We start from the raw sequence: 144,179 nt of genomic DNA, 5'->3' as shown, positions 1-144,179 counted from the left end.
CCCCTGTGTATTTTCTGATGCATCACATCATGAGATATTTCATACCTGGTTGTCTGATCCCCCTCACCCCCCACAGTACTAGGGATTGAACCCAGGAGGTTCTAACCTCTGAACCTCTGAGCCACATACCCAGCCCTTTTCATTTTATTTGGAGCCAGGTTAGCCTCAAAACTTGTCAGCCTCCTGACTGGCTGGGACTACAGGTGTAGACCACCATGCCTAAATGGTTGTCTCACTTTTAATGGTACTAATACTGATCAGATATTCAAAAGGATCAGTCTGATCCCCTTATTATAAAGTTCACCATCTTTCTTTTTAAAGGTAGATATCATATATATGTATCAACAGTGGACACAGTCTAATGTTGACATCTTGCCCAGGGATAGAAATCTTCACAATAATGTTCCATTATCCTAACATAGAACTATGGTTGAAGATCCATGTCAGTCCTGTTACTGCAAAGCATCATGGGGAAGAAAGATTTTTAAGAAGAGACTAATTTTTAAAAGTGCATTACACAGGTAAAGCAAAGGCATTTCAGAAATTATGACTGGGAACCAAGAACATAATTTGGGAGGTCTTGATTATGAAGCTTTGAAGAAATATCTTAAGTGGCAAGAGACTCCCTGAGAGCTGGAGCCTAGTTCAGTGTCAGAGTGCTGGCCTAGCAATGGCAAGGCTCTGGGTTTTATCCGCAGCACAGCAAAAATAAATAAGTAAATAAATAAGACAAATCGGGGGCAAAAAAAGAAAAGAAGGTGAAAGGGGTGGGGTGAGGCACACTTTTTTAAGTACAACTTTTTCTTTTCTTTGGTACTGGGGATTTAACGCAGAGGTGCTTTATCACTGAGCTCCATCCCCAGGCCTTTTTATTTTTTATTCTGAGAAAGTCTCAGTAAGTTGCCCCAGTTGGTCTCGAACTTGCAATCCTCCTGCCTCAGCCTCCTCAGTCATTGAGATCACAGGCATGTGCCAATGTTCCTGGTCATAAAGTACATTTTTATTTTCTACGGGAATTGAATGATCGCTAAATCACTCACGGAAGGACCCACTTCTGGGTAATTCTCACCGCCACCTCTTGTTCTCCCCTTCCTCCTCCCCCTCCTCCGCGTCCTCACGGGTCTCAGGGAGGGTCACTCGTTCTGGTCATGAATAGCCATCTGCTCCTCGGAGGCTCTTACGTGCTTCCTGCTGTCAGTCCCTTTCCCAGTCCCCGCCTCGTTCCTGCCCGGCGACCGCTCCTGTGTCCGCACTTATGGGAACAAGTGGCTCTGCCTGGAAGGCGTGTCTGCGACGGTGATGGCGACCGTCCCGGGTGCTTGCCGGGACCTTCCTTAGTGGTGGCGACCGTCCCGGGTGCCGGCCGGGACCTTGACGCTCCCTTTCGCTTTCTGAGCTTTCGCGCTGCCTTTGCTCCACCGCGGGCCGGGCAGGGCGGAATGCGTGGCCCTTGCAAACTGCATTTCCAGGTTCCCAGCTTCTGACTCAGCATAGCCAGGAGGAGGCTCAAGGGAGGACGGAGGCAGAGGAAGCGGAAAGGGAAGCCCGCGCCGGCTCTTTTCTCTGCCTGTCCTCGCAAGGCTGCCCCCACAGCGCCGTCTCCGGAGCCCTGGTTCCCTCCGGACCACCTGCCACAGGCAGCCTCTGCAGGCGACCTCAGACCCGCGTCGGGGTCTCATTCTTTCCTCCTCCCCTCTCCCTTCGACCTCTGGGTGGTGTGATGACTTCTGCCCTTGCCATCAGGCTGTGGGATCTGTCCCCTGTCTGGTTGATCACGTGCCTTATGACTTCTGCAATCAATCCCCTGTACTAAATTCTCTCCGTTTTCAAATAGCCGATGTGGTTCTGTGTTCCTGGTGAGTCCCCAGCTGCTACAGTTTTCCCCTTCCTAAGGCAACACTTATTCTTTAAGGTCTCTGTCCCTCTCTGTGTATTGAATTCTGACTGCTGTAGCAAGGTCCACGCATGCTTATCCACATCCCCGGTGATCCTCCAACTTCTGCTACCACAGACAACATTCTGGTGAGTGTCTGTCCCCTGTCCCTCACCCGCCGGTGCTGGGGATCAAACACAGGAGCTCATGCATACTACAAGCACTGTGTCACTGAGCTACATCCCTCGGCTGGCATTGTATATACGTCTTCGTTGGATATTCTGTAACAATCTTTTCTGCAGTGTACACTCTGGGATGGGATGGGATGGACAGGCTGTGAAGTAGATACATCTTAGCTTGACTCTGTCCAGCCAGGTCACTGTGCAGCTCGATGGACAGTTTCCTTGCTCCTGACATGTCCCGATGTCTTTTGGCATCATTCTGTTTTACGATCCACTTACATGAAATGTCCAGAGAAGAACAATCCAAAGAGAGACAGGAGATTCGTAGTTGCCCAGGGCAGGAGGAGATGGAAGTGTGGAGGCTGAAGGCCGATGGTTGCAGTGTATTATGGGGGCGGGGATTAGATGTTCCTAAGTTAATAGTGGTAATGAATTAACAATTCTGTGAATACTCTAGAAGGCATTTAATTGTACACCGTAAGTGGGTGAATTGTATGGTACGCAGATCTATCTCAATAAAGCTGTTTTTTTAAAAAGTATGAGATTTTGACTTCAGAAAAATGGGAGTTGATAAATGGCTATAATGAGCTATCCTTTAAAAAAAAAAACAGTAGCAACTTTTTTGGAGGGGGGCTGGTGGGGATCCAACCCCGCACTTGGACCTGTACGGAAGTGCTCTGCACCTGGGCTGCACTCAGTCCTGTTTTAAAAAATTTGAGACAAGGTCTCACACAGGCTGGTCTTACCTCACATCTTCCTGCCTCAGCCTCCTGAGTAGCTCGTATTACAATCAGGTGCTACTGAGCCCAGCTTTAAAAAAAGAATTTAAAAAATATTTTTATCCACAACTATACACTATTCAGTTTGTATATAAAAACATTTTTACTTCTTAGAGACTGCTTTTTTACCCACTCGTGTGTCTCTTTTAGGTTTTATGATGTAAGACTTTCAATTCCCTTTTTATTTATATTTATAGACATATGAACAAGATCATTATAATAGAAATGTATTATATAGATGGGGATGGAATTGACAGAATTATCTTACTTTTAGGAGGTAAAATTTTTTTCAAAGGAAGATTTAATAAGACTATTCCGGACTGAATTGGGATAATCATTTTAGTGTAGCAGTTCTCAAACCCCTGGGGTTAAAAACCCTGTACATTCTTCAAAGTTAGTAAGGGGCTGGAATGTAGCTCAGTGGTAGAGCACTTGCCTCACTCACATAAGGCCCTCGATTTGATCCCCAGCACTGAAAAAAATTATTCAAGACACAGAGAGCTTTAATGTAGATTATATTTATTGATATTTACTATACTATAAATTGAGAAATATCTGCTTATTCAATTCAACATGTCAACATAAAAAAATATTTTATTGAAAATAGTTCAGCATGTACAAAGTCCTGGATTCAGTCCCCACCACAAAAACAAAACAACCACAACGACAACATTAACAACAACAAAAATACCCCAAAGACAGATAAGCAAAACAAACAAACAAACAAATAAACAAAAAAAACCCAAACCACTATTCTCTAAGTAGGAAGAATTGGGGGAAGGCATGGTGGCACACATCTATAATCCCAGTGGCTGAGAAGGCTAAGGCAGAAGGATTGCGAGTTCAAAGCCAGCCTCAGCAATTTAGTGAGACCCTAAACAACTTAGTGAGACCCTATCTCAAAATATAATTTAAAAAAGGGCTGGGGATGTGACTCAGTGGTTAAGCGCCCTGGGTTTAATGCCTGGTACAAAAAAAAAAAAAAAAAAAAAAAAAGAGAGAGTTGGGTTGTTTGTAATTACATTGTTCCTAATAATGGTTCCTTGCACTGGGTTTCATCTTAATAGACTCATTTTAATAGCTGCATTTCACATATGTGCATAGATGTCTAGGTGGCATACAGAGATTAGTGAAGCCTGTCTCAGCACTAAACAATTACTTCTGCTCTGTGAAAATATGGGAAACATTTTAATAATAGGAGGAATGGCTAGCAGGAGAAGAACATCCCTTGAAATGAACTGATGGTCTCACAACTGGTGAATCCAAAGGCAGAACACATCCTACTCAAATTTAGTTACACCTGTAGGTACAACCGCAGTTACTGCAAAGGCCGGAGGAGGACAATGTGTGACCTGTAGTTTCAAAACCTTCTGCATGAAAAGCTGAAAGTGCACCCGTCAGTCTAGGTCAGTCCCATTTAGAAATAATGGGAGGAAGACCTGAACCACACAGATTGTAGCGATCCTTGGGATAGTCCAAGAGGGTCTTTTTTTTTTTTTTTTTTTTAATGTGAGAATGGTTTGCTACTGTTTCTATCATCAAAATTCATGATCTTGGTCTTCTTGCCTTTTTATTATGTCAAAAGAAAGCCACTGGTTACTTCAACAACTTAAAAGTGGCCTCCAGGATAGTCACCACTGACATGATTTTTTAAAACAAATCTAGCAACTTCATCATTTTTCTCAATAAAGTTAAAGCAACCATCACTTGGTTTAAAACTGTGATGCTCTTGTCGTTCTTGATCAGCTGGACACTGACACACTTCCTGATGGCAGAATGTGGCTCTTTGGCTCTGACCCTTGCCTTTTCCAGTGCTCTGCCCTTTGCCTGGGAAGCACCTCCACAAAGGGTTGGCCTTTGAGGTTGAGCCCCACTGGGCATGCTTGAACTGTTTATCATGCTACTTCTGGGCCCCTTGGTGACTATGGAGCTTCCTGGTGGTACTGAGACGGGAATAACTGCCTGTCCTGCTGGTGCCACTGGCTTGGGTAAAAGAGAGCTCCAGCAGTCTTAAAGGACCCCTAGTGCTGTACCAGGTGATGTGGCCATGTACAGAGCCCGGATGCCAGACAGAAGGAACTTTCTGGATGTTGCAGTAGAAGCCTCTGAGAATCAGGATATACAATTCCTGGTAATAATAAGGAAATAGGGATGTGCCTTGTTCCAAAGTACTATATGTACTTTACAGGTACTTTCTGTAAAAAACATGTGCATATACACACTAGCAGAGAGATGATAGAAAGCTTTTAGGAAAGCAGAAATGGGGATGGGCGGGGAGGGTAAGAGGGGTGGGGGGCTATGGTTAGGGCTGGGAGACCACAGACTGCCAGATCATGTGGTGAAAATGAGTCACATTTCCCAAAATGAGATGCAAAACCAGCACAGGAAACACAAAGAAGATTGAACTCATTCTGTGGGAAACAAAGCATCCATCGCTGCTTTTACTTGCTTCGTTGGAAACTAAGCTGTTCAAAAGAATTTTAAGCCAGGCCAGTGGCACATGCCTGTAACCCTAGCAGCTAGGGAGGCCGAAGCAGGAGGCTTGCAAGTTCTAAGGCAGCCTCAGCAAAAGTGAGGTGCTAAGCAACCCTGTCTCTAAATAAGAAATGAAATAAGGACTGGGGATGTGACTCAGTGGTTGGGTGCCCCTGAGTTCAATCCCTGGTACCAAAAAAATCAAAAACAAAAACAAAGACATAAAAACCCAAAAGAATGTTAAATGAAAGGGACTGCTACATAAAACAATTCTGGTGGTATGGAAAAGGGACAGTGAAAAATGACTATGTTATCTTAGAGGAAACATGGGGTTCATTCAGATATGTCCTAGACCTAAGAATAGTAGAATTTCAGAGAAAAAAGAAAGTCAAAACCATGTGCGTAGATAATGCAAAAGAAAATAGGACGACAGGAAGAGAAGTCTCCAGAAATAAGTAAGCCCCTTACATAATGGAATGGTCATTGACATGATGTATTTTAATTAAACTAAATACTTAATAGTGTGAATAAAATGGAGAGGTAAGAACTGACTGACAAATTCATTATTCTGGAAGGTTTGAAAGAGTACAGTTAATATCCGTAGGCCCCTCAATTCTTCTCTAAGAATCTCTCCTTCAGAAATACTAGCATGCACACATAAAGAACTGTGTGCAAGGGTGTACACTAGATCTTTGTAATAGAAAACAGTAAAAAATATATGCATATAAAAATGTCTGTGTATAGGTGGTTGACTTAATAAATTGTGGTGCCTACATGTAACTGGTATGTGGCACACACAGGGGTTGGCAGATCTGCATGAGGACATGAAAGATATGTACTCAATACTGTTCAGCACAAAAGCAAGAGGCAGAGCGTGGTGCGCTCAGAGGGCGTGAGATCTGAATGGCAGCAGCTCTGATCTCGCCCTGTGTGCATGGAGGGTGAAAGACCTGGCAGCACCCAGTGGAGCCCGAGGCAGAAGCCAGCCCCGGTCACAGCCCCTCATCTCCTAGGATAAGCTCACCTGAATCTGGACCTCAGCTCCTGTTTACTTTAGCCAAGTCAATGTGGGTTTTCTTTACTTTTACTTGTAAGCCAAAATTAAGTTTTTTAAAAAATGTTTTGTTGGTTTTATTTCATTGGTGCTGGGGATCCAGTTCAGGGCCTTGCACTTACTAGGCAAGTGCTCTACCACTGAGCTACATCTCCAGCCCGGAGTTTGATTTTAATTGCCACATAATAGTTGCACATATTTATGAGATGCAGTGTGATGTTTCAATAAATTTATACAATGTGACAAAAATCTTAGCAGAATCATACACACAAACACACATGTATGCTCTGTGCCCTTGTCCTTTCCATTTGATTGAAATGACTTAGCATGACCTGGTCTGAAGGTAGAGAAAGGATATGAATCCTCAGGTGGCTTCAAGTCTCCCGTTTTCATGTTCAGCTACTTAATGATAGCCTTTCACAGTGGCAGCTTCTCTGGAATCTGTTGTGCTATCATGACCTGTGTATATATTTTGGTTTTCATTTGTGGTCTTGTTGAAGTATTTGGATTTTTGTCTTTGAACCTGAAGCAGCTCCAGAACAACTTCAAAGAGATAAAGGAGAAAGCCAGTCTTTCGTGATTTACTAAATATAGCAAAAGTATACAAAATGAACCTAGGGCCATCTTGCAGTAACAAAAGGTAATGAAAGTGCTGAAAAGAAAAAAGTCCTCACATTAATGAAAGTATATCAAAGGTGCACAAGAGGCCACTGGAAGAGCTCCCAATGGCCAAAGCTGAACAATCTGATCAATAACATTACTCTGGACTACAACCCAAAGTACAAAATAAATAGCCTTGATTTCACAGTGATTTAATTAGCAATTGAATAAATTAATAACTGGAGAAGATGAGACAAGTTTCTCATGCAGAAGATTTTCAAATCACTTATGTAGACAACCTGCTCTCAAGATGGAGTATAACCCCCACTCCTGTGAATGCACATGGTCACTTCCTTCCAAAGAGTGCAGCATGGAGAAAGGGGGCAGAAAAAGCAACCTGGTGGGCCGGGTGTGGCTCAGTGGTAGAGCACTTGCCTAGTATGCGAAAGGCACTGGGTGTGATTCCCCAGCACCAAAAATATTATATGTAAATGAAGTAACTTCACGGTGGAGAAACCGATAAATAGCTCCTCAGCCAGGTGGTCGGGGGCTAGGACACGCTGACGTCCTTTCCCTGTGACGGGATATGTGAGAAGGGTGGCACTTTGCCTCTCTGGTCTTCCTGACCCATAACTCACACATGTGGGTTAGACACATAGCCCCAGTCTAATCATGAGAAAACACATTAGGTAGATTCTGGGAGACAGGAATCCTACAAAATACCTCATCAGTGTGCTCCAGAACTCGAAAGTTCATCAGAAACAAGGGGCCTCTGTATAATTCTCACAGCCGAGAGAAGCCTGAGCAGACTCAGCACCTAAAGGTGACGTGGTTCCCTGGGTGGGATCTTGGAACAGAAAGAAGACACTGGGGAGCTGGGTGTGGGGGCATACACCCTTAATCCCAGCAATTCAGGAAGCTGAGGCAGGAGGATCCCAAGTTTGAGGCCAATCTGGGCAACTTAGTGAGACCCTATCTGAAAATAAAAAATAAAAAAAAAACTGGGTGTGTAGCTCAGTGGTAAAGAACCACTGGGTTCAATCCTCAGCACCAGCATTTAAAAAAAAAAAGACATTGGGGGAAATTTAAGGAAATCAGAATAAAGTACATACTTTAGTTACCAATGATGTATTAATATTTGTGTATTAAATGGCATAAATACACCATACCAAGGTAAGATGTCAATAAGTGAAACTTAGTGCCTGATATCTGGGAACTCTTTGTACTATCTTCTCAGTTTTTCTGCAAATATAAAAGTGTTTTAAAAAAATAAGGTCTATTAAAAATGTATGTATATAAAGATAGGAAGTTTAGGGGCAAAACCATGCCATGTAGAGTTGTAATTTAGTGTATCTTATCACCTTTTGTATTAAAACAGAAGTGAGGGGTAAAGTATGAATAGCACATTCACCAGTTATGTCAGAAGATCCCAGTGACTCTCATGCTAGAAGACTAAAATATTCCATATAAATTATAAATCCCTCATAAATTATACATTTGCATTTAACTACTGGTGGCAAAGGAATATTCTTTACCTTGTTTAGATAATGTATAACTGAATTGGGAAGCTCATTTTCACCCATTTTACTCACTTTAGACTTGAAAGGTTTTATTCCTGCTAGTCTCCTAAGACCTCCTGTCAAGCTGAAATATACAACTTTTTTCATTTTTGATCTTAGCATTTGTAAGGGATAAATAATTGATTAGCATAGGAATTCTGGGAATATATTTAGCTTTTGCTCAGCACTAAACTATTTTTAAATGTCCTCAGGCATCAACCCAGAATGTACATCTGAGAGATGTCAATTGGAATGGGGAAGAGAAGCGACAGCATGGGTTAGGAGCCTGGCTGCAGAGGGAGGAGGAGCCGTGGACTTGGCAGGGCAGTCCGCCTGCAGTGCTGCTGGGGTCCCAGGCTCGGCTCCCTCTTAGGACTACACCCTCTTTGAGGGCAGAATCCTTTCTGCTACAGAAAGTGGTGGAGAGCAAGAACTTCAAAATAAGTTGAAGGAAAAGAATAATTTAAAATAATTTTATTTTATTGTGATGAGATCATTTAACATGAGATCTACCCTCTTCCAAAAATGTAAGTGTTCCATTCAGTATTGTTAGCAATTGGACAATGTTGTACAGCAAGTCTCTAGAACTTATTCATCTTATATGATCCAGACTTTGTGTCTATAAATTGGCAACTCCCTGTCTCATCCATGCCTTAACAACCCCATTCCACTCTCTGAATCCTCAAATTTGTCTATTTTATTATCTCATGTAAGTGGAATCATGCAGTATTTGTCCTTCTGTGATTGGCTTTTTCATTTACCCTAAGAATCAATAAACGGGATAGATTCAAACTAAAACACTTCTTCTCAGCAAAGGAAACAGTAACGTGAAGAGAGAGCCTACAAATTGGGAGAAAATTTTTACCACGTGCACCTCGGATAGAGCATTAATCTCCAGGATATATAAAGAATGCAAAAAACTTAACACTAAAAAACCAAATAACCCAGTCAATAAATTGAGGAACTGAACAGACATGTCACAGAAGAAGAAATAAAATTGATCAACAAATATATGAAAAAAATGATCAACATCTGTAGCATTTAGGGAAATGCAAATCAAAACTACTCTAAGAGTGCACCTCACTCCAGTCAGAATGGAAATTATCAAGAATACAAGTAACAATAAATGTTGGCGAGGATGTGGGGAAAAAGGTTCACTCATACATTGCTGGTAGGACTGCAAATTGGTGCAACCACTATGAAAAACAGTATGGAGATTCCTCAGAACACTTGGAATGGACCCACCATTTGACCCAGCTATCCCACCCCTCATTTTATACCCAAAGGACTTAAAACCAGCATACTACAGTGAAGCAGTCATATCAATGTTTATAGCAGCTCAACTCACAATAGCTAAACTATGGAACCAACCTAGGATGTCCTTCAACAGATGAATGGATAAAGAAAATGTGGTGCATATATGCACAATGGAATATTACTCAGCCTTAAAGAAGAATGAAATTATGGCATTTGCTGGTAAATGGATGGAGCTGGAGGAGAATAACATGCTAGGATAAATAATCCAATCCCAAAGAACCAAAGGCTCAATATTTTCTCTGACATGTGGATGCTAATTCATAATAAAGGTGGGAGGAGTTAGGGAAGAATAGAGTTACTTTGGATTAGGCAGAAGGGAGTGAAGGGAGGGGAAGGGTGGGGGAGGCAGAAAAGATAGTAGGAAGAATTGGACATTATTACCCTATGTGCATATATGACTACATGACCAGTGTGATTCTACAGCATGTACAACCAGAAGAATGAAAAGTTATGCTCTGTTTATATATGATGTGTCAAAGTGTATTCTACTGTCATTTATAACTAATTATAACAATAACAACGACAAAAAGAAAAAGTGTGATTTACCAATATACTAGGTGTCAAGCATTGTGGATGCACTGTGCTTTGAGAAGGCTGTAAGGAAGCCCTGCTGGATCCACTCCAGCATCCTGGGTACATGTCCATCACAGCACTTTCCTCACTCATGTGAATGCCCATGTCAGGGCCATATCTCCCCATAATTCATAGGGGTGATGTAGCAATCATGTTTATGCTACCTAAGCTCACCACTTGCCCCAAATTAGACTAGAAATCATGGATTCACTCAAGCAGGAATTTCTGAATTGGCACTGTGAGTCTGTCACTTAGTCCCTGTGTATGGCTGGACCATAAGCCATAAATTCAGGGACTGTGGAGGGGGTACAAATGGCCTTGGGACTGGAAAAGAGAAAACCCATCTTTGGAAAGGTAGAACAATGCATTGGGGCTGGAGAGAGAAAGGGGTAAGGCTACACCTTGTGGATTCCTAATAACTTTCTTGATTGTGTTTTTAACCTTGTCTGCAGGTTAGAATGAATGCATTATTGTCCTCGAGTTCCTTGATCTATGCCAGTGTCTTATAAAAGTCTCACTTTGTGGGAACTTAACATAAAAAGCTGATCTCTGGCACTTGTACTCAAAAAGCTGGCATTTATTATTGAGCAGTTACTTAATATGACAAGCACTGTGCTGTACTAATGTCTCCCTTGTATTCACTTACTCTTCACTCTGAGGCATAGAGGTTACACAATATGAATTTAGAAATCATGTTCTTTACTATTCTGCCTCCCAAAGATATTAAATAATAAACACTTCCTTGTAATTAGTGATTTCCCTTGGCTGTCTCTCCCAAGGACTGTTAGCATCTGCTATGATTTGAATATGGTTTGTCCCCTTCAAAGCTCTTGTTGCAACTTGCCACTGTGGCTGGAGGTGGGGCCTTTAAGAGGTGATTAGGTTGTTGAGAGGGATCAATGCCTTTCTCATGGGACTTGACCAGTTTCTGAGAAACAGGTTGTTATAAGGTGAGCCAAGTCCTCAAGTTTTGGCTCTTTTCTGTGCACCCGCTTACATGCCTACTTTTCTGCTACGTTAAAATGTAGCCTGACCAGATGAGGCTGCCTGATCTTGGAATTCCAATCTCCAGAGCTTTGAACTAAATAAAACTCTTTCCTTTATAAATCATCCAGTCTGTTACTCTGCTATAGTAACAAAAAATGCACTAAGACAGCATTTTAAGGTTAGGTACCATGACTCATTCATCTTTTTACTCACAGAATCATATTAAATGAATGGGAAAACATTGAGTATTGCTTCACCACATTGTAGGGTAGTTGTTTCCAGCTTCTTTCTCCTAATACATCAGTAATTCCTAAGTCCTTCAGGGGAGAGTGGGGAGAACATCATATCATTTGGGAGATGTTTATCAAGTGCACATGCTTTCAAGTGCTATCTAATGTGTGCCCTCTCCTCCCACCTTCTCTGAGGACCTTCCGAAGGCAGCCATTGCTAATGATGTGTCATAGAATGCAACACAGGCTGAGTATCACTCCTGTGCCTTCTCTTTCCTGTTTACCCGCTACCTAAAATGCCTGCAAATAATGGATGCACAGTAAATACTGATTGAATGAATGACCAAAGGTTGCTCTTTATCAAGTGTTTTCTAATTCATTCTTTTTAACACATGAAAGATACCTCATATTGTCTGGATTCCATTACTTCTATTGACTGACTGCTATCAATCTCATTGTTGCTTTTTTGAAAGTGTTCTTTCCTCTGACTTCACTAAATATATTTCCCTTTATTTTGGTTTTCAGAAGTACTACTCTGAAACAACTAAGTAAGTGTTTTCTTTGTATTTAGCCTGCTTTGGGTTTCTCCAGTGGTTTTTGCCCATAGCCTGAAATCTCTCACCACTTTTCGAAAATTCTCACCCATTACTTCTTCAAATACTGCCTCATCCCCATACTCTTAGTCTCCTTTTGTTACTTGAGTTATATATCCATTAGTCCTTTTCTCTCTCTCTTAACTTCTATCGCTTTCAGCATTTTGTCTCAGTGCTTCATACTAGATAATTTTTCCCTAACCTAGATTCTAATTTATTAATTCTCTCTTCAGTAATGTCTAATATGAGGTTAAACTCCTATTTTGGGCTCTTAATCCAGGTTATCTTATTTTTCCCATATTGTTCACTTAATTTTTACTTATTCTTCACTTTATTTTATAGTGTCCATTTCTCTGCTGAGTTCTCTAATTTGTCTTTAAGCTCTTGGAACACATTCAGCATAATTATTTTAACACCTTCCAGTTAGAACTCAGTATTTTGCTCCCTTTGGGGTCGACATATAGCGTTTGCTGTTTCTCTAGGTTTCAAATGACTTGACTCCTCATGTGTCTATTTATTATTAATTGTATGAAAGATATTGTATATTAATTGCTACAGAAATAATTTGAATCTACTGAAATGTTACCTTCTGCTAGGGTAGATTTACATTTACTTTTGGCAGGTACCTAGGGATGCTAGTAATTTCATATAATGTTAATTCAACATAGACCTTGAGGTGATTGGAAGGGGGAGTTTAACTTACTCTTATTTCTAGGGTCTAGTCCTAAGTTTCCCAACCCAAGCATGGATTTTTTCCAGGTTCCCCTCATTTTTCCCTTTCACATGACTGTCAAAATATCTGCTTAGCATCTCAGTCTTTTGATTATCTCATTAGGAATTAGCAGATGCCCTGGGAGAGCGGTAGCCCTAAAGCTGGACACGCTTTCTTGGGTTTGTTTCTTCTTTGTATCTCAGCCCTGTAATTCTTCCCTGTGTTATTGTTTTCCCAATGCCCCCTGCAAAAAATTATTCTTACATTTTGTGCAGCTTTGCTACTTGTTTTTAGTAGAAGGGTTGTTTCCCACTATCTAGTCTGCCATGTTCTGAAGATTTCTAATTCATGCCATATTAAAGTCTTATTCTTACAAAATATGCTAACAATAAATAAAAAGGGTATTTTAAATTTAATGTCACTATCTGTTTCTTTTTACATATTGACAAAGATGCTATTAAAGTTCTTTCTAAATAACTGATAAGAAAGGCCAATGACCACATAAGAATAAGGAAAAGGCCTGGTTAATTCACGTCTGTAGAGGTAAACTGGACCATGGAGAGAAGAGGAACATTCCCAGATGAGGCTGAGCAGACATCTTCTTTCTAGAAGGCTGCCCTGTTGTCAGCATCTACGTGCTATTTGTTCCCTGAAGCAGATTTCTTTATGCGGAGAATAAAGTAATCAGTTATTTCATCAAGTGGGACAGAGCTTGTTCTTTACTTCCTCTGTGTCCGGGGTTGTATCGACCATATGTCACGCTAGGGGTGGAAGCAGCTGCAGGCTGAGGTGCAAGCAAGGCAGGTGGCCTTATAAGGAGGATCATAGCAGAACTGGGTATCAAAACTCGATATGTGGACTGTGGTTGGGGCTCAGTGGTAGGCCAGCCTAGCACGTGTGAGGCCCAGGGTTCGCTCCTCAGCACCACATAAAAAAATAAATAAATAAAATAAAACTATGAAAAATCAATATGTCTCTACTCCTGGGCCAGGGTAAGCTAGCCAGGGTGGACACAAGCTAAGGAGGCTGATGACATTGACAATCAAGCAGACCCAGCACCAGCAAGGAGGGGCAATGTCTGTAGACTTGGACGGGGCAGCAGCACTGTAAGGATGGGGCATACCTTTGAACTGGGACGGTCTACTTGAACTTCCTTCTTGTCCAGGGCCAGCCTCATTTGGATGGGACCAGTCCAGAGGAATGCAGGGGAAGGGAACTGCTCACTGGTTTCTGTGCGAGGAGAGGGAAGCAGCATCGTATACCTCTCCTGACAAGGAATTGTGGCCTCAGAAACAAAGCCAGGTGGTACTTCCCCAGAGCTGACCCGATTCCTCTCCCTGGGTTGACAACTACTTCAGGACAGCCATAGATAGCATTTGCTGAAAATATCTCCCACTGTGCTTACTTGAAACTAAAAGGGGATTAAGTGTACAAGTAGAAAAGCATAAGCAATAAACCAAGATGGGTTGCTGGCTTCTCCTGCCTCTGGTGACCACTGTGCATGCTGCACTCCTGGAAGAGTACAGGACAGAGCAAGACCACCTCACTTTCCCCACCACTCCTGCCCCTCTGCCCCTGCTGGAACAGCCTATTAAGAGCATCTGTACCATCAATATGTACAACTGCAATGCTCCAGTTTAAAAATGTGGGGGCAAACACATCTGCAAATTGAAAAGGACCCTGTCTGTATCCAAAGCAAATTGTTCTTATTCACTGGTTGACGAGACTGTGCTTAAGTACCATCAATGTCAGAAAATTTTTTAGGCATTCCTTTCATTTTTATTTTATTGGATATTAAAATACATGCAGAGATGGACTTGAGGACGCATACTTGGAATCTCAGCAATTTGGGGGACCGAGGCAGGAGGAGTGCAAGTTCAAGGTCAGGTTTGGAAACTTCATGAGATCTGTCTCAAAAATAAAAAATAAAAAGGGTTGGGATGTAGCTCAGTGGTAGAGCACCCTTGGGTGCAGTCCCAGTAACACACACGGTGAAGAAAGAGGAGGAGAAAGAGGAGGGGGAATAATAAACGTAGAAGGAAAGAGTGAGTGTAGGAGGGTGCTGAGGCGGGTCAGTCCCCATCCTTCTTCAGTCCCCGTCTCTGTGGCAACCGATGTTTTCATGCATTTTGTAGAAGAGTTTTGTACATGCAACATGCAGAGAGCATCCTTCCGTCAACCATGGCTTAGTATATTTTGCGTTGTAGAACAACATACCTGAGACTGGGTACTTATAGAGAAGAGGCTCACTGAACTCCCAGCTCTGGAGGTGGTATCGACCTGCGGGAGCATGAGGTCACACGGTGGGCGGGGTCAGGTGGTGCGAGGAAGCCAGGAGCAAGCTGAAGGGCCGGCGGAACAGGACTAGTTCCAACCTGCTCCTGCGGAACCAAGAGTCCCGCAAGTCCTGACTGGCGCTCTGGGAGGCCTTCATCCCACGCCCTCTGGCATCCCACTGGGCCCGAGCTCTTAACGGTGCCACCGCCTCTGCCAGCCATCACCTGGCACCAAGCTCCAGTAGGTGAGCCTTTGCGGGACAAGCCACGTGGAAACATAGCACACGAGCCCCGCACACGTGCTTTTAAAGAAAGCACACTAGAGTATATATAAACTTCCACTTTCGAGCACTCAAATAGCTAGGAAACTATACCTAAAATTGAACTGGAATTTCTGTGGGTTTCAAACGGCTAGTCCTTATTTTGGTTTCTAGAACTTTATAGAATGAGTTGAACTTGGCTATGCACAATGGCTCTGTGGGAGCTTCAAGAAGGCTACTACTGATCTGCTTAAACCCTTTACTCTCATCCACGCACCCCGTGAGCACACTGTGCATTTCTGGCCAGAATATTTTGAGTTTCTTTATTTCTCTTGTGACATACTGGAATTAAAATGTTATGTGTTTTCTCATCAAAGAAAAGCATTTAGGGAGAAAGAAAAGTTGCTTAGGGAGGCCCTAAGCAACTCAGCAAGCTCTGTCTCTAAATAAGATATAAAAATGGGATGGCTCCACATCATGTACAACCACAAGAATGGGAAGTTATACTCCATGTATGTATAATATGTCAAAATACATTCTACTGTCAAGCCTAACTAAAAAGAAGAAATAATAATTAAAATATTAAAAATAATAATAAAAGGGGATGGGGATGTGTCTTGTTGGTAAAGCACCCCTGGGTTCAATCACTGGTAATAATAATAATAACAATAATAATATAACTTAAAAATGTGTAGACAACATCTCCTTAAGTCTATGTGAATTTTATTGTACCGTATGTTATAGATGTATCAGATTTACTAAATGAAAAGAAAATAAATGGCTTACATTGAAAGAAAATTTAGATCTCCAGCTATACAAACTTCTATTAACTGGAAATCAGTTAACTAGAATAAGTGGAGCTACTTCAGGATCTATATTGATCAAAGAATTTGTACTTTGATGTAAAGATCAAAACAGAATTGTAACTGGGGCTGGTGGTACAAACCTGTAACTCCAGAGACTCAGGAGCCTGAGGAAGGAGGATTGCAAGTTGGAGATCAGCCTGGGCAATTTAGGGGGGACCGAGTCTCACAATAAAAAACAAAAAGCATTGGGATGTAGCTTAGTGGTAGAGCACCCCTGGGTTCAACCCCCAGGACCACAAAAATGAAAAAAAAAAAAAAAAAAAAAAAGGAGCTATTTCAGGATGGGAGAGCCAAAATTATTAAAATGTGCATGGAAGGGTGAAAAACACTATTTGAACAGCAGTCATTGTGCTGTGTCCCAGATTTGCCACTTTTAGTTTGATCTGTTCAAACCGCAAATTCTTCACAAAGTCATCATCGTCAGCAAGAATAATCACTGTCCCCACCACCTAGGATTCTGTGAGATTCTCTCTGTGCCAGCGGCTGCACTAGGTGCATATGATCTACACATCATATGATCATATGATCTACACATCATCCCGGCTTTACAGATGAGGAACAGGCCGCAGCGCTTAACTCGCTTGCCCAAGGACACACAGCCCAACTGAGGGGTTGGAATTCAAGCACAAGAAGCCTGAGCTTCCCCTAAATGAGCTACAATTTTTGGATAATTTTTTAAAAAATACTTTCTCTTTTATGTTTCCTACCATCTATTCTATCCAACATGAGCAGATCTTCCTGCAGTACTCTTCCCAAATTGTTCTTTTCTAAAAATCCTAGCTGGATCTTGACTGTAGTATGTTAAACTCTCCTTCTTCTGACCCAGCATTCAGAGTCCTTTAAAATGTGCTACAACTTGTTTCTCTAGAGGGATCCCTTGGAGATGTACCCACCGACCTTAAACTGCCCAGAAGTCCTTTCTCAGGTGCTGCCCTTGTGAAGCTGGACGAGTCCTGTCTGAAGGGGGTCTCTGCCTAGCCCGCTGGAAACACGATGACCCTGACTGTGAAATTCACATTATTTACTTAAATTCAATTTCATGTGAAGTTACTCGTGCACATAAACAGTCTCCTTTGACATCCTATAGATACAGAAGCCAACCTGCAGCTCACCTTAGGAAATCGGTGAGTGTTTCCAGAAGGTGTGGATTCCTGGCTTTTTCCAAAAGTGGAACCACGAGGGAGTTGTGGCCCCAGTGGGGGCGGAACTGCTCACAAGACCTGCTCTAAGTTCTGGTGAATAGCCCTGCTAGACCTTACCAGCTTTTCCCTTTTCACTTTTGCTTCATTTTGCCAACAAAAGAAAGCTGTTAAGCCTCAGGCCACCGGGAATCTAATGGAAACTTCCTTCCTTTCAGTGAAGTCAGCGCCTTGGACTTCAGAGCACCACAATTTTACCTGGAAAAAAACAAAAAGAAAACCTGAGCTTTTACTCAGTTCTGGAGAGTCCTCACTGGAACCTCTTTCAGTGTCTCATAAACAGAATCCCACCCTGGCTTAGGCAGAATGGCTCATGTAATCAAGTTAATAATGGCAAGGGGAAATGCTTTTGCATTTTTGTTCTACCATAGAGTGAACACACTTAAATTATGTGTTATGAATTATGAATACTCCTTCACCTTTTTACAAAGGTCCAGAGTTCTTCAGCAAAGGGAACTTAGATGGGAAAAACTGCTTGGTTCTGGTCCTTCAAACAGACGACTAGCCAACACTGCCCCCTCGTGGCTCAGGCAGACACTGTCCCAAATTTGGACGGCCAGGGAGGGAGGTTCCGGCTCTGTGTCAGTGTGTGTGTATTGGCCAGCATACTCTTGTGGATTTAGAAGCGTAATCATAAAATGGATCCTGTTGAACAGTGTGGACAGTCCTCAGTGGAGGACCCTGTGTGTTTACCACACAGGCCTCTGAAGCCAACTCTGGGATTCCAGGAACTCCAAACTAGTAACTGACTTCCTGTGACCAGAATCCAAATCAGGTCTACAACCTCTTTACCTTCATGAGCCTGGCAGGTGGGAGGGAGGTAACAGGAGCAAGGGCAGGGGCATGCCTTTTAGGAAAACACCACTTTTCTCATATTCTAAAATGTCACCTGACCCCAAAAACACATCTAAGGACCACACCACACTCTAAGGCACCTGCTTACACTTGAAGGATTTAAAATGAAAAGAGATTTTTTGCCTGTGGAGCTTCATTTTCATTTTAAGAGTTCACTGAAGCTAGTGAACTGGTCTACAGAGTTTTCCAATCTGTGTCATTTCTTTGCTCCGTCTCATGCCCTAGCATGACAGGGAACCATCTGGCTTCACAAGCACATGACTGGTACAAACAGGGCCCTGCTTAGGATGCTCCCACACTTGGTTCAAGACTGCAGTGACTTTTTGAAGTTTTTTTTTTTTTTCTTGCTGTTTGTTATTCTTTATTTAAACTCCGGGTTCTCATTTCCCATAAGAAAAGAGTGGGGAGAAAAGAAAAAGGGGGGTAGGGAGGGAGGGAGGGAGAGGTTGAGAGAGAGAGAGAGAGGTTTGTCTCATGGGAAGAGTCTCTGGGACTCCCTCCTATTCCATGTTTTCCTCGAAGATCCTTCAGGAATCCTCCTCTGCGAGACAAACAGATGTGTCCTACTGCAGGCTTGACATTTGGCAGCGGTCCAGGAGAAAAACGTTCCACTTCTCTAACACCATCACCTATTCACGTCACACCTTGGAGAAGGAAGGAGAAGAGCCGAATGTCCTGGATTCCAGGCCGGCTGAGAGAGCAGGATGTCAAGTTCGATGTCAGCATGAGGAATTGTCTTGAACCTGACTCCAACTTCTCCAAGGACATTTGGGATGGGCATTCTAGCATTTTCAAAGTGGAGTTCCCAGGTGTTGAATGTTCAATGTATCTTCAGGCTTCCATGAAGTAACACCTTCAAAGTTCTGTTCTACCTTCTATGCTGTAATTTTTTTCCTTTGATCAAGTTGTCAGTCAGCAACCTCATTCTTTTTCAAGAGAGTAAATATACTTTACAGTCCTCTGTTGCCAATACAGACCTTGGACTGGAGACACACCCCACTGAAGCTCAGTCCTTCATGTATGCTTGGGGACAGTCCACTTACTCCACGTTTGCATGGTGCTTCTCGATCTTGTCCAGGAAGAGCTCTTTGGTGCAAGTTCAGCTGCCCTACAGCAGGCCTCTCCCCCTGAAACCCAACAAAATCGCTCTGTCCACGTGAACACTGAAAGCCTGCAGCCGCTCAAGCAGCGCAGAGGTCACACAAGGCGCCATCACCACCCACCCGGTGCCACGCTGACCGGTGCCCGCAGCTCCCCTCGGTAACGCCACCGGCGCTTCCTAGCTTATAGGTATCAGAGTTCAGGAACTCCGCGCTAGTGAGACAGATTACCAGGATAATGCCCCTGGATGAAGAGCGTTTTTAATTTTTTGTACTGGGGATTGAACTGAGGGGTACTCTACCACTGAGCTGTATCCCTGGTGTTTTTTTTTTAATTTTTTTTTTTTTGAGACAGTTTCTCACTAAGTTGCCCAGGTTGACCTTAAACTTGCATTCCTGCCTCAGCCTCCTGAGTTGCCGGGATCACAGGTGTGTGGAACTGCACCAAAATCCTAAATGCTTTTTGAAACCAGGCCTCCATATTTTCAGGTGGCACTAGGACCTGAAACTGATGAGTTGGTCTTGCGTGCAACAGAATTTTCTGCCTTTGCCTTTCTTCTGCCTGCTTACTGCCATGCTGTGCCCTGGGACTTGAGGGAAGAAGTCTTGGCCACGGCAGGGTGAACCCATTTTCTGCCTTCCAGCCCCAGCCTCCTCTGAGCTGCACCCTCCGTGGTTGCCACTCAGGACAGCGAGGTCCAACGTTGGCATGCTTTGTTTTGTCACTACTTAACAGGTCCTGCCTATTACCAGGTTTATTCTTGCTCCCCAGTCAGTTACCTTGCTGGCAAACACAGGTGTCAGAGACCAAGGTACCCAAGGCCAACTCCTCTTTTTCTTAGGGAGCTGTTTCCTTTAGACTACACATACCCTAGAATTTCTCATCCTATCTTTTCTCCTTGCGCACAGCTGGCAAGTTTCTGCTTTCCTATTTGATCATCTACCTGCCTACCTGCCTACCTACCATCCTACCTGCCCATGAGACCACACGTTGAGTATCAATGTCTTCCAGACACCAATAAGGAGGTTCTATACACCAATAATAGGTTCTATACATATACACACATTTATTTCTGCATTCTCCACTTGAGAAATCTGAAGCTCACAGAGAACTTAGGTGGAAATTCATCTCAGATTCTTCTGAATCCAAGGTTCGTACTTCTTCCCTCTACACCATCAGCTCCTGGAAACTAGTTAGAAATGCAGATTCTAGTGGGCATGGTGGTGCCCTGCTGTAATACCAGCTACTCGGGAAGCTGAGGCAGGAGGATCACAAGTTCAAGGCCAGCCAGGGCAACTTAGTGAGACCCTGTCTCAAAATAAAAAATAAAAAGGGTGGGGATGTAGCTGAGGGGTAGAGCCCCTTTGGGTTCAATCCCCAGTACTACAAAAACCACCAAACACACTTTTAGACTTTACCCCCAGACCTACTGAGTCTGAGGCTCTTCGTCTTGCAAGGTCTCCAGGTGGTTGACACACTGCAGTCTGAGAACCGCTGCTCTGCACCAGACTGAGCTCCATTCCTGTCTGTCTTCCCCAGCTCAGGCCACCTGGAGCTGGAAGCCTGCATGGTGGATGTAGAAGGCCCCTCAGTTGACTCATGCCCCTGGCTCCCATTCCACGGCCGTGTCACTGCAGCAGGCACATGGACTGGGGGCCCGCCCCTGCCCCTGGTCTTCTCTGCCTGGTTACCCCCTGTGCCTCTTCAACTAGCATCCCCAGACCCACCTCCAGCACACCCCTCCCTCCAGCTCCTTGGCTTGGGTTGTTTCGCTTCCTCCCACACACTCAAGCTGAAAGCCCAAGTTCTCTTTGACTCTTGTTTTTTTCTACTTTGTGTATATTGTTTATCATTTATAGGTGGCTCTGTAATCCCAGTCCCTGGAGAGGCTGACGCAGGAGGATGGCCACTTCAAAGTCAGCCTCAGCAAAAGCAAGGCGCTAAGCAACTCAGTGAGACCCTGACTCTAAGTAAAATACAAAATAGGGCTGGGATGTGGCTCAGTGGCCAAGTGCCCCTGAGTTCAATCCCTGGTACACGACCCCCCCCCAAAAAAAGTAGCTCTCTCAGTGTCACCTGCTCTCACTACCAGTTTTCATAGATCCTCGTTGCTTGGTACTTCTACTCTGTCCCTCTTTCAGTTGATCTTACAAATGAAAGAGTCATCTCTCTGAAGAAGAGCTCCTGAACTCTGTCAGATACAAAAAGTTCCAGTCCTTGGGTCTCCTCTCTTCCACAGCCTGAGTACCTCCCTTGTGGCACCGTCCTTGAATGCCGATCGTCTGCTTGTCTGATGGGGTGGCACAGGAAGAAAATGAGACTGGGTTTCCAGAAGTCCTTCAATATGATCAGTCCAAGATTTTTTTTTTTTTTAACACATATATTAAATAGCTGATTAGACACCTCCATTGGGAGAGAGCTGAGGGGCATTACCAACATCTTTGCATAATGAACATTCCCGGTGACCCAGAAACAGGCTCTCAGAAACCCAGAAAAACTCTTCTGTGACTGCAACAAGAAAAGCCCTGCAGTTGAGAGCAGAAAGCTTTCTTTAACAACCACAGAATCACTTTTGGAAAAGTTGCCTTAGGGCCAATTTAAGAAGTGGACAGATTCTCAGTATTAGGGCCTTAATGACTCAATTACCTCCACCCTCCTTATTTAGTCTGATTCATTACACCCTTGGTTTCCATGAACTAAAGCCAGTCCTTTTGTTGCTGGTGAGGTGATAAATACTGAGTGGCACCTTTCTCCACCGCCCATTGATCAGCTTAAAATGACCTCATGCTACTTTACTTTCTAGCAGGACTCAGGCTGATGTCACCCGTCCTGTTCACTGACTTGGTTCCCCAGCCGCAATTGGCATCGTCCCAAAAGCTTCAGCAGAGAAGACTCTTAAAAGCCTTTTGTTCTAACCTTTCTTCATGAATGTTGTACAATAGGCTTTGGATTTGAGTTAATTGTCTCTGTTGACATATTAAATCTTTAATTTTTACTTTTTTTGGGGGGGGGCGGTGCTGGGGATCGAACCCAGGGCCTTATGCTTACAAGGCAAGCACTCTACCGACTGAGCTATCTCCCAGCCCCCTTTAATTTTTACTGTCTTCATGCAAACAACTTGCTGAAAATAAGCCAGCCCTTCATTTCCAGTGTTTACTAAAACCTATCTCTTAACAGGACAAAGTAGAAAAAAAAATTGAAATCCAAGATCCAACTTATGCTGGTTAGAGGACATGGGTCGGGTGTCAGTCCATGAGCTATTAATCAGGACACAGGACCTTTGCATGGCTCTCTCTTCTGCAGAGCTCTCTCACAGGTGTTAGTCATCGACCCTCCCTGTGCCTTCAGAGGGACAGGAATCACTGTTAGCAGCTCTTGTTGACAGAGAGGGCGAGGGAATTGATTGGGGTCATGAGCTGATGAGGGGGAGAAGAAAATTCCAGAACAGTTTCCTTAGACAAGAAGTTGATTTTAAGAAAACTTTCTAAATGTCTGTCAGCAATACTTCAAAAGTTTTAAAAAATGTACTGGTGATCCTAGGAAACAGAGGAAACAGAAACTAAGAAGAATGAGGGGAAACAGGAAGGAGAGAAGAAAGGAAAAAACTGTAGGACAACTCTGGCTACGCCCACCAAAAGAAATCGGCCTCAGTTGCTTTCAGTTACTTGTATTTTTTTTTTATTTATTTTAATTGTAAACAAATGGGATACATGTTTCTGTTTGTACATGGAGTAACAGCATACCAATTGCAGAATCATACATTTACATAGGGTAATGATGTTTGATTCATTCTGTTAATTTTTCCTTTCCTCCACCCCCACCCCTCTTTTCCCTTTATACAGTCCCTCCTTCCTCCATTCTTGCCCCACTCCCACCCCCCATTATGTGTTATCATCCATTTATCAGCGAGATCATTCATCCTTTGGTTTTTTGAGATTGGCTTATCTCACTTAGCATGATATTCTCCAATTTCATCCATTTGCCTGCAAATGCCATAATTTTATCATTCTTTATGGCTGAATAATATTCCATTGTATATATATACCACAGTTTCTTTATCCATTCATCAATTGGAGGACATCTAGGTTGGTTCCACAGTCTGGCTATTGTGAATTGAGCAGCTATGAACATTGATGTGGCTGTATCTCTGTAGTATGCTGATTTTAAGTCCTTTGGGTATAGGCCGAGGAGTGGGATAGCTGGGTCAAATGGTGGGTCCATTCCAAATTTTCTAAGGAATCTCCACACTGCTTTCCAAAGAGACTGCACTAATTTGCAGCCCCACCAGCAATGTACGAGTGTACCTTTTTCCCCACATCCTCTCCAACACCTATTGTTGCTTGCATTCTTGATAATCGCCATTGTAATTGGGGTGAGATGGAATCTTAGGGTAGTTTTGATTTGCATTTCTCTTATTACTAAAGATGGTGAACATTTTTTCATATGTCTGTTGATTGCTTGTAGATCTTCTGTGAAGCGTCTGTTCATATCCTTAGCCCATTTGTTGATTGGGTTATTTGTATTCTTGGTGTAGAGTTTTTTGAGTTCTTTATGTATTCTGGAAATTAGTGCTCTATCTGAAGTATGAGTGGCAAAGATATTCTCCCACTCTATAGGCTCTCTCTTCACGTTGCTGATAGTTTCCTTTGCTGAGAGAAAGCTATTTAGTTTGAATCTATCCCAGTTATTGATTCTTGCTTTTATTTCTTATGCTATGGGAGTCCTGTTAAGGAAGTCTGATCCTAAGCCAACAAGATGAAGATTTGGACCTACTTTTTCTTCTATAAGATGCAGGGTCTCTGGTCTGATTGCAAGGTCCTTGATCCATTGTGAGTTGATTTTTGTGCAGGGTGAGAGATAGGGGTTTAGTTTCATTATGTTGCATGTGGATTTCCAGTTTTCCCAGCACCATTTGTTGAAGAGGCTATCTTTTCTCCATTGCATATTTTTGGCACCTTTGTCTACTATGAGAAAATTGTATTTATTTGGGTTTGTGTCCGTGTCCTCTATTCTGTACCATTGATCTACCTGTCTATTTTAGTGCCAATACCATGCCATTTTTGTTACTATTGCTTTGTAGTATAGTTGAAGTTCTGGTATTGCGACACCCCCTGTTTCATTCTTTCTGCTAAGGATTGCTTGAGCTATTCTGGGTTTCTTATTCTTCCAGATGAATTTCATGATTACTTGCTCTATTTCTGTAAGGTACATCACTGGGATTTTAATTGGAATTGCATTGAATCTGTATAGCACTTTTGGTAGTATGGCCATTTTGACAATATTAATTCTGCCTATCCAAGAACAGGGAGATCTTTCCATCTTCTAAGGTGTTCCTCAATTTCTTTCTTCAATGTTTTGAAGTTTTCATTGTAGAGATCTTTTACCTCTTTGGTTAGATTGAATCCCAAGTGTTTTATTTTTTTTGAGGCTATTGCAAATGGAGTTGCTTTCCTCATTTCCCTTTCAGTTGTTTCGTCGCTTGCATGTAAAAATGCTTTAGATTTATGCGCATTGATTTTATAGCCTGCTATTTTGCTGAATTTATTGATGAGGTCTAGAAGTTTTCTGGAGGAGTTTTTTGGATCCTCTAAATATAGAATCATGTCATCAGCAAATAGTGACAGCTTAAGTTCCTCTTTTCCTATTTGTATCCCTTTAATTTCTTTAGTCTGCCTAATTGCTCTGGCTAGAGTTTCGAGGACAATGTTGAATGGGTGAAATGTCCTTCTTTGTCCCTTCTGACTAACTTTGGCTTGAAGTCCACTTTATCTGATACAAGGATGGAAACCCACACTTTTTTACTGAGTCCATGTGCGTGGTAGGTTTTTTCCCATCCTTTCACCTTTAGTCTGTGGATGTCTTTTTCTATGAGCTGAGTCTCTTGCAGGCAGCATATTGTTGGGTCTTTCTTTTTAATCCATTCTGCTAGTCTATGTCTTTTGATTGATGAGTTTAGGCCATTAAGGTTCAGGGTTATTATTGAGATATGATTTGTATTCACAGTCATTTGGGCTTATTTTTGGTTTTTAAGTTGGCTTGGTTTCTCCTTTTAGTGGTTTTTCTCTAAGGTAGTTCCTCCCTTTGCTGACCTCCATTGTTGTTTTTCATTTCCTCCTCATGGTATTTTGTTGAGAACATTCTGTAGTGCAGGCTTTCTATTTGTAAATTCTTTTAACTTTTGTTTATCATGGAAGGGCTTTATTTCATCTTCAAATCTGAAGGTTAGTTTTGCTGGGTATAGGATTCTTGACTGGCAACCATGTTCCTTCAGAGCTTGAAATATGTTGTTCCAGGCCCTTCTAGCTTTTAGAGTCTGGGTTGAGAAGTCGGCTGCTATCCGTATTGGTCTCCCCCTATATGTAATCTGATGCTTTTCTCTCGCGGCCTTCAAAATCCTATGTATATTTTGAATGTTAGGCATTTTCATTATAATGTGCCTTGGTGTGGACCTGTTGTGATTTTGTGCATTTGGTGTTCTGTAAGCCTCTTGTATTTGATTTTCCATTTCATTCTTCGGGTTTGGGAAATTTTCTGATATTATTTCATTGAATAGGTTGTTCATTCCTTTGGTTTATGTCTCTGTGCCTTCCTCAATCCCAATAATTCTTAAATTTGGTCTTTTCATGATGTCCCATAGTTCTTGGAGATTCTGTTCATGATTTCTTGCCATCTTCTCTGTTTGGGCAACTTTATTTTCAAGATTAAATATTTTGTCTTCATTGTCTGAGGTCTGTCTTCCAAGTGGTCTAGTCTTTTGGTGATGCTTTCCATTGAGTTTTTTATTTGGTTTATTGTTTCCTTCATTTCAAGGATTTCCATTTGTTTTTTTTGTTTTGTTTTGTTTTTGTTTTGAGAATCTTTATTTCTTTGTTGAAATGATCTTTTGCTTCCTGCAGTTGCTCTTTCAGCTTATTGGTATTATCATTCATTGCCTGCATTTGCTCTCTTATCTCATCCTTTGCTTCGCGAATCATCTTAATCATGTATAATCTGAAATCCTTCTCTGACATTTCATCTAACATACTGTCATTGGATTCTATTAATATAGAATCTAGATTTGTTTGGATCACATTTTCCCCTTGTTTTTTCATGTTGTTCATGTAGCTTCCCCTCTAGCAGTGCAGATCTGGGGTATTGCAGATTTCCCCCTATAGGCTTACAGTGGCCCTATAGGTTTCCAAAACCCTTTCTTTAAGGGGAGATCCATATTAGCAGTGTCCAATTCAGACACTATGCAATCCTAGACCAAATAGCCCCTATGAGGACAATAACAAATTGTCATAATAAATAGAATGAGTTCAAATATTATCTTCAGTAAAACAAACAGATTTGCAATAAGGTCTGCAGTGTCAAATGAAGGACAAAGAGGATGCAGAGGGATGTAGAATGTAGCTGTTAATGGGATAAGAAAAGAATATATAGAAGTTCTAGATAATAGAAAGGGTGAGAGTGTAATCAAAAGAAATTGGATGTTAGCATGCAAAAAAAAGGGAGAAAGAGACTCTGAGGAAAAGGAAAAGAGAGCAAGAAAAGTAAAGAAATAAAAACAAAATTTTTCAATATGGAGAAAAAAGAAAATCTACAGTATAACAGTCATATAGTAATGAAACCTCCCAGAGTTCAGTAGCCTGATGCATGAGAGGTACCTGACAATGAGCTTCATGTCTCCAGCAGGCATCTCAGGATGGGATTTCCCCTACCTAAATAATCCTTGCTTCCAGGATTATGCAAGATGGCTGCTCTGGCTTCGAAATGTGTTGGCAAATGGGGAGCTGCAGCTCAGGGTGTGGACGTGGTCAGCTGGAGGTCCTGGAGGCGGGGTGCAGTTGGTCAGGCAGGGGTCCTGGAGGTCGGGTGTGTTTGGTGTGGTTGCGGGATCCTGGAGGCCAGGTGCAATCAGTCGGTCTGAGGTCCTGGTCCTGGTGATAGGGTGCAGTCAGTTGGTCTGGGGTCCTGGCCGCAGGGAGCAGTCAGTCGATGTGAGGGCCCCAGAGGCAGGTCGAGCTGAGGGATCCTGGAGATGGGGCTCAGTCAATCCGGCCATGGGTCCTCCGGGGCCTGGCTATTGTCTCAAAATGGCGGCAGTCACGTGTAATCAAACTTGCAGGTACTGTAACAGTGAACTTCCAGGCAGCAGCAGGCAGCTGGTGCTCCACTGGCGGTTGGCGATCAGTTTGCTGACTGTTGTTGGACGATCGGGAGGTGAACCTCCTGCATTGGGTGATGGATAGGTGAAAAGCAGGCAATGGACAGTTGAGAGGCAGGCAAATGGCAGATGATAGGTGCCTGACAGTGAGCAATCTGCACTCATAAAAGGCGTCGATATGCTGGCAGACTGCAGGTGACCACAGCAGATAAACGGGGTAAACAGCAGGGGATCGATAAGCAGCAAAAACTGCCTCACCGAGAAACACATATCCTCTGCTGAAACTGGAGTTATGGAGCGACAAGGAACGCAGTCTCCCTCTAGTCTGCCATCTTGGATCTCCCAGTTACTTGTATTTTTGAAATTTGTTTTTAGTTGTAAATGAACACAGTCCCTTTAATTAATTAATTTATTAATTTATTTGTGGTGCCGAGAATTGAACCCAGTGCCTCACTCGTGCTAGGCGAGTGCTCTACACTGAACCCCAGCCCCAGCCCTAGTTACTTGCTTTTAATTGACTTTAAAAATCACCCATTTTAGAGGCCAAGGAGATAAGCACGCTATCACTAGGCTGCATTAGCTTTGCCACAGACAACACCTCAGGCCTGCAGGTCATGACGGTGACGGTCACCTAAGTGTCTTGTTTTGTTGTTTTCCTTCAGGAACTTGGAGGCACTCTCTGTCTGGCTCAGACCATCCGAAGCCACTGACCCCTGCATTTGGGCCTCCCAAGAGTGCAGTGGGTGGTGATCCTTGATACCAGAGGGCCAAAATTCCACCCTGAGATCATGCTTGCTACCCTCTTCTGAACACATGGCCTAAGAAGAGCTGCGTTTGGTCACCCGCCTGTGGACCACACCCGCAGTTGCCTCCCCAGTATCTCAACGCCCTGCTCTTGATGCCACAGATATCTGCAAACCCTGTCTTCAGGGAGTCAGATTTGAGACTTGCCCTCCCAGCTGCATGCAGCTGCTTGGGGAACAGCCCTGGCTCTTTTGCAGAGTTCATTGCCTCAGTGATTGACATCCTGCGTGGGGCAAAACTGGTCTACAGCCATAGCAATCTCATCTCTCTAAACCCAAGGAGACATGAAGTAGCCAGTTGTTTTGTGGTTGTTGTTGTTGTTGTTATTGTTTTGGTACCAGGGATTGAACTCAGGGGCACTTAACCACTGAGCCACATCCCTAGCCCTTTTGTACTTTTAATTTTGAGATTAGGTCTTGCTAAGTTGCTTAGGGCCTCACTAACTTGCTGAGGCTGGCTTTGAACTGGAGATCCTCTTGCCCAGTCTCCCAAACCACTGGGATTATAGGTGTGTGCTGCCATGTCTGGCAGTAGCTAGTTTTTAAAAGTTAGTGGACATCAGTAGTTTCCTCTTTTTACAGAAAACTTGTGGACTTTTCTTATGTTACCATACAGAGCAGCTAGAATTTGGTGGGACAATTTAAAAATCTCATAACTGTAAAATCAGAGCTAAAGCATGCAGCACTCGGAGGAAGAACATCTCTGTTTGGTAACTAGGGGAGAAGGACCTGAAAGGACAGAGTTGCCAGCCCTGGACTTCACAAGACCCCTCACTGTGCTCATCTCTTTCTCTCTTGGTGTTAACTTGCTGCCCTGTCCACCCACACCTGAGCTGCTGGCTTATTTCTCTGTGGCTAAACCATGCCCAGCTAGGCCTATGACTCGGTTGAATAACTCTATCATGGATTTGATTCTCATGTAAAAATTCACTCTGAGGTTGATCTGGAAATTTGAGTGAGATTTTGGCATTGGCATTGACAATGAGATGTTTAAAGATAATCTATATGAGCTTGGGGAAGGTAGCTGAGTGGCAGAGCGCTTGCCCAGTGTGTATCAGGTTCTGGGTTCAATTCCCAGCACTGAATAAATAAAAGTAAAAAATAATATACACTGAATCTGTGCCCCTAGAGGGTTTCCTGAAGCATCTGGGCTGGCTGGAGAGTATAGCTAATCAATATGTAGCTGCTCACTGAGCATTTGCTTTGTGTTCTACACTATAAGAAATGCCAGCAATAGAGGCCTACACTGTAGACCAGGCACGGTGGTGCATGCCTACAATCCCAGCAGCTCAGGAGGCTGAGGCAGGAAGATCTCGAGTTTAAAGCCAGCCTCAGCAACGGTGAGGTTCTAAGCAACTCAGTGAGACCCTGTCTCTAAATAAAATACAAAATAGAGCTGGGGATGTGGCTCTGCGGTTGAGTGCCCCTGAGATCAATCCCCGTAACTCCCCCCCTCCCAAAAGAAAGAAAGTCAGGATCGATTCCTTTTATTTACTAAAATTTCAAACAATGAACTGATTTCCTGTCATTCTCCAACTTTTTCAAAAATATTATGAACTTGTGAGGTTAAGCATATTTGATGAGTTTCAGTTTATTGCCGTTATCTTTCTTGCAACTGAAATGGTCCCATCTCTGGCCAGTGGGGGCTTCTTTAGGTTGGCTCCTCAGTCCTTGGGACACAACCCTCACAACCTCTGACAGCTCCCTTACCTTCCTGTGGGTCAAGATGTCCTGTGCTCACCTTGTGCGTTTCCACCCCAGACCTGGAACCAGTCCTTTCTCCAGGACGCCCACGTTTATTTTTATGTGAAAAGGTTTTCAAGACTGTTATCAGAGAACTAAGCATGCTTTTTTGCTTCTGGGCTGTTCATTGTTCCTTGATTTTTACATTGGTCAGAGTCAGGGTTTATACACTTAAATATAAAGATGCCTCCCAAGTTCACAGTGCTGGTTCAATGCCAATCAGGCCTGCAAGGACTTTGCTTACGCTCTTCTGCAGAGAGGCTCCTTAGCACCTTGAGATTCGACCAACTGCAGACTGAAAATATTTGGTAAAACAACTATACCAGTGCTGACCATGTGTGGACTCTGTTCCTTGTCATTATTCCCTAAACAATGCTATTTACACAGCATCTACATCGTATTACAATAATCCAGAGACGACTTCAAGTACAGAGAAGGATTGTGAAAGTGATGTGCAGATCACTGCATGATTTCAATAAGGGAGCTGAGCAGGCAGATTACGGCATCTGTGAAGCCTCCTAGAACCAAGTCCCCACAGACACCGTGGGATGACAGTACTGCATTTGTATCTTATTTCTTCCACAGCAAGAATTTTTGTTCTTAAGAGAATGATAGAAATAGAGTATCCCATACCTGTTCATGGAATTTTAAAAATGTCCTTACAACACTATCAACACAATGATAATAATCCTACCACCACCAACTATGATAAATAAAATAGCCAAGCATTTTTTATACACATCCCAATCTCCCTCATATTTATACGTCTTACTCGCATTTAGCTTTAGAGGTTCTGCAGCTAAAGTGGATTTAATGCTCCCTTTCACTCCCACGTCAGTACCTCTCTAGACATTTTGGTGCTTGATGTTCGGTTAGAAGGGCTAAGGAGAAAAAAATTCCTGGACTAGTTTGTGCTGTTTGCGTTTGGGGGTCAGTCTGGCCGAGCAGAAAATCCTTGGCTCCGAGAAGCTCTATTTTCTTCTAGTGTGAAATGCTACTGCCAGAAGTTTGATCATGATCTAGTTTTTTCTTTCTCTTTTACATTATGTGCTTTTTTTTTTTTTTTTTTTTTTTTTTTAACCTAGATGGTGAACAAATAGTTGTTTTTTTCTTTAAAGTCCATCAGTGTTACCAACCTATTTTAGTATTTCTTGTTTTGGTCAGTATTCTTAGGAACTTGGGGTTTTCTCTCAGTTTAAAATCTCTTTTTTATTTCAGGAAAACTTTTGTGATTTATATTTTAATATTTACTCTGCTTCTTCTCTTTTTCATGGGCTCCTGTTATCCATGACTGAGCCATCTTTACCTCTCACCATATTACCACTTTTACCTAAGTCATCATTTTTAACTATTTCTTTTTTTTTATTAAAATGTTTCCCATCCTCTTTGTGTTATTTTCAAGGGATTAATTGTTGCTTTATTTGCCTTTGTAATTATCTTGGTCTGTTTGTGTTACTATAACAAAATGCCTGACATTGGGTAACTTATAAAGAACAGACCTTTATTTTCTAGTGTCCTGGAGTTGGGAAGGCCAGATCCAGGCACCAGGTCACAGTGGAGATAAGGGCCCTTGACTGCGACCTCACAACACAAGGCAGATGCGCAAGTGAGGCCCAATGCTGGGTGAAGCTTCTTTTATAATACAGGCCTTAGTCCCACTCCAAGGGAGAAACCTTCATATCTAATTACCACTTCTTTTTTTAAAAATCATTTTTATTGTTTTTTTTAAATTTTCATTTATATTTTGCAGAACTGCCACTTTAGTTTTATTTCATTTAGTCCCTTTTTTTCTGCAACTCTCCAAGGACCTCAAAATTTTATTTTGGGACTGGGAATACAGCTCATTTGGTAGAGTGCCTGCCTTGCATGCATAAGGCCCTGGGTACAATCCCCAGCACCGCAAAAAAAAAAAAATTATTTTGTGATTTATCCTTTTTTCGACCTTGCAGTGGGAGTAATTGTTAGCCTGCTCTAACAATGACGTTCTATGCAGAAGCGTAAGTCTTGTCTTTTTATGTTTTCTAGCCATGCGTGGCAAAATTTTGATTTTCGCTTTTTGAAGTAGTTCTTGGGGATACCGTCGGAGCACATCATAACAAGATGTAGGGTGTAGATTAACTTAAGGCAAGAGAAAAAAGACTCTGGATTCAGAAATAAAATCTTCTTAAGAGTTAAAGGACATGAAAATATGCAATCATTACAAGAATTTGCCAAATGGTTCCATGGGACTCTAACCAAACTCTTTTCCCTAGAATTCCTGTGGTTTGGTTCAGAGGGTTTAGGAGACACCGCTTCTGGGCGGCCTCTCTGAAGCTTGGTGCTGGTGGCTGCCGAGGCTCTGGCCTTCCTCCTCTGCATTCATTCATTCCTGGAGTTGTGCTGAACGCCGGGGCACTAGGCAACACAGTGGACCCCTAAAGTGGATCCACATCTGAATTCCCATTACCTTATGTGACTGAAAGAACAACACAACCATCACAACAAAACCAGCCTCTGCAGATGCGTCTGAGTCGTGGGTCTTGAGAAGGGGAGATACCATCACACGTGTCCGCAGACTGGGAGACAGAGATTTTATAAAGAGCCACACGGAAGGAAAAGAAACATAGAGATGGAGCAGAGAGATTTCAAGACCCTGGTTTTGAAGACTGGAGTGCTGCAGTCCAAGCTGCCAGCAGTCATCAAACTGCGGCAAAATGCTTCTCTCCTGGGGCCTCTGGAGGGGACTCACACTGCCGAAGCCTCCATGCGGCCCCATAATGTTGATTTCAGAGGCTGGGCCTCTAGACCTGCGGGAGAATAAGTGATGCTGTTCTAAGTTACTGGGCTTACGCTCATTTGCTGTAGCAGCCGCAGGAAATCTGATGGATAAGTGTGGTTCAACGAACGGAGGCTGGGAGTGGGCCTCGGCGGTAGAGGGCTTGCTTCACATGTGTGAGGCCCTGGAGTGGAACCCCAGCCCTGCCAAAAATAACAGTAAAACTGAAATATGAAAAAGTGGCTAACTGTGATTCAGTGAATGGAGCCTAGGTGACTTAAGGAATCCACTGAATTCGAGTTGTTACAATAAAGCAGAGGGCCTGGAATGTAGCTCAATGGGGCAACACTCACCTGGCATTGGCAAGGCTGGGGTTCAATCCCTAGTAGCACAAAAAAGAAAAGCAATGAACCAGATGGCCACAAAGGTCCTACCATCTCCCAACAGGAGGACTGACCCAGATTCCATTTCCCCAGAGCCACAACTCCCCTGATCCGACAGGAAGACAAGTCTCAGGTCCCAAAGTCTCCGGGCGGCATTCCTACACAACTCACCCAAATAGCTGGCACCCTGTCCGACTCAGGTTGCCTATGTCAGAATCTGGGTCCTTTCCCTGCTGACAAGGCTATTCTTCTCTGGCAACTGGCTGTCTGTCTCTTTCCCTAAGGGTTCTTTCTAAACCCCAGAAAAGTTGCTCTGTCCAAAGACTTGGGAGTCCAGATGCTTGAGAAATTACCTCTGCCCAGCTGTATTAACCATGGATTTTTATATTGCATGATATTTTGACATCTTAAGGGACCTAGCTGACTGGGGAGAAACTATTCTCGCACCTGCCAGCCCAGCGAGTAAGCAACTCACCTGCAACCTTTCAGATGTAGAGAAACAAATTCTGAGGCCACAGCCCAGCCCTCTCTGTCATCATCCGATTCTTGTGCTCTGAGGCAGGATCCCTCTGCCCTGAAGCAATACCAGGCCAGGTGCCACACGAGCAGGGACGGTCCACGCCCCAGAGCCTGCAAGTGCTCAGAGCAGCCCGCCATGGGCTGTGTGCCCCTCCTGCCTGTCCAGCCTTGCCTCCAACACCTCGCCCTCCCTGCCTGCTGCCTGCCCTCCCTGGTGCCCCACAGGGTGACTGGGCACGGCACACCCTGCCTGCCATCTCTAGGACACTCAGCTTTTCTCTAAATGGCATTGACATCTTCACATCATCACTGAGTCACCTTCATAAAGTAGGACCCAGTAGTGTCCAGCCAACGACTGGCATGACTTAGTGTTACCAGCACCCCATCATGCCCCTCCCCTGAGAGTCAGCTCCTCCTGCACCCAGAGGTTGCTAGTTTGACAGTCACCTTTTATTTGCACCCTCCCCTCCTGTCCCACTCACCATTACCGATGTTTCTGCACTTGCAAAATAAGTTATTGACCCTTGAATCTTTGTCTCTGGATTTGTACCCTCGACTACATCATAAAAAAGGATACGGAAAGGCAAATAAATAAGTACGAAAATCCCAGAAAGGTTTAAGGTAACACAGAAAATGTATAAAGATATAGAAAAAGGGTAGAAAAGAAAGTGCAGTCAATTCTCCTTACTGAAAGAGATGATCTGGAGTTTTGAAATAAGTAGGTGGATAAGAGGTGGGTAATAGGCAATACATTTTTTTTTTTTTTTTTGCAGTGCTGGGGATCGAACCCAGGGCCTTGTGCTTACAAGATAAGCACTCTACCGACTGAACTATCTCCCCAACCCAATAGGCAAGTTTTGAAATAAGGTAGTGGCTCTGTCTGTTCGGGCTGTTATAACAAGATAGTATAGCCCGGGTGGTCTATAAACAACAGTGATCTGTTTCTTACAGTTCTGGAGACTGAACATCCCCAAGGTGCATGCAGATCTGGTGTCTGTGGAGGGCCTGCTTCCTGCTTCACAGATGGTGTCTTCTCACTGTGTCCTCACATTGTTGGTGGAAGGGACAAGCTAGCTCCCTGGGGCCCCTTTAAAGGGGACTAATCCGTTCATGAGGACTCCACACTCACCACCAAGTCACCTCCTGAAGGCCCCACTTCCTGGAGATTAGATCTCAGCATATGGATTTTGGAGGCCACAAACATTCAGTCCATAGCAGGCAGAGCCTGGGGATGACCCATGGGAAGGAGTGGTGTTGGCAAGGAGGGGAGGTTCTGGGGTTGACCACTGGGAAGGGGTGGTGTTGGCAAGGAGAGGATTCCAGAGGCGAGAGCAGAGACATAAAATAAGGCCGTGCAGTAGCAAGGAGAACCAAAGGGAGGCTGGAGGGGTGGGCAGACCCTGGGACCTTGAGGAATCCTAGAAGTGACCATGATGTGACTGAGCAATCGGATTTCCATCCCCCCTGCCCTGCAACAGCATGGAATTTGGGAGATCATTTAGGAAAAACAGGTGCTCAGGTAAGGTAAGAGGGTGAGGGTACCAAGTAGGCCTGTGGCATTGCGGACAGAGGGGAGACTGAATGGGGAGCTAACAGAAACTGGACGGAGAGGCTGGGATGAGGAAGGTCACACTATGGAAACAAGGCAAAAAGACAAGCAACACAACTGAGCAGTGATGGGCAAGGGCAGAGGTCCACCCAAGAGGGGCAATCTAGGGAACCTACTTCTCTCAACACGCTGTTCACTCTTGGTCAGAATCCTCCCACGCAGAGAAGACACCTGTTGATTTACAAATTTTTGTCTAGTAGAAATGAAAATAATTTCAGCTCAGTGAAAAAGAAAACCCCAAGGATTATGATCTACTGTCTTCTAGGATGTTAACCAGTTTTGAATGTATCAGTCTTCATCTTATTCTAATATTTATTGGCTTGCTTACAAATTACTAGCTCCTCATTTCTTCTTCTTTTTTGGGATGCTGGGGATCAAAGCCAGGGATTTGTGCATGCAAGGCAAACACTACCACTGAGCCACATCGCAGCCCCTCCCAGTCCTTCTTTGAGCAAAGCTTGACATCAGACTGTTTCTTTCATTGATTAGTGAGTTGGATAAAATATGTGAAAAGTGCTCATCCTACATTTACACAAGAACCATAACTTAATCTTTTTGAAACCCGTGCTTTGGTAGGGTACCTGCATGACTTTGAGAATCCAGCTTTGGTGACAATTGAACAATGATGATTTCCCACAGAGTGAGAGCTAGTTTGTTGGCAAGGGTGAAGCTTTTCTTTTTGTGTGTGCTTGATCTCCAGATGCCCTTAGCTCATCCACATACTAGTCTCTACTGAGTTTTCTGATGGAGGAAGAATTTAGGGGGCAAGGCTGCAGTGATTTGGAAGCACCTCTACAAACATAGCTGAGCATCTTGAGCAAAGGTCTGGCAGTGCGCTCTGCAGGCACCGTGCGTGGGCCCAGCCACCCCCGCATCAGAACTGGCAGAGGGAGACCGCCTCCCTATCCTGCAGACCGAGGGCTCCGAGGGCTCCAAGGGCTCCGAGGGCTCCTTACACTGAGGTGGAGAGCTTTCTGAGTGATTTTTTAATCAACTTAAATAGCACGATAATTGCTTTCATTTCACTGGTATTTGGGGAGTTGCACTTGACAAATGTATGTAGTTCCTGCTGTATCTGTGTAGAAATCAGACCAGACACAAGCAGACCAGCTTGAGCTTATGATCAAAAATAATCTTTAGTTGTTATTCATGATCTCAAGGAGGGAGACTATTTAAAAACTTACCCAAAACTTGGAAATAGGGTCAAAAGGTGAGTAGCATGTCCTCTCAAGGCCACACAGAGGTGGGAGCCCGTCCAGGGTGCATCCAGGTCTGACTCCTTGGTCACACTTAGTACAAGACCCTATGGTCAACTCTCGGCACCCAGCAGGAATACACACTGTAATTTCCTCTAATTATAAGGCTTCATTTCTCTTACTCTTTAGATTTTCTGTTGTTTACCAAAAGCAGTATTTTTCTCAAAAAGCTGTTGTGAACTGATGGCACACTTTACTATTAGGAAATATTGTACTATCATAGTTGAATTTTAATTAAGTCCTAAGAATTCATATTAACTAATCAAACCTTCTAATTTTCCACTTATCCATCTAAAACACTGACCAACAATGCATTGGTAGCAATAACTGACAGCGATCGATCAATTATAAAATATGATCATGAGAACAAAGTTTGTCTTTTTAAATCTTCCTTTTCAACTAAGTGGCTGTTTTGATTGCTAGATAAAGTGAAGCAAAAGCCATGTGACATTTAGGTTTTAATTCAGTATTTAAGTTTGATATAACTTAAGTTTTTCAGTATTTAAGTTTGGATATAAGTTTGAATAACAACCATAGCTATTAATTTGAAAATATTTTAAAAATACTAAAAGCCTTGGGGCCCTTCTCCATGTTATCTAAAGTGAAGAGGGTATGTGGTGCCTCTGAGATGTACACTCTGAGACTCATTCAGGCTTCTTATTTTTCTTCCATTGGGCTGATATCTTAAAATCATTAGCACTTCCAGTTGAAGGTGAGCAGAGAAAATAAAATAAAAGAAATTAACCTGTGAACCTGGGGGCTTAACTCAATGGTAGAGTGTTTACCTGGTCTGTGCAAAGGCCCTGGGTTCCATCCCCAGCACCACCACCAACAAAAAAAGAACAGGAAGAAAAAGTACAGCCCAATGGGCATGCTTGTAATCCCAGCTACTCTGGAGCCTCAGGCAGGAGGATGATGGCAAGTTTGAGGCCAGCCTTGGCAACTTAATGAGACCCTGATTGAAATAAAAAATAAAAAAGGCTGGGGATGTAGCTCAATGGTAGTGCACCGCAGGTTTAATCGCTAGCAAACACTCACACACACACACACACACACACACACACACACACACTAAAACTGGTTCATTTGATGCTCTTTAATATTCCTGAGAATGCGCTGTTTTAATCGACATTTAAGGTAAATGTTTCACCTGGCGTGGTGGTACTCACCGATAACCAAGTTTCTGGGAAGACGGTGTCAGGAGGATCACTAGTTCAAGGCAGCCTGGACAATTTAGCAAGACCCTGTCTCAAAAATGGAATTTATTGGAAGTGCTGGGGTTAGAGCTCAGAGGTAGAGGGCCCACCGTGTGCAGGAGGCTCTGGGTCTATCTCCCGACACGAAGGTGAACATTACACCCTCCATTCCGGCTGAGAACACAGAGTGAGCTTGAAGTTCGGTGCCTGCCCACATCCTCGATCCCCAGGGCGTACTTAGAGCCGTTGTCTGGACTCCCGTTGACGTGTCCACGTTCTGGAGGCAGCTCAACCTGAACTCCACGCCCGGAACAAAAGATGCTGAAGGACCTCCTTCTGAAGGGAAAGAGTTGGTGTTAACAAAGGAACTTTCTCTCCACACAGGACACAGGGAGGAAGGACAGAAACAGAGATTATATAGTTGTCTACCTAATTGCACTTTGGAGAATGTTCAGAAAGCCTCTTTCTTTCTTTCTTTCTTTCTTTCTTTCTTTCTTTCTTTCTTTCTTTCTTTCTTTCCTTTTTTTCTTTCTTTCCTTTCTTTCTTCTCTCTCTCTCTCTCTCTCTCTCTCTCTTTCTCTCTCTCTCTCTCTCCTTTCCTTTCTTTTTCTTTTTTTATTTCTTTACTGGGGATTGGCCCAGGGGTATTTCACCACTGATCCAAATCCCTAGTCCTTTTATGTTTTATTTTGAGACAGGGTCTCACTAAATTGCTCATGCTGCCCTTGAATCTGTGATCATCCTGCCGAGTAGCTGGGATTACAGGCGTGCGCCACTGTGCCTGGCCAGAAACCCACTTTGGAAAGTCTCAAAGGTTGGTTTTGTAAATAACACACTTCATGGGACCAGTCCTAATTCTCCCCTACCTAAGAGTCATTAACGGCTAGAAGGACTTGGAACAAGTAGGAGACATTTCAATTTTAGTGAATTTTAGCCTTTATATTCTGAATAACACAATGACTACTAGATTGTGAAATGTTTAGAATTTATTAATCATAGGTTGTACACACCCTGAGAAATGATTCTCAGGCTTAGCATGAATGAAGACACTCAAGACTCCACCATCCTGTGGAAGAGGGCCCCCTTCATGCTTTGAATATAGCCCTGGCTGCTCTGCCACTGAGATTTATTTTTAAAAGGGACATGTTTCTTTCTCTTCCTCTCTCCTTCCCTCTTCTTTACCTATCCCCCTCCCTAATCTGGGTGGGGGGACGACAAGATGAACTTTCTGAGTCCTGGGCAGAGTTATCTGTCCCTGAGCACACCCACCACAGGAACAAAGTAATACAGACTTTGGGGGTGGGACCAGAAGATCTCAGAAATGACTGTCTCCCAAATGAACAAGTGAATTACAGTTCCAACAGAGAGCGTGTGGAATGTAGCCTTTGAGTCACCTCTTTAAAAGCCCCCTGTTCCTGCTGATGGGCAGAATCACAGCCTCTGGGACAGGAGTCCCCTGTGCTGCTTCTTTGCTAGCAAAGCAATACACCTTTCTCTTTTTTCTCAAAAACTGTGTCCTTGTTACTGGATTGGCATCGGGGACAAGGATTGAGCTTTCAGCCACATTATTGAGTGGGGGGCGGTTTGGGTTAAAGTAAGGGACACACATTCAGGGTGGATGTGGGCCATCTCCAGAGGGAGAGACAGCAATCCCTTGTTGTGAGGTGTTAATATTCACAGAGGGACAGTTGCTAGGGGCTGTGCTAGAGTTGGACTGGATTGCAGAGTTACACGATTTCTTGCCAGTTTCCCTGTCTTGGGTATTGCCCTCCTGTTACTTTTTGCCAGTGAGGACATGGGTCAAGGGCACTGGCCAAGAGCAGGGGCTAAGAACATGACTGGGTTGCCGGGCAATGCTTGTTCTGCCTTTCAAAGGTCTACGGGCTCTTTCTGCATTCCAATAGCTCCTGGGTGCTTCTCTTTTGAGACTCAGTCTTTCTTTGTCTGGATTCCCTAAATTCCTCTTGCAAACCTAGATGAGCCTACTTTTATTCTTCCCAGATGAGGTCAGTACTTGGTGTAGAATAACTGTTTCACTGCTGATGTAAGAACATGACTGATCACCAGACCCTGGGGTAGTCCCAGATGATAAAAGTGACAGTCTGCACACGTGAGGTGTCTCCTTGTGGAAGTCCAAGCAACTCTGCATTCTGAATTGCAGGGCCTAGGGTAAGGATAAAGAACTGTATAAAAGTATTAAGTATTTTCCCTTTTTGTTTCTAAATTGAAGATTAAGTGCACAAATAAACTTTATAAATGACACAACATTTCCAGAGGGTCAGTATTTGCCACATTTCCATTTCGTAGAACTAAGAGGTTTCCGGGTGGGAGTGGGGCCAAAGCTTTGCTCTTAGAAAGGAGGTAGCTACAATGTGAGCGAGGCTACCCGACTGGCCAGAGGGCCCGTCGATCTGATTAAGGACCAGAACCCACATGATGATGTTGCTTATCACAAGTCCCTGCCTGTAAGCAGCCCCGTCCAGCTGCAGAATTGAAAGTCTGTAGTTTTTAAATTTAGTCCTGCCTAATCCCTGAGTTAGTGACGGGGAGGGAGGATGAGGAGGAAGAGGCGGGCAGGGTAGGAAGAGGAAGAAGGAACCAGAATTCCCCTTGCCCCAGGTGGCGGGTGCCAAGAACTGGGAACTGCCACGGGGTTTGGGGCTGGGGTGTGGCTGCACACACAGCTGCACCTCAGGGATCCTGACCCCCCCAGCGTGCACAGTGGCCGGTGCACAGGCGCGGCCCCCATGGGACCTTTACAATCTGACTAGTGCTTGACTTCTGTTCCCTAGAGTGCTGATCCCCAGTGTGGGCTTATTTAAGACAGTCCACTGAGGTTGCAGGAAAAAATACAAAGAATAATTCTGGTAGTTTTTTTTTTTTTTTTTTTTCAGTATAAACAGAAACAAAGCTTTGCTTTCTAATCAACTGGTGGTCATGGGCTCCCCCTCTCGGTCACAGTGCCACTTACGGGAAGTGAAGAGGAGCCTGCGTTCCCGGGAGGCTGTGGCTTATGGGCAGGTTCAGTGGTTTATGTGCCCAGGATAAAGTGGCTTCCTGTGTGTGATGCTATCATGACTTATGCGATCTTCACAAGGGTCTATCATGAGCTGGAAGATGACCCAACTCCTCTGCAGGACGCCCGGATCCACTGGGCATTCACGGCAGGGTTCTGCAGAGCCTTCTCCAGCAGCGACGAGCCAATCCTTTCTCTATTTCTGTGAGGCGCCTTGTCCAGCAAACCAGCCAGTATCAATAAAGGAAGCAAGTCGAGAAGTAAACTGTATGTGATACCAGCCTTGGGACAGCCGTTCTGGGATAAAGATCTTGCGAAATAATGAAACATGGTCACAAATCAAAAGGATTTTTGTTACATTAGTACATGAAATAAAATGAGAATTATGTTAAAGTATTATTTATTGTATTCTTTTGCAGTTTTGTGTGTGTGTTGGAACAATATTAGTGCAGTAGTACATGTAATTAGATAAATAATTATATATATATGGCATATGCATGCACATATGTATGTACGGTACAGTTAAACATTTTTCAGAGAAGTATATGATTAACTATTTGAAGACTGACTGTTGCCTGTCTTGTACCCTCTGCTGGTATTCCTGGTTCTGAGCCCATCTTGCCTTAGACTGATTCTGAGTCCCTGAAACTGGATGGAACATTCTGGGTTTTTTATTTTTATTTTTAATTTTAGAGACAAGGTCTTGCTATGTTGCCCAGGTTGACCTCAAATTCTTGGGCTCAAGAAATTCTCTGTCCCAGTCTCCTATTGTAGCTGGGACAATAGGCACACACCATTGTGCTGGGCTTCAAACATTTTGGTTATTAATGCCAAGATGAATTCTGGGAAAAAATGCAAAAATATGCCTCTAGATAGTTAACAGTTTGTCTGATGCACTAATGTTAGACACTTGGGGTCAGAGGGACCTATTCAAATTCTTATCACGTCCCTGTCTTTGATCCTGGACAATTCCTGAACCTCTCTGGGACTTGGGTCCCTTGTCTATGAAATGACGAAAATGCCAACCTCAGAGAGTCTTTCGCTTCTCAGGTTAGACAGGGTAGACTTTAGGAACAAAGGTGTGAGTGTCTGCCGCAGCCCTAACACACCTCTCTCTGCAGGACCCTGCTCCCTGGAAGGTGCCGCTGGGCTTTTTGTCTGTGTGTGAACTCTCACGAACATCTGGAGTGGCAACACGCTCAGTGCCAATGACTATTGACTCGTTGTGCCACGGCGGCCTTGCCGGAGTACAGCACAGGTTATGTGGGAAATAAACCAGAGGCTATTAAGTGCACTTGGCGATTCTTTAGCTTTTCCAGCTCTTAGAAGAGGGTGTTCTTATATTCCAGTATTGCTGATGAGCGCACCGAAGCTGAGGTTTGGTAACTTGTAAAAGAGAATAGACCTGGTCCCTGGCAGAGTCATTTGGAACCTGAGCCATGGGCACTCCTGGGGTCTGTGGGAAGTTTCAGAGCAGCACATACTCCAAGAGTCAAAGGCAGGCCCTAGAATACCTTATGGTCTTTGTGGTTGTCCCCATCACTTCCAGAACCTTCTATCCACAGACGGCACTGCAAAGCCCATAAGGAGGTAGTAGTGTGATAATTTGTCTGTTTTAGTGATCAATGCCACCACTCATCCAATTTAGCTTACTTGTTTTTCTTTTTATTAGTGTATTATCCTTGTACATAGTAGTTGGGTTCATTTTGACAAAATCATACATGCGTGGAAATCAATTTACTCCATTTTGATCTTTGGTCCCTGGCCCCATCTCCCTTTCTCTACTTTGCAGTTCTACTTTCCACTCATTTATTTATTTATCTTTAATTGATGCTTTACAGATACACATGAAGGTGGAATTCCCGGTGGTGTATTTATATGTGTGCATCAAGTAATTTTGCCAAATTCGCTCTGCATTTCTTCCCCTTTTCCAAGCCTGCTCCCTCCCTGTGGGTCTCCACCAACCTTCCCTTTGTTTATGATAGCCAGCCCCATGGGGGTTCCCCTTACCTTGCTCTACCTCTGCATACCACTCATCCAATTATCTTGAGAACTTTCATCATTTTTCTCTTTTGCCAGCTGTAGGTAACCCAGCGAGGGCTACAGATATCACTGAATCGGTCTGAAAGAGGTTGCTGCTGGAGGCTGGAGAAATCCTCCTGATGATCTGCCTACCTACAGTGTATTGCTCGGGGACAGGCTTTTCAATAGCTTGTGATAAAGTTCCTGCAACAACAACGCACCAATAAAAAAATGTGGGGGAAAAAAATCAAATACAAAAACACTAGTTCCAGGGACAGGGTGTGGCTCAGCGGTAGAGCACTTGCCTCAAGTGCCCAAGGCCCAGGATTCAATCCACAGCACTTCAAAAGGAAAAAAAAGTTCCAACTTAAACACGGGTTGAGCTCCAGAAGTTAACCGAATATTTGGTTGTTTGTGCTCAGAACATATTTACCCATATAAGGAATTTATACATTTTACTTAATTACCCACAACTGCTATCCTCTTTTGGACCAGGTGCTTGAACCCAGGGCCCTGTGCATACTTGGCGAGCACTCTACACTGAGCTCACCCCCAGCCCTTCCACAACTACTGTTCTAATGTAGCTAACAGAATACTGACTGGCCTGCGTGCACATCCTGGGAGCAGAGGCCAGGCGCTCAGGAGGTCGTGCCCTGCTGACCTCAGGACCTTCTCCACAGGATGCCTCCCAGGTGTCTTACGCTTCTGCTTGGTAGGTTTCTGCTTCAGAGATTTAAAACCTCTTCCTATAGTAGTAATGAAATACTCAGTGCCTCTGACAGTTGTCAAAACTTTAAAAAAGTAAGCAAGCCTCTTCTTTCCCCACCCTTCACCCTCTGTGCCCTGCATCTTAACTGTCAGCTCAGGAGACAGCCATCGACTAACTATGCTCCGTACACGAATCCCTCACCTTCCCAGAACTGTCCACACTCTCAAGGGTGGGATGGATGGGATCCCTTGATTCCGTCCATGCTCTTCCATCAGTCACACTGTGGCTGACCGGCCACACCTGGAGAGCTGCTCTCTTGGGTTGGGCTCTTTTCCTTCCGTTTCTTATACCAGTTTTTTTTGAAAGAGCCCCTGGGATATTCTGGAGAGTTCTAAGACAGAAGGACTCCTTGGGAGCACATGGAAACCTCTGGCAGGGTCTGCCTTGCTCAGCCACCGAGTGGAGGCGCATCTGCATCTGCGGTGCATGAGGAGCGTATCCAAGCCAGCGACGGAATGTGTGCCTTCTGATGACTGATGACTTAGGTACTCGGACTGCACAAGCCAGGAACTGGGACACACCCCGACAAACACAATAAATTTCTGGGACAATGAGACCAAATAATTGAAACTGGGAGATACGCCAAGTCCCGGTAGCTGGCAGAAGGTGAGCAAGGGAGCCTTGTGATGCAGTGACAGTGTGACATCCCCACACCCTCTGTCGGACTCGGGCAGAGGGGGTGACCACGGCTCGCCACGCCCTTCTAACCTAAGAATCACTCAGGGCCTTTTCACGGGACGGGTCGGGAGCCTTGTCTGCCGCCCGCCTCCTGCTGAATTCCAGACCAACACCTCCAACTCCTTCCTGAGCCTCTGTCTGTGGGCATCCCAGCAGAGCTTCAGAGGGATCCTGCTGGTCCTCTGACCTCAGGGCAAGGCCTCGCCATGCCCAGAGCCAGCTCAGTGAAAATGGCCTCAGTTTTAGTCCAACTGGTCCTGAGATCTCTTATCTCTCCCTCCAAGATGCTGCTAGTCCTGTTGCCACAATTCTCTACGAACTATCCCGATAGTCCCCTGTTGTTCCTGCAGTAGGTCTCCCCTCCACGCTCTTCTCACCAGCAGCACACACAGACAGACGGACACAGAGATACACAGGCAGACACACAGACACAAACACATAGACACACCTTCACACACACACACACACACACACACACACACATAGACACATACAGACATACACAGACCCAGACACACACAGATACACCCAGACAGACATGAACAGACACAAGGGCACACAGACACATTCACGCACAGAGACAGATGCAGACACACAGACACACATTCATACACATAGACACACATAGAGACAGACAGACATATAGACACAGAGGCAGACGTGCAGACAGATGTGGATACATAGACACACAGACACAGACACATAGACACACACACAGACACACATACATACACAGGCACAGAGATACACACAGACAGATAAGAACAGATACAAGATGCACACAGACACACATTCACACACACAGACACACAGAGAGACAGATGCATAGACACATACAGATATACACAGATACACAGACACCAGATATGAACAGACACAAGAGGCATGCAGACACACATTCAGACATACACAGACACACATACACAGAGATGCATATGCACACAGACATATAAACATGTAGACCCTTAAACACAAACACACATACACACAAAGAGGTTCCCTCCTGAAAAAAATTTTTATTGTACAGAATAAAATACAAATGTCAGAGCATTGAACTTTCTCTCCTCTTTGATTTCGAACCTTCCTCTCTTGCGGCATCTCAACTACTGCACCCTCTGTTGGCTCAGCTGAACTCCGGCCAGTTCCTGAAGTAGGCCTCTGTGTCTCTGAAAGGGCTTTCCCTTCTCTATTTTACTTTTGAAATGCTGCTTCCTCTGTGCAGCGAATCCAGTTCTATCAGCCAGTCGATGGCTCTCTCTTTGGTTCCTCCGAGGTCCCACGCTTTCCAGCATGGTCTACCCCTTCCTCTCCACATCCCCACGGGTCCTTCCTCAGATCCCAGCCATCAGCCCACCGACAGCACTTCAAGGTGTCAACAAAACAGGTTACAAAGCGCTTTGAAAACCTTCTGTTAGACTGGAGTTGTGGTGGAGCGCTTGCCTAGCACATGACGGGCTCTGGGGTTGACCCTCAGCACCATGAAAAAATAAATAAAATAAAGGTAGTGTGTCCATCCCCAGCTAAAAACACAAAGAGAAAAGAAGAAAAGAAAACACTTTATCCGGGTGCAACCGCACCCCAGGGACGTCTCCCTTCACCTCTGTTGGACAGGAATCACAGGAGGCCATTGTTCTGCACCAGCCTCCTGCGCTGGGCCCCACGGGCCAGGCTGAGACTCGAAACAGAGTCGCCCCTGCTAGTGCCGCACATCGCCAGGCCGAGACGGAGCTGTGGGCTGACCTTCCCGGGAGTCAGGATCGGAGAGGCCAGCCACATTTCCCTAACAGGCCAGCTTCGACTGTCCAGATGAGGACATCGCACAAGAAGATGGCCTGAAGCAAGTGGGGTGTGCAGCCGTCCTGTTTCCTATTGATCCTCCCCTGCCCCGCCTTGCAGGGAAATGACTCTGAAACCACCGGTCCACTTCTGTCCTTCCTTTCTGCTCTTCTCAGCCTTTCTCTGCCGGTAAACCAACTTCCTGAGGAAGCTGGAGTCAATGGAAAATGGAGCCAATGACGATGGTTGCCATTTTGTCCTTCGACACCCCCAGCCAGGTGGACAAAGCTGTCGTCCTTGACTTCTCCCCACCCCCTCCAGGGCTGTCACCTGCCCCTTTCCAGAGCCTGGCAGGCAGCCCCTTGTCTGCTCCCAGCTCCCTGCTGAGGACCCCGTCCCTCCAGCTCCCTCTTCCTCTCCTGCCTCTCACTGCCTTGTCCACTGACTGGGAGTGAGTCAATTCGTGCCGATTCCTACTAAGCTACAGAGAAGATGACAGACGGACGTGTCATCTCTTCTGAAACAGTTGTCCTTGAAGAGCAGAATCCCAGAGCTCGCTCCTGCACTAAGCCTGGGAGAGTGGCGTCATGTGAGCGCTGTGGCCTGGCTCCAGGACCCGACGGTTCGGATCTGGGGGGGGGGGCAGCAGGGTTACTGGTGCTGCAAGGCAGAGTAGGACTCAGTCGTCCCTAAGGCAAGGTGCTCCTCGGGGAGGTCACGGAGGAGAGCAGCAGCTGCCCAGCCACACAGGGAGCGTGGGGCGGGGAGAGCGACCGTGTGGGAGTCGGTGGGACAGTGTGCCAGGGAGGGCAGGGGGCTTCTGGAGACCCCCATTTGAAGAGAGTCTGCCATGGAGGAAGGACACTTGAAGGGGAAGCTGGTGTGCCTGACACAGCCTCAGGGGTGGCCGCCTGTCAGCCAGAGTGGGAGTCTAGGGATGATGATGGAAGGAGTGTGTGGAGGGGTGCTTTTCTCTCTGTCTGGCTGCCTTTACAAGGTAGTACAGCAACCCAGATGCTGACCACTTATACCTATTAAGGGAGAGTTCCCCGTGCTCGTGAAGGAGAGCCTCAGGTCACATACACGCTGTTCACTTAGGAGTACTGGACTTTGAGGGTGCTATGGTTTGTCCCCAAAAGGTCCATGTCTGGAAGCATGGTCCCCAGTGTGGAGGTGCTGAGGGGTGGAACCTTTGAGAGGTGGGGGTCTGGCTGGGCACAGTGGCGCACGTCTGTGATCCAGCGACTCAAGAGGCTGAGGCAGGAGGATCACAAGTTTGAGGCCAGCCTGGGCAACCTGTCTCAAAAAGAAAAAGCAAAAAGGGCTGGGGATATAGTTCTGTGGTACAGGGATCCGGGGTTCAATTCCAGTACCGCAAAAGTAAATAATGTCACATCTGGGACCTGCTGCGGTGCTTCCAGGTTTTTGTCATTTTTTGCAGGGGAAGACATTATTATTATTATTATTATTTTAATATCTTTGCACCAACACTGAGTCAGGAGTGAGTCTAGAAGGAGGAATCCCTTCGTTTGGAGAGGGGTTGTAGAGAAGAGTAGAGGCAGTTTTATCCTGCCAATACCAGACTAAAGATGACGCTTGGAAAGCTGGCCAGCCCGAATTTGATTGGCAGTGTGTGGTTAGCAAGCTAGCTCTGGCCTGCACTGTGTGAGGTGCGTGGAAGCTGCGACCCTTCGTTTGTGCTGCAATGTACCAAAATGCCAGGGAATTTATAAGGAACGGAAAAGTATTCCTCCCCGTTCTGGAGGCCAAGATCAAGACGTCAGCGTGGGTGTTGTCCTGGGAGGGGTCTGAGGGGGTCCCCGAAGCAGGAAGCTTTCTCAGCACCAGAGTCCTTGAGGAATATGATGAAAAGCATTTCATCAGCAATGGAGGCCCAGAGACGCAGGGAGGGAAGCTGGGGCACACATGCAGGGCGAGTGTGGGCGGCCTGGTAGTGAGAGTGCTCTGGGTTCTCCAGCCTTCTGTTAAGGGAAGCTTGTTGTGGGGGGGCGTGGGGTGGTGTGTGGGACGAGCTCCGTCTTCCATTGCCAGATGGTTCACGGTGGTCTGGCGATTCTCAGGATCCTTAGGCTGACGTCTTCTCTGTTATCTGATGGATAGGTCAGGTGGAAGAGTTCCCAACGGTATACGTTTTGTGTTCTTCTCAGTGCAATCTATTCCCAAAAGACATGTATTATTGGGCTAATTAACAGTGCACGGGCAATTTATGTAAGTGGATAAATTTCCAGTAACTTTAAGATTGTGAGGGAAGATTGGGAGATTTCCCTGAAATTTGGGAGTGACAGGCCTGGAGAAAACCTGGCCTGGCAGCACATTTCTGGGGGACACTGGTTTGGGAGTGAAGGTGAGAGGAAATTCCACCCTGGCTTTCAGATTAGTTAGTCTCCTTGTCCTTCCTTTTGTCTTCTCACCTATCTTTAGTTTTCTTTCCTATTCTACCTCGGTGTCTGGGGAGAGCTGTTCTTTACTTCCAAGACAGAGCCTCGTTGCTGTGATCTACAGAAGGGATGAACATTGTGTCCTTGAGGTAGGATAGAAGGAATAAATAAGTAAGTAAGTAAATAAGATAGGTAGCTGGGCATGGTGGTGCATGCGTCTAATTACAGAAAGTCAGGAGGCTGAGGTAGGATCACAAGTTCAAAGGCAGCTTCAGCAACTTAGTGAGGCCCTGTCTCAAAATAAAAAATAAAAAGGGCTGGGTAAGCAGATCAGTGGTAGGACACCTCTATGTTTAATCCCCAGAACTGGGAAACACATAAATATAGGTAGAAAGGAGATCAAAGGAAGAGGAAGGAGAATCTAACTTTGGCCTGAAAGTCTTGTGCTAAAGCTCCTGGTACCTTTCCTCCCCCAGCCACACCATCAAATCTCACCATGAAGAGACTTGACTGCTACAAGGTACCCATCCTTCTTTGCCCTGAGACAAGAAGTCAATCACCAGTAAATCTTCTATTAAAGTTTACCTAACTCTGTTCTAATCCAAATGCCCCTGAATACTTTCAAAACTCTATAAAAATTTGTGTCCTCACTGTTTTAAAAACCATAAACCCTCAAGTGCACTAGATTATTGGAGATCTTAGTGATTTGATCCAGCAGATCCTGGGCTCCAGGGATTCCTGGAGGGAAATCTGCTTCTTCAGGCACAGGGATACCCACTGTTTGTTGTGGTTGTGGGATAAACTCGTCCCAGTTAGGAAATCATGCATGTAGACTTGTGTGCTTTATCCTGTAGATATGGGATAGGATCCCTGGTTAGGAACTGTTGGAATAGAATTCACAAAACACCCTGAGAAACTTGTAAGTATCCTGTTATCTTGTTCTGTCTTTTCTTTTTAGAAAAACACAGGAAAATCTTCAAAGTGTGAATTACAAGATTGTGGGAATACCATGGCTGTCTCTAAGACCCCACCCCTTGGGTGCATATTAAATAATTGGAATTATTTAAGGCAGAGAACTTGAAGAAAAAGAGACTGATCCCCAATATAAATTAGAGAGTAAAGAAATGTGACCTAAAAACGGGACTCTAAATTTTTATGCAGTATTTCAGCTAGGCTGGTTCTGTAAGTGGAAAGGAGAATGGACAGAGACTTGACTACCTCTGGTTCCCCACTTCTGCCCTTTCTGGAAACACTGTGTTCACGGATTATTTCACACGCTTGGTGAGCACTGGCACTTCAATCCTTAGCTCTCAAACTCATTGGGTACCAAAGGCAAACAAAGAAGGCATTTTCTCCTTTAGAGGGTCCTAAAAAGGGGGATAAATAGTGGTGATCGTCACTGCAGGTTCGCTCATGGGTGACGAGTGCACTGACCCCTGCTTCCGTGTGGACCTTGACACGGCCATCCCGGCTGCACAGCCGCCCTCCTCTGTGCCCTGTACTCTGAATCTGTCTTGTCCTGTGTCACACGATAGACAGCTGCATTTTGATTTAAGAAAAAAAAAAAAAAAAAAGCTATAAACAGCATAAAGTATTTTATCACATTGAAAAGAAGGAATAAGGCAGAGCCGCCGCCCTGGGCGTGCAGGTGACGACCTCCTCTGGGGGACCGGCTTTCCCAGGCGTGGCCCCGCCTGCAGGTGCGCTGCACGGGGACGCGGGACAGAAGCAGGCCCTTCGCGTTTAGGCTGGGCGTGCCGGAGGTGACCCGAGGCTGGGAAGAAGGGGTGGCCCGGGCCAGGGCGGGCGGAGAGCCACACTGACCATCTCCCAGACCCGCCGATGGTGCCCCTGGGCCCTGGCGTCATCCCATCACGCGCCACTCCTGTCTTCCATGTGGAGCTTCTAAAACTGGAACCACGCGAGAGGCGCCTCCTCAGCCGTTCTCCGCGGAGGGAGCCGGTGCCTCCAGACGCATAGTCCATGCGTGTCGTCCCCTGGGTCCACCGCACCCTGCACAAGCACCTACCCAGACGCGTGCAGAATCCATGCGTGGCGTCCCCTGGGTCCACCGCACCCTGCACAAGCACCTACCCAGACGCGTGCAGAGTCCATGCGGAGCGTCCCCTGGGTCCATCGCACCCTGCACAAGCATCTGGCCGACCGGATGTGCTCTGTCACGCGGCCTTGCTTCTGACTCCTCCACTCCTCTTCGTCCCCTTTCTCCTGGGATGCGTGTCACCTACACTGTACGCCATAAACCTAAAAAAAAAAAAAAAAAAAAAAAAAAAGCAAAGGAGGAATAATTTGTCTAAATTCTTATAAGGATTATTTAAAAAGTGTGAACTTAAGGAAATAAGATAGAAAATGAGTTAAAAAAAGATATAAGAAAGTTACAAGTATGGAAATATATATTAAATATAAGTTATAGGGCTGGGGATACAGCTCAGTTGGTAGAAGCACAAGGCCCTGGGTTCAATCCCCAGCATGGCGTGCACACACGTACTATATATATATATATATATATATATATATATATATATATATATATTTATTTATTTATAATATGTTTGTTATATATAATATTTATATATTGTATCAAATATTACACATATTATATGCTACACATATATCTATATATAATTATATATTGATACCATGGATTGAACCTAGGGGTGCTGTACCACTGAGCTACATCGCAGTCCTTTTTATTTTTTATTTTCAGACAGGGTCTTTCTTTTTTTTTTTTTATTGTAAACAAATGGGATACATGTTTTTTCTCTGTCTGTACATGGCGTAAAGGCATACCATTTGTGTAATCATAAATTTACATAGGGTAATGTCAGACAGGGTCTTTCTAAGTTGCTTAGAGTCTTGCTAAGTTGCTGAGGCTGGTCTTGAACTTGGAATCCTCTTGCCTCAGCTCCCTAGTTTCTGGGGAAAATATATTTTTAGTAAAAGTCTAAATGAAAAGGGAATGATTTTGGAAGAGAAAGAATTGTGAATGATAAAGTAATATTTGTCCTATATCTACATAGACCAATGGAACAGAATGAAGACACAGAGACAAACTCACATAGATACAGTCATTTGATCCTTGACAGAGGGGTCAAAAATATACATTACAGAAAAGACGACCTTTTGTTTGTTTGTTTTTTTATTTATTTATTGCATTTTGATTCATTGTACATAAATGGGGTATAACTTTTCATTTCTATGGTTGTACACAATGTAGATTCACACTACTTGTATAATCATACATGTACATAGGGTAATGATGTCTGTCTCATTCCACCATCTTTCATACCCCCGACTCTTCCGTGCTCTCATATCCCTCTACATAATCCAAAGTTTCTCCATTCTTCTCTTATTCCCCGCCCCTCCACTGCCATTATGTATCATCATTCACTTATCAGAGAATGCATTCCGCCTTTGGTTTTTTGGGATTGACTTACTCACTTAGCATGATATTCTCCAATTCCATTTATTTACCTGCAAATGACATAATTTTATTCTTCCTGATGACTGTATAATATTTCATTATGTATATATACCACAGTTTCTTTATTCATTCATCTGTTGAAGGACATCTAGGTTGGTTCCACAATCCAGCTATTGTGAACTGAGCTGCTATAAACATTGATGTGGTTGCTTCACTGTAGTATGCTAATTTTAAGTCCTTTGGGTATAAACCAAGGAGTGGGATAGTTGGGTCAAATTGTGGGTTCATTTCAAGTTTTCTGAGGAAATCTCCATACTGCTTTCCAGAGTGGCTGCACCAATTTGCAACTCCACCTGCAATGTAAAAGTGTGTCTTTTCCCCCACATTCATGCCAACATCTATTATGGCTTGTGTTCTTGATAATAGTCATTCTAATTGGAGTCAGATGAAACCTTAGGGTGGTTTTAATCTGCATTTCTCTTATTACTAGAGATGTTGAACACTTTTTCTTATATTTGTTAATTGCCTGTATATCTTCTTCTGTGAAGCATCTGCCCAGTTCCTTAGCCCATTTATTGATTGAGTTCTTTGTATTTTTGGTGTAAAGTTTTGTAAGTTCTTTGTAAATTTTGGAGATTAGTGCTTTATCTGAAGTGTGTGTTGAAAAGATTTTCTCCCACTCTGTAGGCTCTCTTTTCACATTATTGATTGTTTCCTTTGCTGAGAAAAAGCTTTTAGTTTGAATCTATTCCATTTATTGATCCTTGCTTTGATTTCTTGTGCTTTAGGAGTCTTGTTAAGGAAGTCTGGTCCTGTCAACACGACGAAGATTTGGTCCTACTTTTTCTTCTATTTGGCAAGGTCTCTGGTCTAATTCCTAAGTCTTTGATCCATTTTGAGTTGAGTTTTGTACAGGGTGAGAGATAAGGGTTTAATTTCATTTTACTGCATATGGATTTCCAGTTATCCCAGCACCATTTGTTGAAGAGGCTATCTTTTCTCTATTGTATGTTTTTGGCACCTTTGTCAAGTATGAGGTAACTGTATTTATGTGGGTTTGTCTCTGTGACTTCTATTCTGTACCAGGTAGACAGGTCTACCTGTCTATTTTGGTGCCAATACCATGTCATTTTTGTTACTATTGCTCATTAGTATAGTTTAAGATCTGGTATTGCGATACCTCCTGCTTTATTTTTCCTGCTCAGGATTGCTTTGGCTATTTGAAGTCTCTTATTCTTCCAGATGAATTTCATGATTGTTTTCTCTATTTCTATGAGGAACTCATTGGGATTTTGATTGGCATTGCATAGTGCCTTTGGTAGTATGGCCATTTTGACAAAATTAATTCTGCCTATCCAAGAACATGGGCGATCTTTCCATCTTCTAAGATTTTTGTTAATTTCTTTCTTCAGTGTTATGTAGTTTTCATTATAGAGATCTTTTACCTCTTTTGTTATATTGATTCCCAAGCATTTTATTTTATTTTTTTGAGGCTATTTTGAATGGAGTGGTTTTCCTAATTTCTCTTTCAGAGGATTCATCACTTATGAATAGAAATGCATTAGATTTTGCATGTTGATTTTATATCCTGCTGCTTTGCTGAATTCATTTATTAGTTTTAGAAGTTTTCTGGTGGACTTTTTGGATCCTCTAAATATAGAATCATGTCATCATCAAATAGTGACAGCTTGAGTTCTTTTCCTATTAGTATCCCTTTAATTTCTATGGTCTGTCTGATTGCTCTGGCTAGTGTTTCAAGGATGATGTTGAAAAAGAGGGTCTTTTAAATAAATGGTGCTGGGAGAGCTGGAGATCCATATGTAGAAGAATGAGACTAGGCCCTTATCTCTCACCCTGCACAGAAGTCAACTCAAAATGGATCAAAGACCCAGAAATTAGACCAGACACTATGCAATTCCCAGAAGAAAACACAGAGTCAGCACTCCAGCAGATAGGCACAGGCATCAACTTTCTCAATAGAACCCTGAAAACTCAGGAAATAGTGCCCAGAGTTCATACATGGAATGGCATCAAATTAAAAAGCTTCTGTACAGCAAAGGAAACAGTTAGGAATGTGAAGAAAGAACCTACAGAATGGGAGAAAATATTTGCTAGTGACTTTTTTTTTGGTACCCAGGGGTTGAACTTGACCCAGGGGCACTTGACCACTGAGCCACATACCCAACCCTTCGTGTATTTTTTATTTAGAGATAGGGTCTCACTGAGTTCCTTAGGGCCTTGCTAAGTTGCTGAGGCTGGCTTTGAACTTGAAATCCTTCATGTTTATAGCAGCACAATTCACAATAGGTGAACTATGGAACCAGAGTAGGTGTCCATCAACAGATGGATGATAAAGAAAATGTCCTTTATATACATATCCTATATAATGAAGTTTTATCCAATCATAATGAAAAATAAAATTATGTCATTTGCAGGAAAATGGATGGAACTAGAGACCATTATGTTAAGTGAAATAAATCAAACTCAGAGAAAGTCAAGGGTCATGTATTTTCTTTTATATGGGGAAGTTAGATAGGAAGAAGGAAAAGAAAGGCAATAGTGGTGGGGGAGATCTCATGAAAATTCAAGGGAGGTCAGTAAAGGAAAGGGACGGTGCAGGGAGGGGAAATACTGGGGAATGATATAGTTGTATTATGTGCATGTGTGAATACATAACAGTGAATTCCGCTATTATATACAACTATAATGCACCAATACAAAATAATGGGAATAGGCTGGGATTGTGGGCTCAGTGGTAGAGCGCTTGCCTAGCGTACATGAGGCACTGGGTTTGATTCTCAGAACCACATAAAATAAATAAATTAATTAAATAAAAGCATTGTGTCCATCTACAACTAAAAAAAAATTTTTTTAAATGGGGAAGAAAAAAAGAGCCCACAGTTACTGAGGTTGAGAAACCCTGATTTAGGGAAAATGTTGCACCAACTACTTTAGAGTAAACAATCTAGGCTGAAGAAAAAAACAAAAAAGAATTTTTGTCCTAAAACAAAATAATTGAATTGTTCCCAGATGGGAAAAAGAGAGAGAGGACAAAAGCTAAGGGTATCAGTAAGTTACAGTGTCTGAGTTGCAGTTTTATCAAAGTTAAGGCTTGTAACAGGAAATGTACAAGGTGACGAAATTGGCTATGATTAAGAAAGCCATTTAAAAGGTTTTTCCAGGCTCAAAATTCTATATGCTGATGTAAATTCAAAATCTAATTATTTAAAGCAATGAGGTTTTCTGCTTTTAATAATATTCATAAAGAACAGGCTTAAAGAGCAAGGATTTTATCTTATCAAGGTAGTCTCTTGAGTTTGCTGTCTTTGTTAAGCCTTTGATTACTTAGGAAAATGAGGCTTAACAGTCAGAATTTACTTGAATGTGTCTCCCTTCCCGCCCCCGCCTCCCTCCCTCCCTCCCTCCCTTTCTCCCTCCTTTCCTTCCTTCCTTCTCCCTCCTTTCCTTCCTTCCTTCCTTCCTCCCTCCCGCCCTCCCTCTCTTACTTCCTTCCTTCCTCTCTCCCTTCCTCCCTCCCTCCCTTCCTTCCTTCCTCCCTCCCTCCCTTCCTTCCTTCCTTTCCTGGCACCAGGGATTTGACCCAGCGATGCTTAACCACTGAGCCACATCCCCAACCCTTTTTTATTTTTTATTTAGAGACAGGGTCTCAATAGTTTGCTTATGGCTTCAATAAGTTGCTGAGTCTGGTTTTGAACTTGAGACCCTCCTGCCTGAGCCTCCTGAGTTGCTGGGATTACATCTGCATACCACCTCATCTGGCTCCTAATCTCTTGGTAAAATTTGAATCTTCCAGATTGCAACAGGTCTGTGTTGAGAGGATGGCAATAAGAGTCTCAGTCCAACAACTGAGACCAGTTTCTCTCCATCTCCTTCTGATCTGTTTGCACAACTTTAGGTCCCTGACTAGGCAGGGTCATTGCTCCTTGCCAGCTCAAACCAGTTCTGGAAAATGGACCTGCACCCTTTAGCATCTCTTAAGAATAAGGAATTATGGGGCTGGGGATGGGCTCAGTGGTATAGCACTTGCCCCACATGCATGAGTTCCAGGTTTTGTGCCGGCGGGGGTGAGAACTGCAAGTCTACATGGTGGGGATGAGATAGGATAGAAGTAATTTTAACAAAGGTAGTAGAAAGGAGACAAAAGGAAGGACAAGGAGACTAGAACTTTGTTTCTCATGAGTGCCCTCCCTAAGCTGAGCTGGAGCTGGGGATACAGAAAAAGGTACACTGAATCTCCAAAGAAAAGCACGCATACTCGGGACTATGCCTATGAACCACTGCAGTACAAAGCAAGCATTTCCTGAGCAACTTGGTCTGTGTCCCTGGCCCTTGTCTTTGGCCCAAGTCCTTGACCTCAAAAAGTCACAGGAGGTAAAGGCAATGCCCGAGTCCAGGAAAAGTGGTGGCTTCTGTGAAACTCCACCGGGCTCACCTCTAGTTCAGCTCTTTCTACTGTCCCTCTGTAAATATCAACATTCCCACCAAGGGGCTGCTGCTTCCCGCTCGAGATGGCGTGCCTTCTCCCTTGAGTGTGGCTTTGTGGTTCCTAAGAAATCTGCGTCTCTCATGCACCCTAAATGCATTGCCATGACATTTGTCAAGAACCCCACTTGTCATGATTTGAGGTCCCCTCTCCAGGAACTCCTTGGATCTCCTCCAGTGACAAAGTCATTTCTGCCCTAGGCCTGACATCCCAAATATCTGGGAAATCTACAAATCACTTTCCATCTCATAGTTACTCGGAATTCACTCACTTATGAAAACTGCCCTATGAAATTAATTAGCCCATGAATACATATATGTTTACACACACACACACACACACACACACACACATAGAATACATTGAGCGTAGGGAAATAGGAATCCTTTGATATGGGGTATTTTCCCACATTATCTATTGATCAGATAATGGAGAAGATGTCAATCTGAGGATTTTGAGAACCACCAGACCATCGTAAACTATCTATCTTGTGATCAGTAGGCTGATGTCATCCCCACATACCTTCCTACAGCCAACTTACAAACTTCCCTTTAAAAAAGTAACCTGAGACCCCAAAAGTGTGTTACCTATGAGACAGCCCGCATTTTCTATGAATGTGTGTGCGCTGTGTCTTCCTAAGGAAATCTCTCTGCCTCAGTATCGCATATGTACTGAACTCCTTTTCCATCACGTATGCCTGTTGTCCTGAGTTGAGGTCTCCTCTCTAGGCCTCCTCTGGGATGTCCTCAAGTGGCAGAAGACAAGATGGTGGGAGATTGCTTTAAGAAGGTCATGAGAAAGTCCACGGCTTTTGTGCAAGTTGCCAGTGCAAAAGCGCAGAGCTTTGGGGGTGCAAATTGTTTAAATCGAGCTTATCTTCATTCTCAAGGCAGAAATTGGATAGTCAGTTTTCTTATGACTGAAAAAAGTTTGCCAAGGTAGTTTTTCCAATAGCTGAAGAGGTTAAAAGTAATTATGATTGAGGTTACCCTAAAACATATGATTCCTATGCAACTGTAATAGGGTTAAATCATAACAATAGCCACCATTTACTTAATGCTTGCTATGTGCTATGGTTGAATAGGAGGTGTCCCCAAAAGCTCAGGAGACAATGTGTATCAGAGGTGAAGGGATCAGATTATGAGAGTTAAAATCTCATCAGTGGATTAATCCATTGGAAGGACTCCTGTACCAGGTGGTAACTGCAGGCCGATGGAGCATGGTTGGAAGAGGTGAGTTACTGGGGATATGCCCTTGAGGATTGTATCTTGTCTCTCTGACTCCTCTTTCTCTCTGCTTCCTGGCTGCCATGAGCTGAGCTGCTTTCCTCCTCTGTGCCCTTGTGCCATGATGCTCTCCTCATCGTGGGCCCAGAGCAATGGAGTAGCTGACCATGGACTAAACCTCTAAAACCCTGAACACAAACTTTTCTCCTCTAAGTTGTTCTTGTTGGGTATTTGGGTCACAGAGATGAAAAGTTGACTAACACTATATATTAGGTGCTAACATAAAGACTTTGCATAAATTACTTGCCCTATTTTGTATTTTATTTAGAGACAGGGTCTCACTGAGTTTCTCAGCACCTCACTTGTGCTGAGGCTGGCTTGGAACTAGCAATCCTCCTGCCTCAACCTCCCGAGCTTCTGGGATTACAGGTAAGTGCCATTGCACCTGGCATAAATTACTTCTTTTAAAAAATATCTTTTTGTTTATTTATTTATATGTTTGTTTGTTTATTTATTTATTGCAATACTGGAGATTGAACCCACTTGTGCTCCACCACTGAGTTATACCTCCAGGTTTTAAAATTTATTTTGAGACAGATTCTTGCTGTTTTGCTCAGGCTGGCCTTGAATTTACAAACCTCCTGCTTCAGCCCCTGAGTCATGGGATTTACAGGTGTGTACCACTGTTCCTGTCTATAAATTTCCTCTTTATCTTTAACTAGCTCTGTGAAATAGGTGCTATAATTTACTGCATTTCATTAAGATAGAAACTGAGGAACAGAGAGGTCAACTAAATTGCCCAAGGTCACAAATGTGTCAAGTCAAAACTGAAATTCAAACGAGGCCTGAAAGCCTATACTTTTTACCACTATGGACTATGGAGCAATGAATTACCAAAGCTTTAGTACCATGACAGCTTAGTGTCTGTGGTCACAGGGAGAGCTGGTAAGAGTATATAAATAATTCAACATGGTTGATCTCCATTATAGGGAGAATATCTCAAATGTCTAATTCGACTCTTTCACATCCTGGTTATAATCCAGGAAACCAAAATGGAGTTGTGTGATTTTGGCCACAGAATTAACATTAAGAGAATTACTGAGAGGCAAGTGGCTGCTGAGAGTCTGGACAGTAATGATTTTGAACACTTTCCATGTTATGGTGCCTGATATTTTTATACACTGACTTTAAAATCAGAAAAAGTCTTCCTTACAGATAAGGAAACTTAAGCTTGGAGATATTAAATTACTCATGCAAAAATGTAGTTAAGTTTCTGAGAAGGAATGTGGAGACAAATCTAAGAGACTTCAAAATATGGACTCCTAAAAAAAAAAAATGGACTCCTTCCATACTTCAGTAAACAAGTAGAATTAATTTTATAAATTAACTTTTCCTAGTATCAATTAACATAACCAAAAGTGTTTGGATTAAGTACATAGTCTGAGTTTTACCCCAATGGATAACCATTGCCTCACTTACAGCTATGAAGAACATGGTGCCTACATGTCTTTTCTGCAAGCTACACTTGCTTAGAATTCTTGCACCTTGGCAAGTAAGGTAAGGGTGAGGGGATAGAAAGATAAGACATGGAAACATTGTAATTTTGGGTTCACTTGCCAGGTACATATTGATGCAACCAGAGTTTTAGTTCTAAGAAAAAATTTGAGCCCAGCAGGTGGGGTTTCCCATTTCCTGCCTAGCTACCTGCTACTGCTGTGAGGTTCCCAGCACTACTTCTGCCTAAGAGGACAGTGACTCTGAGAGTATTTTTGGCAGGGAACAGTCTTCCTTCCTTCATTCTACTATGATTACATGAGAATCCCTCCTGTGCTGCTTCTGTAAATGTTCTAGGGATGAACATCAATAAGGAGAGGGGAGGAGAGACCCTTGGAGAGCCAACCTGAAACCTGTTGCCTGTGAGACTGCACAATGGCAAGAATTGCTGGATCTAGTTTTTGGCAGTACGTTCCGTCTGGATTGCTTGGAGTCCAATTACGCTACTCAGCAGTTTCTCTCCTCATTGGCAAAAGAATCTGGTTTTCACTGGATGCTACTCAGTCTCTAGAACATATAGTGATTGCTTGATGGGAGTTCATGGACATTTGTTAAAGGTTAGTCTGAAGGACTGATCTCTGAGGTTAACTTCTGGCCTGAACGTACATTGCACCTGTGCTTACCAGTTGCTGGCTTTGCAAAGCTTTAGTGTTTTCCTGTTTCTCCAGGGAGCCTAAAGAAGGTGCTTAGAGAGAAACTAAACTGTAATCTATGCTAATTGTAAAGGTATGAGCGTTGGTTTTCTCATTTGATTAAGAGGACTCTACAATATCCATCTTGGGGGAATATTTTAAAGATTAAATGTGATGATGTGCCGAATATGCTTTGTAAACCAAGACATTATTGTAATTCAGTTCTCTACCCGAATTGGAGTGGAAATTGTTACAAATGAAACTGAAATGCTGTGGGGTTCCGTGGAGCGCTCCTGTCATCCCAGTTACTCTGGAGGCTGGGACAGGGGCTCACAAATTCAAGACCAGCCTTACCAACTCGTGAGACCCTGTCTCAGATTTAAAAGTAGAAGAAGGGCTAAGGAGGGTGTAACTCAGTGGTAGAGAACCCTGGGTCCCCAGTACCAAAACAACAAAACAAAACAAAACTGCAATACTGTTTTGTAGAAGAGACTGCACAATGGCAAGAAATGCTGGATCAAGAGAGGAACTTGTGAAAACGCAGACTCTCAGAGTCACCTCTGGATTCTGACAGGCAGATATGGAATTAGTGATGGTTCTGAGGAGAGGCAAGTGGAAGCTCAGCCTGTTTGGTGGAATAAGTGGAGTGAATATCAACTGAAATTGGAAGGATGAGCAAGCTCTGAACAGAACCGGAGGGACAAAGAGGACGGGTAGGTGAAGAAGAAGGTTCTGGACTGGGGAGCTTGCATCACAATACAGAGTTTGTGAAGAACAGTATGTGACCTGCAAGGGCTTAATGTGGGAGGAGGGACCATAAGTGCCATAATATAGGTTTGGACCAAGTTCCATAATGAGAGGAATCTCTGGGGGCTTTGGAGAAAGAAGATTGACATAATATGTGGACTTCCTGTCTTTTGTAAAGACGCCTTTCACAGCAGCCTCATCTACCCCAGAGAAGTTGTGCAGGGGCAAGAGTCTGCAGACAGGGTGACTGCGGCAGGGCAACTGAGTAGCTGAGCAAGAGCCGCAGTAGGAATAAAGAGTAGGGGAGGCACAGGGGAAGCGGTGGGATTGAAGGAGCAGGACTTGCTAGCTGGGTGGCCTAGGAGGAGAGCCAGGGCAGAAGGGGGCGTGGAGGACCAGGTTTCCAGTTTGACTAATTGCCACAGATGCAGACAGAAACAAAGCATAGTTGATGTGAATGTGTTCAGGTCCCTGAATAATTTCCTTGGGTCTCCTGGGTTTTGGTCTGCTATCAACTCTCTGTCACACTCAGTACCCTCCAGCCAATGGACTGTGACTTGGACCATTTTCTCCTGTTGTTGCCAAGACATCAGGGAAGTTCATTGAGTGCACTGACAGGCCCTTCCTCTTAAAGGAGAATGCCAGCAACTTTCAAAGGAATGGGTTCTAATTTTTTGGGAGTCCTTCCTCTGTTTGCATCCTCATGGCAACAAGGAACACACAGATCGCTCCTGCCTACAGCTCTGAGATTTAAGATTCACAGAGATGCTGGGTGGCAGTTTTTGAAGAGTGCTTTTAGGTTTTGTGTTCTTTTTTTTGGCCTAGGACAACTAGTTAAATGCAGGAAATCAAGATCACATTGTTCAAGTACTCATGGACTAAATTCCATTAGATAAAAACGTCTCTAAGCCCTTATCGTCTTGTTCTTATGCTGTCTTCATCTGTATAAGTATACATCACACCAGCATTTGTTAAAAGTTCATCTGCGAGTGTTTGGGATGATGCAGCCCGCAGGATGGGGGTTAGCACAGTCCCATCATCTACCACGGAATGAATTCCATACATGAGTTGCTCTGGCTTCCAGGATTCTGCCTGCTGAGTGGGGCTGGAGAAAGAGGCTGTTGTTAGGAAGAAGCACAATAAGGAAGGTCTCTTCCTGCTCGTGAAGGTCAACTAAAACATTTCTCTTGTTACAAGTTAGACGCAGGCTATAAGTCAGGGAGGCAGGCTAAGCTGTTGGAGGGGAAGAGAATCCTAGGCTAACATGCATTTAGTAGCCAGAATTTTGCTTGCACTGGAGGAAGCAAACCTCTCAGCAGTGTCGTCACTGAAGATCACATGGGAAGTGCTTCCTAAGGATGGGGAAGTTTTGACTTCTGTGTTTTCCCTTTGGTGTTGTATAAAGAGATGCAATTGGTTTCTGATCTAGAGGAGCTCAACACCAAGAAGAAGAACAACACTGAAGAACATGCCACGATTTGCCTTGGTTTGCTCAGGCTGCCATCGCAGAATATCGCAGGTTGCGTGCCTAAAACAACAAACGTTTGTTTTCTTACAATTTTGGAGGCCGGAAGTCTGAAATCAGGGTGCCAGTATGGGGAAGTTCTGGCGAAGCCCCTCTTCTTGGCTTGCAGAATTCTCACTGTGTCCTTGCATGGTATGTCTTTATGCTGTCCTCTTTCCTGCTGATCGAATGAAATTCCAGTCAGGTATTGGCAGCCATGTACTTCAGAGAACACAAAACCCTTTCTGGTCTTACGGGATGTCCTCAATAGTCCAAATCAATACAGTATTGACGACTACTTTTGGCACAGACTGGCATTATGGGTTAAACTGTGTCCCCGTAAAAGAAAATGTTGAAGTCCTAACCTTTGATATCTGTAAATGTGATCTTAGTTGGAAACAGGATATTAGCAGATGTAATTAAGTTAGGATGAAGTTATAAGAGTGACCCTAATCCAATATGACTGGTGTCCTCATAAGAAGAGAATGCCATGTGGAAACACTGACAGACATCCAGGGAGAAGGCCATGTGACAAAGCAGATTGAGACTGAAGTGATGTGTGTACAAGCCGAGGAACACAAGGATTGCCAGCAATACCAGAAGGCAGGAAAAAGGCACGGAACAGAGTCTCCTGTCGTCTGCAGAGGGAGCACAGCTCTGCGGATGCTTCGATCTTGGACTTCTGCATAGTATTAAGCCAGCCAGCTCGTGGTACTCTGTTATAGCCACCTGAGGAAAATGCAGTTGGCTAACCAAACAAGAGCAGAGCAGCTGGAGACTTCCGGAAGTGAGTCTTCTCCCTCTTCCTCTTAGAAAGGGACTCAGGATGAGCCATTGCCCTCTCTCTTTGTCCCTTGCAGCTTTGGGCTTGGAGCAGCAATAGCATCTCAAAAGTGCAAGAAGCTAAGCCCGAGGACAAAGGCCAAGGTGGAGAGCTTAATGGAACTGAGTATTTGGGCCCACAATGACATCACTGGTTGATGACGTCACTGAGTTGTTGGATTTTCTTGAGTTACTGGACTTCTTATTATATAAGAAAGTTTGGTTATCACTCATTCTGCTTTTAGTTGGGCTTTCTGTTTCCTGCCTCAAAAATGTCTTTGATACCTTAAGGGCTAGTGGTATCCAGAGGAAATCACTGAAATCAGGAAACGTTTCATTTCATACCAGCTGTTGATGGTGACCGTCATTCCCAGTAAGTCCTATACAGAAACGACCCTCCCTGAAAAAGCACACCCTTCATTACTCGCTGGCCCCAAACTTCTACAGAGGCTTCTTCCCTGATGCAGTGGAGCCTTTAGGTCCTCCTGGCCTCAGCACATTTCCCATCCCAGAAGCTCTCTCCCACCTAGCTGCTGTCTATCCCCCTTCTGTGTTATGGCTTAGACTCCATGGCTTTGAAAAACCTTTACAGATCCTCAAACCAGAGTTAGGTACCTTCTAATGGGTTTCGGGGCTTCCTGGATTTGTGCCATGATAGCATTTAACACATGGTATTGCTATTGTCTATTTTCTGGTGCTACCTCTCACTAGACTTCTGGGGGCAGATACTGTGAATATCCTGTTTATTATTACATGACCAGTCTAATATGAAAACTGACTCATGCATAGTAGGCATTTGATACATTTGATAAATATGCATCAAGAAAATTAAAGACATGACAAGGCCAATGTTTTGTAATCTGAAATTTTTCTATGATGTCTCGGCCAGTGCCATGATAGTATCGGAGCTGGGCAGGACCTTGTCAAAATGCAGTATAGACAAGAGAGTCATTGCTGACCTTGAGGTCCTATACTGGGATCTTCCACACTCCTGACCTTTAATTTTTCTTCAGTCTTCTATGTCTTTCTTCAGTTCCCCTAAACATTTTCTAGGTCTAGGCCTTATTTGACTCTTGCAGGTAAAAAGAAAAAAAAAAAAGTTAATGTGTTACCTAGGAATGGTGAATTAATCTATTCTGGTTTTTGTAAGAACTTTTGGATGATTATTATTTGACACTTAAAAATATTTTCTGGTGATGATCTTGGTGTGATGTTGACTCAGTCTAAGGTCTTTCATTCCTTAAACCTAGTTATGCATTTGTTTTGTAGATTCTTATTCTTAGAATAAGTTATGCAGTTCTCTATTAAGATATTGTAATTCTAACAGCAGGTTTTTTTTTTTTTTTTTGTATTAACCCTTACTTGTGAAATGCCCAGGTCGACGGGTCCCCCAAAGACCACCAGGGAGCCAGAGTTCGATGCAAGTGCAAAAGGACCATTTATTAGCAGACTCGAGTCCGGACCGTCATCCAACGCACTGATGCAGCGGGCAGAGGAGGAGCGGACCGAACTGTTACAAGGGTTCCTTTTTTATAGGACAAAAAGCACAAGCAGGGAGTTGGGGACCGCAGGCGGGGGGTTTCATGCCTTAGCGTTTGGGGATTGGGTAAGGGTATGTGGGGTGTACCTGACCTTGTTGGGGGTGGGCATGATCTCAGAACAGAAACTTCTGAGCTCATAGGGACTTTCCTCTTGCATTATGATTGGTCTGGGAGTGGGCTGTTTTGTTCTTTGGAGGGTTGGGGGCCCCGACTGAGATGTAGGGTCTTCCCTAAGATGGGGTCAGATTGGTTCAATTGGTCCCTTCACTTGGTGAAAGATATTAATTCATGCATTTGTTTAATATTTGCATGCTTCCCATGAGTGTACCAAATATGGTTAAGTTGGCACCAGGTCATTATTAGAAATTTGACAGACTCGAGCCCTATCCAGTGGAGCCTATAGTCCAGTAGGGGAGACAGACTACAAACAAATAAACATATAAAAACACATTTTTGCTCCAAGTCTTAGGAATGAAACCAAGATTGTTGAGATAGAGAAAAAAGTGAGAGGAGGGAACCTAGTTAAGGTGATCAGGGACAACTTTCCTGAAGGTGACATTTGGGCGGAGGCGTAAAGGATGAGAAAGGAGCCAGGCCTCGGAAATGGGGTCACATTCACCGTAAATCAGTTAAAAATAAACCCCAATCTCTCCAGTAGCCAGGTTGGGCGTGTGGGCTAATAAGCCTCAGCGCCAACACTAAACATGGCGGGCGAGGGGGGCGGGGAGTCCGCGCCTCCTGATTGGCCGGACCGGAGTGACGTCACGTGGCGGCGGCGGCGCATCCGGGCTCCTGGCGGCGGCGCTGCGGAGGCTCGTGGGAGAAACGGCGCGCGGGGCGAGTGGGCGGCAGAGCGGACGGCGGCTGGTAGCTCTCAGCGGCCGGCTGGCCTGAGCGCCGCGCGTCCGAGCATGGCGGGCTCCCTGCCTCCCTGCGTGGTGGACTGTGGCACCGGGTAAGAGCCGCTCGGCGCGCACCCCCGCTCCCGCCCTCACCTGGACGCGCCCCCGCGCCCGCCCGGCTCAGGCCCGGGCCACCTGCGCAGGTGGGGGCGCGGGCTCCCGCTGCCCCGCTGGGCGCCGGCCGCCTGGCTCCGGGCTTCGCAGGCAGGGCCACGAGGGGGAGCCTCCGGCCCGGGGCAGGTGGGGCCCACGCGAGGTGTGCCCCGCTCTCGCCTCTGCCTCGCCACCCGCCGCTGGCAGGGTGTCCTGCCGGGGCCGCGGACGCGGGGTCGCGCCCGACCGGGATGGGCTTGCGGGGCGCGGGGCGCAGCCGGTCGGTGAGCGCCAGTCTGCTGGCCAACGTCGCCCTGCCCGTGACATTCTCGTCGCCGGTGCTCCTGTGTCCTCACGTGCGTGTCTCTTCTCCGGGTGGATGAAGATTCTTCAACCCCGACTTGTGGAGATATTTGCACCGATTTACCAACTTGACACCTTTTTCTTCTTTTTTTTACTGCCCACTCTGCTTTTCCAGTCTGAAATGGCCCACTCAAGCTAAGCTCTTGCTTTAGTTTGCATAGACATTTTTCTCTTAGAAATGATGTATTTCAAAAGGCTCCATTTTGAAAAACAGCCTAAATTTGGGAAAGCCCTCCCTTCCCTTTTTGACTGTGGTCATTTGATGTTAAAAGAGACTTTAAGAGACGTCTTGTACTCTCAGTGGCCCAAGATTAACTGATTTTTGAGGTGATTGCTGAATTCATCTCGCCGGGAAATTGAGGAATACGAGCTTGTTTGCTTGTGCATTGTGAAAGTAGTGCTTAATAAAGTAGCCTGGAAGTAAATTTAGCTTCTTGAAAGATATTTCAAGAAGGAGTTTCAATCTCTTTGCCATAAAATATTCCATGGCATGTTCACCTTTCCCGTGATTCTTTTCTATAGAAAAATGTAGTTGGCTTGGTTTCCTTGACAACCTTGTGGGGGTGTCTTCTAATTTCCTACAGCCCATCTCCTACTGATAGTTCTTTCTGTTTGCTGCTGAAGAACCAGTGCTGGTTACAGAGTGGAAAAAACTGCCTCTTGTGCTACTCTTTCTTTTTAAAATAGACATTGTGTTAGAAGTTTAGTGACTCTTTATTTTAGAAGTTGCTGTTGCTGCTCAAAAACAAACACAAGTCCACATCAGTATTGATATTGCAGCCCTCCTCCCTCCAATTGTTGGCTCACTTATTTGTCCCCTCCCCTGTTTGTAGTCCCATGCCCCCTCAGGTCTGTCAACAGGGAAGGCATCATGTGAAAGTATTCTGTTTACATGGGGTGATTTTTGCTTTTTTGGGTCTTGCCAAAACTATTGAAATATAAAGCATTTCTTGGCAGTAGCAGTGAAATAATACATTTTGTCATATCTTTAATATTAGTATTCTGGGGACCTTACTCATTCTTGGTATAAATATCTAAAATGTGCTCAGTTATGACCTTTTGAGGTAAGTGTTCATGTAACTTTGCTCACTGGGAAATTCACCCTCAGTAGATCATAATGGCCCAGAGCTGTGCTCCACAGTCGTCACAGGCTTTGGAAGCAATAGTGGGAATCTTCCCAGAGGGTTTCACATGGACATACTTTGCCATGGAAGCTCCTGTGTATCTTGAATTTCCAGTGTCCAGTGTATGCACGGAAGGAGCAGTCTGAAAGTGTTGAAACTTACCCACTTTAGCATATTAGTAGTTCTTAACATTTCCCAGAGTTTAAAATGGTTTTTGGATTGAGTTTTACCTCAGAATAGAAGAAAAAGTGGTAAAATGCAGATGAAGATAATGAGGACTAAGGAAAAGAATGGACTTGGGAAGTTGTTCTAAACTTCAGACTAGTGGTCCTCACATTTGCCTTTAGTTTTCCTATCTGACACCATCCTAAGAGAATCATTGCTTTGTAATTCCTGTTACCAAGAAAGAAGAGAAATACCTGTTTTACAGGTGAGAATGCCTTTTATTTTTTTATTACATTCTAAAAGAAAAATTTACATTGAGGAAAAATAGTGGGCACTAATGATTTAGTCGACAGTACTAAATAGCCAGATAGTCCCCTGCCCTGAACCCCATCTACCCCCAGATGGCACATGCTAGGCAAGAGCTGTATAGTCCCAACCCCTGTGTTTAGCAAATAAATTTCATCCTGGTAACCTTGGAAACTAACAAATCCTAGGGCCAACTGAGTGAGCACAAGTATCCTGGGGGCCAGGATAATATGGATAGGGGGATCTTCTAGAATCATAAAGTTTCAGCTATTTCAAGGAGTGATTAGGCTATAGGTTTCAGAGATTATTTCATAAATCTAGTCTCATTTCTTTTAAAAAATTTATTCTAATTGTACATGACAGTAGAATGTATAAATGTATGAATATATTAATGCATTCTACAGTCTCAGTTCTCTTGACCAAACTTCTTCGTTGATAATGTTTACATTTCTTAACATTTTGAAATAATTTCAAATCTACTGAACACCAGGAGGAAAAACAAAATCACTGCATCCTCTTACTCCAGTTTCACTAGCTATTTCATATTTATTTTCGCATTCTCTTTGCATAGCCATACATGTTATTGTGACTTTTCAGAACTATTTGAGAGAATGTTGCAGACATCATACCCTCTCTTCCCCCCCCCTCTCTTTTTTTGTCTTTCTAAAAAAATTTGTTCTAATTAGTTATACATGACTGTAAAATACGTTTTGGTACATTGTACACAAATGGACATCATATCCTCCTGTATCAAAATACTTCAGTGTTTACTTTCTGAGAACAAGGACTTTCTCTTTTATAATTGCAGACCAAATTATTAAAGTCAGAAAATTGATGATTCATGCGGTGGTAGTATCCATATGCAGTCTGGATTCATGTGGACAGTCCCATTTATAGCTCTTATGCAGTCTTTCCCTGGCTCCCTTCAGCGTCATGCCTTGTGTTTGGTGGTCATCATGTCCTTCAGGTTCCTTATAATCTGGAACAATTCCTTAGCCTTTTTTTTTGTCTTTCAGGATGTTGATGTTTTTGACAACCTGTTACGTATAACGTCCCTCAGTTTAGAATAGTCAAGTGTTTCACTATGGTAGGTCTAGTTATGCATTTTTGTCAAGAACAACACAGTAGTGATATGACCATCAAAAGGCTTTAGATAGCCATTTGTCTCATTTTCTAGCTTTCTTGTTGGGGAATTCTAAGTCTGACTTTGTCTCTGGTAGAATCGATTCTGGTATATTTTATTTGTCTTAAAGACATCCATTTCATCCAGAATTTTCAAATGAATTTGTAGTAACTTCTTGAATTTTGAAAATCTGTTTTTATGATTATTTTTCTCTACCTCTCGTTTGTATATTATGTTTTTATTTTTTATTTTTCTTGATGCTTTAGTTAGTGGCTTTTCTATGTTGTAGATGTTTTTCAGAGGGTAAGCTTGGGTTCATTCTGTATTTTTCTCTTCTTTGACTCATGTAGTTGTGCTTTTGTGATTATTAATTTCTTTTTCTTTCTTTCTTTCTTTCTTTTCTTTTCTTTTCTTTTTTGTTTTTTTTGCAGTGCAAGGGATCAAATCCAGGGCCTTGTGCTTGTGAGGCAAGCATTCTGCCAACTGAGCTATATTCCCAGCCCTGTTTTGTTTTTGAATGGGATAGTAAACTTATTTATGTTGAAAAGGTACTTAGTATTACAAAACTTGGCAGGTGTCTTTAGCTTGTATGTATTCCTTAGATTTGAAATTTTTAAATCATTTTCAAGAAATTAATTTTTTTGTTTTGAATTTCCCCCTCAACTAAACATTTCTATGCTAATATGGTTTAAAATTCTAAGATGAGACAACCTTCTGGTTTTTGCTTTTAATTTCTACTTCTATTACATTGTGGCTAGAAGGGTTCTGTTTGTGTTATTTTTGTTCTTTGGACTTCATTTTTTGCCATCCAAGATTGGTTTGTGAATGTGGTATGTTCTTGAAAGAGGAGGTATCATCTTTGTTAGTAGTTTGTTCAGAGTTTAGCATATATCTGTATGTACTACTTTATTAATGATGTTATATGAAACTTCCAGTTTTTTTTTTTTTTCTTGTTGTTGTTGTTTGGTCCATTCAAACTGGGACTGGGACTAGTGTGTTAAGGTCTTCTGTTACTAGTGTATTTTTACTTTTTCTTGGATCTACTATAATTCCTCCTTTATGGAAGTTGATGCTGCCTTATTGAATGCCTAAGTAGAAATAACTTGTCTTTACTTTATGCATTATAAAGTAGCCTTTTAGTGCTTTGTTGGGTGTCAAGATATGTGATTCCTGTTTGCTTATAATTATGTTTTCCCGGTGTGTATATTTGCCTATTCTTCTGTTATCCTTTCTGAATTATTTTAGTTCTGTCTCTTATATCCAACATTTTATTAGATTTTGCTTTGTTAGCTAACATGGAAAGAGTTGTCCTTATTGGAAAACTTTAACTCTTTTATAATCATTGACAGATGAGTTAAACACATTTGTACTTTTTGACATGATCACTATATTTTGCTTTAGTTTTGCTTTATTGGCTTATATTTATACATGTATATTTAAATATAATCATATGCCATATAATCAATTTTATTTGATCAATGTTTTCTGGGGGATTTGGTACAGGTTTTTTTTTAAATATCTAATGGCTTTATTTACATATATCTTTTATTTTTTTAAAATTTGTACTGGGGATTGAATCTAGAGCTTTGTGCTTGCTAGGTAAGTCCTCTACTACTGAGTTACATCCTCAGACCATTCTACTCTTTATTTTTAGATAGGCTGTCACTAAGTTGCCCAGTTTGACCTTAAATCTGTGATCCTCCTATCTCAGCCTCCCTAGTAGCTGAGGTTACAGGAGGGCACCACTGCACCCAGCATACATAACCTTTTTTAAAAATTTTTTTTAGTTGTAGGTGAACACAATACCTTTATTTTATTCTTAGTAGTACTGAGGCTTGAACCCAGGACCTCATGTATGCTAGGTGAGTGCTCTACCACGGGAGCGCAACCCCAGCCCCACACATCCTTTTATTTGTGACTTTTTCTACTGATTCTCACCTATGAGCTTTGGTGAAATGAGCTTGTAATAAATCCCTTTTTCTCTTTTCCCTTTCTAGTATTTGGTTGGAGGAAAAAATCCTTTTATTTCTCATTAATAGCTTTAAAGTGGTCTATAAGCTTTGAAAATTTTTTGTGTGTCTTCTTTTTGAATTGTCTTGACTATTTGTTGTCAGAGGATGGAGCCATTCATTACTACACGTTTCCCCATATAACCTTACAAGTTTCATTTATGAAAAGTTCTTTAAATCCTTAGTAGCACTGATTGTACCAAGTAGCATATATCCTTTTTATACTAAGAGGCTTTTGAGAATTTTGTTGGACATATGGTAGTATAAATATATATTCACATAGCACTTCTTCCTGGAACTTCCTAAAATGAACAAACCAAATTAGAACTAGAGAAGAAAACAGCTAAAATTCATACACATTTTATGAAGTTTACAGTAAAATCTGGATCCACTTGCAGGAGGATACTGAGATGTGACATTTCTGCCTATCTCTGGCTGGTTGCAGGTGCCTTAGCATATGTGAGAAATCTTTGAAGGCACCATTCAGGCTGGGAGGTGAGGGATGAATAGGCCATTGCCAGAGAAGGCACATTCTGGCAGTGGTTCATTTCCATGCCACCAAGTAGCAGGGCATGCTGGGCTGAAAGAGGGATCGGTCTTGCCTTAATATGGATTGATCATGCCTTAATACTGTCTTTATGCTTTTTGACTTGACTTCCTGAAGGGAAAAGCCTGTGAGGATGGTCATACCTTGAGCAGGGGTTGCTGAACTATTTCCCCTTAAGCCCCCTTTATCCCTACAATGAGCTTTGGGCTTAGATGTGTCCTCAGAACAAAGGATATAATAAAATGACTGGGCAAGTGTAATATATCCAACTTCAGGCTCTGACAGGCCATTATTCCAGTGAAGTTTTAACTTTTTCCTTCCTCTTAAAACCTAAAGGTCTGTACAGAGAATGCTATACATTATATTTAGTATCTCTGTAAGTGGGGAGTTATTTGATTATCGAGCAAGTAGCAAGTCTAGAGAGCAGAAAATGCCCTTCGTGGGATCTATGCCTAGAAAACAAGGAGAGGAACATGGTAAAAGTAGATGAGAAATAGACTTTGGAAAAAGGAACGCTTTAGGAATCAGTAAAATTTTAAACAAAGACATTTTGCTCTCAAAAACTTTAGACAACATGGGTGTTTAACAAAATTAAGGAACAAAGAAGTAATTTAAAAAATTCAAGGTAAAAAGAGAATGTGAAAGTGAGTCGACATCTGTAAGGAGAGAAATAAGAATCATTTAAGAAACGAGAACCATGTTGAACGCTGCAAGAAGTAGTACCGTGGCTGCTGAAATCTCAGCTGCAGGGAGGACACGCTTTGGGAAATTATGGACACAGGTATTTCTGATTGTATCAGTGTGCCCGGGTCCCTGCCTTTGGCCTTTTCGTCCAAAGAGCCTTCTCTTTCCACTCTTTAGAGAATCAACTTGCAGAGAGTGCTGGAGTTGGGGAGAAGCAGGTGCCCTCAGTGTTAGTTCCGGTCTCACAAGTACTGTTGACTCTCAAGTTTGGAGCCTTGAAGGGTCTGTGCTCGTTCTCAGCTTTTGCCCCTGGTGGCTTTCTTAATGTCGTCAGAATTCCAGGGCCAAAATTGTTCTATTATCTCCTCTTTTCTCCTTTGTGGTTTAATATAGCTTTAAAAAAATCATTTTGCTTTAGTTTTAGTGGGGCTTTGGGAGAGAGTGAAGTTAGAGTGTGTTTATTCCACCATTTAAACATTTAAAACATTGTCTTACACACCATTTTAACTTGAAAGTCAGAGCTCATTTCATAATAACCAGAAACCCCAAAGGGGGCTGGGTGTGGTGGCACACACCTGTAATCCCAGTGGTCAGGAGGCTGAGGCAGGAGTAACATGAGTTCAAGGCTAGCCTCAGCAATGGAGCAAGGCCCTAAGCAACTCAGTGAGACCTTGTTTCTAAATAAACTATAAAAAAGGGATGGGGATGTGGCTCAGTGGTTAAGCACCCCTGGGTTCAATCCCTGCTACCAAAGAGAAAAAAAAAAAATCCACAAAGGGGTACTACTTATGATCTTAGATTTACTAAATAGCAGAGGGGATAAAACAAATAAAAAACCCACAAAAACATCTGAAAGGAGAAATAGACAAGTGTATTAGGTAATGTAAAATTAAGGGAGATCAAATGGACTAAAGACTGAATTTAGGTAAAATAATAAATTTTAACTTGTCTGAAACAGTTTACAGTTTTCTATCTAACAACTCAAAAACATTTAAAAATTGTATTTTAATTTACAATGCAGTGTGGGGATTATGTATTATTTAAAAACTATCACCACGATCTAGGAACAATTTTAGGTGAAGATCTTGGGAGAGAGTAATGCTATTGTGGTTGAAATATTTAGGGTTTGAGATAGAACTTCATAAGAATCTCAATCAAATGAACTTCCCTGTAGGATATAGTCTAAGAACACTATATAAAGATGTAAAAAATGTGAAACTGTCTTAAGACACAACATTTCCACATAAATTGAGTGTACATTGTCACCTTCTGCTAAGACACATGGTTGTGGGAGGAATTTAAATTATATATAAATATGGTAACAGTAGATTCAGTTCTCCTGACTTGCAGAATTGAGAAGTATACATGTTTCTATTGTCAAAAGATAGTGACATTTAATAGGAAAAGTGAAAAAGTCTTTGCACTCAGACTGTCTAAAATGTTCAGGGAAAATAAGGATATATTTACAGAAAGAAATGTTAAAAAGATAAAAAAGAATAGAAGGTGGAAGGCCAAAATGTGTGGATAGTCTTGGGAGTGGGAGTGAGACTTCTTTATAGTACTTTTTCATATTGCTCTGAATTTTTAACTGCTAGAACATCCTTGTTTAAAAGGCAGAGGTGTAACTATTAGTATTCATATTGCTTTATGAAGCTTTTGATTCTGTTTCCATTACTTCCTCTTCTTTGCTAATCTCCAAAGAGAAGGTCTCAGGTTGAGGTCCACATGGAAAGTAGTATTGAGTTCCGTAATGCAGCCAGCAATCTAAAATAGGTGTCTTGGTTTTGAGAATGGTGCCTACCTCTACAATGCTGGCTGCCTTTTGGAAGGTAGTATTAAAATACAAAACAAGAGCTTTTTTTTTTTTTTTTGACCAGTGATTGAACCCAGGGATGCTTAACTACTGAGAACCATATCCCTGGCCCTTTTTTTGTTTTTTATTTTGGGAGAGGGTCTTGCTAAGTTGCTTAGGGCTTTGCCAAGTTGCTGAGGCTGGCTTTAAACTTGCCATCCTGCCTCAGACTCCTGAGCTGTTAATTAAAAGAACCAAGAGCTTTTAATTAAAAGTTGATTGTCTTGAATGCTTTATTCATGTTTGGGAAAATTTGGTTAGTGTAGTTCTTCCTATTTAGAATAAATGATACACATAACACCAGAAGGGCAATAACATGAAATTTTAGTATGTAGTGGTACTTTCAAAGTAGAAATGATGGAGAAATTATTTAGGAAAACATTTGGTAGATTTGACCACCTAGACTGTTATATTTCAGAATATGTATGGTCACACATGTATGGCATTTCAGTGGCCTGCATGTGGGATGTTGGTTCTGAGAGATTATATCAGTTAGTGAGGTAGTAGCTATCTTAGTTTGTGATTTTTTTTTTTTTTTTTTTTTTTTTTTTTTGTTTGATACCAGGGATTGAACTCAGGGACACTTGACCACCGAACCACATTCCCAGCCTTATTTTGTATTTTATTTGGAGACAGGGTCTCACTGAGTGCTTAGCACCTTGCTTTTGCTGAGGCTGGTTTCTTTGAATTCATGATCCTCCTGCCTCAGCCTCCCGAGCTGCTGGGATTACTGGCGTGCATCATCTCGCGCGACCAGTTTGTGAATTTGTGTAAGTATGCTCTCTGTTGTTCACACAGTGATGAAATCAACCACAGTACATTAGACTATTGTTACTCAGATCTTGTTGATAACGTGACTGTAACTCAAGATAAACATCACACTGAGAAAAAGTTGCTTTATGTATATGAGCAAGCATTAATATCCTCAGTGGGTAAGGAGGTAAAAATTGGTAAGAAGACACTAAGACTCTAGTAGAGACATTATCTGAGGATAGTTCATGGAAGAAATGGAGATTAGTATTAGTGTACATCAATATTATTCAATAGTAAGTGAATAAATAAATTTATTGAACCACATGGTCCTAGTTTTGCTTATTGAGTTAGGAAATATTTTATAAAAATGGTAAGATTCAACATTGAGGTAAAGATTGCTATACATATTTTGCTGATGAGAAACAGATACAGAGGGATTAATATTTACCTGAAATGACATTCTAGTTCTGGAATTTGAACCCCATATTGTGGTACCATTAAATTGCCTCATGTCACAAATATATATTGTTTGCAACTGCTTTCAAGTATATTATACACTTGTTTATGGCAGCAGCTCTCAATCTTTCTTTTGAGTAGTTGTATAGCATTTTATTGAATGAGTAATATAATTTACAATTTATTACATTCTCTATTTTGAATGTTTCCAGTTTTTTGTTTTGCTGTTTTAGTGCTTCAGTGAACATTTTTTTTTTTTTTTTGGTGCATATATTTGTATGGGGGTAAATTCCTAGAAGTGTATGGTTTAGATAATTAGGGAATATATATTTTCAATTTTCCTAAGTATGTGAATTTAATGATCTTTTAAGGGTATTGATTCTGTTTAAGATTAAGTCATATCTCAATTTTTTTTGCTTAATATATGGAGAATTATTTGTATCATAGTTTATTCTTTTTTTGGTGGTTTTTCTTTCTCTCTCTCTCTCTCTTTTTTTTTTTTTCTTGTGGTACTGGGAATTGAATCCAGGGCCTGGTGCATGCTAGGGAAGTGCTCTACCACTGAGCTACATCCCCATCTCTTTTTAAAACATTTTTATTTCAAGATAGGGTTTCACTAAGTTGCCCAGGTTGGCCTCCAACTTGTGATCCTTCTGCTTTAGCTTTCCAAGTAGCTAGGTGTGTACCACTCTGCCTGGCTCTTGTAGTTTATTCTTAAAGGTAATATTCTGTAGTTGATGCCATTCCGAATGGGATCTTTTTATCCAGTATATGTTCTTGCTGACTGTTGTCTGTTCATTTAGTAACTGATCATCTCATTGAATTCCCTGTTGTTTTTAATTTTTCACTTAATTTTCCTCACATAATCTAGGTATATAGTTATTTATAAATGATTACTGATTTTTAAAAAAATGTTCTTTTTAGATATAGTGACAGTAGTGTGTATTTTGACATATTATACATACATGGAGTATGACTTCCCAAATGATTACATTTTTGTCTTTTGCCCAGTGTCTGTTCATTTTATTTATTTATTTATTTATTTATTTATTTTTTATTGTTGCTAGTGATTTGTAATATCTAGTTCTTCCAAAATGTTAAATGAGAGTGATGATGGGTCTCTCTCAATTTTCACTTTTATAGAGATGATACAGGATTTCATTATCATTTGGTTTGAGAGATCACCCCCACCATCATCTCATAAGGATGCTTCTGTTTTGAACGTAGTTCTTTTCACTACTACTTGAGGCTGGTTTTTTAAAAACTACATTTCGTAAATAATTTAAATTGAAAAGCATTTTTTTCATAGAGAATGCTGAAGTGCACATTGTTCTAAATAATAAGACAGTTTTCACATCTGAGTCCTTTCATTTGTACCTCTGATCAGTATTATACTTAAACATAGATATATTTTATTTGGTGAATGTGGTAAGCGATGGGGAGTTTTGTTAGAATGTGAACGTGAGGTTGGGAATTTGCCTTATAAAACAGTGTGACGATGATTACTCGTGGTGTAGCTGAAGTCAGGATTTCTCAACTGGTTGACCTTCAGAACCATGGTGGAGGGGCAGAAGATATTAAAAGTACTCATGTGCAGACCCCTCTGGAGATTCCTGTTTGTGTCTTGCGTAGGGCCTGGGAATCTGTATGTTAGGGTTTCCCTGGTGTGGCTGGTTTTTCCTAAATGCCTACCCAGATGATCTTAAACTTGCCTGCTATGTAAAGTAGGCCAGGCTCACACAATGTGAAGTCATGTTTTGAGTAGGTAAACATTTTGAGGACCACTTTGGGGACCTCTGGACTCCCCTGCTCCGCCCTCAGTGACTAATACAGTGCTGGCTACCTGGCTTACATTTTGGTAAAGTGGTTGAATGAGGAAAGTTGTTTTTGTGCACGGTGTCTTGACTTTCCAGGTTTAAGAATTGTGTTTACTTGTTGATTTTTTGGGGGAGAGGTTCCTGTTCATTGTGTAGTTGAACTGTCACAACAGTCATTTTTTTTTTCCCCCCTTGGTATTGGGGATTAAGCCCAGAACTTCACATGCTAGGCAAGCATTGGGCTATGTCCACAGCTCCTGTGTTTTAAATTTTTAAAATTTATTTTGAGACAGGGTCTTACTAAGTTGCCTAGATTGGCCTCAAACTTGTGATTCTCCTGCCTCAGTTTCCTGAGTAGCAGGGATTACAGGTGTGCTACCACGTCTGGCTTATATGATCATTTCTTTCTTTCTTTTTTTTTTTTTTTGTTTTTTTTGTTTTTTTGTTTTTTTTGGTACTAGGGATTGAACTGGGGGCAATTAGACACCGAGCCATGTCCCCAGCTCTTTTTTTTTTTTTTTACTTTTTATTTTGAGACAGGGTCTCAGTAAGTTGCTTAGGGCCTCACTAAGTTACTGAGGCGGTCTTTGAACTTGAGATCCTACTGCCTTAGCTTCCTGGGCTGCTGGGATTATGGGTGTGTGCCATTGCATCTGGTCATGATCATTTTTAATGGGGTATGCTAATCTAGCATCAGGTTGTCCTTCTAGAAAAGAGTTTGAGGGTGTGCAGTGTTGCAGTTGATAGATTCTCACTGAAGGTTGGGGTGAGGCTGTGTTGATACAGTTTATTAAAATTTTAAATTTGAATGCCTTTTCTTGAAAAATCTTGTTAAACATTAGTTACATTGTTATTATTCAAAGTATACAAACCTCAGTTGTATTTCATACTATTTAAAGAATAATATAGGAAAATTGAAAGATAATAAATTGCCATAAAATGATCTAGATCCTCTGTACTTTTGCCATTGAACTTAATATGACTTCAGTTCTGCTAGGATGGTAAGGAAAGATCTCACAATAAATTGTACATAAGAATTTGAATATGTCTTCATGTTAGTTTCCCTCAGGCATGAAAACCACTGTTCAGTGTTACTGATGCTTAAGGTATTCCTGAGACTCTTAACAGAGGCCTCCTTTCAAGACCTTGCTGCTGACAGACCTCTATGGCTTAGGGTCTTCATGTTCCAGCACCCGTTGCTGAGTGCCTTTGTCATTATGTAGTTGAGTTTTAGAACTGTGGGCCTAAAAGTGCTCCAGTCCACTTACGTTGTCTGAACTCTTGCTTGGGCCATCATTTCAGTCCAGGGTAAAGAATGGTGGGAAGGAGATGAGACATAACTGTTGAAGGATATCTGTTACCTGTTAGAGAATATCTGTTGTCTTTTAGTGACACTAGAGATAACAGATATCCTTCACAGCTGTGCCTCATGTCCCAGTGCTGCACAAACCAGGCTGTCTGTGCTGTACTGCAGAAAGAAGGAAGCTATGACTTCGGACACACATTGTTTAATTAGCTTTTCAAAATTTTAAATAAAATATTTCACAAATACAGAAAAGTCATAGTCAAAATGATAACTGAAATTTATGTAACATCAGTGTTGTTCTACCATTTATATATATATATTAACTCCTTTATCATACTAACTGTAGGAGGTGGGTTGTATTATTATGTCCATTTTCCAGATGGGGAAACTGACATATAAAGAAGAAAAGTAACTCCCCCAAATTTGGCAAATAGTTAAGCTGGTATTTGAGCCCAGGCAGTCTGGTGCCAAAGTGCATGGTCTTAACCATTTGGAAAAAATAATAAATAAAACAGGAAATACAAAAAATTATGTAGCAGACATGTGCAATACTTAAATAGTCTCTAGTCTTTTCTGGTTCCATCAGTGATGTTTTTCCTGACTTTCTGCATCCCCTTTCAGACATTGGTCATTATCTCACCAGTTTGACAGTGTTTACCTTTTCTCACTCCTGGGAAGAATTCATTCAGATACATGAACTGTCTGCCACACACCAGGCACGGTGAATGGAAGTGCACTTGTGAAGGACCTGGTTTTCCAATCTACAAAACTCATAGTCCTAATGGTTTTGGAAGGTGAATTTACTTAAGTGGTTCAAGAGCAAGTGCATGATTTTTTTTTTTTTTTTTAAGGGGAGTAAACACAATTAAATTTGATGATTTTGGTGGTTTCTGGTCTGCTCGTTGGGTTTTGAGGGCTACTTTTGCCTTGGGTCAGTAACTCCTTATATCTATTGTCTGGAACCTATTTCCAGAATGATGCTCAAATTGGGGATGATCTGGAACTTTTGAAGTTTAGTCTCTCTTGCTCCATTCCGGAAAGTCCCCCGGTTCTGGGTTGGCTTAGAAACTTCTTTCCATGTGGGTCTGTGGACCTGGGATTGGGAGATTTGTGGGTCTACTTGCTTGTGTACCCTTATCTTAGCCCTATAGTCCATGGACTTGTGAGGGCTTCAGATGGGTCTTGCCCTGTTGGGGTCAGGTTCTCAGGGCCTGGCCTCACCTTGGCTCCTGTGATGTGAGGAACTTGGATCTCTGGAGGCTGAGCAGTAAGGTGTGATTTAAGGACAACTGACTTTTTTTTTCTTCTTCCCAATCCTTATCCATTTACTGTGTATTCAAAAACACTGAAATTACCATATTGTAAAAGTGTATTTAAAATCATAATGCTAAATTATTAGAATAAACTACCATATGATAAGACCCATTTAAAAATCTTAAGGATAAATTATTAGAAGTATTACCACATCAAAAATCTTCAAAAATTTAGCATCGAGTGCTGGGGATATAGCTCAGTGGTAGAGTGCTTGACTAGCATGCATGAGACCCTGGGTTAAATCCCTAGTAGTACAAAACAAAAGAAGCATCTAGCAATCATAAAATAGAATGAATTCGTAAAGCTGCCTTTACACTGCCAGAGCTCTGTGTTCATGGTCAGTGCTGTTGACAGTGTGAGGGTGTGGCTGCCCCAACACGGCTGTGGTGAGAGCAGTCCTCGTGGGAAGTGCTGAGGAGCCTTCAGTTCACTTGCTGCTTCTTAAGTGTTCCTTTTCAGCAGATGGTCAGAGTGGTGCTTTTTCGCCCCCCTTTTTATATTTAGGAAATTAGCAAATGCATTTGGAACAGATAGTAGTATTTTGGCATTTGTTTTAGTGAAGACTTCTGGAATTTGTCGTACAGAATATCTTGACAGAAAATGGGCTTCTTCTGAAATGAGACGATAAAGGAGGTGCTCCTGTCAGATGAGTCTCAGAGACGGCAGTAGCTGTTTCTAGACATATGCATGACATTTTAAGAAAATTATGTAATCATTTTCTAACCTCCCCAAAAAAAGTGCAGGAGGTTTGGGAAATAAGTATATTTCCTACAGAACTGTGCGGGAATTAGCCTGCCTACTTAGAGTGGGACTCCTTTTTGCAGTTCACTGGCAGTTTAGCCTTGGGCATCTTAATTAACTTCTCATCTGCAAAATAGGAATAATATCAACTTTCTTCAGAGTTTTGTAAAGATTCATAAAGTCTGAAAGCACTTTTAAACGTCATTAGGGATACACATGCAACTCACGTGTTACTGTATGTGTTGCCATCATTCCAGTAGAAAAAAGTATAGTATTTTAAGTAGTTATAAACTACTTTCTTTGAGCTTTGTTTGGTGGTACACTTTTGCAATCCCAGCCGCTTGAGAGTCTAGCCTGGGCACCTTAGTGAGACTGTCTCAAAATAAGAAAAGGGACTGAAGACATACCTCAGTGGTAAAGCCTTCCTGGGTTCAAGCCCTGTACAAAAGACCAACCAACCAACCTACTTTTGTTTATTTTCAGAGATCACAACTTTAAAAACCATTTTTCCAGGGAGTATTCTGAGGCTCACTATTTTAGGACTTGTAGAACTTAATAATAAAAGACATTGATGGGGTATAGACAAGAACATTGTTATCTAAACCTGTGTTGATGACTTTGTGCTTTTAGGTATACCAAGCTTGGCTACGCAGGCAACACTGAGCCACAGTTCATTATTCCTTCATGTAAGTAAAGCTCTACCCTCGGGTGTTTTAAGGGTTGTGTTTCTCAGCATTCTCATTTCTAAGCATTCCAGTTCTATTTTTTGAGGCATATTAATTTACTCACCATCTTCTTTTAGAAGATTGTTCTGGTTTCCCGGAAGGGGCTGGGTATTTTGATGCCTGGTTCCTGAATGTCGCTCTTGGTGGTAGCTGTGCCTTAACTGCAGAACTCTAGTCCTTTCGTTCCTCTGAGACAGCCCTTTGTCACTGTCAGTGGAGTTTCATCTTGGGTGGCTGGCAGGGGACTTTGATTTAATCATATATGTCTGAACTGCCCAGAAAAAGTGTATCTGGGGATTTAAGGCTAATTTATAAATAAAGTTAGTAAAGTCGTGTTAGTGTAGCGGCCTGCTGCTTGCTTTCATTGTTGTTTAATGTTTAGTAGAGCGGATAAGCTTAAAAGAAGGGCCACACATTTTGGTACAAGCTCATTCTAGGCACTCTTATTTCCCTAAGGTCAGGTTGGTTGTTTATAGGTAGAATTCTCGGGCACTGCCTAAGTCCTAGGTTATATTTGGAGACATTGTGCCAGAGTAAGTATATCAATCAAGAGTGAAGTAAAGATTTGCCCCCTAAATATAACTCTTGTAAGATAAGCTATGATCTTAGAAATTGTACGTGGTTAGTAATTCTGTGATGTTATGACAGGCTTTATGGCCAGGACAGAACTGGAATGGAGTGGGTGAAGGGGGCTTGGTTAGAATTTACTCAAGGCCTTATTTGATGATTGTGAATATTAAGATCACTAGAAAGTATACTCCAGATTCCTTGAGAAGATTTAAAGGAAACTTGCTCCACTTCCTTGCTTGCTGGATAACAGACCATGACTTTGATTTTCTTGTTCTGAACTCTGATGCCCTAATGGCTTATCCCTGATGCTAGGTATTATTGGTCTGCTATTTCCTTATTTAAAATTAATAAGTTGTAATATTTTTCTGTCAGGGATGCTGTAACAAAATATCATGTACTGAGTGTCTTAACAGAAATTTATTTTATCACAGTTCTGGAGGCTGAAAGTTCAAGTTCAGGGTTCTGTCATGGTTGATGAGGCCTCTTTTTTCTAAGCTTGTAGATGGCCACCTTCTTTCTTAGTGTGTTCTTACATGGCCTTTTTTCTGTGAACATGTAGTGGGGGGTACTCTGTGGCCTCTCTTCTTGTAGGGCCACACTCCTATCACATTAGGACTCCACCCTTATGACCTTATTTGATCTTAATTACCTTCCTAGAATTTCTTTCTCCAAATACTGTCACATTGGGAGGTAGGGTTTCAGCATTTGTGGGAACATAGTTCAGTTTATAACAATTGACATTCTGTGGGATGAATCAGTCTTCTGTGAATTTTATTAATGTGAATGCCCCTGAACTTGATCATTCCATGCTGAGTTGACAGATTGGACTTTCTGACTTTCAAAGCAGGAGGTTAGATTTTTAACCTTGTTAAGTGCATCACCTAAAAAAGACTGACCTTGCACCTTTTGTTTTAATGTGCTTGTGTTTAAAACTGTCAGCAGCACTCAGTTAGTGTTAAATGACTGTGCCATTTAACCTGTCATCATTAATAGAGAGGGGAGTTGAAGACAGTTATTAGTGGGATTTCATTCACTGTCAAAAGACAGTCAAGCTCTCAGACTGGGATGTCAGAACTTAGCAGTGGCAGAAGTTGGAAGACAACTAACTGTCAAAGAGGTGGGAGTAGAAGAATAGTGATGTTGTTGGCCAAAATTGTTGTGAAGATAAGAGGTCCCAGAAGGCAAGGTTAGGTGATATTTTTGGGCAAAAGTGAGGGTGTTGGGACAGGCAGAGGGTATTGGTTACCTTGCTTGGCCGCCTGCTTGTCTTGATACTGCTTCTGTGTCCAGAGACCTTGTTCTCCAGACAGATTCCAGGAGGTATATGTTAAAGTGGCATCAGAAGAGAAACCTGTGCTAGAGCTAGCTCAGTGGTAAAGAACGTGACTGGAATGTGCAGAGTCCTGGGTGTAACCCATTACTGAACACTAATAAATAGGAGGAAAGCATTTGTGCCTCTGTGAGTGTGCTGAGGGCAAGACTTTCTGGTTCTGATGGGTCTCGAGGCGAGACAGCAGTGAGGGAAGTGAAGCACTGGTGATCCTGGAGACTGTAAGTCCGAGTGGATGGCAGGAGATGTGATCGGAAGTGTGGGAGGGGCCCTGTGATGGAGGGTCTCCCTGAGGCACTTTGTTTCTGAGGGCCTCTGTCAGTGCCTGGGACCCAGGACTAGACTGGTGCTAAGTCTGTCCCAGGCTCTGCTTGTGTCTGGTTTTGTTTGAACTTCTGTGTAGAATTTGCCTAGTTGTTTGAAGAAAGTTTTTTCCCACTTTTCTTTTTAAAAAAAGTTATTGGAGGGCTTTGGGAGTCATTGAAACAGTTCTAACAGAGGGGCGGATGGTGATCACGTCATAGGAACAATTTGGGAGGAGTAGTCGGAAAGAAAAGGCACTGTAAACTTTGTGTGTTGAGTTGAGGTGTGGAGGCCTGGAGGCCACTGGGCAAAGCGTGCTATTGGGAAGAGAGCTACAGATGAGTCATAAGATGCTTTTGTTTTTCATTAAGTAGAGCCTTAAAATTCTGATTTTGCCAAAAAAGTGCAAAAGAACATTTAACAAAGACCCATGGATCCACCACCCAGAATGAACATGTTAACATTGTTTCATCTTCATATCAGAGTAAGTAAATATAGTCATGCACTGCATAATGAAGTTTTGGGCAGTATGGACTGCATATGTGACTAGTCTCGTAAGATTGTGTCACCAAGTGACATTGTAGCTGTTTTAGTATGTGTAAGTGTGTTATGTGACTGGCCTTGTAAGAGTATGTCAGCTAGTGATATTACAGCTGTTTTCGTGTCTAAGTGTATATATGACTGGTTTTTATAAAATTGTGTCTCCTAGTGACATTGTAGCTATTTTAATTGGTATAAATGCCACTCTGAACCCCACACAGCTCTGCTTCTCACCAGGTGTCCCTGTTGTTAGATAATACATAACTGTAAATAATGCCTTTCTTTTCCAGTCCTTTCCCCTTCTTTCCTTGATTTCTCCCTTGTATGGTGGATATTTTCTGGTAGGTTTTGGATCCATGTTTTTTTCCTTAAACTGTGTAAACAAGTGTACATGGTTTTGTGAGTTGAAACATTTAAAAAATGATTTCATACTGACTTTCTGTTTGTTTAAATTTTTCTTCAATATTGTTTTAATATTATCAGTGATAACATAACAGGTTTAGATCAGAATTCTAATGTGAATATATAGCTTTTTTTTTTTTAATATGAGCTTTTCCCAGCTTTTTCTGTTTATGCAAAGTAGTGTAGTAGATACCTCCTGATGAACACAGGCCTTTTTCCTAAGAGGAAATAATCAGAAATGGAGTTGTTTCATCAGGGTATGCCCTCCTTCATCCTCATTAGCTGTTGCCAGATTGCTTCCAAATAGCTGTACTGATTTATAACCCATCAGCAGTGTGTGAGCATTTCTGCTTCCACGTGTCCTTGACAACAGTTGGTATTGTTAGACTTAATTTTGCCCGTGTGACGAATGTAAAATGATGTTTACAATTTACATTTCTTTTGATCAGCGGTTGAGCATGATGCCTGTTTATATCTGCCCATTTTTCTCCTGCTTGTTTTGTCTTTGTGATGGCGTCATAGGAACTCTTTTATATGCAAATGCTGATTTGTTGCCAGCGTCTCTTACTCCATGAGTCTGCCCCCCCAACCCCCATGGAACTGGGGATTGAACCCAGGTCCTTGTTAGTGGCAGTTAGTGCTTTACCTTTGAGCTACACCTCTAGCCCTGTATAATTTCTTTTTTTTTTTTTTTTTTTTGGTTTCTTTTTATTTTACTTTATGCTATGACATTTTAAATTGATTTTTTTATCATCTAGAAATTTAAAATTTTGATATAGTCAGAATTTTCACTTTTTCCTTTTGCAGTTTGTTTTTATTATGGAAAATACATCCCAACTCCAAGTCATAAAGAATTTCTTTGTTTTCCTCTGAGAAAATTTTAAATTACTCTTGAATATGGTATGAAAGAACTAATTTTATTTGTTTTACAAATGGAAAACTTGTTTTTAAACACCATTTATTGAAGAATACATTCTACATTGACATTCTTCTTCAGTCGTGTTGTGGTAACATTTGTGCTTAGGAATATTTTTGGTGTTTGTTTTGTTTCATTAACGTATTTCTCTATCTCTGCTCCAAATGTACAGTGTTAAATACTAGCATTTTGTCCTGTGTCTTTATCTAGTAAGTTTGTTTCTCCTCATTTGTCTCTTCTCTCCCTTTTTTTTTTGTTCTGGGAATTGAACCCATGCGAGCTTAATTACTGAGCCATATCCTACCCCTTTTTTATGTTTTACTTAGAGACAGGTTCTCACTGAGTTGCTAACTGCCCCAGCCAGGCTGGCTTTGAACTTTCTTTGAACTTTCTTGATCCTCTGCTTCAGACCCAAGGCACCCACTGGCACCAGCCGGGCCATTCTTTTTTGAACCCAAGGAGGATTTACTGTTGAGCTACATTTTTTTTACCTCTTTTCATTAATTTTTTTTTTTTTTATTTTGAGCAGGGTCTATTTAAGTTGTTGAGGCTGGCCTCCCAACTTGTGATCCTCCTCTCTCAACCTCCTGAGTTGCTGGGATTACAGGTGTGCACCACTACACCCAACTAACTTTTCTTTTTCCAATAGCTTTCGAATAGCTTTACTAAAAATTTTAGAATCAGTTTAAGTTAACTTATGAAGAATTTATTAATGGTGTTTTGATTAGAGATATGTTTTTTGTAGATTTGGGAAAAGTTTGACAGTACACTTGACAATATTTAATTCCTATCTGGAGATATTTGTAAATTGAGTATTTCTATCCATAAATATGTTATATGTAATTTATTGTTTATGTCTCTTGGGTTTTTAGTAATGTTTTACAATGTTCCTTAAAATGCTTTTACATACATTTTGCTGGATTTATTTTTAGATATCTTTGTTTTGTTGCTGTGAAATTTTTAAAAAAATGACATTTTCTAGTTAGTCCTTACCTGCAGACAGGAGTGCTACTGAGGTTTGTAAGTTGTTTCTGAATCTAGCACTTGTGCTTGTTCTAATAGTCTGCAGAGTTTTCTATGCAGACTTTTGTGTTGCCTGTAAATAATGGTCCTGTTTTCTCCTCCCGCCCTGGCTTTCTGTGTTTCCTTTATGTTGTTATGCTGGCCAGAACTTCTACCAGAGCAGTGACCCAGACTGAAGATAGCAGGTGCTTTTGTCTTTCTGATTTCAGAGAGAACAAGATTTTAGTATTTCATTAGTGATTGCTCTAGGTTTTGTGGAACCTTTGTTAGGTTTAAATAATGCTATTCTATTCCAATTTAACCATAGTATTCTGCTTGATTTTTTTTAAACCATGAATATTGACCTTAAGAATTTCTGTTAGCTGTTGAATTGATCATATAGTTGTGCACTTTTGTGCTTCTTAATGTGATGGTTATACTGATACATTTTCAAATATTGAATAATTATTAATTTAATCTTTGGGATAACCCTACTTGATTATGAAATACAAGTACATACTGAACTATGTTTGCAAATATTTACCGTCACTTTAAGTGACTATGGGGTATGTTAGGTGATTTTGTCCTTACGTGAACCTTATAGAATGTACTTGAACTAAGGTGGCTGTGACCTTACTAGATGATATAATTTTATGGGACCATAGTTGCATAAAATGTGCTGTCCATTGTTGACTGAAGCATTTTGGTTATGTAGCATATGGCTGTATTAGGATTTTTACATCAGTGTTCAACAGTCTGTACTTTCATTTCTTGTATGGTTTTTGTCTGGTTTGTGTATCAGGATTATACTGATTTCATAAAATGAATTTATTAGCTTTTTATTCTCTGGAACAGTTTGTATAAGATAGGAATTATTTCTTAAGTTTTAGTAAAATATGTAGCATTCTTTTGAGAAATACGTTAGATTTTTTAAAAAAAAATTTAGTTGTAGATGGACACAATACCTTTATTTTATTTATTCATTTATTTATATGTGGTGCTGAGAATTGAACCCAGTGCCTCACACATGCTAGGCAAGTGCTCTACCACTGAGCCACAACCCCAGCCCTAGATTTTTTTAATCTTTTTAATTTATTGGAGATTAAATCTTGCCTGGGCTGGTCTTAAATTTGTGGGTTCAAGCTTTTTCGCCTCAACCCTGGATTACTGGAGATATATATATATATATATATATATATATATATTTTTTTTTTTAATATATATATATTTTTAATTTTTTAATTTTTTAAAATTACTAGTGGAATGTGTTTTTTACAATTTGTTCTAATTAGTTATACATGACAGTAGAATACTTTCTCTTTTTTTGGCACCAGGGATTGAATCCATGGGCGATTAATCACTGAGTCACATCCCTAGCCCTTTTTATTTTGAGACAGGGTCTCACTGAGTTTGCTCAGGGCCTTGCTAATTTGGTGGCTTTGAACTCTCGATCCTCCTGCCTCAGCCTCCTGAGCTGCTGGGATTATAGGTTTGCCCATCATATGTAGTGTGTTTCTTAATTTCTGTGCCAAGTGCTCTTCAGTACGGAATCTGAGTCCTTTGGTATATTTTTCCTTGGATATGCTCTCTCCTAATACTCTTCCTTAGAATGTCCTCAGATAAATGTTTTGACCCCAGATGACTTTTTAGTGTTTAGGAAAATAGCCTGTCTCTTCTAGTTACTCACAGTCTTTATCCAAGCAATTTTTTAGACTAAAGAATTTTGCTCTTTACTAAGTTTGAGAATATTTTTCTTTATTAAGTTTAAATCTTGTTTGTTTTGATCAATAAAACTGAGGTTTTGTAATTTAAATTGTTTAAATCATTTGTGAGCTTTATTTTACATTATTTTATTTTGAAATAATTGTCAATTCATAGGAAGATGCAAAGGTAGTTTAGAGAGGCCCTTTATATCCTTTACTTATTTTATTCCAGAGATTACATCTGTAATACAGTGTTAGAGCTGGGAGTTTGATATTGGTACAATATGTATGCATAGTCGTGTGTGTTTGCAGTTATTCCCTGAAGGTTTTATGACGGCCCCTAAGACCCTTGCCTGAGGATGTGGTATCTGTGTCATCCTGGTATTGTTGTTTGTCATTTGTCTTTTTTCAGTTGAGATGTTACTAATTGTTTCTTTGGTAAGGTTGATCTGTCTAATTAAAACCTGGATATTTTGGGTGTATTCTTTGAGATTCTGATCTTACTTTAAGGGGGAATGCCTCTTTAAGACTGCCAATTTGGGGTCAGACTCAGGCCCCTCATTTTGATCTTTGTGGATACCCAGTTTGAGAGGGGCTTAAAATTACTATTGGGTTGATGGAAGTCAGGGTTCTTCAGCAGGCTGTGAGTGCTGGGTGTAGCTGGGGTGACACAGGTCATTATTTTACGAGAAATGTTGATATCTCTTGGAAACATTTCTTCATTGTGGTCCTAAGGACTGTTTGGGTCACATCTTGGTTTTCATAGGCATATATGAAAAAGATCTTGACTATAGATTTAATGCACACTCACATATATAATTTGTTTTTATTTTGAGCTGAATTCTTGCAGTATTGCTATATAGTTTTTTTTCTTTTACCCTCAAATACTTGATTAAACTTGAATGATGTGGATTGCAGAATCATTTTTTTCCTTCATCTCTTTAGCAATCTTTTATAGTGACTTGACAGTCTAATTTTTCATTTATACATAATTTTGATTTTGCCAGAGGATAGATCTGTATTTATATGGCATTTTGTGTGCATATTTGAGATCTGCTGCAAGTCTTCTTCTGAATACCCAACACAGGCATAAGATGGTTCTGTGTGGTATCTGTCGATTGAATCCATAGTCAATTTTTTTTTTTTTTAAAGTGAGTTAGAGGACTGTTTTATAAACCTTTTTTTTTTTTTGGTACCAGAGATTGAACTCAGGAGCACTCAACCACTGAGCCATCTCCCCAACCCTATCTGTATTTTATTTAGAGACAGGGTTTCACTGAGTTGCTTAGCGCCTCACTTTTGCTGAGACTGGCTTTGAACTAGCGATCCTCTTGTCTCAGCCTCCCGAGCCACTGGGATTACAGGCATGTGCCACTGTGCCTGGCAAATAATTTTTTTTTTATTAGAGCATTATAGTTATACATAGTACTTGGGTACATGTTGACAAAATCATACATGCAAGGAATTTGATTTCAATTCCCATTTCCCCTCCTTCCCTATTCTGCCTTCTCCCCTGTTCTTCTTCCTCTAGTCTGAGTTTTCCTTTCACTAGTTTATTTTTTAAAATATTTTTTTACTTGTAGATGGACACAGTATATTTTATTTATTTATTTAATTAATTAATGTGATGGTAAGGATTAAACCCAGTGCCTCTCATGTACCAGGCAAGTGCTCTACCACTGAGCCACAACCCAGCCTCTCATTAGTTTATTTTTTAGATTTTATTTATTTATTTATTTTTTTTAGTTGTCGATGGACCTTTATTTTCTTCATCTATTTATATGTAGTGCTGAGGATTGAACCCAGTGCCTGACATATGTGAGGCAAGTGCTCTACCACTGAGCCACAACCCCAGCCCGCTAGTTTATTTATTTATTTTTTTTGGCGGTGCTGGGGATTGAACCCAGGGCCTTGTGTTTGTGAGGCATGCACTCTACCAACTGAGCTATATCCCCAGCCCCCAGTTTATTTTTGATTGGAATTTCTAGGTATATATAAAGAAATGCCCTGTGGTACTTTATATATGCATATAACATGATTTTGTTAAATTCTTTCTCTATTTCCTCCCCTTTCCCATCTTCTTTCCCTCTCTCTCCTCCTACTCCACTTGTCTTCGTTATAGCTTTATTTTTTTAAAACATTTTTTAGTTGTTGATGGACCTTGATTTATTTATTTCTATGTGGTGCTGAGAATTGAACCCAATGCCTCACACACGCTGGACAAGCACTGTACCACTGAGCCCCAACCACAGCCCTGCATATATCTTTATAATATCTGATCTCCCCACCTCCCACTGCCTTCTTTCCCTTTTTTTGCTCTAGCTTCCACATACGAGAGAATGTTTCATCAAGTGATTTTCTGAGTCTGGCTTATTTCACTTAGCAAATTGGTAGAACTACTTTGGCAAGCAGTATGGAGTTGCTGCAAAAAACCAGGAATGGAACCACCATATGTCCCAGCTAGTCTAGTTCTTAATAAGCCATAAAGAAGGATGCAAAGGCCATAAAGAAGGATGAAGTAATGGGATCTGTGTGGTTGGTGTTCAGAGATGGGTTTCGTGTCCTTCCGTAGACCGCCTTAGTCAGGCTTGGCCCCCAGACCTGTCAGCCCGTTGGAGCTACCAGGCCCCGTGCGCTCCAGGGGCTCTCCAGTGTTTCACTTCACTTCTGCTTGCTTCAGGGCTGCAGTTGTTTTGTCCTTTGGGCTTAGGCCCACCCTTTATAACCTGAAAGCTGAGAACTTTTATTTTTATTATTTTTAGGGGTACTGAAGATTCAACGCAGAGCCTTGGGCATGCTAGGCAAATGCTAGGCAAATGCTCTACCATTCTACATTCCCAGCCCTTCTTAAATTCTTATTTATTTTTTTGGTACCAGAGATCAAATCCAGGGGTGCTTAACCACTGAGCCACATCCCCAGCCCTTTTTTTGTTTTTTATTTTGAGACAGGGTCTCGCTAAGTTATATGGGGCCTCGCTAAATTGCCGAGGCTGGCTTTGAACTTGGAATCCTCCTGTCTCGACTTTGCAGGCTGCTGGGATTACAGGCGGGCACCACTGTGCCCAACTTTAAAATTTTAGTTTTGAGGCAGAGTCTTACTGAGTTGCCCAAGCTGGCCGGAACTTGTGACCATCCTGCCTCTCCCTCCTGAGTAGCTGGTATTACAGGTATTGTGCCACTTGTAATTATGGGATAAGCACATTTTTATAATGTTTTTTAGTTTCTTTCCAAAGTGATTAAATTTCGGTTCCTCTTAAGTGTTTAGCCAGTCACATTTGTAGTCTTCCATATTAGTGTAGATAATATTTATTGAGGATTACTCTGTAGCACATTCTCTACTAAGCACTCCACAAATGATAGGCGGTTTAATCCTCAGCCCTGCCAGGTCAGTGGTGGGATGTGAGTGTAGAGGTGGTATTTGGAGCCTCAGCAATGACTTCCTCAGGTCAGCTAGCTTTAAGTGCTGAGCCCAGCCTGCAAACCATTGCTTGTATGACTTCAGAGTCTACTCTTAGCACTGCACGAAATAAAGTTGGCTAGGCTATTTGGAGAAATATATCAGAAATACTATTTACTTTTCCCTGAAATTCACTTACAAGCATTTTGATGTCTTAATTAGGAGAAACTTTGTCTAGCACTTTATTTGGTTGGTGCTAGAGAACTGTCGTTTCACCAAAAATTTGGTAAGCCTATAGTGAGATTCCATTAGTATAGTTATGGGATTAGGTTTATATTAGAATTATTTAGGTATAGTTTGAGCATTTTCCAAACCCACAATGAATATTTTAGTGCAATAGAATATTAGTTTAACAAACATTTCTCTAATGCCTACTCTGATAGTAACCAGCTTGCTTAGGAGCAAATCCTGGCTTAGTCTCTCAGAATCTGTATGACCTTGGGCATTTGTTAAACCTTCACCCCTTTGAAGGTGAAATGATAGCACTTCCCTGGGAATTCAGCTGTCTTGGGCACTAAGTGAAGCAGTGCACAAAAGCAAACACATCAGTGCTCAATTAATGTTGTTACTTTTATTATTTAAGTTATTGACATATGTGCTTGCCATTAGGGAAACAGTAAAAGACTTATGATTTGACTTTAAGAAATTTGGAGTCTTGCCAAAAGTGGCCATGCACACCTGTGATCTCAGCTATTGAGGAAACTAAGGCGGGAGGATCACAACTTTAAGGACAGCCTTGGGTAACTTAGGACCTGTCTCAAAATAAAAAATAAAAAAGGGGTGGGGGTTGTAGCTCAGTGGTAGACCACCCTGGGTTCAATCCCAGTACCACCAAAAAGAACCCAGTTATAAACACAAACAAACAAACAAAAACATAGTCTCATCGGTAGGCTGATGGCAGACATTTATCATTCTTTGTAAAAATGCCTTAATTGAAGTTTGGGGCTAGTGGAAATGTTAGGAATGCCTCAGACTGCTAAGTTCTCGAGGAAGACTTTACAGCGGTAGATGGCCCAGAGGCCAGGTGACCAGCGGGAGTTCATGGGTGCTTAGTGTGTGACAGGTTAAGGAGTTTGAGTTGAAAACTCAGTCTGTGACGGTTTCCACAGTTCGTTAGATGTTATATTCTAGAAGGACGTTTTTTACGATTATTTACTACGAAGTATATTTCCAAATATTGAAGATCTTATTAAATAAAAGTGTCATGCATAATTGTAATAATTGACATTAATACAGTTTGATTATTGTACTTTTTGCAATAAATAGTAGCCAACACCTTTTTTTTATGGGATATCACAACTTTTTGTTTTTCCCCTTCTAACAAAACTAAAAGTACATTTTTAAAGTTGTCTGATGTAGTGTTTTATAAAATGACTTCAGTATATAGGTATTATTTTTCAGTTTACTCTCCTGTATTACATAGCATTTCGTCTCCTCTACAATGTATTTTAAAAAAATTTAAACTACTGGTATATAATCCATAGGCATTTTACTTACTGTCTTGAGGGATTTTCCCAGATGAAACTGAGAAATTTAGTATTATAGCTTCTGTCAACAAGACAGCCCAGTTTCTTTGAACCATTCTGAAAAAATAACTTGTATCTACATCAGGTGCTCATTGGCAATGTCTTCTTTGTGAGTACCCTTAACCTCAGATGAAATTGTAACATGGAAAATTTACTTGTACGTACATAGGGATTAAATTATTCTCTCTTGATCTTTCAAATAAATGTGGATAGTGATGAAAATCTTTGTGCTTTTTTTGTTTTTAATTTTTTTTAATTTAAGGTATCGCCATCAGAGAGTCAGCCAAGGTAGTTGACCAAGCCCAAAGGAGAGTGTTGAGGGGTGTTGATGACCTTGACTTTTTCATAGGAGATGAAGCCATCGATAAGCCTACCTACGCTACAAAGGTAAATTTCTTTCTTTCTTTCTTTTTTTTTTTTGCGGTACTGGGGATCGAACTCAGGGCCTTGTGATTGCGAGGCAAGCACTCTACCAGCTGAGCTATCTCCCCAGCCCCACAAAGGTAAATTTCTGACAGGACTTTGCCTGTTTAAGTTTGAAACCAAGAACAGAGTAGAAAATATAATGCTAAATGGTAGGTTTTCCAGAAATTGTGTTTGTGAGCTGTGGAAGGTAGTGTTATTCTTACATTTAAATGGAGGCGTTTAGTTGAACAGAAGTGGTTATTTTTGAGTAGGTGTATTTTTGGGTGGTGAATCCCATGAATTAACAAAGCCCTGGCCTGCAGAATTGACTCAGGGAACATGGAGTCACATGTGAAAGCAAGGTCATCTTCTCTGAAAAATTGCAGGTTGACGGATAAACCTGTCAGATATGGAAAATTGCAGATTGAGTAATTAACAAGAAACACTAACATTACTTAAGTAGGTGATTCTTATAAAAAAAAAAAAAAAGGTAAGAGCTGAGCCCAGATCCAGTTGTGGTGGAGGAGCTGCGTCTGCCTTCACTGTGGAGGTGATTCTTAGTATTGATAAGTGGGTGGCATGGAATATGAGCAGCAGTGTGGATTAGTCTTTTAAAGGGCCTGTTGTTTCTTGTCATGATTAAGATGAACTTTGGGAGCAGGCCTTCCTTCTCTAGTGACACAGCCTGGGGACTGAGTTTGGTCATTACACTGTTGTTCTTACTATCTCCAACATTTTGATTTCTCTTGCTGCAGTGGCCGATACGACATGGAATCATTGAAGACTGGGATCTTATGGAAAGGTTCATGGAACAAGTGGTTTTTAAATATCTTAGAGCTGAACCTGAGGATCATTATTTCTTAATGGTGAGTAACTGGCACCTAATGGGAATATAGTCCCCTAAGTTCCTGAGTGCTTGGATTTTACACACAAGATTTTCCCAAGGGAGTTTTTAATTCTTTCCAAAGATATTTACATGAATTAGACTTTCTGTTATTTTTTGCAAATAACAAAGCTTAATAAAAACACCCAGGATCAAAAGGGGCTTCCTATATCGCTGAACAGGAAGGCCAGAGTCAGGCAGTTCTAGGGCTGCTTACATTACCAATCAGAAGTGGAATCCTCCTTTAGTTTGATCTTTTCTGTTGTTCCCCTCAGGCTGCAGGATTGCTACCCAAGTTCCTAGTCACCTCTTCACATATTTTTGATCAGATGTAGAGGGAAGGTTTTCCTTATTCATCACCTTTCAAGAATTTAGAGCCAGGCGTGGTGGTGCACACCTGTAATCCCAGTGACTCAGGAGGCTGAGACAGGAGGATTGGGAGTTCAGAGCCAGCCTCATCATCAGTGAGGCACTAATTAGCTCAGTGAGGCCTTGTCTCTAAATAAAATACAAAGTAGGACTGGGGATGTGGTTCAGTGGTTGAATACCTCTCAGTTCAATCCCTGGTATCCACCCCCCCCCCAAAAAAAAAAAGTGTTTAGAAAACCCTCTTCTAGAATCGTTCCCCACAGATCTGCTTGGTCTGCCCAAGCCTAGCCTGGTCAGAGGAATGGAACCGCCTGGTCTGTAGCTTAGTTTAGATTCTTTCTCTGGGACTGGAGAGGGTTGTGGGCCCTGACTAATTTCTTGGACCCTGGTAGGAACTTAGGTACCTAAACAGACCAAGTACCATAGGAGGAGACCTAGTTTTAGGTAGGAAACCACCTAAGTACTTGAGTGCCCTTGAGAAGTTAGACACTGTCATTATTACCACTTGTGATAGCAGAAGAGTCTGAGTTAAGATGTTCTCTTTTCTGGGTTTAAATGTTGTTATAAAATAAAACTGAGCTGAGATGTGGGCTCTGATTATGATACTTAACTAATCTTGTTCAAACAAAGCATTACAGAGAGATGAAATATCTCAGGGATCTATTTTAATTATTTTATTCAATATTACATATTTCTTTCCATGAAATGCTAATTTTGTGCTTAAATTAATTTCATATGTAAAAGGTTTGCTTCATAGAGAACAGTTTCAAATAACATAAACTACATATTAAACAATATGTAATTTAACTTTGGTTTTTTTTCCTATGCAAGTATAATGTCAAAAGGTTCCAGATCCAAGTATGTAATTCCTTCTAATGTTAGAATATATAATGTTTCTTTAGAATGATCTAGTTTAAAAATGTTATCTATATGGCTAATAGTTAATGGAATCTGTATATTTAATATATGTTACAGTATGTCCTTGAAAGTGCTTTTTTTTTTTTTTTGGTGGTGATGTTGGGGATTGAACCTATGGCCTCACAACATGTTAGGCAAGTGCTCTACCACTGAGCTTCACCCCCCAGCCCAAAGTGCTTTGGTCTTTTTCCTCAGTTATATCTTTTTCACTGGAATTATCAAGTTTGGCTACCATGTTTTATAGACCACTCTTTTTTTTTTTTTTTTTCTGTATAGTGGTTTATGTAAAATAAATGGAGCCAAGAAACTGAAAGTATATGAGTGACTTTTTCTTTATGACCCAAATAAATCACAGATTCCCACCTGTCAGACTTGGCATTTTCCCTTCTTTAGCATATCATTACCTACCTATTGGAGAGGCTTTTAGGAGCAGGCACCATGTTTAGCTGCTTCTTTCTGTCTGTTCAGTTTACTGTGATGGGAGTTCTCCTCCTTCACTTAAGGAAGGAACATCTATCTACTCTTTGGCCTGTGGAGCAAATGCAGGACACAGCCCACAGGCACTTTTACTAAGAGGATTTTTTCTCCCTAATTTAACTGGCATATATAAGATAGTAAAATATAGTCACTTCCCAGGAAGGAATTGGAGGTGTTTGATGTGAACTTGGAAAAGTCCATTTGCTAAAAATAGGTACCTTCAGTAAATGTTGAAAAATAATCAAGTTTATTATTAAAAATATGAGAAAGTGGGCTGGGGATGTGGCTCAGTGTGCCTTGCTTGTGTGAGGCACTGGGTTGGATCCTCAGTACCACATAAAAAGAAATAAAGTTATTGTGTCCATCTACAACTAAAATCATTTAAAAAAATATAAGAAAGTATTGTATTGGTGCTTTGAATTCTATAAGTTCATTTGCATATGATTGAGGAAGTAATATGGATCTTATTTCTTTTAGGTTTATTTCCTTACGTATTCAGTTGGTGAAACAATTCAGGGGAAATGAAATACTGAATTGTGACATTAATTGAAGGCTTCTTGGTTCAAGAATCTAAGTGACTTAAATTATGGGTCCCTCAGAAGCTCACAGGATGATCTTTTCTGACATGTACTGTGAGAATGAGCTCTTGACACTGAATGTTTTCAAGGCAGTTCAGGGACTTAACTCACATGGTCATGTGGGTTGAGTGGGTAGTGGATGGGAATCATTTTAGTGTGTCACAGAGGGCAACTGAGTTAAGACTTCAAAGAAATTTTCTTGTGCTAGGGGTTGAATCCAAGGGTTTACACATACTAGCAAACTTTTTGATTGTAACTCACACAATAGCAAGCTAGCAACTTGTGCAGGTGGCCAGTCGTGACCGCATGTGCAGACTTAGAGGAGATGACGATATTAGTGTGGCAGAAGCCCTGCGGGAGGTGGAGCTTGGTCAGGAAGGAGGATGTGGGGCAGTGTGGCCTGGTGTGAGGCAGTGGAGCTGCGAGCCCTGGTACTGTTTGAGGGCTAGGCCACGTGACCAGCACAGGCTTTGTGGTCACCCTGCAAGAGGGCATGACTGCCTGACGAGGCAAGGCTGGAGCTCAGGGCAGTGCAGCTCTGTGGGGCTCTTAAAAGTGATAAGGTGAAGTTACAGTCCAGGTGACCTGTGGGAGTCTGAGTAAGAGCCTGTGTAAGAGGTGGATGTGGCAGCCTTCAACAAGTGGAACCCATTTTCCCAACGTGGAAGAACTTTGTGATGCACCAGCTGAGGTAGCAGACTTGCATTTAGGGGTACATTTTGGGGTTACATGTCAAGCTACCCTCAGTCTAGGGATAAGCTCTTGCTTTGAGAGTATGTGGAAAAGGAGACCAGCTGAGAGAAACCACTCAGCAGATCCTTCTTAGGATGGAACAGAATCATTTGTGTTATTATTCAGTTGTTTCTCCTGTCCTGTTTTATTTGGCCTCACTGTTCTTGTTTGTACTCCCATGAGCTTGTCTGTGGTTTTTTAATGTGGTTGGGTTCACTGGGAATTGGACCTAGGAGCACTCAACTACTGAGCTATGCCTCCAGCCCTTTTTATTTTTTATTTTGAGAAGGGTGGTCTCACTGAGTTGCCCAGGTTGTCTCAAACTATAGAACCTCCTGCCTCAGCCCCTGAGCTCCTGGGATTGCAGACATGTGTCACTGTGGTGATTGTTTTGAAGCAGATGCAATTGGTTAGGATACATTGTATGTACGTGGCAGAGATGTATAGGAGGTTCTGTTGGTGGGTCTTGGTGGTTAGAATTGAGCAATTAAGAGCAACCAAGGATGACGCAGTTTTAGAACTTTTAGTTCAGAGGTGGTAGTGGATTGGGTGAAATGGGACACATTAGAAGAGATTTGTGAGGGAAGACAAAGAAGAGTTCCGTTTTGAGCACACTGGGTTTTAAGGGTAACTGGGCTGCACAGGCCCAAGAAGCCTGGAAGGAGCCAGCTCCGAGCTGTAGGGTTGATGGAATCATGACATTCACATGTTGGAAATTAACTCTGATCATCAAAAATAAAATATACTATCCTTGGCATTTTAAGAGCTCAATATATTAATTCATGATTATCTTGATATCTCTTATGTAAAGTTTAGGTTAGAGTTTTGTGTAAGAACTTTTTTTGATGAATCTAGTGAAATTAAAAATTGGTAGCTTTTTATTAACAGTGCTGTCCATCTGAATCACATGTGTCCTTACTTACTGTAGAGTTCCCTTTCTGTGTTCTGAGAATGGTTTGGATCTGCCTTGTCCCCACACAGAGTTCAACTCCCTGGGTTTGCTCAGTTAGTACTGGCTCTCAAGCTCTCTGGCTTCTAGCGAGTTGTTACCCTTCCTCCTGATCTCTCTTCCTTGAGGATTTGTATTTTAAAAAATGTTTCTTTACTGCAGTTACAAAGGGGTGAGGGTGGATTAATATTAGGTTCATGTATTTACTTTGCTATCTTTATTGAGAAATATGGATTGATTTTTTTTTTTTGTGGCATTGATGACTCAATTTTTAGTTAGTACCAGGTGGTAATATTACCATTGCTTTGAATAAAAATGTTCATGTAGTTTGCATTCATGTGATGTTTTGGTCATTTGCCTAGTATGAAAAAAAAAACAACCAAGAAAAATGTGACATCTCATTTTGGATCATGTTGTAAATGATGGTTTGGGAAAATTTTACTTAACTTTGCATCCTAAAGGAATAATTACTAAGTCATGGTGGTAGACATGGAAGAAATGGAATAGGGAGAGATGAGGCTTGTGATGTAACTTTGAGCACTTGAGGATGTGGCCTTAATAATGCTGGATTTGATTCAAGAACCAAAAGAAATAAGTATGTGGTGAACATTCCCTAAATGGAAGTATGTGGATTTTAATTTTTCAAAGTTGGTGAATTGTATTTGGCAGCAAGTAATAAGAGGTATAAAAAATAGTAAACAAGCTAGTGGTTTTATTTTCCCTAAACAAATTTATAGTAGGGAGTCTAAAACTGGTTTGGCGCTTCCTGGTGTCATGAGGGGTTTCTCTTCTCCAGTGTCTTTCATTCGTGGCTTCCATGGTGAGATGCCTCATGTTCCCAGGTAGGTCGCTGCGGCTTAGTCATCACTTCCATGTTGTAGAAAGGAAGAATGGGATAAGAGAAAAGGGAATCTACACTACTGAGTCTATTTTCCTAGAACTGTATTTATCAGCTTTTGCACCTTTTTGGCCAGAACTTAGTCATCCCTTTTCACAAGGAGCCTGGGGAACACTTTTATCTGGGCCTGTTGCTCTTCAGTCAGTGAGGAATTCAAGAGTGTCCGTGCAGCCTGCGGAGAGCCTGCTGTAGTGGGCACTCTCGCGGGTGTGGAGGCTGGCAGAGCCAGAGCTCCACTGCCTTCCCCTGCGGCTGGGTTCCGCCCACCGGGAGTGGCCCTGCAGCAGGGAGCCAGCAGGCCCAGGAGCAGCTGTGGCAGATGGGCACCGTCTGCTCCTGCCGTGCTGCTGTCTTGCTTCTGCTCAGGTTCCTCTGTGAATGAGCCAGTCAGGGAGCCGCACAGGAGTTCATGTGGGCCTGCACGAAGGTACCCCTCCTTAAAGCGGAGCTTTAAGTGTGACTCGGTCTGTCTGGAAGAGACCCAGCCAGCTTTTCATACTGCTGTCAGTAACGTAGTTATTGGTAACTGAGTAATTTTCATTTCATCTTTTTATCCACGTTTTTATATGATTTTATACATGATATGACAATACTACATTTCTTCCATTTTCTTTCTCTTTCCTTTTTTTTTTTTTAATGGTACTGGGTGTTGAACCCAGGACCTTGCCCTACTGCTGAGTTGCATCAGCAGCACTTTTTTTTTTTCTTTAAATTTTGAGACCAGGTCTTGCTAAATTGCTGAGGCTGGCCTCAAATTTGGCAGTCCTCCTGCCTCAACCTCCTGAGTAGCTGGGATTACAGGTGTGCACCACCATGCCCAACTAATATCATCTTTGAATATTTAATACATTAAAAATTTCAAAAAAATAAAATTTCACTGTTTTTGTTTGCATTTTTAATAACTTTCACCTTCAACATTTTTTCACATATTGGCTAGTTGTATTTCTTTTTTTTTGTGAGTTGCCTGTTCATATATGTCCTGTGCTTTTATTTACCAGTGTTTTATTGCTTTTCTCCCTTTTACTATTTCCATGGACATTTATTTTTACTTAAAACATTTTTGTTGTGTTAAAATATGTCTAATGTAAACTTGGCCATTTTTGAACCTGTGGTTTGATGGTATCAAGTGCAGTTACCACCCCTCGAGAGCCTTCATGTCTTCCCAGATTAAAACTGGTGAGCAGCTCCCGCCTCTCTGCCCAGTCCCAGCTGCTGCCATTGTTTTCCCTGTCTTGTGAACCTGATGACCAGGGACCCAGGTGTGTGCAGTGCTGCGGGTTGGTGCCCTGTGACTGGCTGGCTGTACCCAGCGCAGTGTCTCTGGGGTTTTCCACTTTGTAGTGTTGGCGCTTCCTTCCTTGGAGGCTGATGACTCCCCACTGTATGTAGATACCACATTTTGTGTATTCTTTGAACTTTTTCATGTAATTAAGGTAGGAAGCTTTTTATTTGTTACATTTGCAGCATATTTTTTCCTCAGTTAAATTTTTTTTTTTGGCTTGTTTTTTGTTTTATTTTGAGACAGGATTTCACTAAGTTGCTGAGGCTGATCTTGAACTTTTCATCCTCCTGCCTCAGCCTCCTGAGGTGGTGGGATTACCTGCCTGTGCCACTGGGCCTGGCTCATTGCCTTTCTTTTTTAGTTATTTTCTTTGGACATCTATACATTTTTAAGTAGTAAAGCCTATTATCTTCTGGTGCTTGTATTTAGTCTTCATCTGTCTGGGATTTATTTGGATCATTATTTGATATTGAACTTAAACCCAGAGAGAGTGCAGGGAGTCAGAGTGAACCTGATTCTTGGGATTTCTTTTTCTAAGGCTCGCTTGTGCATGTGTGTAACTGGGGATTTAACCCAAGTGCCCTTTGCCACTGAGCTACACTCCAGCCCTTTTTTATTTTTATTTTTTTGAGACAGGGTCTTGCTAAGTTGCTGAGGCTGGCCTTGAACATGCTTTTTTCCTGCCTCAGCCTCCTGAATTGCTGGGACTGTAGGCAGGCCACACTGTACCTGGCTTTGTTAGGTTCCCTTTTTGCTTCAGATTAAACAGGCAGCTCTTGACTGACAGAGAGGAAACGTTCCCTGACTGCAGTAGCCACTTTTCATTTCTTTCTTTTTTTCTTTTTTTTGGTACTGGGGATTGAACCTAGGGGTGCTTAACTGCTGAGCCACATCGCCAGCCTTTTTTAATTTTATATTTTAAATTTTGAGACAGGGTCTCACTAAGTTGCTTAAGGCCTTGGTAAATTGTGAGGCTGGCCTCAAATTTGCCATCTTCCTGCCTCAGCCTCCCAAGTCACTGGAATTACAGGTGTGCACCAGCATGTCTGACTGCTTTTCATTTCTTTCTGACCCTTCTTCTTTGATGCTGCCCTCTATGTTATAAAGTTGGCTTACAGTGCTTGGTTTTTAGGGTAAGAAACAATGTTATAAGGTCTCTTTAGTAATTGTATGTTATTTCTTCTGGTAGGAGATAAATCCTTGACAATTAGCCCTGATGTTTATGAAGCACTTTCTATATGCCCGTTTTCTATATGCCTGTTTTAAGTATTCATAAGTATTGATTCATTTTTCTAATCCCATCCTCTGAGGTAGGTTATATTATTAGTATGTTTTTCAGATTGATAGGTGATGCTTTAAGAGATTCATATGGACAGATACTGTTGGAACCTGCACGTACTACTCATGTGCTTTAGTGAAAGTAATCTAAAATAATATTCACTAACATTGGTAGTGCCAACTATGTTTTGGACACTTTACAGATATTAGGAAATTTAATCTTCTTTGCATTTTTAAAATTCTTTTTAGATATACATGACAGACTGTATTTTGACATATTATACATACATGGAGTGTAACTTCCCATTCTTGTGGTTGTGCATGGTGTGAAACTACACTGGTTATGTGTTCATATATGAACCTAGGAAAGTGACGTCTAATCCATTCTACTATCTTTCCTACTCCCATCGCCCTCTCTTTCTCCTATTCCCCTTTGGCTACTCCAGTGAACTTTTCTTTCCTTCCCTTCACTTATTATGTGTTAGCATCTGCATATCAGAGAGAATATTCCACCTTTGGTTTTTGGGATTGGCTTATTTCACTTAACATGATATCTTCCAGTTTCATCCATTTACCAGCAAAGGCCATAATTTCATTCTTTATGGCTGAGTAATATTCCATTGTGTATATATACCACATTTTGTTTATCCAGTCATCTATTGAAGGGCACTTAGGTTGCTTCCATAGCTTAGCTATTGTGAATAGAGTTGCTATAAACATTGATGTGGCTGCATTACTGTAGTATGCTGATTTTAAGTCCTTTGGGTACATCCTGAAGAGTGGGATAGCTGGGTCAAATGGTGGTTCCATTCCAAGTTTTTTTTAAAAAATTTTTTGGGGGTACCAGGGATTGAACTCGGGGACACTCACATCTCTAGCCCTATTTTTTAAATTTAGAGACAGGGTATCACTGAGTTGCTTAGCACCTGCTTTTTTTTTTTTTTTTTTTTCCTGAGGCTGACTTTGAACTCTCAATCCTCCTGCCTCAGCCTCCTGAGCTGCTGGGATTACAGGCGTACACCAACATGCCCAACTCCATTCCAAGTTTCCTGAGGAATCTCCATACTGCTTTCCAGAGTGGGTGCACTAGTTTGCGTTCCCACCAGCAATGTATGAGTGTACCTTTTCCCCCACATCCTCACCAACATTTGTTGTTGCTTGTATTCTTGATAATTGCCATTCTGATTGGAGTGAGGTAGAATTTCAGTGTAAGGAAATTTTATATTAATTGCACTTGGAGTTGGGCACATTAAAATAAGTACTGTGTTGTTGAGTGCCTTTTAGGTCCTCTACTTGGAGTCTGCTTTTGAGTATGATTTCTTGTTTTTTTCTCCCACCTTCTGCGGTTGCCCTCTGCCTTCCATCCACGGGAGGTACTGGATTCTGATTACAGCGACTGCAAGAGCACCGCCTGGTAGTTGGAGTTTTGTGCCAGCTGCTGCCCCAGAGTCTGAACTGAAGTGCTGGCCTAGCTGGTGGGTGGGTCTGTTGGTGTTTCTTAAGAGTGGTACACAGCAGTGCAGAGCCAGACAGGTGCCTGGAAAGCCCTCTGTCTGTCCCCTTCTGCCCCTGGCCCCAGAGGAAGTGCCTCGTCAGCTGGTTGCTCATCTTGTAGAGGTGAGGGTGTGCAGACCTGTGGGTTAGACATCAACTTTAAAAAATTTTTTTAAATACAAATGGTAACTAAATAAACCAAACACCTTGAGATTTTTCTTTTTCTTTTTAGTGGGGAGGGGTACCTGGGATTGAACTCCGGGGCACTTGGCCACTGAGCCACATCCCCAGCCCTATTTTGTATTTTCTTTAGAGACAGTATCTTACTGAGTTGCTTAGCACCTCAATTTTGCTGAGGCTGGCTTTGAACTCTTGATCCTCCTGCCTCAACCTCCCGAGTTGTTGGGATTATAGGCATGTGCCACTGCTCCTGGCAAATTTTTTATTTAAAAAGTCTTGGTTTAAATTGTAAAAAATGAATCAAAACGACTCTAAGATTTCATCTCACTCCAGTCAGAATGGCAATTATCAAGAATGTAAGCAACAGTAAATGTTGGTGAGGACGTGGGGAAAAAGGTTCACTCATTCATTGCTGGTGGGAATGCAAATTGGTGCAACTATTATGGAAAGCAGTATGGGGATTCCTCAGAAAACTTGGAATGGAACCCTCATTTGACCCAGTTATCCCACCCCTCGTTTTATACCCAAAAGACTTAAAATCAGCATACTACAGTGATGCAGCCACATCAATATTTGCAGCAGCTCAATTCACAGTAGCTAAACTATGGAACCAACCTAGATGCCCTTCAGTAGATGAATGGATAAAGAAAATGTGTTACATATATTTGATGGGATATTACTCAGCTTTGAAGAAGAATGAAATTATGGCATTTGCAGGTTAAATGGATGGAATTGGAGAATATCATGCTAAGTGAAATAAATCAATCCCCAAAAAAACAAAGTCCAAATGTTTTCTCTGATTGAGGATGCTAATTCACAATAAGGAGGGGGTGGTTTAGGGAAGAATAGAGTTACTTTAGGTAGAGGGGAGTGAAGGGAGGGGTGAGGATATGGGGATTGGAAGGATAGTAGAACTAAACAGACATTATTACCTTATGTATGTACATGACTGCATGATTGATGTAATCTGCAACATGTGCAATCAGAAAAATGAGAAATTATACCCCCATTTATGTATGATATATCAAAGTGCATATGCATTCTACTGTCATGTATAACTAGTTAGAACAAATTAAAAAAATAAAAAAAAAGTAGGAGTGGCCCTACCTTGCTCCCATAGTTCAGAGAACATTTTTGGCAGTTACTTCCTATTTCTGCTACAAATTTCTTTTAAGATTTCCTTTTATCTGTAACAATTCTATTTTTTACATCCTATATTAAATGCCTTGTAGTATTCTTCCTCCCATCCCTCTAATTCAGTGTTTTTCAAATTTTCATATCTGAGACTTCCACCACACACACATATACAGTTACTTTCTTAGTACCTAGTCTGCTTATTCCTACCGGTCAAGGAGATTTTGTGGTTTTCCCTTCCACAGTTACATATTTTATGAGGGGGATGGGTAGGTTCCTTGATACAGATTTTTCTCAAAGCGCTCAGAGTCCTTACGAAAAGGATGGCAAGGGCTGGGCATTAACCTGTCTCCTTACCCCCTCCCTGGATCCCTGCTCCCTCAAGAAACAACACCTGATCAGTTTTCCCATCCATCAGAAGTATTTTTAATTGGGATATAACAAACTTTTGGTCTCATTTTTTCTACATTAAAGTTAAACTTTTTTTATGTTCTAGCTTTTAACTTAAAGGGAAATAAAATCTAGTATAATTAATATAAAAAAATTGTAAGAAATGCAAAAGTTGTAAAATTCACCATCTTAGTCGTTTTTATGTGTGCAGTTCTTTCCCTTCCCCACCCCTGTTTTCATTACAGATTGTTGATATAAAAGAATATTTGACTGCAACTGGACAGCTTTCTTTTCTTTTCTTTTTTTTTTTATTGTAAACAAATGGGATACATGTGTTTCTCTGTCTGTACATGGCGTAAGGCATACCATTTTGTGTAATCATAAATTACATAGGGTAAACAGCTTTCTTTTCTATTCAGCAGTTTATGTAGGGATGGTTTTTTATCACACATATAGCGCTTATCTTTTTAAATTGCTGCAAAGTATTACATTTTATGGGTTTAGCATCATTTATTTAACCAGTTTTTGGTGATGAGTGCTTAGATTATTTCTGATCTTCTGATAGTGTTGACTTTGGGTCTTTTGAACCCATCTGTTTCAGATGGGTCTCTGACCCCAGGATGTAATTTTATTTTATTTTTTTGGTGTTAACTAAGGAAGGTTTTCTTTTTTTTTTTTCTTGGTACGGGGGATTGAACCCAGGGTGTTCTACTGCTGAGCTGTACCCCCAGACCTTTTTGTACCCTGAGTGCCTACTTGGGGTGTTCAGTGTTACCAAAGACACAGTCTCCCTTTCTGTAGCTTGTTCTTGTTTGGGTGGGTCCTGAGAAAAGAGGCCTCAGAAAGGTCTTCACTCTGCCATGTCAAAGTTCTTACAACCTGTAGATAGTTCCTTAAATTAGTCACTTTAGGTGTACATCGATTGTAAATTTAGGCAGTTGTATAATATCCTTGCTAACATGCTTTTATGTTAGAATTTATAATTCTGATGTCATTGCATGAAATTTGGGTGAACACAAAATAATGTTTTCTTACAGACAGAACCTCCACTGAATACACCAGAAAATAGAGAATATCTTGCAGAAATTATGTTTGAATCCTTTAATGTACCAGGACTCTACATCGCAGTTCAGGTAAAACAAAGTTATTTTTGTGTTTCCCAAAGAACCTACCTGTCTGGCAGGGGAAGAAGCAGAAATTTCAAAGGTCCACTGTTAAGAGTTGTGCTGCAGTTTTTCCTCTTCCCACTCCCTCAACACACATGCGTGTGCCATTCAGTTTGAGCTAAAGCACTATAGAGACTGCTCCATGACTGATTTAAATATATCTATAACATTGTTATATGTTTGTCTGACTTTGTCTTTTTCCATGAACAGTCTAGTGTATTTTCCTCTGAGTGACAAGATAGGAGAGTCCTCTTTTTAGCTTCTTTCACTTATTTCTGATCAGAAAACAAAACAAAACAAACAGGTGCTATAGGCTCTGTTGAAAACCAGAGTGAGTACTGTGGAGGCCAGTGCTCACTTGCTCCTGTGCGTCCTGCTGTGCCATCCTGCTTCCAAGAGACTCCAGGCTCCCTGCACCTTGCAGAACCCTTCAAAATGACTTTTTCTTTTGCGATTTTATGTTTTTCACCTTATACAGGGGAATGATTGAAGTAGCTGGGAATAAATAAGATGGGTATGTCTCAAGTATTTTCTGCATGATACCTCTAAGAAAGGCAGGAGGAGGCATTTCACATACAAATTGATTTTGGGGAAACTCTCTTCTGTATCTCGAGGTGATGCAGAGCACCTAGTAGCCTAATAAAAGCCCTGAGAATTCCTGAGTTGAAGGAATCTGTTTATTCTAGCACTTATAAGTTTATTTACCATACACCTTTCTCTCCCGAGTTGTTCAAGTCCATGAAATACGGAGACACTTTAGAAAAGTGTCTATGCATGCAAAGTAGCCTCTGCATCAAGTTCACCTGGAGCGTTTTTTAAAAGTAAAAATCTTAGACTTCATCTTACAACAGATTTTTCTAATTTCTGTGCTTTGGACCAGACAGTTCCTTAATTAAGGACATCCTGTGTGTTGCAGGATGTTTAGCAGCAGCCCTGGCCTGTACCCACAGGCAGAGCACCAGCAACTTCCTCTCCTTTGGCAGGTGTGAATGTGAAAAAGGGCACCAGATGTTGTCAGTGTTCCCCAGGCAACGAAGCTGTGCCTGGTTGAGGACTAGGGTTTGAGAACCACCATCCTGGATCTGCCAGAGAGAATTTCTGGGTGGGAGATCTAGTCATGTGTATTTTTAAAAACTCTATGAGTGATTTTACTGCAGCCAACCTGTGGTCCCATGTGAGTCAGTGGATTAGAAATTGAAACTTGATTCTATAATGAAAGTCCTTTTTTACTGGCTTTTTTACTGGCTTTGTAAAATTTTAGATTTAATTATTGAGAATGTAATTCCTAGAGTTTAAGTACATGAAGTTTTGCGTTCATTGCCTAAGTTGGAATTGAGATTGTGGAAAAGGGAGATGGAGGATAGGGAAAGGAAAGAATCAGACACATTCAGAAAGGAGGAGTTTATTGGTGGAAGCTCAGGCAGTTAGGCAGAGCTAATGCCTGAGGTCTTCTCTCAGAAGGTACTGATGCCTTCTGTCTTCTCTCCAGGCAGTGCTGGCTTTAGCAGCCTCTTGGACATCTCGACAGGTTGGCGAGCGTACACTAACAGGGATCGTCATCGACAGTGGAGATGGAGTCACCCATGTTATCCCAGTGGTAAGCATACTGATTCATGTTTTACTCTGAGGCCAAATACCTGATTTGAGATTAGGGAAGCAGTTAAAACAAACAAATAAGCCTAACACTTTTGGTAGTTAAAATACCACTTCGAAAGTACTTATAAAGGGTAACAGGAGTTTTAAAAACCCAGTTATGTAGGAAAGAATGCAAAAGATGTTCAAGATTTATGGCTTTCGCAGTTTTAAAAGTGTGATGGTAGATTTTTCCAGTCGGAACATCAGCGGTTGTTTGAGATTTCCTGAGGTTTTGCTTGGTTCCGGGATGATTTGATGAATAGAAACATTTCCTGGCTTATGATCCTGAGCTGTTGGGAGGTAGATGTCATTTTGGACGTCAGCTTTGTAGGTGCACTGCATGCCCATGTGGAAGGTTATGTCTGTGCTCTTCAAAAACATGTGAGTGGGGTTGGGGTGGTGGCTCAGTGGTGGAGTGCTTGCCTAGCATGCGTGAGGTGCTGGGTTTGATTCTCAGCACCACATATAAATAAATGAATAAAATAAAGGTCTATCAACATCTAAAAAAAAATAAAGAGATGTGTATGACCTTAATTGGCTCATGCTTTAGAAAATTTGCTTGTTGCTTTTTAAATTTATTTAAGAACAAAGAAGGAGAGGTGGCATATTTTGACTTGCAGAAGGTTCTGCAATAGCTCTTTTTGGTTTTGATTTTTTAAAAAATAATATGTAGGACTGGGGATACGGCTCAGTTGGTAGAGTGCTTGCTTCACATGCACAAGGCCCTGGGTTCAATCCCCAGCACCACCCAAAAAAAAAAAAAAAAAAAAAAAATGTAGTCTTCCAGGTCTTAAGAGACAAACAGGCTCTGTAATAGCTCTTTTTGGTTTTGATTTTTTTTTTTTGAAACAATATGTAGTCTTCCAGGTCTTTTCTTAAGAGACAAAACAGGTATACACACATGCACATGTGCATATACTCATTTTAAGCAAAATCAGAATATTCTGTCTGATTTTGTATTCTGATTATATAAATCCTGAAGTTATATTTTGCATGTTAATTTAATCATATGTTTTCCCTTTATGATCAAAAGGGAAGTGACTCCTAATTCCAGATTTTGAGAAACTTGTATTTTTCTTTTGGTCCAGTGAATTATTTAAAATTAGATTTTTTGAAAATCATTTGGTTATCCGGTGGTAAGTCAGGTTTATTCCTGTTCATCCTCCCTCAGGTCTCCTCAGTAACCATGGTTACTGGTTATGTATTTTACAAAATAAGTTTTCTGCATATATGCGAATGGGTGTGTAATTATACCTCCTTTTAAAAATGCAAATTAGGGTTTTAAAAAAAAATCATTTACTTTAACTGAAAAAATAGTCACTATTTCGTTTCAAGATGCTGAAGGAATGATGTCCTAATGTTGTAATGCTTTTAATACCTTAAAGGTGAAGATCACGGTGTTGGAAAGGCTTGGTGACTGATGTGCCTGCAGTCAGGAAGGGAACCCACTCCCCCTACCAGGGTGTCCTCTGCACGGGGAAGAGGAGTGTGAGCTCCCTCCAGCACTGTGCACTGATTGCAAAGCCCCACTGTGTGAATTGCTGGGAGCTGCTAGTGTCGTCCTACTTAGGAAAGCGGAGCCCTCTGCTTTCTGACGTGGTGCCTCCAATGTTTCAGTCTGCAGTGAGATCCAGGACGAGGTGCTAGGGGCACAGGGGCTGCTTCCCTTTGCTTCTTTGTCTGTTTCATACCTCTGGTTTAGGAAAAGAAATGAAAACACATTTTACATAGTGTTCAGGACCACAGAAGTTGGTTTTAAAAACTTTTACTGTAAATTGGTTCATTTTCTTCCCCCAATTACAAAATTGATTACTGAAAGTTTGGTTAAAATATAAATAAAATCAAATTACCCATAAACCACTCAGAGAACCAATTGTACTTTTGGTTATGTAGTCTTCTAGGTCTTTTCTTAAGAGACAAACAGGTATACACACATGCACATGTGCATGTACACATTTTAAGCAAAATTAGAATATCCTGTCTGATTTTGTATTCTAATTATATAAATCCTAAAGTTATATTTTGCATGTTAATTTAACCATATGTTTTCCCTTTATGATCAAATACTCTGAAAAAATATCTAATAATGACATAGTGTGGGCATGGCATAACTCACTGGTTCATGTTTCTGGTGTTGGACATGGATGGAGCACGTCTTGATGTTGTACTGACACTGGCACTTGTCACTGGTTAATTTTAGAAAATGTTACCATGTGATTTATAGAGTAAACTGTGTTAGGAAGGTACCATTTTATGGGTTCAGGTTGATCTTTATTATTTTAATAACTTGGACGTATCTTTTATCTCCACCTTTAAATATTTTATAAATACTTGGACTCTGCTGCAAGGCCATATCTTCTTTTGCTTCTAGAAATTAGATACACCAGAAAAAACATAGGAAGAATTCTGTAAGTTGTCCTTGTGACTTAGCTGCATCCAGTGTGTTGGGGGTCAGAGTCTGTGGGGCACTTCTTTGCTCCTGGTCTCTGCTGGGCATGTGGCACAGAAGCTGTGAAGTGCTGCAGCCTGAAGCCTGGGGGCATCTTTGTGTGGTGATATCATGGTGGGCAGTGCCTGCTCTCCCCAGGACCACCTCCCCACCACACCCCAGCAGAGCAAGCTGGACCACATCCGTGGCTTCTGTGGCAGGTTTGTGCCCGCAGAGGGATGACAAGGGAGACTTGGGCCCCTTGCCCCTGTGGGGGTGTGGAACTGGCTCTTCTATCGAGGAGTTGCAGAGTCATAGTGGTGTCCCTTCCTGGCCCTTGACAAACATGGCTTCACTGACTCAGGAAGGCAGTGGAGAGAGTCCAGCCCTGAGCCATGATGTAGTGTTCAGTTAACTAACCAGAATTGTTTCTTGGTATGGTAAATGAAACTTTTTTTTGAGTACTTAGTACATATTATAAAATAGTGCTTTGTGTTTGGCAATCTATACTGTAAGTGCCCTCGGGTATCATTTGCTTAGTATTCTAGATGCAGATGCTGAGGCCGAGGCGTGTTCACCTTGTCAGTCACGCAGCTAACAAATGTGGAACTGGGACTTGAACCTCAGACCTGTGCACTTCACCACACTGTTGACTTTTACATATAAGTAGATTTGTAGTTTACGATGCATAAATAAAGCTTTCTCCTTTGGTTAAAGAGGAAAAAATCCCCAGTGGAGTTACCGTTCTCCCAGACAGCATTACAGTTAGAAGTGAACTGTCCTATTCAGTTGCACCCCATGTTCCTAATGACATCATTTGGGTTCTTATGAAGAACCTCTGCTATTGGAGTAATTTCCAACTTTAAATAGTAGTGGAAGTGCACATGCGGTCATTTTGAAGGACCTCCAGAACTAGTGTGTGGAGTAGCTCAGTAGGTGCTGGCTGTGCCAGGCAGGGGCAGGCACAGAAGCTTGGGCTGGAGATCTTGTGAGTGAGTGCATATGGTTCCTGACTGTAGGCCACTTACGTGGGCTGTTCTGCTTCCTCTTCTTCTCCAGGCAGAAGGGTATGTCATTGGAAGCTGCATCAAACACATCCCGATTGCAGGTAGAGATATTACGTATTTCATTCAACAGCTGCTAAGGGAGCGGGAGGTGGAATCCCTCCTGAGCAGTCACTGGAGACCGCAAAAGCCATTAAGGTAAAAACAGATGGGAAACTGGCTGGTTGGGGGTGGTGTCTGGACACTTGCCCTTGGTGCCATCATTCCTGCTCCTTCCTTCCTTCCTCCCTGTCCTCTCCTCTCCCTTGCGTGTGGACCTTGGTTTGTTTACCATTGAGTTAGGTGGGTTGAGGGCTTTGGGCTCAACCTCAGAACCTCTGTTGAGGCTCTGTGAATAACAGCTTGATAACTGGTGCAGAGCCACCAGCGCATGTAGTACAGCTCTGTTTAATCATAGCCAGTTAAACAACCTTCAGTTAGCTGAACATTGCTTCCACGTCTCCCTCCATGCTTTGATTTAGAATTAGGAGTTAAATCACAGCAGCAGCAGTGACCACCAGGAATCCAGTGGAGCCTGCCATGTTTGTGAACATTTCAGAACAACGCCATTCTAGGATCCAGAACCATTAAACAGTTCACCTGTACTGGTGGACCCTGGTTACCATAATAGAAAAGTCAACATGCAGTTTTAGAATTTAATACAATTAAAAGAAAAATGGCTTATTGGGCCTTATTTGGAATGTCAATTTGATCCAGTCTATTAGTTTAGCCTTATTTTTTCTTTTCAGGTTGCACAATCAAGACATTAAAAAAAAAAAAAAAAAAAAGATTAAATTGCAAAAAAAAAAAAAAAGTAAGAGGTCCCTGGTAAGCCAGATCTAATTACTATGCAGATAAGTAGGGAAGGACTTCATTTTTGGAGAAGAATTTAAATGTGGGGGTGTGCCCAGTGGCCTTGAGCATCTCCTTTCTCATACAGCTCATAGTTGCTGAGCTATAGGGGAGTCACTGGTGGGGGTGCTAGTTGAATCTAGTACTTTTCTTCCATTTGAGCACCTCATAACTGGCTGCTTGATTGGAAGAACCAGAATGATTCCCAAGTTTTGATCTATACTAGATAAAAACAGGCATTTTTTAGGGCGAGAGATGGGGGAGGCAGGTATAGGGAAGCTCTTGCAAGTAGGATGCTACCAACCTGACCTCCCTGGGACTGAAGTTTCCAGGGACAGGGGCTCAGCACTAACGTGATGAATCCTGAGGAAACGAGAAGAGTTAGTCCCTTCCTCTCTGGGGAGGTTTTCAGAAGACTCTTTAAAAAAAAAAAAAAAAAAAAGACTGAAATATTCCCAAGGTTTTCCCCTCTTTTCTTTACCTTTCTTCAGTGGAACACAAATTTGGATATTTGATTCGACCTTCCTTGCCCCTCACATCTGTTTCAGATGTGAATCAGAACTGAACTCCTGCTCCTGATGCCCAGGGTCACTCTGGGAGTCTGAGTGTTCCCTTTCTCAGTCAGCGTTCCCAAGCAAGCAGTACCACCCATGAGGTGCCTTCCTGAGCCTCACACTGGGTCTTGACTTTATTCACTGTCTCTGTGTTTCAGTTTTGACCCTGAGATCCAGGTATCCAGAAGATGGTATTAAAATATGTTAGAACTTAGGTATTTTAAGAACTTTAAAGTTAATGTTATGGAAATCCTGTGGAGATCCTTGCAAAAGGGCATTCCTTCCAAATTATATAGTGAGTGCCCCCTGGGGTGCAATGCTGTGTCCTGTGGCTGTCTCCTCCCAGGGAGGTTACTTTGAGAAACTGATAGCTAGATGTCACCTGCTGCTTTACTGAGTTGAGCTCTGTGGACCGGTGATCAGCGCAAAGATCCCAAGAACATGAGTGTCACCTGGTACTCAGGAAGCACTTTACACATCTCAAGCTGATTGTTGGTGCCAGACTAGAAACCGCTTACAGGGTCTCTTGAATAGCCACAGACGGGTGACTTCAGGCCCCCCTGCATGTCTCTGCTTTTCCCTTGTTCTGTGGAACCTGTCACCTTTTGACATACTGTGCTGTTTACTTATTGCGTCTGCCTGTTGCCTGACTCTCAGCTGGAGTGTCACCTGGCAGGGATCTGTGCATTTCATTCACTTGTGTATCCCTGGTGCTGAGACATTCAGTGAGCGTTTGTTGATCAAGTGACTTAGAATACCTGATCAGCAAGGTGCACTCTTCAGGCATGCAGCACTCTAGGTGCATGAACAACAGGTAGGTGGGCATCACTCCCTAGTGTCACACGTAGTTCAGGCATTAGGATGTGGACAGTGGCTGTGTTCAGCAGATTAGTGTGGTCCTCTGGTCCAGAGGCGGATCACAGAGAGTTGCCTGGGCAGGCATCAGATGGGGCACCTGAGGGAACAAGCAGAGACTGGATAGAGACAGGGTACTCTGCTATGTTATGGACACTGTTAGACAGTGTTTCACATAATAGGGCAACAAATTGAGAGAGCAAGGTTGAACTTCCTAGCTGAGTTTCAGAGAAAGCAGACTTACCTGTCCAAGTGTGGCGTGTCTAATGTGAAAGGTGGTAGAATGTGAGGCTGGATAGCACCTCCATACTGGAGTCAAGTTGTGGGCAGATCTGATTTCATGGGTGTGTTTAATGCATGGGGTTCCTGTGCATGTGTAGGGCAGAGACACTGGATAGGTGTTAATACCTGGTGATGTCTTTGTGTGCATATACAGGAGAAATACTGTTACATTTGCCCTGACATAGTCAAGGAGTTTGCTAAGTATGACGTGGATCCTCGGAAGTGGATCAAACAGTACACGGGTATCAATGCAATCAACCAGAAGAAGTTTGTTATAGATGTTGGGTATGAGAGGTTCCTGGGACCTGAATATTTCTTTCACCCAGAGGTAAGCTGTTGTTCTTCTGAGTGTGTGGAGTGCAGTGTGCATGGAGCAGTGCTGCCACCCGCTGTGTGTAAAGAGGAGTTTCCAGTAACAGTCCAGCAAGTGTGTGGGCAGTCCCGCTGGTTTGTCTGCTCATCTGATTGACTTTCCTCTTCATAGACTTGTCTGCCTTAATAGTTGAACTGGATTGTCCCTTGTTAAGATTAGGAGGAAGTTTAAGAGCACTAGAAGATAAGCAATTGGAATTGATCTCAGTTGGTAGGGGCATGGACTGATGACAGCTAGTTAAAATCAAGAACTGTATGCAGGTTTCCTCTTGTAAAAGTAGGACAACCACATAACCTTTTCACCTTTGTGATTGTCCTTCCTTATCCCAATTTCAACCCAAGACTGTTGGTCCTGCTGTGTCCCCTGATCATTTAGGTAAAGGTAAAGCTTCTGTCTGAGGGCTGACATTATTACTATTATTGAGTAGTGCACAAATTACAGATGTTATTATTTTAACTAGTACTCAAAAGGAATTATTAAACTTTTATAGAAAGCAGTAATTAAGGGGCAATATTCTAAGGTTTATATACAATGCATTTTATTTGTATTTTGGTGTATTTTCAGTTTATATTTAGTAGATTGCAAAAGTGCTGCCTATTATTAGATATATATATGTGAGCATTTTGTACAAGGAAATGGCACAAAGTGTATATCTTACATCTCATTGGTATTCTAATGAATAATAGTAATCACCTAATGAATAATATCCAGTGAATACCAACACTTTTGACGATATCAATTTACAGTAGACATTAAAACTAACAAATGTCTACTTGTTGGATGACTGGTTATTGCTTCCTTCTTCTGAGACTTGCACATTAAGGCTTTGCTTGATTTTTTTAATTTTAATTTTTAATTTTTGTTTTAGTTCTGTATGGACACAGTGCCTTTATTTATTTTTATGTGGTGCTAAGGATTGAACCCAGTGCCCTCACTTGTGCTAGGCAAGTGCTCTACCACTGAGCTACAACTTCAGCCCGCTTTTCTTGATTTTTAAAATAGATTTCAAATGTAGTTGAGTTGAATGACATATACTTTAGCTTTCATAAGTTAGCTGACAGAATTGAGTCTAAGGATGTGTACTCAGTAGTGCTATTGTTTGTGAGTTGATTTTAGAGCCTCCAACACCACATGAAGCAGGTTTAATGTCTCCTTGAATACTTCCCCTTCTATCTTAATTTTTCGTGTCATTGACATTCACAAGTGACCCTGTAGGTGCTGTCATGTCACGATGCTTGGACTCATGTTCTTTCCTTTCTCACTGCATGAGTCCTGCATGTGTGATGCAGGGCTGGTGCATATTGCTGCTTTTGGATATATATATATATATATATATATATTTTTTTTTTTTTTTTTTTTTTTTTTTTTTCAGTAAACCCACAGTCTCATCTCTGAGGAGACTCAGAACGTCACTTTGTGCACTTGTGATTAGTCACCTGTATTTCTTTTCTTTTGACATGCCTCATTCCAGTGTGATGTGTTTTCAGTTACAGTAAATTGTGTATTTGTTAGTTACTTTTTAGAAAGGCTGTTTGGTTTTGTGCTGCTTCAGTGAATGTGTAACATTTCTTTTGTATTTATGCACAATTTAGTTTGCCAACCCGACTTCATGGAGTCCATCTCGGATGTTGTTGATGAAGTAATACAGAACTGTCCCATTGACGTTCGTCGTCCGCTGTATAAGGTATAAGCTGCTTGGGTAAGGTACTTTGATTTTGTTCCTGAATTACAGTTCTGAGAAGGGTTACTCCTGTCACAGACATCCCCATTTCACCTGCTTCATGGGGTTTGTTACAGGCAGTGTAATTGTAAAAGAATACTTGGACAGGAGATAACTTAAATGGAATATGACTCTGTTATCTAAGATTTAACTTAAAATTTGTGTTCTCTTTTCTTCTAATTTGGCAAGCTGTATTTGAAGTTGGAAAATTTAGCCACGTATAACTTATTAGAAGATAAAATGATACCCCTCAGTACTTTCTGTGAGCTGGTCTTATTTCATGCATCTTTAGTGTCTGATGTGACACAGATGGATGTTAGGACTGAAATGAACAATCAGGTACAACATACTCATGGAATGTTTTTTTCCAAATTCATTGGTTGTCTGGAATTCTGAAATTGGCAGTGATAAAAATCTAATCTGGTTAGTATTGAACAAAAGGAGCTATTGCTGATAGCCAAATGCCAAGAACAGAAAGTGGTGGTGGGTCAGCCTTCCTGTGCTTCATTCACCTCCCATGAGTTCGTCTTGCTCTTCACCCTCAACTTTGTGGCTCACCACACACAGACTCAGGAGGCTGAATTTTAAAGAGGCGAGAATGAGGTTCCATGAAGACTCACTAAATTTTATCTTTACAGTGGAATTCTGTATAACCTTTAAAAGGAGGAGGTAAACCATTGTTAACCATTGTTAATTCAGATGAAAGGAGATCTATAACAGTATGTTGTAATGTGAAAAGTCACCTTATAAAATTTACATATAATATTTCATTTTATATAAAATACAGTTGCATATCTAACTCTTAAAATATCTTTGGTGGGTAGGATGAGGGATAACTTTTTCTTTTTTGTATTTTAAAATTATTTGAAAAATTTCAGTGAACATTTTTATAATTGGGAAATTATTTTTCCACATAGGTAACTTTTATGGTTGAAGGTAAATTATATTTTTGTTTCATATCCCCCCTTTTTTTTTGTGGTACTGAGGCTTGAATCTAGGGCCTCACATGCTGTGCAGGTGCTTTACCTCTGATCTGCATCCCACCCCACTCTCCCTGACTGCTCTTTTTGAAGTAGAGTCTTGCTAAGTTGCCCAGGCTGGCCATGAATTTGGGATCCTTCTGCCTTAGCCTCCCGAGTAGCTGGGATTACAGGTGTACACATTCAGGCCTGTCTTTGTTTCATATCCTTAATTTAAACACATCTCTCTTCCAATAAAACATACCAAGAAAGGAAACTATGAGAGACTGGCTACAAAAATTAAGAAAAAGAGTGTGTCTTGTCTATCACACTTCTTCAGTCCCTCTTATCATTGACTGTGTAGTTCTGTCAGTGAAAGCAAGGGTCAGGTGCATACTTTTGGAATAATGCTGTCACAGAGGTAATGTGCTCTTGTGATGGGTGAGAATATTCTCATTTGACAGTAGTTTCACTTATCTCCTTGGATTTTATAGAGTTTGAAGTAGCGGTAGTCTTGGAGGTGGTGTGGACTCAGCCCTTACTTAATGGATGATGACACTAAGCCCAGAGATAGGAAGGGCAGCAGGAACCTGAGGTGCCAGGTGAGCCGAAGCAACTTTGTCTTAGGCTTTTGTTGTCTTGTGATGGGGCAGATTCCTGACCTCACTGACATAAAAGGACCAGGTTGAGTAAACCAACACAGTGCTGTGTTGCTTGGAGGAGCTGAGAGTGTCTTTGCCTTTCCTATGTTGCTTGCAAAGCCCACCTGAAACAGTCTTCCTTCTAATAACTTTCCTGTAATGCCATTTCTTGGAATGATTAGGTCGTTAAGTAACATTGCTGCGCGTGCTGACCCTGCGCTCATGAAAGTGACCCAAGGCTAGCTAGCATAAAGGATAAAGTGTGAGTGCTGTAGGACACTTGGTCACATGTGTTTCCTTGGGGTGTGCTGCATCAAATGAGGCCATGCTTGCGAGTCAGGATGGATGTCCGTGCTGGAGAAGCTCCCTGGGGTGGGAGGGAATGAGGCTTATAAGAAGAGAAGAAACAAGGTTTGGGGAGGTGGTCTTTCTCCTTCGAGGCATATGGCAGGTTACTCTGTCTTGAGCCACCCTCTAGACGTTCCCACCCCAACTTTTCATCTGCTTTCTCCACACTGCCAATTGCTGATCCTAGAACACCTTAAAAGCTATGCATAGATAATTAACCCTGCTTATCGTTGTGCCTCTTAATTCTGTTGCTCTTCCCCCCAGTCACCCTGACTTGAGTGCTGGGAGGCACCAAAGACAACTGCGGAGTGGTCAGACCGCAGAGGTACTAGTGGTCACTTGGTGTCATGAGATGGCAAGATACTAGTTGGGTGAAAATGTCCTTTCAGAGCCATTCTTATAGGAGGTGTACAATAAAGAGTAGGAAGGATGATGTCAGCCACTGACTGTCCCTGTGTTTAGAGTGATTACCATGGGTGTTTGATGGATGTGTAAGTCAGCTGTTTCCTGTGGATCATTAGACTGGAGGAGGTAAGAAGAGAATCCATTGTCGATACATGGTTGAGCATGGTCTCAGCAGTGGTTCTGCTTGGGTGAAGATTGGGAGAGGTGGTTTAGCAAATACAGGGTATTTAACCTAGTTACTTGTATTTCCTAATAGATTTTAAAAGTTTCCGTTTGCACTGTCTGTGTACTCAAGGAGTGAGAGAACATGCTTCAACTTAAGGAGCAGTGTCAGCAGAGGTGGTTTCAGACTGACTTCTCTGAGGCTCACTATTCTCCAGGTATCACACTTTTATTCAGAAACAGCCTTGAGCTTCTTGTAGCCAAACAGATTTTGCTTGAAATTACATTGGTAATTATGAACTAAGCCAATTTGAGTTGCTTTGTAATATAACTGGACGTCTCTTTCTCTGTTCTGTTCGTGTGGTATCTGTTAAATTAGGGAATTTTACATGTGTGTGAGGTATGGTTCTTCAAGTGCTTATTTAAAAAGCTGAAAGTACTGAATAACTCTAATGGGAACCACTGCAAGCTAAATGTCATTAAAGTGATTCATGCAAATTATGATAATGCAGAGAAGGGGCAGATTATATTAATTAGAGAGGATCAGGTAGGCTTTGAGAAGGTGTCATCTGAGCCATTTAGGCATGGCCTGTGAGCTGGTGGGGGTCACCAGCCCAGTGTGGGAAGATCATGAAATCAGAGGGAAGTAGGGAGCTGGGAAAGAAGGCTCAGAGGGAGGACAGGGCATCAAGGAATGTCTCAACCTCTTTAGCAGGGATTGGAGGTTGTTGAAATTCTGTTCATTATGTTTGTCAAGATGATGTGAACACCTCTTGATACGGTTGGCAGGTTTTTCTGTAATAAATTACTTGAGTTGGGCATATTATGATTATCTTATTTCCTTTTAATCAGAAAACTATGTTGCGAAGCAAAAGATTTAAATACATTTTATTTCTTATTTATGTCAGATGAGTTCAAATATCTTTAATATTTAAAAACAAAATCAGGAAGTTTTATATCATTGTTCTTTTCACCCTTTTTCAGATAGGCCTTTTTTCGGATGCATTCTGGTTGAAGTCTAGCATGTGAGCAGATGAGAAGGTAGCTGCTTTGGTTTGGGCAGGGTAGCACGCAGAGGAGGTTTCAGAATTCTACTCTTTCAGTCCTAACTGCACATTCATATTCCCCCATAGCTTTTGATTGATACTTCTCCTAATATATTGAAATGGCAAGATATTTTTGTCTTACTGGAAATGGAAACCTGATGTCAGCAGTTAGTCATGGACTTGCCCAGTTGAAAGAACTTCAAGAAACTTACTCAAGGCAGGTGCTGTGATGCACAGCTGTGGTTTCAGTGACTTGGGAGGCTGAGGCAGGAGGATTATGAGTTTGAGGCTAGCCTGGGCAACTTAGACCATGTCAAAAGAAAAAATAAAAAAGCCTGGGATGTAATTCAGTGGTAGAGGGCTTGTGAGGCCCTGGGTTCCATAGCCGGTATTTAAAAATTACAGAAGCTTACTGCAGTGAGAGGGTGATGGAGACGTCAGTGATGGTGCTCCGTTACTTTGGCAGCATTGGTAAGTGTTGAGCACCTGCAGAGTGCCAGGCCTCACACAGGCACGAGGAGCACATGGGCAGCACCCTGTGTGCCGAGCATGGCAATGGGGAAGCCTGGGGCCCCTGCCCTCACGTGGCACTCTGCCATGGCGGAGGGCCACCAGTCACACGTGCCGATGAGCCCTGAAACGTGACTGCTGCAACTGGGGAGCAGCATTTTAAAAACTTCATGAAATTTAATTAACTAGTTACTTAAATCAGTTTGTTCAAATAACGGGGTTGAGGGCCAAGGGTAAAGGAGAGTGAGCGTGTCTGTGTATCTGAGAGGACCGCGTCTGAACCTACATCTGAATAACAGAACGATGAGCGTGGAGCCTGGGATGTGGTCAGGGCTAGATGATGCAGGGTGTGCCGGAGAGGGTGTGGGAGCCCTGGAGTGCTCGCCGGGGTTTCCAGGAGAGATGTGACATATCCAGCTGGAGGGAGGGCCTGGCCGTGGGTCAGAGTTTTTCATGCAGACATTGAGGGTTTAAGGCAAGGGTATGATGTGACATGATGGCTTTAGAAGAGTGCTTGGGTCGCACCAGGGGATGTGGCTGGAGTTGTAAAGGAAGAGCAATCAGAGGCTGCTGTGGTGCTGTGGTGCTGGGGCAAGGCAGGACCGCTCAGAGTGGCAAGTGGTGGCAGTGGAGTGTGGAGGAAGATGTGTGGATAGGGAGAGGAGAGGCTTCACAGTACCAGTGAGATTTTCGTGAGGCAGGAGGAAAAGGAGCAGGCTCCTTTTCTTCTTTTTAAATGTAATTTTATTTATTTTAATTTTAATATCCATATATATTTTCATATATGTATTCCTATGTATGTTTATGTACATTCATATATATACATATTTATTATATATCTATATCTATATAACATAGATATCTATATCTATGAATATGCCCTAATGGTAACCAAGTTCCTGCTCATACATTTTCATATATATTCAGTTACATAATCATAAACTATGATTAAAACAAATTGTAAACATCCATCTCTAAAGAAAAATAACTATATACAAATTTATTTCCATTTAAATATTTTCATTTATATTTTTACATATATATTCATATTTGTATTCCTATATATGGATAAAAATGTTCAATCCCTAAACTAACCCTCTTTTTCTACATCAGTCTTATATCTTCCAACATACCTCAGAGAAGCCTTTATTCACATAAATCATAACATTTTACATGAATGTACCTAGGTATTTTGGAATATAAGTTCATAAATTTACATAAAAACCATAGATTTTTTAATATATATACTCATTTCCATAGGCATAACCCAGATTTCACATGTAATATAATAATGCTTACCTTAAAAATATTCATAGATAAAAGTATATATGTAAATTTTGGTATATAATATTTCCTTCATATTCATATTTATATTCATATATATTAATATATATGTTCCAAAGGTAACCCATCCCCTAAACCAAAGCCGTAACTCAGAGCCAAACCTAACACTACCCATAATCATGAGCCTTTTAAAGGAAAGTTATAATATTACTGAATATCCATATATATATTCACATATATATTCCATATATGTTCATATACATTCATATATATATATGTATGCACCTAATGGCAACCCAAATCCTGTGCATAATTTTCATATATATTCAGTTGCATAATCATGCCCTATATCTTACCAAAGCAAAGAAAAATAACTATATACAAATCCATATCCATTTAAATATTTTCATGTATATTTTTACATATATATACACACTTTTTATATTCATGTATATGGATAAAAATGTTCAAACCCAGTATTGTGGTCTATTTGATTCTTGAAGTTGCAAAGGGTTCATTTGATGTACATAGATGCTCCATTGCTTGGGGCATATATATTTATGATTGTTATGTCTTGTTGATGTATAATTCCCTTAAGCAATATGAAATGCCCTTCCTTGTTCCTTCTAATTAACTTCGGCTTGAAGTGCACTGTATCTGATATGAGGATAGAAACCCCTGCTTGTTTACGTGATCCGTGTGAATGCTGTTTTTTCCCATCCTTTCACCTTCAGTCTGTGGATGTCTTTGTCTATGAGGTGAGTCAACAGCATATTGTTGGATCTTGTTTTTAATCCAGTCTGCTGGTCTGTGTCCTTTGATAGATGAGTTTACACCATTGTGTTCATGGTTAGTATTGAGATATGATTTGTGTTCCCCATCATTTTGGTTTATTTCTAGTTTTTAATTTGAATTAGTTTTTCTTTGATGGGATATTCCTTTAGTGCAGTTCCTCTCTGCTGGTTTTCACTTTTTTTCCCCATTTCATCTTCATGAATATTTTGTTGAGAATATTCTGAAGTGCAGGCTTTCTGGTTGTGAATTCTTTTAATTTTTGTTTCTCATGGAAGGTTTTTATTTCATCTTCAAATCTGAAGTTTAATTTTGCTAGATATAGGATTCTTGCTTGGCATCCATTTTCTTTCAGAGTTTGGTATATGTTATTCCAGGATATTGAGGGTCTGGGTTGAGAAAAGAGTTGAGGTCTGTATTGGTTTCCCCCTATATGTGATCTGATGTTTTTCTCTTCAAGCCTTTAAAATTCTATACCTGTTTTGTATGCTAGGCATTTTCAATATAATGTGCCTCAATGTGGGTCTGTTGTAATTTTGCACATTTGAGGTCCTGTAAGCCTCTTGTATTTGATTTTCCATTTCATTCTTTAGATTTGGGAAATTTTCTGATACTACTTCATTGAAAAGATTGTGCATTCCTTTGGTTTGTATCTCCACACCTTTATCTGTCCCAATAAATATTTGACCCTAGGCAAGTGCTTCACCTGTGAGCCACACCCACAGTCCACTGAGCCATCTTCCGCCTCCTGCCCGCAGTTTGTATATACAGTGACCGATAGGTGGCGCTGTGTGCCTGCCAAACAGCCTCTAGCACAGGATATACTTAGCATTGCTGGAGTTGGCAGTTAGGTTTTAATATGTATTAGATATTAAAGAAATGAGCTTAGCTGTTTATGTAGGTTTTATTTTAAATCTTTCTGACTTAAATTTCAGGAGGCCAACAGGTTATGTGTGGTGTTAATGCTTTGGGCTGTAATGTTCTCTAGCCAGCAAGAGGTAGGACCTTTTCATTTGCAGAGGTGATTTAAAATTGAGGCTTTTATTTGACATCATAAGGTACACATTTACACAGCAAGATGAGGTACTGTTGTAATTGTTGCTGGTCATAAATTAAGTGACCCTTACAAATTAAAAAAAGCAAGACATGTAGAGATAAAAATCTAGTGAATAATGTAAGGTAGTATATGAGCAAATCCATGATTGTTAGGATAGTCTGCAAATTTGAAATGATATAACATCAATTTAGACTTAGTTCAGAGAAAATGCTACAGTTTTATTTTAATCTGATAGAATAATCGTATAAAATATGTTCTTATTTGAATTAATTCCATGGAGGGGAAAGAGAAAAATTTTGTTATATGATTTTATAATAAATCATACTTGATTTGACTTTTCCAGATTAGTACACTTTGAGTTTTTAATCTCTTATTACAAGATTCTAACAAAGACTGTACATTGTAGAAATGAAAGGAGTGAGAAAATTCCCCTTTGGCTAAAGATTTATTGAAGGTCTAGTGTAGAAGTTTAGCCTTGGCTGGGTAGAAGTGGATCCAAGGCAGTGAGCAGGATGTCTCATAGACCCTACAAGGTCCTTTCATTTGTTTATTTTCTGAGTAATGTTTATGGGACCTGCCATCTGGTCCAGAACCAGTGTTCTGGACACTGTAGAATCAGCTGTGACCAAAACAGGAGCAAAATCCCTGCCATGATAGAGGTTACACCTGTGTAGGGCAGCAGACAGATAAAGCATTGAGTGAGTGCCAGACAGTGTAGATGCTGAGGAGGAAATGAAATGGGAACAGGAACTAAGGCGTGCTGGTCTTGGGGTGTGGGCCTCGCTGTCCCTAAGCTGTGCAGGTGGCCTCTGCATGAATCTGACTGAGGAGTGTGCTCAGGCAGGAGATGGAGTCTCTGGACTTTGTTCCCACTGCTTTGGATGAAGAGGTTTTTTTATGGCCTTACATCATGCTTTGCTCTCTCTCTCTCCCTCTCTCTCTCTCTCTATATATATATATATTTTTTTTTAATTTAATTTTTTTGGTGGTGATGGGGATGAGCCCAGGGCCTTGTGCATGCTAGGCAAGCACTCTGCCAGCTGAGCTATATCCCGAGCTCCATGCTTTGCTGTATTAAGGGATGATAGATTGTTTTATACTGACAGACCCAAAGGGCAGGAGTCCATGTCACTAACTTAAAAGAGTTTATTTGTGTTCCATTTTGCTGAGATTGTGATGTGTGAATGGGGGAGGACTCACAATGTGAGAGGCTTGTTCAGTTTTGAAGTACATCTGAGGAGGGTCATCAGAATAGTGAGAGGTCTTGAAGGATGTCTTGGGAGAAGTGGTTGAAGGAAATAGCATCATTGGACTTGAAATTTGATGGCGAACATTCAGCTGTCTTGGAATCTTGATAGGCAATTAGGTGGGAAGGTGGGCAGTGGTGCCAAGGGCCTGCCTAGGGCCAGGGGCACAGACTTCAGCCTGTGTGCTGAGAGCTGCTTCACAGATGGGTCAGCCAGCAGGGTGGGGCTGCAGACTGTGTCCCTGGAAGGGCGACACTATGGACTAGTGTGAGAGTGGTGAGCACCTGGACTGTGGGCGTGGGTATCGTCCCTGTCAGATCACTTATCTCACTGTACTTCAGACCCTTCTCAGAGGAATGGGGCAGATTTATGGGAAGGTGCAGTGCGCTGGTCTGTGGAAAAGCCTAAAGTAGTGCCCACGGCCAGTAGAACTGTTGCAGTGTTCCATTCAAGGATGGCGTGATACTCTAGATGCCTCCTGCAGCCAGGGCCAGGCCAGCAGATTCTTCATGCTTGCAGTGGTCTCTACTCACTGGCTTTCCTACTTTGCAAGTTCCCAGGGATGTTGCCTGGTTTTGTTTGCTTATTTATTTATTTGTTTGTTTTTTGCAGCAAGCACTACCTTTTGGGATTGTTGTGCATTTGGGACCCCTGGGCTTTTACCCAGCTAATGCTTGTGAGTGGTGTCAGTTCATTGCTTTCTGTTGCTAAGTAAATGGCTACACCACATTTGTCCATTTTTCTATTGATAGACATTTGGGTTGTTTCCAGTTTTTGGTTCTTACAAAAAAAACCTGTTACGAACATTTGATTCTATATCCAAAGGTCTGTGGACATATTTTGTTTCCCTTGGGTGTATACTTAGGAGTGCAGTTGCTTTGTCACATGCTAGGTGTATGGTTAATTTTTCCCAAAGAGGTTGTACCAGCAGAGTGAGAGTTGCTTTGTTCATATCTTAGCCTAAACGTGATGTGTAGTGCATTTTATTGGTTTGATCTCCATCACGGATGTTGAGTGTCTTTTTGTGCACTTGTAGGGCATTTGTATATGTTATGAAGTGCCTGGATCTTTTGCCCATCTGTGTATGATTCATTGATTGAGCTTATTGAGCTGTACATGTTCTTTATATATTCTGGATATGAGTCTTTTGTCAAGTGTGGGTATTGCAGATATTTTCCCCTAGTCTTACTGTTCTTTAAAATTTTTTAATCATATCTTTTGAAGAATGTAAATGTTTATTTATGAAGTCTAGTTTATCAAGTTTCTTCTTTAATTGTTCATTCTTTTTCTAAATTTTTTTTGCCTACCCATTGTGAAGGTTTTTAATACTTTGTTTTAGAAATTCGGTAATTTTAACCATTATATTTAAGTCCATGATGCATTTTGAATTAATTGTGTACATGAGGTGAAGTAATAAGTAGGTGCTCTTTTTTTCCCCTGTGGATATCAATTATGCCAAGCAGCATTTTCTGAAGAAGACTGTCCTTTTCTCTTAAAGTACTTGGACAACTTTATCTAAAATCATTTGGCCACAACATATGACCATAATGCTGCTTTTATGATTTTGTGAATAAATGAAAAATGACTCATACATTATGCCTTTGATGGCAGCTCAAGATCTTGCAGTGCTTCTGAAGTATCATGATGAACAGTTATTTTCATACCCTGGTGAATTATTTTTTAATTAAAAAATCCATTGCAGAGACGTGATGAGTAATTGCAAAACCTGACCTCACATTGGATCCTGGCCTGGAGAGAAAAACATGTTATGAAGAATATTAATAGATCAAATGACAAGAGTTGAATAGGAACAGTAGATTAAAGTTTCATAACAGTGTTACTTTATGAAGTGACAATTGTACTGTGGTTACAGGAGAAAGGTTCCTGTTTTTAGTAATACATACTAAAATATTTAGGAGTACACTGCCATGATGTGTATAATTTACTCTTAGCTGATTCCAAAGAAATGTGTGAGGGAGCGAGGGAAGCACAGGTGATGAAGCAAATAAAAACACTTTCCCATAGTAGTAACAGTACCGAATTAAATCTGAATCAAAGGGTTTGTCATTTAACGCTAAATGTGATATTATTTCTAAATGAAAAAATTTTTCAAAGTGTTTAAAAATTCATATAATCTTGTTGACTTAAAATTTGCCTTTTTGTAAAAATAGAATTTAAATGTATTAAAATAACTTTTAACAGTGATTTCTTGAAAAACGTGAATAGAAATTTCTTGGGGTTCTGCATTCCTAGGCAGGCAATTTACTGCTGTAACCCAGCCCTGTGAATAGAAATTTACTTGTAAAATAAATGGCCATTCTAGATGCAATTTACCACAGGAATGAACCCAGGGGCCTTAACCACTGAGCCACATCCCCAGCCCATTTTTTTTTTTTAATATTCTATTTAGAGATAGGTTCTCACTGAGTGACTTAGGACCTTGCTGAGTTGCTGAGGCTGGCTTTGAATTCGCAATTCTCCTGCTTCAGCCTCCTGAGCTGCCACACCTGGTCTAATTTACCATTTTAAAAAATGCAGTGTGATGATGTTCTGTATTGCATATTCTCTGTCTTTAAAATCCAGCTCTTAGTGTTTTTGGATAAACTGGCCTGTCTGAAGTTTTCTGATGACAGATGTGTTCTCTTCCAGTATCTTTTTGGATACCTGTAACTGATGTGAGTGATTTAAAATGATCACAGAACTGTATGCACAAGAACCCCTGTGTCTGTCTTAGGACGATAGGATTTCTGTGAAGTTCTGATATCATTCCATGGGTCTAATGTGAACCTAGTTGTATTTTAAGTCCAGTTTTGTATTTGAGCTATATTCTGTCACAACAGAGTCAGTAACAACTGTAGAGCTGCCAGGTACAGATGATCTGCTTGTAGGACGGAAGCCTGAGAGAGCTTAGGACATGGCAGAACAGCCAGTGAGCCTTGTCAGAGCCTGCATAGCTGACCTGTTCTTGAGACCATCTTGTCCACTTACAGTGATCACTGAGGGTAAGCTTATCCATTCAGGATCATTGGGAAGACACCCAAGATGTCCTGTTCACTTGGGATGGTCCGGGAGAAACTGAGGGTTGTGTTATCCACTTGGGGTGGTCAGGGAGACACTGAAGGTTATGCTATGCACTTGGTGGTTGGGGAAACATCGAGGGTTGTCTTTTCCACTTGGGACAGTTAGGAAGACCACTCGTCTGCTTCATCTTGTCCACTTGCTGTGGCCAGGTGGGGTCCATTGCTGTATCATCTCACCACTTGCCACTTTCAGGGTCTTAATCGACTCAGTTCTGGCTGTTTTCTTCATCTGTTGTCCTTGTTATGAAGTATAGATATGCATTACTCGCTGTGCGTTTTGTGTATGCAGATCTCATTGTGCTTGGCCTCAGAGCCCCTGAATTGGTATTTCTATTTCTGCCCTTTAGTTGTATCTCCTGTTGGACATTCTTAATGTTTGCTGAGTACTTTTTCAAATCTGTGGAGATTACTGTCTGAGTTTTCTATTTTCTTTTAAACATTGTTAGTTGTAGATGAACACAATAAGTTTATTTTCTTAATGTGGTGCTGAGGATCGCACCCAATGCCTGACACATGCGAGGCAAGTGCTCTACCACTGAGCCCCAGCCCCAGCCCACTATTTGAATTTTCTGACTTCTCCAGAGCCCTCCCAATGACGAGGACTGTCCTCACATGGCCAGTGTTCACGCTCATGTTTTATCCAGGCTTCACTGTGGTTGTGTAGTGTCCTGGTTCTGTCTTCGAAGGAGAGACTTCACCAACCTTGACTGAGCTTGCTGACCAGGGGAGCTCCTGGTCACGTTGCATTACCAGTGAGGAAGTGATGGTTTTGGGTAACAGACAGGTGCTGTGAGAGAGGCCTGGCCCTTCCTGTCAATGGGTCTGGGCCTTGCCTTACAGGTCCTCCTGAGCTGGACGCCTACTCCTGAAATGACTGGGCTCTTGCTGAGTGGCGCTTGGCTGTGTCTACTGTGCACTCTGGCATTCTTGTGAGAGGTGGCACATGGGGATACCAGAGGGACAGTGGTGTTGGCTGCTCGAGACTGCGGAATGTGTCGCACCTACTCCTCTCACACTCTGCAGTGAAAATTAAGTTCACTCACAGAATGACTTGCATTTCTTAAAACAATTGTAGGAAGTGAATAGAGTTCCTTCTTAAAAGTCTGAAATGCATTAGGAGATTGAAAATACTGTTTTTAAATTGTGTGTCTCCAAATGAGAGATTCTATCTTAAAGGTTGATTTTTACATTTTAAACTTTATTTTTTTGCAGGGCTGAGAGATGGAGCACAGGGCCTTTCGCATGCTAGGCAGGCTCTCTGCCACTGCACCGTTGCCCCAGCATGGGCCTTTAGGAATCTCTAGACTTAGGAGGTTGCGGTTCCTTCTCAAGCTTGAGTGAACCCCAGCATCAGATTTGGAGTCTGCTCTCCAGGGTCACTTGCAGGCTTTATTTCAGTTTAGTACCTCTGAACCAGCAGGAGGTGCTTGTTGAATGGAATAGGATGTCTTCCCACGATCACAGGCGTGTTTTGACTGTTGAGTTCCTTCAGTGAAGAAGGAAGGACTTCCAAAGAAAGACCAAGTGTTCTTTTCAAACTGGTCTCATTGAACTTACTAACCCTATTTTGCCTGAAAATAGTTCTGTTTCAGCATAACCTCCCCCTGTCCCCCACCTGTCTGCCTGCCTCCTAGCATGAAGAATTTGAGGCAGTCAGGAGAGTGTTTCTAATACAAAAGGAAGGAACAGCTGAAGGAATCTAGGCAAGAGAAAAGGAGGATAGCAGAACAGTGCAGCCTGGTAGACCAAGGACAGAGCCATGCAGGCCTGCCTAGCCACAAAAGAGAGGCCCACAGGGTGCTGAGCTCCCCAGCAGCCTAGGGAGAGAGGGATACCTTACTCTATAATGGAAGTCACAGGGCCCATGAGACCACGTGGTCACAGCCAGTGGACTTTCCTAACAGGCAGCTTTTCCTGACACTGAGACTGGAGAGAGCTTCTTGTTCAGACCCTCAACCCAGCAGTAGCCAGTAGAGTGAGCTGCTGGTTCCTCTTTCAGTGACCTGTGTGCCCCTTGTGGAGCACAGGACGCACGTACAGCTCTCCAGTGGGGCTGGCGGGATGAAGCCATAGAGCTTAAGGAGTAGCTGGATCCCACGCCCTTCACGTCATCCCTTGAAGGAACACAGGCTCACGGTTTCGAGTTTAGGCATCAGAAAATTCTTGTTAATGGTATGGTGATGGTATCTAGTGCCCAAATTGAAAGCAGACCTGTATCTTTTGTTGTTTGGGGAAGAACAAGCTTCCCAAGCATTTCTGTGGTAATCAAGGGACCTGGCTCTGTGACTGTCTCCACTGAGGGGAGCAAGGGGAGAGCCTCCGTACTGGCCCAGGTCCCTGGCTGTGGGAGACCAGAGCCTGGGACTTCTGTGCCACAGAGCAGGGCTGCGTAGTCATAGCCTGAGAAACCTTTGAAGGAGTGGTTTGCAGTGAGTTTTAAAAAAATAAGTGAAAGACAATAGCAAAAGGAAACAAAACCTCAGCTAAAGCTGGGGATTCTCTGATATCAAGCTGTGTCCTGTTTTTGTTCTTCCCTCAGCTCTTGTAATTCTTAATTGGATATAAGCCAGGGACAGTCTTTACAGAAAATCATGGGCCAGTCTGGCCAGTAATTAGAGTGGAACCATTTGAGGCTTATCCTAGGTTAGGGTGACCAAGATACAAGGAATGCTTTGAAGTTGTGATTCTTAATACTAAACAGGTCTCGGGTGTCTCCAGAGCATTATATTCTAAGATGCCTGTCTGAAAGGAAACCTGCTTTATATTATTTAAAATTGTTCCCCTGACTTGCTGTTTGGTGGCATCTTGCATGAGCGTGGCAGTAGGGGCTGCCTCTGATGCAGCCGTGGTGGTGGTCCCTGGGCTCTGCAGCTGAAGCGCTCTCCTGCTGCACTGAGGATCTCCCTTCCTGGTGACAGGATGGCAGTGTTCATTCATGACACTGACCTGGAGACAGGATGTGGACTTGGGAAGGAGGCAGGTGCTGCATCGTCTGGGTGGAAAGGGGAGTCAGAAGACCTCTCCAGGAACCTGCAGTGTAGGTGCCTGGCTCTCCTAACTCTAAGGACCAGGTGTGTGTTGCGTCGAAGCCCGAAGCCCTCGGGTGATGGCAGACTGCCTCTACTGGTGGCAGGGAGCCTCAGCAGGTGCTTTCCCTAACGTGTGTCGCTCGATGGGCTCCCTGAGGGAGGTGCCCCAGGGCCTGCCCTGCTTGTGTTGGAGAGTTGAGAAAAGCACCAAGGGATGGGTGAGGGCATCGGGCTTCCAGAATACTCCTCACCACTGCAGAGAGCCTGGGGGAGTTCAGCTCAGAGCCTCCCTCACTCCAGCCCTCGGGCCATACCCTGTCTTAAGAGTGCATTGAACTTGAGGCTTGTGAAGCTGGTAAAAAACTGTTAGCACAAGTTGGTGAGACCACCAGTGGCCATTTGACGGTGGTTTCCCATGGCTCCTGCTATGGCCTTACAGTATAGCCTCGACAGTCCTTTTCAACTCAGTAACTAGAGCGTTAGGGCTGTGGGTTATCCAGAACTTGTTGGCAGGTTGTTGGAGCTGATGTTTCCCTCTCCAGACACAGCATGGAGTTGGAGAAGATCCCAGGCAGAAGCCCAGATGGCTGGTGGCTTGTCTTGCCCTGTTCTTCCTTTTCCACCCTCAGCTGTCTTACCCTGGGTGCCCTCTGTGCTGTCATTGTTGCAGGGGTCAGCTTGGGAGACGCCTCCCTTCTAGCAGTGCTGGCTGTCTTTCCTGAGGGCAGCAGTAAATGGGACAGGCCTGATCCCAGTGTGTGACTTACAACCTGGGTGCCATGGTTCCTTGAGATGTCTGCTTCCCTGTGAACTTGGTGAGGGTTTGCTCTTCAGACACGGAGCTGCCCGGGTGCTGGCTGGGGAAGCGCCTGGCAGCAGCTGGTCCCACAGTTCCCCAAGGCATGTGGGCAGGTCAGGGAGGAACGTGTGTAGTGCAGGGTTCAAGGAGGGCCATTTTGGCTCTTTGAGGGAAGGGTTATTTTGTCTTTTCTTACAGTTTCTTCAAATGGCATTTTCTATAAGAGTTGAGTCAGGTCATACTTCATTTCACTTTCACTGTCCTGCACAACATCCTGCAGCCCTAGAGAAGATGGCTTTTCTGTCATCAAACTCTGATAGGCGATTTAACAACACTTGTCCCCCTGCCACCAAGTGCCTGATATGGCCAGTTGCCCTTGGCGGGCAGAGGGACGGCTCTCTTGACTTTTCTCCAGGCAAGTTGGGTGTGCTTTCTTCCTGCTGAGAAGGCTCAGGAGTTAGTTGGAAGTCCTTCCCCCAGGGATTGTTGAGGCAGAGCAGCTAGAGACCCAGTGTTTACAAGGTGGTCTCAGACTGTTAGCTTGTGCAGGTTTTTTTTTTTTTTTTTTTTTTTTTGGTACTGGGAACTGAACCCAGGGGCATTTAACCACTGAGCCACATCCCCAGCCCTTTTTTGTATTCTATGTAGAGCAAGGGCCTCACTGAGTTGCTGAGGCTGGCTTTGAACTCATGATCCTCCTGCCTCAGCCTCCCAAGCTGCTGGGATGACAGGAGTGCACCACCCTGCATTTCTTTTGGGCTTCTTGACCCTGATGGGGGCTCTGCCAGGCCCAGAGGGAGCGCACAGCAGGGGTGAAGGAAGTGCTGAGAGGAAAGTTGGTGGCACGTTGTTGTCGCAGGAAAAAAGAGATCACATGTGTTTTGTGAGCATTGACTTGCCTGGTTAGTGTCTTCATCTAGGTCGCTGTGGGTTGTGGGAATTCTGTGGGGCAGTTCCTGGAACGTGGTGGGTGGGCGAGCTTATCCAGGCAACCTTCTGCTTTGTGTCTTCTAGAATGTCGTTCTTTCAGGAGGCTCGACGATGTTCAGGGATTTTGGACGTCGACTGCAGAGAGATTTAAAAAGAGTGGTGGATGCCAGATTAAAACTTAGTGAAGAGCTCAGCGGTGGCAGAATAAAGGTAGGAGCTGCGGGTGCCTCTTGGTGGCTCACCCTTACGCAGAGCTGCAGGACTGTGTCTGGAGGGAGAGCTGAGTGTGACTGGGAGCACTTTCTCACCACACAGAGGCGGCAGGAGCTTCTTCCCTGGACTCACTCCAGGCACACCATCAGGCCGAGGCCCTGTGCCAGGGTAGCTTCAGTCTTGGCTCTCAGCGGCCTGAAGTGCCAGCAGCGTTCTGTGTTTTACGAGGTCAGCCATGTAGCATGATGAACAGGACCCCTTTATTGACAGTGGGGATCTTTGGTGTACTTTGGAAATGTTCTCATTAAACTAAAACAACCAAGATTTCCTCCAGCATAATTCCTAACTAGCTCGTGACTTCATTTGGATGTCTGACCAAGATTGGGCTTTGGTAGGGAAGTGGGAGCAAGAAGGGAAGCCCCCTCAAGTGGGACAGCTGCTGGAAAGGAGAGAGTCCTTTGGTATTGCAGAGTGGCTTTTGTCACTGGAGTCGCTTCTGCAGGGCCCGGCCTTTGGGTTTGCCAGGTGTTTTCCTGTTCTGTCCAGATGCTTTAGTGTAAGTGGTGACCTCTGCTGGCCAGTCTGCTTTGGTCCCTGAACCACCTGCTGCTGGTGTGAGTGCCATGAACTCAAGGGAAGGTTCCTGTGCCCTCACGGTGGAGGGAAGGCCCAGAGGGAGCCATTGTCTTACCAGCTGGCAGAGTAAGTAAGAACCTGCTTGCACCACTTGGACTAAATGTGAGTTGGTTTATCTTCTAGCCTAAGCCCGTGGAGGTGCAGGTGATAACACATCACATGCAGCGCTATGCCGTGTGGTTTGGAGGCTCCATGCTGGCCTCTACGGTGAGTACCTTCCTATATTGTTCTGGGTTTTTGTTTCAAGTTTTTAGTTGAATTTGGATAAACATTGTCTCTGAATGTTAGATAGAGTATATTCTGCTTGTATGGTTTTAAATAGATACACATTTTATTCTGTCAGATGTAAACATGTTAGTTATCATTTAAATGGAACAGGTAATTCCCAAGTGTCATTGCTTGGGATACAGATAACATGGATAAGTGAAATCTAAAAAAATCTTTTATTAATCACTAATTTCAATGACTTTCCCAAGTGATGATTAGTTTTCCCCCCTCAAATTTGTTAATTTAAGGCCAGCAATATTTGGTCCTAAATAAATGGAGGCTGAGTAAAAATGTTTTGTGTGTGGTGCTGGAGATCAGTGTGAGGGGTATTTCTCCTTTTCCAAGATGCTGGGGTTCAGACCCGGGGCCCTACTCACGTGGAGCGTGTGCCCTGCTCTGCGCCATGCCTGAGCGCACTTGTGAAACGGAAGCAGACTGCCCTTCAGTAGTTCACCCAGAGAGGCAGAGCCTTCCACCGTGGCCTGGAGAAGCGCGGAGGTGTGGCGTAGGAGCTCCGCTGTGCTTAGTTGCTTTAGCTTATGCCCCTCTGCCCGTCCCTACCTGCCTCTCACTGCTGCCTCTCGCAGCCCGAGTTCTTTCAGGTTTGTCACACCAAGAAGGACTACGAAGAGTATGGCCCTAGCATCTGCCGCCACAATCCTGTCTTCGGAGTCATGTCTTAGTGTCTGCCTCGAAGTCGCCATTCGAGAGTGTCACGTTGGGAACAAGTGTCCTTCGGAGCCCAGAGAAGACTGCAGTTCCTGTACATCCGACGTTTGGTGTGGAGTCTGCGCCGCGAGCTTGCAGCGCCTAGTGCATGAGGCACAGTGCCGTCTTCGTAAAAGCCATTTATTATGTGCCGGCGTTCTTCTGCCCATCCTGCCTCCCTCCCTCCCAGCTCCCCCTTTTCTCTCCTCCTTGAGCTTCTAGTTGACAAACACAATTCTGAAGGAATTCAAATGCAACCTTAAAAATTATTAGAGAAAAAAATGGCGTGAAATAGTCCCCCCAGGAAATATCGCGGGGGTGTAAACTGATCCTCCCAGCTTATTTTTGTAAATAAAATGTTACAAACTTGAAATACAAATTGATGTTTATATTTCCTATCATTTTGTATTTTATGGTATTTGGTACAACTGGCTGATACTAAGCACGAGTAGATATTGATGTCATGGAGTGCTGTAATAAAGTTTTTAATTGTAAGGCATGTTCCGATGTGTTTATAGGCAAACAATAAAGCAGCAGACTTTTTTGCCACATGTTTGCTAGAAAATGATACAGTTTCTTGGGGTGATGTGAAGTCTGAACACTAAACAGTGTCATGTGAGATTTATTGTGGGTACTGTGTTTAGTGGTGATGTTTGAGCTCTCTGGAACCGTTTCATAGAAGATGATGGTTCAGTGTTACGTTGGTAAGTGTTGGATGAAATGCTACCTTGCACCTTGTAATAAAAGCTGTTAGAATCTTTATAAATATCTTCCTGCTGTAGTGTGGTGGTCTTTTGGTCCCCCTTCCCCAATACTTTTAGCGAATATCAAAGTTTGTTTCACATAGTTGGAGGATTTGGTGATGAGTACCATGTTTGTGAAAGGGGTGTCTCGAAATGACACACAGTGCCAGTTCTGCAGCAGCCACCCCAGCACTGGGGGTGGACGGCAGCTGACGTGTCAGCTGGTGTGGGTTGGGGGTGTGGGGATGGTCCTGTGGATCTCCAGTGCCCCTTCTTGGAATGCAGGATTTGTGCTTTTAAGCCTTTAGTAACTACTCAGGCATTTGCTGAGTGAGTTGCTGGCTTGGCAGGTAATTTGCCGAGTTAATAGATTTGGGTTTATTCTATTCTTCACATAATCCTTGTGATTCTTTTAAAGCTGATATTTATGATATTTCCTTTAAGTTGCCAGATATGTTTTATTCTCAGAAGATTTGCCTCTGTTACCATTTTGGTTTTAATATTTAAAATTAGAAACAAGTTGAGGAGTAATATCTGTAAGGAAATCCCACGAAACCACGCTGGACACGGGAAATCACATAAGGGAGTTTATTAAGCAAACAGTGTTTCCCTGCAGGGTAAGAGAGAAAATGAGAGGAAAAGAAAGAGAAAGAGAAAGGGCGCGCGCTAGAGAGAGTGAAAGCCAGGAGCATAGAGAAAGTGAGGAGGGGAGACAGAAGAAGAATAAGAAAAGATGGCGGGGTAGCTACAGTAAACAGTTGAATTTCACTGGGCTAACGGGGGACCAATATCGGAGAAGGATACTTGCAAGCTGACTGATGAACCAATAGCTAGCTAGGATGTTCACAGATTGACAAGTGGTTGGGAGGCAGGGAGGCTGCAACAGAAAGGGAGGGGGAGCAACTTTATACATTACATTCCCCCGTTTCTGTTTTTATAAGAAAATCTCTTGTTCTCCAGTTCTTTCTGAAGACTTCTCTCCCCTTCCTGCCTAAGTGACTGGGGCTGTTTTTTTTTTTTTTTTTTTTTTTTTTTTTTTTTTTGCGGTGCTGGGGATCAAACCCAGGGCCTTGTGCTTACAAGGCAAGCACTCTACCGACTGAGCTATCTCCCCAGCCCCTGGGGCTGGTTTTGCAGGCGAGATGTAAAAAGTCCATTCTCCTTCCAGACTTCCAAAGGCAGATGGTTTTCATGGACTTCATTTCCTCAGTTTGACTGATCCCCTATTTCTACATTAACTGCCTGTCCCCAATTCTGGCTTCATTCACCCCTCTAATTCTAGGAACTCCTTTGCTGTAGGGAAAGGGGGTCGATGACTGCTCTGGCTTCTTCGAGCTGGAAGGGGGCAGCGTGGGGCAAGCAGTTTGGAGTTCCCTTTTTAGAAATAGGGTCAATTGAGGGGTCCAAGGTAGAAGTCCAGTTGGGGAAGAGCAGGTTGTAAAGGCATCTGGGGTGGGTGCTTCTATGAGAGAAGAACAAAAAGACATGAGTACTGAAATGAGATTGATACAATATAATGTTGCAGCATTTGGAACATGCCAATGAATATCATAAAGATGACAGAAGTCAATAATTCCTCACCAGGGGGTGGAAGAACTGAGAAGTTGTTCTCATAACAAGGCCTAGCAAAGTCTGGAGAGGACAAGGCCTTTATTTGGGAACTTTAACATTGTCCAGGTTGTCAGGAATGTAAACACAACATTTAGTAGAGATCTCTATACTTCTGTTACTAGCAAACATAGATTAAGCCTACCTGTGTCTGTAGGCTTTAAACTGACTAAAACTTCTGACTCTGGCAGTTTCTCTTGATAGTTATCAGGCACATTTGCCTAAGAATCTCTTTTGTAGCTTTTAGTCCTTATTCTAGTGGGCTAACACAAGTGTACATCTTAAGTTACATTTAAGTATTATTTCTTTTAAATGCCCAGGTATGGCTATATTTTGGTCTTAACTGTTTTGCTAGGTGTTTAAGATCAAGTTGGTCAAAGTGACATGTTCCCCTCTGTTAAAGAGTCAGCTGAGTTCCCACAGGGGTCACTCATAGAGAACTTAAGAGCAGCTTCTTAGCTCCATTAGTGCCATTGGTTAGGCAGGATCTCCTCCATGAGGTGGCTTTCCTTGAAAGCATTAGGGGTGTCTCCCTTTTTCCTTGACCCTCCTCTGCAGCAGGTGCACTGAGTGGCTTTTCCTCTAGTGGCCTCATCAATCTCCTTGATCAGGAGATTGTGTGACCCAGAGTTGCAAACCTCCTTAGAGAAGTTCTCTTGTTCCCTGGGTTCAGGCTGACTTTGAGGGTAAGACCCAATATGGACTTTTCTTGACCTCTGTATTTAATCTCAATCTCTGAGTTTGATCTTAACCATCAAGCAAGTCAGTCTCACCAGTCATAAAGTAAGAGTACTGGGCTTTAGCTTCAATGTCTATAACTTTACAGTTATTTACCCCCTTTTATCTAATTGGGGTCTACATTATCTGTCCTATAGGTGATGGCTTTTCAAGTTAATCTGTGGTGTAATTCTGCAAAATATTAATCAGGCAACAGAGTTTACAAGGAAAATACAAAATGGAATCACCAACAGTAAAACATTCAGTTTGTGCAATAGCTTTCTTGAATTTTGGCTGAGTTATATCCCGTTTGAGATCACAGTAATCTTTACAACAAACATCAAACTTTCGAACACAACTTTAAATGAGTTAAAGTTTGGCTTACTTTGGAGCCAATCTAATGTGTAGCAGGGTTGTGAGGCAGAGCCTTATCTCAGGTAACGTAGGGCTTTTCAGTGAGGGGCAAAAGAGTATTAGATAATAAAGGGTTATAAACAGATTTTGAAGATTAAGCTGACATCAGATGGAGCTCTGTTCTCTGATAGAAATGTGGATCTAAAGAGTTATGTCAGCAATCTTTATATATGTGCAATGTTAGGTTCCAAAGTTACTGTAAGGTGGGCAGGAACCAGAGAAGGGAGCTGATGAAACACTGGTTGTCTAGCAAAATAATTCCTTCCTGCCCAAGAGCTGTGTGCTGAGATCAATGCACTGCCACAGCAGTTAGGCATCTTGTGCCCCTGCACAGGAGCACTCCCAGGCACCAGGCGTGCCACAGCCATGAGGTCATCAGAGACCCCAGTCTCAGTCACTGTTGTCCCATTTTTGCTACTGCACATTACACTCTTTCTTAAATGTCATTTTAAGAAGTTTACATATATTGACTCCTGAGTCTATATGAACATTAGTTAACACAATTTAACATTATATCTAAAACATGAATTAAAGAAAGGCTGAGAGAACTTTAAGTTTCCTTTTGTGTGGCAAAGTGGTAAAATGCTTTCATGCTTAACCTTTAAACAAATCAGGCTCTCAATAACTTTTAGAAATACAGTTAACAAATTTTACATATACCCTATTGATGACAGGTCCTATAATAGAACATTAAATGATAGGTTTACCATTACAGACAAGTTTAATTTGGAGAATAGCAGCTTGATAAATTTTCTGCTTTAAAGGCTTGTATACCTGGAAAATATGAACACATTTAATACACAAAGAATAATGTTTAAGTATGTTACCCCATGGAATAACTTTGTAAATTAATCAGATGTCTCTAACAAACACGTTTGAGTAATCCCATACATGTCAACTATAATTCACTCATCTTACTGTAAAAAACCAAGATATCAGACAAGTGTAAAAAAACAAGATGTCAGACAAGTGTAAACACTATTTGCCGTCTCTTTCCTGTTGAAGAAAAGTCCTAGAAAAATTGATGTTAGACATTTTATAAACATCAACATTTTATCAGTTTGACCACCTAGAGACTTGTGAGTTAATTTTAAGTACATTTTACTTCTATTAGTTTACTGAATTTAAATTGAACCTTTTTAAATCACGTGAATTAAAAATATTTGGATCCATTTTTTAAATTTTAATTTTTATGCGCACTTATATTTAACACAAAAGCAAAGGCCTTGTAGTATTTATTTCCATTGCAATATAACAGATGTTCAAAAATAACTCTAGAGTTGGATAAAAAGAATTGATCAGAAATCATTAACCTAGGTATGTAGGCTCAAAATTGTGAGCTCAAAAATATAGCATTTAAGAAAAACAAAAGTCCTAGAAGAAAAATGATAGTGGTTATTAATTAAAGCATGAGAAAATGAGAAGGAGAGAAAAGATGAAAGGGAGAAAAGTATTCTGAGTTGTAGCCCAGGAGAAATTTAAAATGGACACTTTTTTTCCCTTGGGTTTGGTCTCCCACTGCGCCTTCCTCCATTTACATTTCAATGTAAGCCTTGACTGAGATCTGAATCTGAAAGGGGCTAAAATGTTCTAGCAGAAACTTGGTGCTTAGGTCCTTTTAACCCTTTTTCCTGGTTAGTAATTAATTTAGGTTTGGACACAGAATATTGTCAAACAATTATCTCCCACTACTTGTGGGGAATGGGGCTGCTTATATTACATGGGGAAGCAGGGGAAGACGGAGAAGCAGGGGCCGGGGGCAGGCCTGCGGGAAGAGCCAAGAAGCAAGAAAGAAGAGACTTGAAGATAAGGAATCCCTTTCCATCTGCCTGCTCGCTCTCGGAAGCTGTGTGCCATTACACAAACGGATTTTGATGGCTTTAAGTCTGGGGTCGGGTGAAGGGTTCCCAGGGTGGAATCTGCCAGATTGGAGGATCCAGATCCCATGGTGGGGACTGATACAGCCGAGTCCGTGGCCAGGGTTTCCCGAGGCCAGAGTAGTCGACTGGAGATGAGGGGCAGCACATTGATTGTGTTGTCACACCAGCACCGATGTGTGTGCCGGGCAAAAGCTGAGAAGAGTTGAGGACCTGATATCAGGGTTTTCGAGTGCGAGTGCGTGAGCGCAAGATGAGCCTCAATCCTGAGAGAATCTCCACCATAAAATCAGGAATCCACCCGGCAGGTAAGACCAACTATAGGGGCCAGCCGTAACTATAAAAGTTGTGGCTGGGGTACCCCCACCCCTCAGCCGCCTCGAGGGTATAAAGTGGCCTAGGGGAACCAGCCTAGAGGACTCACCAACCTGAAGTCTGGTGATGGATGCAGAGCAGAGCGTCCGGGCTGAATGGAAGGTGGGGCCGTGACCGGGGGCACTGGGGCTCAGATGGGATTCCACTTGCTTAAGAGACAGTGGCTGATCCCATCCCGAGTCACGGCACCAATGCAAGGAATCCCACGGAAACCACGCCGGACACAGGAAATCACATCAGGGAGTTTATTAAGCAAACAGAGTGTCTCCCTGCAGGGTAAGAGAGAAAATGAGAGGAAAAGAAAGAGAATGAGAAAGGGCGCGCGCAAGAGAGAGTGGAAAGCCAGGAGGACAGAGAAAGTGAGGAGGAGAGACAGAAAGATGAGAAAAGATGGTGGGGAAGCTACAGTAAACAGTTGAATTCCGCCGGGCTAACGGGACCAGTATCGGAGGATACTTGCAAGCTGACTGACGGACCAATAGCTAGCCAGGATGTTCACAGACTGACAAGTGGATGGGAGGTGGGGAAAATGGCTGCACCAGAAAGAGCAGCTTTGTATTACAATAACACAGTTTCACCTTCTACAGTTTGTGACCCATAGTCACTTGAAGTCTGAAAATACTTAATGAAAAATTCCAGAGAGAGAGACACACACATTCACATAACTTTAATTGGAGTATATTGCTATGATTCTTCTAATTTATTATCATTTGTCAACCTCTTACTGTGCCTACTGTATAAATTGAACTTTATTGTGGACTTGGCTGTGGCCACGCACTACAGCGTGGGTAGCTGTGGGATCCGCCCAGCCCTCTCTGGCTTCTGGTGTCTTGGTCAGCTTTTTGTCAGGCAGGCTGCTGTGAAGGAAAGAGCTTTATTTAGCTTACAGATTTCAAGGGTCAAGGGTGTGGCCTTTGCCTCAGTTCCGTTCTGGTGGGGCCCTCAGCTACTCATGTTGTGGTGGGTGGCCATGGTAGGTGCCTGTGTAGGAGCAGGGACCACCACTGGGTACAGGAGGTGCTGGCTGGGCTGTGGCCATGGCCAGTGGACCACGTCTCAGGACAGGAGCAGAAGCTGGGTGTGGCTGACCCAAGCCTTCCTGACAACTCTTCTTCAGAACCTCTCTGGTGCTTGTTTGCGGGCAGGGACCCCAGGGCTCCTACGGGGCTTTGTTTCTTAATGATTCCACACCACCTCCCAATACTGGCATCCTGGGAACCAGGCCTCCCAACATGAAACTTTGGAATCAAACATCTAAAACATAGCAGTCGGGGAAACGCAGTATGTACAGGGTCTGTGTCTGTGGTGTCGACATGTACTCAGGCTGGGGACATGTCCCCTTCCTCTGCCCAGGTGGCAGTTAAGCCTGTGTCCCTCACCAGCTGGCATCCTTGAAAAAGTTGCCATCGGGCACATGGTTTGTTAACTCCCTACTTGGAAGAGTCCTCGCTGATTGTCCTCTGAGCATGCTCTAGGACTGGGGAGCACTGCTTGTTGCAGAGCCTCAGAGGAGAGCTGGGGCTTGAGTTTCAGTGGTCTAACTCCTAGATTTGGACTCCAGTAGGTGTTTAGTGGACGGCTGAGCCTGTGTGATGCCACAGCACATCTCTTGTGGGCGGCCTGGAGTGTGGTCACAAAGCATGTGGCCTCCACATGAGGCCAGCAAGGAAATTGCTGGTGGAAGTCCCTAGCAGTAAGGTGTTCCGTGGCAGCGAGTGACCCAGCAGCTTTCCCAGTGCCAACAGCGAACGCCTGTGAGTGGGGAGAGGCCGTTCTGTGATTGACGCCTTCTTTATGATCCTTCCAGTCCATCTCATTTGTAAAAATTACGATTGTGCCAAACAAGCTTGTGAGGTTAATCAAGTGCACTGCTTATTTAAAACCACAAGTGAGGCCCATTAAGAATATTTATCTGTTAAATAATTCTTTACTTAATTAAAGAATATTTCATAATGTTTCTTTTAAAAGTAACTGTCAGGCTTGTTAAATAGAAATGTAAATTGATTAGCAGAATAATTGTGTGGGGCTCTAATTGGCGATTACATCAATTTCACTTGGTCAGATGAAAATAAATCTTTTTAAAAAGAGAAGACACTAGCTTGATCTTGGCACTATTATGAAGGTTTTTTTTTGAGTTTTAAAATATTTCTTTACCCTGTGTTGTTTCTCAAGTACACAGCTGTTTATTCTCTAGGTTGACTTATTAGGTTTTAGGTTTTTGCTTTTGGTTTGGGGTGATGTACATTTTTCTTCTTTTCTGTGTGCATGTGTCTATAATCGTGTATCGTTCTTCAGTTAATAGCATATTGCTACTAGGAATTTCAGAATTTTTAATTGATAAGAGGAATGTAGGCTTAAATTATTAAAAATTTTGAAGCTGGGGGGTTTATGATGTCAGGTAAAATTTATAGCATAGGGCTGTGGCTCAGTGGTCAAGTGCCCCTGAGTTCAATCCCTGGTACTGAAAAAGAAAAAAAAGAAATAACACTAGTGGAGAAAGAAGCCCGTGAGCTACAGGGTGCAGGTGACCATCGCGCTCCACGACATCTTTGTCTTCCTCAGGGAGTACGCTGAGCTTGCTGTTCTGATTACATAGTCATTTTTCTTGAGCGGAACTGGCATATTTTAACTTATTTATTCACTTATTTATTCTTATGTCCCTGCTAGATTAGACTTTATAGGTAACCAAAGCATCATTGCATGGGATCATTACAGCTCTCAGAATCAGAGTTTAAGGAAGTCATTGCCATACTGCGTGTAATTTAGATGTCCCCGTGGCAGGGATTGAGGCGGGATCAGCTTCCCGGCAACGGGCTTGATCACGACCGCCCTGGCTGAGGCTTCAGGAGCAGCAGGAGCCGTTCCAGGTGGCCGTCCTCCACCCTTGGTGCTGTGGCCAGGCTGCTCCTAGCCCCGTGGTGTGCCGGGTTTATAGCATCAGTACTGCAGGGTGTCATGTTCACGACATGGGAAGGTCGGAGCTGGACGCCACGTGGAGCTGGAGTGACATTAACGAGGATGGCTTAGAAGCCGCGCCCGGGACAACTGCGCAGTGGTTTTCCTTCTTCCCTTCGCCGACAGGCTCACACACAGGGCACACACAGCCCACGCCTTTACCGTGGATCGCTCTCACGAGCCTTGTGCGTGAACACTGAAGTCACACACTTTCCCAGGCCTGAAGGTGGACTGGCCTTCCGCCCGTGTCGAGATGGGCCAGCTCTTCCCCCTGCCCACCCCACCTACCAGAGGGGTGACTGCTGATGTGTGATGAGAAAGCACCGAGGGTGCTCACAGTCAGTGTGTCCCCTGGTGTGTCCGTAACCAGTGACCTCCAGAGGAACCAGTGAGAGTCACCTGCTCCTGCTCCCGGTGTGCTGTAGAGTCATGGAGGGCCGCTGTTCCCTGCTGGCTTGGAAGGGTAGATGCGCAAAGCAAGTCCCAAGGTTAGGAAACCGTGGGGTGACGAGGTCAGAAATGGTTGCTCCCCGGGGCTCGGAGAGCTGGAGCATCCTGAGGTGTCCGACCTGAGTGGTGGGATAAGGCAGCTGTCCATGGCCGGTCTGAAGTCCTTCCCACCCTGGGACACGCATCCACTGCCCCCTGCAAGCCAGTAGTGCTCCCAGGGCAGCACAGGCCAAGCAGTGGAGGCCCAGGGAGAGCTCCCTCAGCAGGTGCCTTGGGGACCCCTGCATTCCCACCTGGGTAGACCCCGTGAGTGTCAGAGACTCGAGGGTTCCAGGGAGGAACTGCGTTCTTTGACTTCGGAATATCGCTTTTATTTACTTGGAACTGAAGAACATCAATGGTGCTTTGGATGGTGGTTGGTGGGAAAAACGAAGGGAAGTCTACATTACAGAGAGTACTTTGCAGAAAGATAGCAATTAATAAAGCGGCCACTCGGTGGTGCTTGTCTTTTTTCATTTCTTTCTTAGGCTCATCCTCCTCTTTCCAAGATAGTGAAAACTCAGGTGACTACTGTTTCAGACTGCCTTGAGCTGCCTTTAAGAACATGACACGAGTTTTACTTCTGGAATTGTGTTTCAGACAGAAGCAAAACACCCTGAGGCGGGTGGATCACCAACCTTGGTGATGCCGACAGGGTCAGCCTGTGGGAATTGCTGAGCGTGGCTGTGGCCATCACTGAGGCACCAAATCCCTGTCTCTTACGGAAAACTTTGTAGGTGACTGTGATAAGGCCGGGGTGGCCCCCTTTCCTTCTGGAGGAGAACCCTGTGTTCCTTACTTGTGTTTGTTTTATTTTACTGTTGGCAGTGCTGGGCTGGCACCAGGCCTCGAGCATGCTGGGCAAGCACTCCCCTGGGGCACACCCCCAGCCCGCGCTCTGGGGAGTGTCCTGAAAGAGGAATGCCATTTCTGTTCATTTTGGTGATTTTAGTGGCATCATATTTGTGTTTGGACAAAGAGTTTCTAACGTCATTGACTTTTTAACTGTTTTTTTGCCCACAACCTGAAGACCTTGTCGGTGCCTGGCCGAGTAGGCTCTGCCCTGGGGGTGGGTGGGTGCTCATGGTCTTGCTCCTTCTGCCCTGCCATGTTGGATTTCATGGCAGCCTTTCTTTTGGGGAATACAAAGGAAAAGTCAGAAATCATTTTTGGGGAAAATAATTTGTAGCAAAGAAGTTTAACCTTGTGTGAAAATAAATGACAATCAACCACAAGAGAGCAGGCAGAGGACCTGATCTCCTGGGGAGCTGGCCACTTGCAGACCCCAGGCAGGTGGAGGAGTGGGAGTGGTGTAGGAGGAGAGGAGACTGCTGGCCTGGGTAAGCTGCAGGCAGCTCACTGGAGTCAGGTGACTGTAGGGGAATGTGGCTTTCTCTGCCGGGTCACAGATTGGAAGCAGTGGCAAAAAGTAGGGAAGCTGCGGGTATCGA

The 144,179-nt window shown here is 42.3% G+C and overlaps 1 protein-coding gene across 1 annotated transcript; it reads left to right on the top strand.

Annotated features, from left to right (window-relative positions):
- Nucleotides 1-65,313: 65,313 nt before the first annotated feature.
- On the top strand, nt 65,314-134,318 carry Actr3b (actin related protein 3B). Its single transcript, XM_047562270.1, is given in 13 exon segments — nt 65,314-65,488; nt 80,719-80,774; nt 92,825-92,949; nt 93,723-93,833; nt 105,567-105,662; nt 107,185-107,292; nt 110,818-110,911; nt 110,914-110,960; nt 113,499-113,679; nt 115,310-115,401; nt 131,811-131,936; nt 132,699-132,782; nt 133,430-134,318. Coding segments are annotated over 13 exon segments (1,260 nt in total). The 5' UTR covers nt 65,314-65,444; the 3' UTR covers nt 133,526-134,318.
- The last annotated feature ends 9,861 nt before the right edge of the window (nt 134,319-144,179 follow it).

The sequence above is a fragment of the Sciurus carolinensis genome, chromosome 8 (assembly GCF_902686445.1).
Source record: "Sciurus carolinensis chromosome 8, mSciCar1.2, whole genome shotgun sequence".
In the NCBI taxonomy this organism is placed as follows: domain Eukaryota; kingdom Metazoa; phylum Chordata; class Mammalia; order Rodentia; family Sciuridae; genus Sciurus; species Sciurus carolinensis.
Note: the sequence above shows the minus strand (reverse complement) of the source record. Positions and strands in the feature narration are given on the sequence as shown.